The 144179-nt window shown below is 39.1% G+C and overlaps 1 protein-coding gene across 1 annotated transcript; it reads left to right on the forward strand.

Moving 5' to 3' along the window:
• Positions 1-5930: 5930 nt before the first annotated feature.
• ENPP1 (ectonucleotide pyrophosphatase/phosphodiesterase 1) lies at positions 5931-79161 on the forward strand. Its single transcript, XM_070796166.1, has 25 exons — positions 5931-6181; positions 39623-39695; positions 42340-42456; positions 43535-43660; positions 44541-44601; positions 45608-45705; positions 47569-47648; positions 48505-48624; positions 51035-51144; positions 53661-53726; positions 54030-54102; positions 56242-56350; positions 57547-57678; positions 59146-59177; positions 59951-60078; positions 61047-61116; positions 62051-62138; positions 64292-64461; positions 65292-65343; positions 66624-66775; positions 68588-68717; positions 69763-69843; positions 70746-70878; positions 72999-73161; positions 75369-79161. The coding sequence occupies exons 1-25, from the start codon at positions 5942-5944 to the stop codon at positions 75537-75539; spliced, it is 2775 nt and encodes a 924-aa protein (XP_070652267.1). The 5' UTR covers positions 5931-5941; the 3' UTR covers positions 75540-79161.
• The last annotated feature ends 65018 nt before the right edge of the window (positions 79162-144179 follow it).

Raw genomic sequence — 144179 nt, forward strand, 5'->3', positions numbered from 1 at the left:
GTGAGGAAGAAAAGTGAAAGAAAAGAAAGTGAAGTCATTCAGTCATGTCTGACTCTTTGGGACCCCATGGACTGTAGCCCACCAGGATCTTCCATCCATGGGATTCTCCAGGCAAGAATACTGGAGTGGGTTGCCATTTCCTTCTCCAGGGGATCTTTCCGACCCAGGGATCAAACCCAGGTCTCCCGCATTGCAGGCAGACGCTTTAAGCTCTGAGCCACCAGGGAAGCCAGTGAGGAAGAGGACATTCTTATTCTTTGGGGCCCACAGCTACAACATTCCTCCTGTCTCCCAGATTTTAGGCTGTCCTTCAATGGTGGTATCTTTGTAGCAAATGTTCTCTCAGATGAAAGAGAAGGAAGGCCATGTGTTTGTCTCAGACTTAGTCCTCTGTTTTCCACAATCACACTTAAATAAGCTTTGCTGACCACATTAACAGAAAAAGTGAGATGCCCTTATTAATGAATCAAAAAATGTCAATATCTTTCCTATATACATGTTATATGTGTTATATGACTTGTAGGGGTTAAAACGGATAATAGCTTTGAAAAGAATGATGAATTAAATGATTTTTTTCCCTCTGTGAAGGATCGGATACCTGGCCACTAAAATTCTCCACCTGCCTCAGAGATGGGAGAGGAAGATAAAGCCAAGCCAGGCAGCCTTGGCTTTATTATGCTAATATACAAATGTATACATATTTTATACAAATAATATACAAAGATAAAGGATTTTTTTATCAGTTTTCAACTGCAAAAATATAGTTATAATACCTACTTCAAAGATATATATTGCAAAACCTATTTTAAAGACAGATATTGTTAAGAGAGAAAACAATTTCTAAATTTCTTAAGCTCCCAAAAACAAATTAAGAATGAGGCCTGAAAGAATTGAAAGTTCAGTGTACTGTAAACTAGCGGACTATAGAACTCAGGAGATGATGCATAAAAAGTCCCTGCTATCCTGCAATGAGAGAAAGTTGACTCAGATTCTGTGAAGAATGGAAACAGAAGAGGGAGAGGGAAGTGCTCAGGTAGACACCTTCATGACATTTTGACCTTTTGGGAGCTGAAATCCTGGATGGGAAGATAAACATTAGGTAGGCTGAGTAGAATCCCGGAAGCAGAAATGCTTCCACCCTACTTTCTGACTGGGCCTCTGTTGGCAGAATGTTCCCCTCATCCACATGGAAAGGGCTTCTTCCAAATGAAAAACAGTTACACATCGTGGCCAGTCAGAATCTGAGGTAGCACTCTGAGCCTTCACTGGCTCTCCTGTAGGAAAGGAGCAATACTGAACGTCTCACATGCCTTCGGGGATGCTGAAGTTGCCTCAGTTGAGAGCCCGTAGAGTTACCCAGTGGGCGTTATAGTCAAAGACACTTACTTGTCACTTGTGCTCAGTCGTTCAGTTGTATCTGACTCTTTGCGACCCCATGGACTGTAGTCCACCAGGCTCCTCTGTTCATGAGATTTTTCAGGCAAGTATACTGGAGTGGGTTGCCATTTTCCTCTCTAGGGAATCTTCCTCACCCAGGGATTGAACCTGTGTCTCCTGTGTTGGCAGGTGGATTCATTACCACTGAGCCACCTGGGAAGCCCTAGTCAGAGATAAGATGACCCTAAGTCAGACAGCCAACTGTTTACACCATGTTTGGATGGAAGATGTGGCTGTACTCAGAAGTGGTTGCAGCCCTACTATGAGTTGAGGTAGAATTTAATCAACTCTGAAGGATTCCTGAGCCTTGTTGGAACAAGAAGATGAGTCAGGCATTTACCAACCGCACTCTAAAGCAGCAGTCTATTATAACCGCTAGAGCAACTGTGCATGTGTGCCTGCTCAGTCGCTTCAGTCAGTCATGTCCGACTCTTTGTGATCCTATGGACTGTAGCCCACTGGGCTCCTCTGTCCATGGGATTTCCCAGGCAAGAATACTGGAGTGGGTTGCCATGCCCTCCTTGAGGGGATCTTCCTGACCCAGAGATCGAACCTGCATCTCCTGCATTGCAGGCAGATTCTTTACCCACTGAGCCACCTGGGAATCCTCCCCTAGAGCAACTACCAAGAAAATAACTTTAGAAAAGCTAAAATTCAACAGAAGAATTACCATGATATAATAAAACACATTTAAAACAGAAGTTTAAAGAAGTGAAGAAGAAACAGAAAGACAAAAAAAAGATATGAGGCATAGAGAAAAGAAGTAGCAGAGTGCTGTTGCTGTTAAGTTGCTTCAGTCGTGTCCGACTCTGTGTCACCACCAGGCTCCACCGTCCCTGGGATTCTCCAGGCAAGAACACTGGAGTGGCAGGCATGAATTTAGATTATTTGGCAACCCCAGGTTTTGTTCAAAATGAGGTACAAAAGAGACAATGGAGTGGGGAACAGGGGTAGCAGAGACCGTAGACAGCCAGAAAGTGAGGACTGTACTGCAGTTCCCCAGATGGGGTCTGCACTTGCCATTTTCCCACAGCTTCTATGACTTAATTGCATTCACTTTCTAATTTTGTTACCTGACTGACAATGAGGTGTTTTTCCTCCATCCCAGAGGAGTCAGTATCTCTTCCCGATACCCTGGGTTCTCCCTTCATAGATGCATATCCAGTAGGGGCTCTCAAATCTTCCCAGAAATTATGCTTAGATTATATTTAAATCATTTGCAGTTAAATCATATTTAAGTATTTTAATCATGCATAATTTATGTAAAATTAAAGCATTTAATTCTCTCTCTTACAGGGGTAGGGATTGGGTGATTTAAATATGGAAAGGATCCATTTAAATTTAATGTAAAGTTGGAGAAATGTAAAATATTTTATTGACATTTAGAGATACTGTGGTTTTATGTATTATTTGTAACTCCAGTTTATAAGTGAGGAAACCAAGGCACAGAGAGTTCTTGTACTCTGTACAAAGTTATGTTGTCATCCAAGCTTCTTCCAGGGGGAATATTTTCACGTTTACAAAAAAGGAAGAGAAACCAGGATGTCACACAAAGCTTTAAAAATGAATTAATGTCATGGAAAAAATTTTTTTCTACATCTCATAAAGATGAAAGAGACTTGTGGTTTTTTTTCATTTTCCACTGGCCTAGATGTCTTCCATGTTTCACTGGAGTACTGGAGGGATTTCAGCTGGAGAAGCTTTGGAGCAGCTGCTAAAATAATTACTCTATCGTATATTTCATTTTTGAAAAACTGAGAAAAGTTGCTCCTCAGTTCCTAGAGGTCTTAGTTCCAAACACAGACAACAAGTTGGTTGTGCTAGGTATTCTGGTCTTACTCACATCCCAGAGTTCCAGGCACCCAGGGGAGTGTTCACATATTTTTGTACAATACAACCTAAGGAATCATCAAATCTTACCCTCTCATCTCTACTGCCAGTCTAGACTAGAATTCTCAGTCATTCAAGGCAGAATGGTTTAGGACTAAGGACGACACATTGATTGCCCACCGTTACGCTAACTGGAGAAGTTTTGTTACAGTTTTATGTCTCTTGACCTTATTGTACTTCGGGCGTGTGGAGTGTTCACATATTTTTGTACAGTACAACCTGAGGAATCATCATATTTTATCCTCTCATCCTTACTGCCATCTTAGATTAGAGTCTTCATTCAAGGCAGAATGGTTTAGGACTAAGGATGACATATTGTTTGTTCACTTTCACACTAACTGGAGGTGTTTTGTTGCAGTTTTATGTCTCTTGACCTTATTGCACTTTGGTGTGTGAGGCTATCCCTCATATCATGTTGAATATAAACGAGATAGAGGCAAGACTTGTCTATTGCTCAGTTTGTGGTTAAACAACATGAGTGGCCTGCTCAATCCAGTTTTATTCTGATTTTAGAGTTTCAATTGGATTTTTTATAGTTACCCATAAAAGTCCCAGTTGGCATTAGGCGAGGCCTGAGCATAAGGCAAAGGCCACATCCTGGTGGCCTGTGTGCCAGGCCCACCCTGCAGATGTGTTTTTACGTTTTGTTTGGCCTTGAAAGTGGTTGAAAGAAATTGTTTTTCTGAATTTCATAGACAAAATTTTGCAATCTGGAGAATTCACATAAACATCTAAATTTCCTGTTTCTCCTGAAAACTGACTATCTGGCCACAGTGGGCACTAGCCTGCTGAGTAAATGCCACCACCTTTAACAGGGCACAAACTCACATTCAGGGGGCTGCCTCACTCTTTTATGTTCCTGCTGGTCCTGGATGTTTGAATCCATGACCATGCAGTCCCCTCCACCAATGGGCCTAGTCTTTAAAATGATTTGTTGACTTGGGATGCAGACAATACACCTACTTCATTTGTTTTCCCAAGTTCAAAGCCACTGGGAATGTTTCTGTTGTGGTGCTTTTAGAAGATCTGAGACTCATTTGACCAGTCTCCATGGAGTAAATCTTTGACCTTGAATTTGACTTTTGGGAACAGTCAAAGGAAAATTTAGAGCCAAGTTTTTGGGGTGAAAAATATGTGTGACCATGTAATAGTGAAACCTGTTTCTCTTGGGTGGTTTGGTTTGTAAGCTGACTCAAAGGTAATTAAGGGAAAAAAAGAGCTCAATCATGCTTTGAGGGCTTTACTTCTTCCAGATGTCCATTACCCTTTCCACTGAGCTGTCATAATATCCTATGTGTGTCTCTATTATGCATCTATGATTTGAGTTTTAGTTTTTTGTTTACTGCCCTCTCCTCTTGGATCAGACTGGAAGCCACTTGGGAAAGATACACTTTTGTTCATCTTCGATCTTGTTGGAGGCCATCGGCACTGTTGAAAGCCAAGAGACTGAACTGAAGGATTCATTATTGAATGAATGAATGAATCAAAGGACCTAAATGGAAAGCGTCCCAAGATAATTATTTTAAAGGGGACAACAAACACTTTATATCGTAGGCATCCATTCTTATTTTAAAATATATTTGCACGTATTCCTGAAATCAAAATGAAAAATTAATTGATATTGGATTGTATGACTTTCCTTGTTCCCTAACGTCAGCTCCGGTATTGAAAGTCACTGTTTTCTACTTGACAAGCAAAACTCATTTGTCTGCACACTTGTTGTCTCCCTAACTGATGAGCAAGGAAGTGTAAAAGCTGTAGAATCAAAGGTGAATAAAAATCCACCAAGAATGATGGCCTACTGCTCGTGTCCTAGTTTGAAACAAAATATCAAAGTATTTCAGATATTAAATTTTTTGGTAGCAGCAGCAACCTCAGGATAGCGCAGCGACGACGCTTTGAAGCTTTCCATGTAGAAAGTCACCAATAAATATTTCACAAGAGCAGCAGCCCCACCCCCAATGCCGAAAATCCCAGAAAATTAAATCTCTTATATGTTGTTGCATTTGTAAAACCAGGTGTTTTAAGGTTGGATAGTCCTGAGCAGCGTTAAGTATTCAAGGAATTCTTGAGTGTTTCTACGTAGAAGTGTCTCTTCCCACCCCCCGCGCTGTACCCGATAGCCTCTCTGCTTGTCCATCCAGAAACAGAGGTCCGTCCCGACTCCACTCTCCCGCCTTTGAGAAGCCGCACAGGCTGGCCGCATCCTCCCTGTCCACCCGCTCTATTTTGGGGCCCCATGATCTCATGCCCTCTGCAGACCACATGGTGCAATTCCAGACCAGCCTGCGCCGCGAGGCCACGCAAGGCGATTCCTGCAAGTGTTCGGACGCTGCCTGAGGCGCGAGGTAGGCAAGGCTTGGAGGGGGAGGTTAAAGACACGCCCACGTAAAGGACCCAAAATAACCGACACGCTGAGTGCCCGAAATCAGACAGGAAGCCAAATAATCCGGGGCGTTGAGTTGCTTTCCCCTCACTCGCAGCGCTGGGCGGGCGCCCAGCCAAGGGTCTGGCGGCGAGGGGCGGGCGCGGCGGCGGGCGGGATGGGGCGGGGCCGGCGCGGAGCCTATTAAAGGCGCGGCGGGGCGGCGGGGCCCGAGCGCCCGGGGCCACGATGGAGCGGGACAGTTGCGCTGGGGGCGGGAGCCGCGGCGGCGAGGGCGGGCGCGGCCCCCGAGAGGGCCTGGCGGGGAACGGCCGAGACCCGGGTCCGGGCCGCGCCGCCGAAGCGTCCGGGGAGCCGCAGGCGGCTGCGTCGCTGCTGGCCCCCATGGACCTGGGGGAGGAGCCGCTGGAGAGGGCGGCGCGCGCCCGCCCGGCCAAGGACCCTAACACCTATAAAGTGCTCTCGCTGGTAGGTCCCCGCTGGCCCAGCGCGCGGGAGGGCGGGGAGGGCGGCGCCCGCTCCTGCGCTGCGAGCTTGCGGTCAGCACCTGGGGCCCGGAGAGAGACAGTTGTGTGCCGCTCTTCGTCCCCTTTTGGCTCTCCTCTGCGGGTTTTTATCCGTGCTCATCACCACCGAGCCTTCTCTTCCTCTCGGGGAAATAGCTCACTCTCGCTGGTGTTAATGATGCTCCGAAGGAACCTGTTTATGAAACCAGGCTGTTAAAAATGGTGATCTTTGGAAATCCCACCGCTTTGCCCCAGAGAGTACAAGGCCGTTCGTGGGGAAAGATGACCAACCTGAAAGTTGTTGGTTTTAGGATGATCGACAAGGTTAGGGTTAGGGTTTTTTTTTTTTTTTTTTTAATTTTCTACCTCTTTGGGGATATGCTTTCCTTGTATTAACCGATTCCACTTGAAAGATGTAACAGAGCTCTTTAAGTTGTATCAGGAACTTTAGAAAGTACGCACTTTTTCTCTTGGCTCTGCTTAGGAATTTCTTTGCAGCTGTTCAGAAACCCCATCAATATTCATGTTACGTGAATGTGAAGAGGTGTTTATGATTCGCCGTGCATTCTTCCAACCACGTTTTTTGTTGTTGCAAAAGTACCCACTCGTCCTCTGCCACTTCGCTGGTACACTTGCAGGATCCACAATCAATTTCAGGAAATGTGGGGGTGGTTTTCCCTTCTATATCTATGGCAGGAAGTACTGGACCCAGAATTCTGGGTTCTTGCTTTCATGGCCTTTATTAATTGCTGGGGCCTCCTATAACGTTCCCCAAACCTCACTTTCTTTAATGTTAAAATGAGGACATCATCTCCATGTGCATCACGTAGGATTATTGTGAGGGTCAGGTGGAACAATGTATGTGGGGAAGTAAATTTGAAAACCACAAGGAGATGTATTCATTTTATTGTATTATGTGGAAGTGACATTTCCACGTAGAGTGTGCCTTAAACTATATTGTCATTTAACGTTTTATGATTGGACAATGCAGTGTGGAGGACATCTTTTCTGATATTTGAAATCTTTCCTTTCATAAACTTTCCTTTTTCACTGTGTTTTGAGTGTCATGGAGATGATACAGTGCTTTGAGGAACCAACTTTCCTAAAGAGATAGTGTCATATAATTAGTACCTAGAAATAAGCCTAAGATTCAAAGAGTAAGTGTCCCAAACCACATAATGTTTGTATCTCAAGATATATTTTGCATCATATCTCACTATTTAAGAACACCTGATACTTACAAGAACTTAGTCTTTTGAGTCACCATTTTTGTTTTTGTCAGAGGGAAACCTTAGCTTTTGCAGCACTGTTACTTAATATTTTTCAGTTTGGCTCAGGCATTCAATAATTGTACATTGAATCTGTATGTAACTCCCATGTGAAATCACTTCTAAATGCCTATCTGCAGTCTTAAAAGTTTGCTAAATTTTCCAGTTGCTAAATTCAGTTTTAGAATCTTTCCTATTCATTTACCTATAAATCCACAGTAGGTATCAGCAGAGATCTACCTTTGGAACATGAATTTCAGTCTTTGACACGTGCAATCAGCTGGTCAAACAGCATTTGGTTTTACTCTGTTGATACAACTCTGGGCTTTGACATGGAAATTTCTTTAATATTGCTACAAGTAGGACAATCATGAGAATTTTTAACACCATTAGGTGGGGTATTTTGTTGTAACACGTATTGAATTGAAAAGAATTCTTACTTCATGCCTTTTGATGAAATACAATGGGCCATTAATATATACCCAAACGCACTGATGTGTTTTTGAAACTCTTAATTAATGGTTTCAGGTGAAAATGAAACCCTGGTGGCTCAGTGGTAAAGAATCCACCTGCCAGTGCAGAAGACGGGTGTTTGATTCCTGGGTTGGGAGGATCCCCTGGAGGAGGGCATATGGCAACCCACTCCAGTATTCTTGCCTAGGAAATCCCGCAGACAGAAGAGCCTGGAGGGCTGCAGTCCATAGGGTCGCAAAGAGTCAGACACGACTGAAGTGACTTGGCACACACGCATGCACGCATCCATTCTTTCCCTTCCCTACTTCCATATCCTTCTTCCTCTAGACTTTCCCAAATGATGCACTTCTAAAGGGAAAAGTCTCCAAAAGGAGCTTGACAGTTGTCACCAAAGAGCTCTGGGGCATATATTCTAGAGAGAAGCTGCAATTGTATCAAGTGGAACATCTGCACACTTTTCATAAAGCTGAAGAAATGGGTTGACTAATTGCATCTGAGGTTGGGATTACGAGAGCCCAACCAGTGAAGGGGTCTTTGGTTTTCATCTAGCAGGATTAACATAAGAATTACCTTCCGGAGAGATAAGCAGGGGCCACGGGACTGTCACATTCTTTCTGAAAGTGCTTCAGATACACTTAAATGCTGGAGGGAAGAGGGAGTGAATGCAGAAGGCACAGTCCTGCCCTGCCTTGGCTTCTCCCCATATGATCCCTAGGCAGACCACAGGCTCTGCTCTGGAGACGCTGGCCCTGGTCTGTGGATGTCCTCATGCCTAGGCACTGAGCCAGGCTGTGGGAAACTCCAGGAGGTCAAACAAATATATGCTTCAGTAGATATGTTAGATCTGAATGCTTTTCCAGGTTCCACATTAAGTTCTGAACTGAAATGCCCGCTTCCACTAAGGTTGTTCCTGGACATTAATTTGAAATAGCTTTCCTGTTCTCTGATAGGGTTTTCAACCACATTGCAATACACTTCTCTATTCTTCAGTTAGCTCTTCCACAGCATCATTTTGTGTTTGTGACCTTTTGCTGTCTTTATGAATACATATACCTGTGTGTGTTCGTAGGTGGCCTTGTGTGTGGGTGGTGGTGAATGAAGACAACTTTCACCTTTTGATGAAAGAGTTCTTTGTAAGTGGCAGAAGTTTCCCTTGTTTATCAGAAATTTGAGTGTGAAAGTTATTGATTCTGTTAGCTTCTCTCACCCTTCTTGTAACACATCATCTTATTTCCAGACTACCACCTGGAGAAGAGCTCTGCTGTTAATCCAACTTGAAATTGACATTGCTTTTTGGTTTGTAAAATTTTATATCTGCCCAGCCATAGTTGAGCATTTTATTTCAGAAATGACCAGCACATCTTAGGGTCTAGAAATGTCTCCTGTTTTCCCTTTATGGTGTTTTGTTTCACATGTTCTAATAAAATGTACTCAAGGTTTCTAGGAACTCAGCAAGACATTTGTGTTTACTGCTGGGCCTACGGTACCTCACTGTCAGTGTAAGCTTTTGGTTGAATGAATGCAGTACGTTTTTACTTAGACTGAGTAACACTTTGACTTGGAAGAGGGTAAGCTAGGAAGACTGAACACACAACTATGTACTCATATAGTCAGGAATCCAAATATAAATTCACTAATTGGGCTTCCTGGTGGCTCAGATGGCAAACAGTCTGCCTGCAATACAGGAGACCTGGGTTTGATCTCTGGGTTGGAAACATCCCCTGGAGAAGGAAATAACTACCCACTCCAGTATTCTTGCCTATAGAATCTCATGGACAGAGGAGCCTGGCGAGCTGCCATCTATGGGGTTACAAAGAGTCAGACACGACTGAGTGACTTCTGCTGCTAAGTCGCTTCAGTCATGTCTGACTCTGTGCACACCAGGCTCCCCCGTCCCTGGGATTCTCCAGGCAAGAACACTGGGGTGGGTTGCCATTTCCTTCTCCAATATATGAAAGTGAAAAGTGAAAGTGAAGTTGCTCAGTCGTGTCCTACTCTTAGTGACCCCATGGACTTCAACCTACCAGGTTCCTCCGTCCATGGGATTTTCCAGGCAAGAGTACTGCAGTGGGTTGCCATTGCCTTCTCCAGACTGAGTGACTAAGCACGCAATAAGCACACAATAGAGATGACACTTATATCAATTCAGGGGTAGGATCAAAATGGGAATGTCATTATTTAGCGCATCGCAAGATGGAAGAGGCAGTGAATGAACCACAAACAAAAGTTCCCAACTAAAGTCAGCATACCTAAGAGGCCAGAGGGCCTTCATGATAACTTGGATTCAGAATCAAGATCTAGTCACTGGCCATGCCCTGAGAAAGAAACAGCCCAGGTATGGTGCTCCCGCAGGCACAAGTAAGGTCATCCTTCAGGTACAAATGAATCTCCTTTGCTTATGCCAAGGCCTCTTCTGTGACTTTGCTGTCACATCCCAAATTCCATTTTTGTGTGGTTCTTTTAGGGATCTGTTATCTTCGGCATTGCTTTATATGACTTCCTTTCCTTCTGATTTGAGTCAGATTCTAGTCTTACTCTCTCTCATCATTTATATTTCAGCTGTTTCTACTTCATGTGGCCTCTTAGGAATACACAGGTGCCCTTTCAACCTTTTTGTGTTTTTCCAATCTATTCCCTCTACTTTTTTGTTGCCTCTAGGCTCTCAGTTTTGCCATCTCCTGCCACATCACATCCTAATCATGACTCTGAAGAGAATCTCTGGAACTATGTTGATAGACCTCATGCATTTTCTATAATAAAGAACTGGGGACCAATAACCTTTTTAGAATATTTATAGATTTTTTTTTAATCAGCTTCTTATCTTCCTCCAGGTATTTCTTTTTTTCCCCTCAGATTTAAGTATTAAAGGCAAATGAAAGTAGTTTTAAATTCAGTTTTGTTTTTGAGTCTGATAAATTTCATTGCCAACTATCTGTGTCACTGTTAAGACATAGAAAATGTATTTCATCTATATAATGGACATTTTAGAGAAGCCAAATAACTTATTCATGATTCACAGCTTTTTGGAGTGGAGAGAAGGGGGAAAGCCACTTCAACTTTTAAACAACTTAGGAACAAAAACCTTTTGAAATACAACTTGTAATTAGAGATCTGCCTGTGGTTAAGATAAACATGCCTCCATCAACCATGAACTATACCCCAAACAACAAAGAATAAACGAGAAACCTTTTAGCAAATGAGACCAAGCAGAACATAGATTACCCTTGTTAGTCTAAGCTCTGTGCAACAAGAACTGATATTCAGAAGGCTGACCAATATGAAAACCCTTTGACATCAAACAAAAGGTAAGTTATGTATTTACCAAGGAAAGAAAGCATCAGTTCAGTTCAATGGCTCAGTTGGATCTGACTCTTTGCAACCCAATGGACTGCAGCACCCCAGTCCTCCCTGTCCATCACCAACTCCTAGGGTTTACTCAAACTCATGTCCATTGAGTCGGTGATGCCATACAGCTATCTCATCCTCTTTTGTCCCCTTATCCACCCGCCTTCAATCTTTCCCAGCATTAGGGTCTTTTCCACTGAGGCAGTTCTTCGCATGAGGTGGCCAAAGTACTGGAGTTTCAGCTTCAACATCAGTCCTTCCAGTGAATATTCAGGACTGACTTCCTTTAGGATGGATTGGTTGGATCTCCTTGCAGTCCAAGGGACTCTCAATTGTCTTCTGCAACACCACAGTTCAAAAGCATCCATTCTTCGGCACTCAGCTTTCTTCACAGTCCAACTCTCACATCCATACATGACTACTAGAAAAACCATAGCTTTGACTAGATGGACCTTTGTTGGCAAAGTAATGTCTCTGCTTTTTAATGTATTGTCTAGGTTGGTCATAACTTTTCTTCCAAGGAGTAAGCATTTTTTAATTTCATAGCTGCAGTCACCATCTGCAGTGATTTTGGAGTCCAAGAAAGTAAAGTCTGTCACTGTTTCCACTGTTTCCCCATCTATTTGCCATGAAGTGATAGGACTGGATGCCATGATCTTAGTTTTCTGAATGTCGAGTTTTAAGCCAACTTTTTTACTCTTCTCTTTTACTTTCATCAAGAAGCTATTTAATTCTTCTTCTCTTTCTGCCATAGGGTGGTGTCATCTGCGTATCTGAGGTTATTGATATTTCTCCTGGCAATCTTGATTCCAGCTTGTGCTTCATCCAGCCCAATGTTTCTCATGATGTACTCTGCATTTAAGTTAAAAAAGCAGGGTGACAATATACAGCCTTGATGAACTCCTTTTCCTATTTGGAAGCTGTCTGTTGTTCCATGTCCAGTTACAACTTGCTTCCTGACCTACATATAGGTTTCTCAAGAGGCAGGTCAGGTGGTCTGGTATTCCCATCTCTTTCAGAATTTTCCACACTTTATTGTGATCCACACAGGCAAAGGCTTTGGCATAGTCGATAAAGCAGAAATAGATGTTTTTCTGGAACTCGCTTGCTTTTTAGATGATCCAGTGGATGTTGGCAATTGATCTCTGGTTCTTTGCCTTTTCTAAATCTAGCTTGAACGTTGGGATGTTCACAGTTCATGTACTATTGAAGCCTGGCTTGAAGAATTTTGAGCATTACTTTACCAGCGTGTGAGATGAGTGCACTTGTGTGGTATTTAGAGCATTCTTTGACATTGCCTTTCTTTGGGACTGGAATGAAAACTGACCTTTTCCAGTTCTGTGGCCACAGCTGAGTTTTCCAATTTGCTGGCATGTTGAGTGCAGCACTTTCACAGCATCATCTTTCAGGATTTGAAATAGCTCAACTGGAATTCTATCACCTCCACTAGATTTGTTCATAGTTACGCTTTCTAAGGCCCACTTGACTTCACATTCCAGGATGTCTGGCTCTAGGTGAGTGTATCTTGGTTGTGAAGATCTTTTTTGTACAGTTCTTCTGTGTATTCTTGACACCTTTTCTTAATATCTTCTGCTTCTGTTAGGTCCATACCATTTCTGTCCTTTATTGTGCCCATCTTTGCATGAAATGTTCCCTTGGTATCTCTAATTTTCTTGAAGAGATCCCTAGTCTTTCTAGGGATTCTATTTTTTCCTCTATTTCTTTGCATTGATCACTGAGGAAGGCTTTCTTATTTCTCCTTGCTTTTCTTTGGAACTCTGCATTCAAATGGATATATCTTTCCTTTTCTCCTTTGCCTTTCACTTCTCTTCTTCTCACAGCTATTTGCAAGCCCTCCCCAGACAGCCATTTTTCTTTTTTGCCTTTCTTTTTCTTGGGGATGGTCTTGTTCCCTGCCTCCTGTACAATGTCATGAACCTCTGTCCATAGTTCTTCAGGCACTCTGTCTATCAGATCTAATCCCTTGAATCTATTTCTCACTTCCACTGTATAATCATAAGGGATTTGATTTAGGTCATACCTGAATGGTCTAGTGGTTTTCCCTATTTTCTTCAATTTAAATCTGAATTTGGCAATAACGAGTTCATGATCTGAGCCACAGTCAGCTCCCAGTCTTGTTTTTGCTGACTGTGTAGAGCTTTTCCATCTTTTATAATAATATATTTAAAAGAGCTTTGCAAAAGAATGACCAGAATGTTCTGATAAATTTTAACTGGAACATTCTGTTTCCTGAGTATTTTAGTTATTTCATATTCTGTGACAAGAATTAAGATAGCATCAATAGTACTTTTCCTTTTATCCTCCCGCTTTGGGAATAATGTTTGGTGGAAGAGTAGGTGGTAAAAGTTCAGATGATTATGTTCACATAGAACCTTGCACTTTCAGAAGCATTGTCTTGTTTCTTTTTAATTGACCCTTGTCATATCAGCCACTCTGAAATAGGAAAGTATGGTTACAGATAAGGAAACTGAGGCTCCCAGAAGTGAATGAATTCTTTATTAGGGTGCGTAGGTTCCAGCTGGGAAGTGTTAGGACCATAGTGGGCTGCATTCCCAGACACTGATTTTTATGAGGTCATGAGGATGAAACTCTGATGATGGGATTAGTGGCCTTGTTAAAAGGGAGAGAGAAAGAGGAGATCTGAGCAAACATGCCCATCCATAGAGGAAAGACCGTGTGAAGACACAGTGAGAAGATAGTTGCCAGGAAAATAGCCCCACCAGCAAACTAATCTATCAGCTCCTTAATCTTGGACTTCTGGTGCCGAAGAATTTATGCTTTTGAGCTGTGGTTTTGGAGAAGACTCTTGAGAGTCCCTTGGACTGCAAGGAGATCCAACCAGTCCATTCTGAAGGAGATCAGCCCTGGGATTTCTTTGGAAGGAATGATGCTAAAGCTGAAACTCCAGTACTTTGGCCACCTCATGCTAAGAGTTGACTCATCAGAAAAGACTCTGATGCTGGGAGGGATTGGGGGCAGGAGGAGAAGGGGACGACAGAGGATGAGATGGCTGGATGGCATCACTGACTTGATGGACGTGAGTCTGAGTGAACTCCGGGAGTTGGTGATGGACAGGGAGGTCTGGCGTGCTGCGATTCATGCGGTTGCAAAGAGTCGGATACGACTGAGCAACTGAACTGAACTGAACTGAGCCTCTACAGCTGTGAGAAGTGCATTTCTGTCACTTAAGGCACCCAACCTGTGGCACTTTGTTTTAGCAATTTGAACAGATTAAGATAGGAAGGGACCCAAGAAATCTTTTAGACAAGTACCTCAAGTTATTCAGATGTAGTTGGTTCATTTACTCCACGTATAGAAACAGTGGGTTACCTTTATAGGCAAAAGTCACATCATTTGTGAGTAGAGGACTATGATAACTGAAAGGACATTTAACCACAGATTTTTATGCTGGACTAATGACACACCCCCTCTCCCCCATTCATTTTCCTTTTATCAGTGGGAAGTCAATAATCATGTTATTGTGAACTTCCAATGTATACCAATTTTGGGGAAAGTGACTTTCCTCTTCTTAATTTGAATTTTCTTCTTAATACATCTTTAGATGTGCTAGAACAGGGAAGTAGAGTCATGGTAGTCATTTTGGAGTGAGTGAATTTTCGCTAGCTCATCTCATTTTGGGTCAGTCATTTTCTCACCATTTCTTAGGAATTGACACAGATTTAGGTGCAAATATCCTACCGCTGTGGTTTGAGTCCTAAAGATCATTCTATCTTGGTTTTCAGGAAGTAGTCCTGAGAAAGTAGCTTGTTCTCAGAGCTGGTATCTTCTTTTGATACACTTTTTGGTGTTAATAAGCATCTGGAGCCTTTTGTCTCTCTGAAGACAGAGGGAGAACTGAAAAACTCAACAGCTTTGTAAATGATGCTGTGATACAATAAATAAATTTAACCATCATTATGAGACTTTTTTTTTCCAAATAGTTTCATATTACTCCAGATTACCTGTAAGTGATTTTGGATAAAATTTCGAGGCAAAAGGCAACACAGGTAGAACAGTTTCAGCCAAAATATTTCAAGCAGCAGTTCTCAGAATGTGGTCTGTAGATCTCTGAGGGGCCCTGAGAGTCTTTCAGAGGGACTGTGTGTCTAAACCATTTGAACAATGATGGACATTATTTGGGCTTCCCCGGTGGCTCAAATGGTAAAGAATCTGCCTGCGATGTGGGAGACCTGGGTTTGAGCCCTGGGTCGGGAAGACCCCCCAGAGGAGGGCTTGGCCACCCAAGTACTATTGCCTGGAGAATTCCCATGGACAGAGGAGCCTGGCAGGCTGCAGTCCATGGGGTTGCGGAGAGTTGGACACGACTAAGCGACTAAGCACAGACATTATTTGCGCTTTGCACTGTGCTGCCGTTTACACCGTGTGAAAACCGCTTGCACCTCAGTGGGAATGAGGGCAGTGGCACCAATTGTACATGTCCTCCTGCATTTGCAACTAAAACCAGAAAAGCCAGTTTCATATAATGAAGCCGTAAAAATGTCCTCAATAGAGCAGATTTCATTATATCAACCTAAATTGCCTGCCTTGTTAGTATTCTGTGTGACACAATTGGAAGTCTGCCGTTAGCATGTCTGCTGCAGACTGAAGTATTGTTGTTTCTGGAGGAAAAGCAGTCGTGTTGTTATTTGAGTTGTGAGCTGAACCAGCTGCCTTTTTTGACGAGAGGGAAATATCATTTTTATTTGAAAGAGCAACTGACAAACTGGTTATTCAGACTTGGGTATTTGGCCCACATTTTCTCAAAAACGAGTAGTGTCAGCTTGTCACTTCCAGGGAAACAAGGCACCTGCCACCTGTAATAAAATCCAGCCTTTTAGGTAAAAATTGAAATTTTGGAGAATTTGATTCTGCCATTGTAAGTTTGACAGCATCGAAATCCTTAAAGACTTTTCTGATGAAACCGATGGAGATAGTAAGGGATATGACTTTTTTCATAGGCTATAATGATATGTGTCAATGCTTGGAAGAATACATAGCTCAGTGGACCAATATTTTCCAAGGGACCAATGGATGATTTACAAAAATATGTATGGGTGTAAGTTCTAATCAAAGTACAAGATAGAATAATGGGTTTTAATGTAACAATTAATATTATTTCAAGTTTGATGTTGCGTTTTTCCTTTAAGAAATTACAGCCCATCAATAGATGAACAGATACAGAAATTGTGGTACGTATGTAAAATGGAATATTACTCAGCTATAAAAACGAACATATTTGAGTCAGTCCTAATGAGGTGGATCAACCTAGAGCCTATTATACAGAGTGTAGTAAGTCAGAAAGAGAAAGACAGTTATTGTATATTAATACATGCATGTGGACTCTAGAATCTAGAAAGATGGTACTGATGAATCTGTTTGTAGGGCAGTAGTGGAGACGCAAACATGGAGAATAGACTGTGGACACAGTGGGAGTAGGAGTGGGTGAGATGAATTGAGAGAATAGCATGGAAATATACATTGCCATATGTAAAGTAGATAGGAGGTGGGGACTTGTTGTGTGACACAGGGAGCTCAACTCAGTGCTCTGTGACAGCCTAGATGGGAAAGGGATTCAGGAGGGAGGGGACATATGTATGCCTGTGGCTGATTCATGTTGATGTGTGGCAGAAACAAACACAATATTGTAAAGCAATTATCCTCCAATAAAAACAAATATATTCAAAAACAAGAAATTATAGGCCATAAAATTTTGGTGTCATTTTAAAGAAGGATGTGCACAATTATCTGAGAAGGCTTTTTAGGGTCCTCAGTAATTTGTAAGAATATAAAGTGATTCTGAGATCAAAAGTTTTGAGAATATTTACTTTAAGGAAAGGTGTACATTCAGTACTATTTTGAGAACTAGGGAAAGAGGGAAAGGAAATTAAGACATATAAAAAGAATCAGCTATGTACAATAATTTTATCTTTATTTAGGTAAGGTCCTTTATTGATTTCAAAATATTGATACTTTTTTTAATGTCTTTTTTTAAATTTTATTTTATTTTTAAACTTTACATAATTGTAGTAGTTTTGCCAAATATCAAAATGAATCCATCACAGGTATACATGTGCTCCCCATCCTGAACCCTCCTCCCTCCTCCATCCTCCCTCCTCCCTCCCCATACCATCCCTCTGGGTCGTCCCAGTGCACTAGCCCCAAGCATCCAGTATCGTGCATTGAACCTGGACTGGCATCTTGTTTCATACATGATATTTTACATGTTTCAATGCCATTCTCCCAAATCTTCCCACCCTCTCCCTCTCCCACAGAGTCCATAAGACTGTTCCATACATCTGTGTCTCTTTTGCTGTCTCATACACAGGGTTATTGTTATCATCTTTCTAAATTCCATATATATGCGTTAGTATACTATATTGGTGTTTACTTTTTCATCTACTACCTGGTTTGGTCCAAACCACAGCTCTGTCATTATCTTCATGTTAGAGATGAAAAAGATCATACTTAGAGAAAGTTGGGGAGCTTTCCAAGATCACAAAACTAATAATTCTATTAATCTCATTGCTATAGCTTATTGACAAATGAAGTTAGACAAAATTGGATTTAAAGTATTGTTATTAGCTGTTTGAAGGTATGGAAACAACTTAAATTTCCTGAATATCAGCTTCCATAATCATTAGGTAGACTTCATAAAACTCTGTTAGGTGTTAGGAGAATTAAGTTAGATACAGTTTACAAAGTGGCACATAGTATGACTTGAATAAATAGTCATTTTTCATGTTATTATTGAAAGCTGCAGTATTACTGATTTTTGTTTTCTTACTCAGAAGATACTTACATCTTTGCAAGTGTGGTCTGCAGACTAGCATATCAGAGTCATCTCCTTGGAACTTATACAAAATGCAGAATTTTGGGGCCCACCCTAGACCTACCATACTAGAATCTGCATTTTCACAACCTCCAGGGGTCTCTCTGCACATTGAAGTTTGAGGGGCTGAACTCCATAGGTATACCAACCTGAATTTCTTTAGCTGGGGGTTCCAAACAACCCTTGTCCTGCCATTAACTTCACACATAATGTTCTGATTAAAAAACAACTAAATGTTCTTTAATGACCTCAACTGTGTTGGCATTGGGTGGAAGTGGTGGTGCTGCTGGTGACATTTGTCCCTTTCCTTTTTTGAAGTTAAGAGGCACATTGATTAAAGTTGCCCCATTGCCTGTCATGCGTAAGAACATTGCATGCAGTCTCTTACTGTCCTCCCTGTGCGTGTTTTCCCTCTCCTAGGAGTCTTCCTCTGCTCCTATTGGTTTCTTTAATTGTGTTTCCTTACTGTACCCTGGGCTTGTCCTTTAATTGTTCTTTAATTCTCTAAGCTGCCAGTCTTCTGGCCTTGCTGTGGTCTGATAACATGCCCATGTTCTTTCCAGTTCAGCTCTTCATCTATCAGAATTTCAAGTAGATTTCACTTTACATTGCTCCATCAGTAGAACTCTTTAATTCAAAGTTTCCACTGCAGTGCCTTCTCAACAATCCACAATATACTTGACACAATACCAAAACAAAGGAATCTTAGATCAGGGCTTTTTCAGGTGGTGTTGAATCAGGTTCAACATTCTTGGCACAGAGTTTATTCCATAATACTTCATCTTTCAAACACATATGCTTTTTATAAAGTGCCACCCAACACCATTTAGATTAGAATCTTTTGGAGACCAGGAGAAACAGGTGAATGAAGTATATTCAGGTGGGAAGGTGGAAAGGGTGTGGATTAAGAGCATTGTAAATAGACTATGTTGATCTTATCTGTTTTTAGATTAACTAGAGAAATAAGTACAGAACAACTCTGCTTGTATGGTATTTATTTAAATACCTTACTGATCGGCTCACGGGAAGTAAATGTTAAGAATGTTGACAGAGGAAGGTGTAATTATGCCTGTGTCATTTTGGGGAAACTTTCAAAGAAAAAGAGAACATTGATTTTTCTGGGAAGACAGTCAAAGATCTTGAGAGACAGGCATCATGTAAAGAGTCCTAGACTCAGAGTCACGAGAATAATTTGCTGTGTGACCTTTGAGCAGTTGTTTTGCTCTCTCTGACGATAGCTGAGTGTTTTGGATTAGGTGGGTTTCTTCTAGGTTTAAAAATCTTTGTATGGACAGCTTATAATATTTTCCTTTTGTTATAAGGATACTACATACTGCAGGAAGTTCAGAAAGTACAAAAAAGTATAAAGGAGAAAATAAAAATTGTGTATGTGCTATTATCTGGTGTTAATGTTTTGTTCCCTCAGAACTTTTCTGTGTGTGTATTATTTTTTTTTAAACAAAAATGGAATCATACTGCTGCATATATTCTTCTATATGTGTTTTAAGCTTGTATTTCCCTTATGAGGGAAATTTTCCTATTGCTAGACAGCTTTTTACTGCACCTTTCATGAATGGAATTTTGAGAATTTTATCAACTTTAGTTCATGGGGTAATCTTTGAAAGCATCTCTGCTCATACCTCAGACATAATCATTCTGCAAGAATTTAAATATTTTTTAGGACACAGTTTTTTCTTTTTAATGAATTTATTTAGTTGGAGGCTAATTACTTTACAATATTGTAGTGTTTTTTTGCCATACATTGACATAAATCAACCATGGGTGTACATGTGTCACCCACCCTGAACCCCCTCCCACCTCCCTCCCCATGCCCTCCCTCTGGGTTGTCCCAGTGTGCTGGCTTTGAGTGCCCTGTTTCATGCATCGAACTTGGACTGGTGATCTATTTCACATATGGTAATATACATGTTTCAATGCTATTCTCTCAAATCATCCCACCCTTGCCTTCTCCCACAGAGTCCAAAAGTATGTTCTTTATATCTGTGTCTCTTTCGCTGTCTTGCATATAGGGTCATTGTTACCATCTTTCTAAATTCCATATATATGCATTAATATACTGTATTGGTGTTTTTCTTTCTGACTTACTTCGCTCTGTATAATAGGCTCCAGTTTCATCCACCTAATTAGAACTGATACAAATGCATTCTTTTTAATAGCTGAGTAATATTCCATTGTGTATATGTACCACAACTTTCTTATCCTTTTCTCTGCCAATGGACATCTAGGTAGCTATTATAAACAGTGCTGCAGTGAACATTGGGGTACACGAGGACACAGTTTTTGTTTAATTCATCCCTCAACTCCATCTCCATTGTCTTTGTTTCTTCTTATGGTTTGATTATTAGTTTTCTGAAAATAATGACTTCTTTGAACTGTATTTCCACTCTGAATTTCCCAGGTACTGCCACAGCACATGTGGGAAAATGTGTGCTCCTAAATGCAGTGGTCTTTTTAGCCTTATTTTTCATTACTCCAGTAACAGTGTTACCACTCGAGGGTTTAGCACTTATACCTTCATGGATTCAGAGCAGTCCTGTACAGACCTGGGACAAATGTATGTAGCCATTTATCGGTCAATATTTGTCGAGCATGCAGATCAGACTCATCACATGGTATGTGTTTGTTGAATTCCTGCGTGACTTTACTGAGTTTACTCTTTGTCTGACCCTAGGTTAAGCCCTTTATCTCCTTACTTGGTGTAGTTGTGTAAGGCAGGAGGGAGCAAATGTGTTGGCTGGTGAGTGAGCCTAGTCTGGGACTCACATCTCAAGGGACTCTGTGTCTCATATGTTATTAGGGGGCTTGCACATCTTATAGGCATAACTTGGATTTAGGGATTCAAAGGGTTCAGGTTATTTTTCAGCTTCTGCTCTGGTGGTATTTTACCAATTTTAAAGAATCATAGAGGGCCTCAAGATGCCTATCTCATAAATGTCCAGCTCTGTTGCAAAAAAAAAAAAAAAAACAACCCAGAAACCTACATTACAGCTCAGACTTGTACTGTTCTCCAGATGCACTTTGTAGAGATCATTTCTGTTTCTCACCCCAGAAGTGGCCTTTCACCTGCTTTTTTCTCATCCAACACCAGGCACCCCCTGGAATCCAGCTCATCTTCCCAGAGGAAACACTCTTTTACTGCTCTTTGGCCTGTGTCCCTTGTCCCTGAATGACTCAATTTCCGTTCAAAGGGCCATAGAGTTTAGTGGTTAAGGCCCAGACTGCTGGAGTTGAATCGTTTCTCTGTCCATAACTGCTGTGTATGCCTGGGCATAGGGCTTCCCAGATGCCGCTAGTGGTAAAGAATCTGCCTGCTAGTGCAAGAGACATAAGAAACACGGGTTCAGTCTCTGGGTCGGGAAGATCCTCTGGAGGAGGAAATGGCAACCCACTCCAGTATTCTTGCCTGGAGAATCCCATGGTTAGAGGAGCCTGGCGGGCTACAGTCCATAGGGTTGCAGAGAGTCAGACGTGATTGAAATGACTTGGCATCCTTGGGCACAGTCCCTTAATTTCTTTGTGTTTTAGTCACCTCACCTGTAAATTGGAAATAGGAATTGTAGTTACCTTGCAGATTTGTTTTGAGGATTAAGTGAATTAACCTATGTAAACTAGTTAGAAAAGTGCCTGAAAGATAGTAGATGCTAGATTAGGGGTTATTATGATGACAGCTAATAACTTATTCAACAAATAATTAGAGTTCCTATTGTGTGAGCAGTAATGGTTAAAAGGCTAGGAGCTAATTGGTAGTGAGGGGAGAGGAGAGACTTACTCCTTGTTCTCAGGGCCATCCCCGTAGGACTGGATGTTTATGAAAGAATCCTCCAGGATTGTTTCTCACCGCACCTATGACTGGTGCTGCCTAGAATATGCAGGCCTGTGAAACGAGATAGTCAGAGAGGTGTAAGAAGGTGTCCAGGAGGAAGTGATGGGCAAACAGCAATGGGTTCTGAGAGGCAGTGGCAGCATGTACAAAGGGGCTGGGGTAACAAGGATGTGGTGTGACCCAGAATCGGGAGCTGACCAGGTTGCTGGTGGACAGAAAGATATGTGGTGGATAAAGAGACAGGAAGGGTAGTCAGGGGCCAGGTCCAGGCAGGGCCTTGCAAACCATCTCAGGGCTTTGGAGTTTTGCTTTTAAGAGCAATTGGGAATCACTGAAATGTTTTTTTCTGTTTGGTTTTGTTTCTATTTTTGCTCATAGTAACAAAGTCTCATTTATGTTTTGGAAAGGTCATTTTAGCTTTAAGTGGCAGGAACAAATTAAAGAGAGTATGTTGCCTGTAGAAAGAGCACTATCTTCTTTTTTTACTTGGCTATTTCATAACTATTTACTTTCTCTTTCCTACTGGATTTTTAAGTTTTACATGTGGCTATGCAAGTTAAAATTTGCACAAATTAAAGTTAAATAGCGTAAAAAATAATTCAGTCCTTCGTCACACTGGCCACTTTTCAAGTGCTAGCAGTGATGTGCGGGTACCACCCTGAAGGTCAGCACAGACAAAGGCAACACTTTATCATCTTAAAAAATTATATTGCATAATGTTGACGATTGTAATATCATAGGGCTTCCCCCCGCCACTATTATGGTCTTTTCCCAGGAAGTAATAATGAAAATGTACATAGAACAAATGTTCTTTGCTGAAGAAATGTTTGTTAGAACAAAATTAATTGCTTAAGAGGGGTATGTTGTGAATGTTCTTACAAGTATAATTTTAAGATTCCTTATCCAATGAATGCATGTAATTGAGTTGACTTAAGCCAGGATATACATGTTAAAAGGCGACCTTTCTGAAATTCTGGTTGCCTCCGAAATTATAAGCCCATGTATCCATTACCAGATTTTAAGCTCTGCCTTTAATTTGTCACTGTAATTGCGATTGAGTGTGATTGTGATAGAGTGTTATGATTGAGTGCCACTGGGTCTTCACAGAAAGTGAGGGGTCACTTTTAAGCTCTCTGTTAGCCCCATTCTCTGTCCTCAGGAGGAATGACCAAAAATCTTCTGGAAGTTATCTTTTTGTTATCTATTTCCACTGCTCATTTTTCAAGAATAAATGCAGGGAATGCTAGTCATTCCAAAAAATAGTTCCGAAAAAAGCTAGAAATAAATCACATAAACTGAACATGATGTTCTGTCTGCTTTATTTTATTTCTTCATCTCTGACCCACCACCTGAATTGGCAGGTACCTGCCTAGGCGATGGCACCCCACTCCAGTACTGTTGCCTGGAAAATCCCATGGACGGAGGAGCCTGGTAGGCTGCAGTCCATGGGGTCGCCAAGAGTCGGACACGACTGAGCGACTTCACTTTCACTTTTCACTTTCATGCATTGGAGAAGGAAATGGCAACCCACTCCAGTGTTCTTGCCTGGAGAATCCCAGGGTCGGCGGAACCTGGTGGGCTGCCGTCTATGGGGTCGCACAGAGTCGGACACGACTGAAGCGACTTAGCAGCAGCAGCAGCACAGCACTTCACCTCTTAGTCCATCCTCTGCCTAAGGGTGGGAGGGGCTGCCTGTACCATTAATAAGCTAGTTTGTTCTCTTTCCTGTCTCATGAACTTAACAACACTAATATCACTTAATACTACTTTTATTTAGTGAGTCATGTCTTTCTTGATTGTAAGTTCTAAAGAAACAAATCATTTTCAGGATTATTTTGACAATGCTTTTTTCCCCCCTGCCTCCTTGAATCCAGCTGAAGCAAGATCTAATTAAAATATGTTCTGCATCTAGGAAACTGAGAATTAAAAACAAGTGAACTGTCAAAATGGGAAGTTCTTTGCCTGTATTAAATGTAACTTCATTTATGCCTTGGGGTGTGTGTATGTGTGTATCCGATGTCTAATTATTTACTATGCAGCTAGGGTCCAATTAGAAAAATTAAATCCATACCTGGTAATTGAATCTAGAGAATTTAGTATAAGAAACCAGTTACAGAGGTGTTGGAAGAGCTGAAAGCTGAGCAGGATGGTGTGGCAATGAGGCAACCCACGGAGGAGTAACAGAAGGAAGCTTACACTACCTTGAAGGCAGGAAAGACAAAGGGAAAAGCTGATGAAACGTGGAGCTGGCAGCCAGGAGAGAATCGGAAACCCTGGAGAGATGAAGCCTCTGCTGAGCGGTCCTGTCTGAGGCAAGGAGAACAGGGAAGGTGTATTCTGACTGTATTTCCAACCATCCCCTCTCCCCCACACCCCACATCTTCTGTCGGTTTCCCTGGTGTGATGCTGGAGTCAGGGAGCCCAGGTAATATAATTAGTTAAGAGGTCTTTTCTCTGAGGTAGAAGCACAGGAAAAAGGCAGGGTCGGAGTTTGGGTTTCTCAGGAAACAGAGGTGGAGGCTTGCACACCAGGGGTTTCATCGGGTTTGCTCTTGCGATCAGCTCCTGGGGAAGGGAAGGGACTGTGGGGAAGGTGAGGTGAGCTGTGATGCGGTCTCTCCATGGAGGCAGTTCTTTCTGGCCTGAACCCTTAGAGCCATTGAAGAGGGAGCAGTCTTTCCTGGGGGAGGGGTGTGGCCTTGGGTAAATGCTCTCTTTAGCTGAGACAGTTCTTGTCCGGTGGTACCCCCAGCTCCCAGAGGAGTAATTCCTTCTTATTTGAAGGGGAATCCAGGCAGCTTATCACAGTCTCCTCTACTGACAGGGGGCAGATATGAAACCATGTTTGCACATTGTTTATTTTTTTAAATCATATGGTACTGAAATGTATGAAGTGGAAGTACAGCTTTCTCACTTAACAATATCATATATTGTTTAAATATTTCCATGTCCCAACCTATCACTCTATTAAAAAAAATATATACTTTAACGATTTATTGATAAAATAAGAAATGCTTATCAAATAGTATTACATGTGAAAAGAAAAAAGTCACTTTATATATAAAGTGACTTTTCAATTGAAAAAATTATAGAATAATTTCTCAAGTATGTAAATATATACATTTGTGTGTGTATATATATATAATATATGCATATATATAAATACATGTGTAAAAATGCACACATATATATATGTATATATACGTGCATTTTTTAAAAAGTAAAGGAAAATAGATCAATGTTTTTAAGTAGTGGAAATTTTGTAGTGGAATAATATGGATTCTTGCATATTTCTTTTTTCAATAAACTTTTTAGTTTTAGAATAGTTTTGGATTTACTTAAAAGTTGCAAAGCTAGTACAGAGTTTTCACATGTCACACACCAGTTTCCCTGTCTTTAGCATCTTATACTAGTATAGTGCATTTGTCACAACTACTGAACTAATATGGATGTGGCCCTATTAACTAAAGTACAAACTTTGTTCGTATTTCCTTAGTTTTTTTGTGATGTCCTTGTTTGTCGTTCCGGTGTCCCATCCAGGAATACCAGGTTATGTTTCGATGTTATGTCTAGTTAGGTTCCTTTTGGCTAGGTTTCTCAGACATTCTCAGACTTTCTTTGTTTTTGATTAACTGGACAGTTTCAAGGAGAACTGGTCATGTATTTTGGGGAATGTCTAATGTTTTTCTCATGATGAGATTGGGATTATGTGCTTTTGGGAGGCAGACCACAGAAGTGAAGTGTCATGCTGAACACATCATATCAAGATTCTATGCTATTAATATGACTTCATCGTTGATGATGTTAACTTTAATTACCTGACTGAGGTAGTGTTTATGAGAGTTTTCCACCTCAAAAATACTCTCTTGTGTCTTTCCGTTCTGTACTCTTTGGAAAGAAGTCACTATGTCCAGCCCACACTTAAAAAGTAGAGAGTTAGATTTCACTCTCAGGGTGGAGTATCTGCATAAATTGTTTGGAATTCTTCTGTACTGGAGATTTGTTTATTCTTCCCCACATATTTATATATTCAATCATTTATTTGTATCAGTATGAACTCATTAATATTTATTTTATACTTTGTATCATCACCTAATAATGCAGTGACTATACTTTTGCTCAAACTGTTCCAGCTTTGGCCTTTGAGAGTTGGCTTCCATGTCCCTCTGACAGACCCACATGGTTGTGTGTGTGTGTCTTTAGTACTCCCTTACTTTCTGGTGCTAAAAGATGAGTCTAAAAGTCTGAAGCTTCATCACACATAGTTACAATTTTTTTTCTTGTGATGAGAATTTTCAAGACTGACTGTCTTAGCAACTTTCAAATATACATTTTAGTATTCTCAATTATGGTCATGGTTTTTCTTTTTCTTTTCCAGCACTTATTACTTATTTTAGAAATGGAAGTTTATACCTTTTGTCATACCCAGTGATTGTGTGTGTGTGTGTGTATAGCCTTCCCTTACTTTCTAGTACAAGAGTCTGAGTTTTAGGCTCCTCTTGTCCTATTTTTCCCCCTAAATGTTTACTAATCTCTTGATACTCTAAAACTCATGAATATAACACACTTCTTCACCTGAAAATTAGAAGTGGACTTGTGTAACTGTGTATACCTGAGCTCTCTGTGCATTTTCCAAAGGAAGAAAAGTATACATCACACCACTCACATCTCCATATCACTCTAGGGAGTAGTTTGTAGACATTTCTCTTCCTCTGCGAGGTGATGAAGACCCAGGTCACTACTTCTGAATGAAGTTGGCCAGTTGTGTACTTTTGGCAGAGTCAGCTCTTAGATTCCTTCACTGACCATTTTATTATGGGAATTTAGGCATAAAATCTGGGGGAAAGAAAAGCAAGCATTTTCCCTCAGATGGTCAGGAAGCCATATTGGTTAGTACTAACAACTTTGATAAATTCATCTCTGGTCAGCATCTGGTCATCAGCTCTATAGACTCAAAAGCACCTCATGGTTTTTGATGGGTTAAGGATTCAGGAAAGGCTTGGCTTGGAAGGTGTGGCTCATAGTCACCCATTTGCAGTCAGCTGCAACAGGAAGGAATGGAGTACCTTGATGTTGGCCAGGCATCTCCGACTTCAGGTAATTTCAGAACCTCCCAACTGGTCTCTGTGCTGAGATAGTCTGGGCTTACACCATGATAATCTGAGTATAATGCTTGCACTGGGGCTGATGGCTTTAAGAGTAAGTATTTCAGAAATAGATTTACATAATTTTAAAGTAATTAGATTGTGTTTTATATTATTTGGGTTTTAGTTCATTTCAGTTGCTCAGTCGTGTCCAACTCTTTGTGACCCCATGGACTGCAGCACACCAGGCTTCCCTATCCATCACCAACTCCCAGAGCTTGATCAAACTCCTGTCCATCAAATCAGTGATGCAATCCAACCATCTCATCCTCTGTTGTCCCCCTCTCCGCCCACCTTCAATCTTACCCAACATCAGGGTCTTTTCAAATGAGTCAGTTCTTTGCATCAGGTAGCCAAAATATTGGAGTTTCAGCTAATGTATTATATTAACTCAATTGTTTATTAACAGAAATTTATGTTATTTGCATATCTTTGCTATTACAAATAATGCTACAGTAAATAAATATCTGTGCAAATCCTTATCTGCTAATGTGAACCATTCTATCAGATAAATTAAGAGATTTGAAATTGCAAGAGTTAGTCAGTCAGTCAGTTCAGTCGTTCAGTGGTGCCTGACTCTTTGAGACACCATGGATTGTATAGTCCATGGAATTCTCCAGGCCAGAATACTGGAATGGGTAGCCTTTTCCTTCTCCAGGGGATCTTCCCAACCCAGGGATCGAACCCAGGACTCCTATGTTGCAGGTGGATTCTTTATCAGCTGAACCACAAGGAAGCCCAAGAATACTGGAGTGGGTAGCCTATCCCTTCTCCAGCAGATCTTCCTGACCCAGGAATCAAACTGGGGTCTCTTGCATTGCAAGCGGATTCTTTACCAACTGAGCTATAAGGGAAGCCACTTTTCTTAAGAAGCTACAGTAATTCTGAAGATTAAAGAGAGGCCACAAAAGTGTATTCTTCAACACTGAAAGCAGAAGACAGTTAAATAAGCCATAGACCAAAATCAGTGTTGATATTTAATAATTTTGTGATTCCATGTGGGCATTACCCACTCTTGGATGTAAATAGAAACTCTGGTTACCTGCCAGGTTTTTAAGAGGATCCTGCTTTGTGTTGAGGTGTTTCCCGTTACTAATCTTGTTGATTAGGTGCTTACATCTCAAGATTCAGTGAGGGTATAGCAGTCATTGAGCGAAGGTGGCCATCAAAGCTGAATCTCTCCTGAGACCATTACTTTATACACCAGATGGACATTTTATGCTTTGACCTTTAACTTCAGAGGGAAATAGTCTGTGAAAGCTATCCCTGAAATCTGGGAGAAGTGATTTGCTCACTCAGGCAGAAGTTTAAAAAGTAGGGGGATATTATTTTCCTTTGAAAATGCTTGCTACTTTTAGAAACAAAAATAAGTGATCATGTTTTTCTTTTTATTGTATCTATATGATAGGATGGATGTTAGCTGAGCCTATTGTAATCATTTCACTATGTATGCAAATCAGACCATCATACTGTATGCCTGAAACATACATAGTGATGTGATGTATGTCAGTGATGTATGTCAGTTATTTCTTAATAAAACTGGGGAAAGAAATCAGTGAACATGATAGGAAAGGAGAATTACCAGCCTAGATAAATCAGTTCTCTGGAAACCTTGCAGGGTCCCAGGAAAAATTTCCAGTATGAAGAATATGGCTCAGGTGAGTGTCTGACTCCTCTTCTGCTCCACCTGGGGAAGTAAGGCTTCAGGGATACTGTTTCAGGTACTTCTCATGACAGGCCTAGGAGTTTATTCCAATGGCCTGCATTCAGGAAGAAATCTTAATATATGTATGGATTTGGAGTAGTAGTCCATAAGAGAGGAGGGTATAGGATATGGGGTTGGGGTGATCCAAATAAAGATAAGATCAAATGTCAAGGGAAAGTAGACTCATTATATATTTATTAGGGAGCATAGAAAATATACAATCCAAACCAATAAAGGGACTGTAGATGACATGATTTTCTCAGTGTCACAAAACTCCCAAAGGCTGCAGCTTTGTTATAGTTATATGTTTAATTGAAAATGGATACAGTTTTAAAAATAATTTCCCTACAATTTATGGTATGGTAACAGACTAACCTTGTTTCTGTTTTCTTAAGCTAGGATTCTCATTTGATATTTCATCTTAACATGTTATCCTAAAAAAAAATATTTTTCAGTTATCATTACTAGCTCTTGTAGGCTACTGATTTGAACTTTCCTTGAAACATTTCTTCAAATGCTTTTTTTACAGGCATAATTCATTGAAAATTAGGAAAATGATTAAATGACTATTTGCTTAAATATCAAAGGTATAAAATCCTTTTTTAGACTATTATAGTTTAGACAAGACTCTCACATTTTTATCTGACCAAGAGACTAGCGAAACCAAGTGTGTGCTGTGCTTATTCAAAAATAATTGTTTTGAAGTGTGCTTTCTATTATCAGTAACTCCTAACAGACTGTTGGTATCATCTTCTCTTTCATGTGTATATTGTCACGTCTGAATGTTAAAACATATCTTCTATTATCTTTCTTTCTCACTTAGGAAAACAGTTAAAAGCTCAGAGTAAACATGGAGGGGGAGCCATTAAGAGTCAATATTTCATAATAATATAAATATTATATAAATATTTAAATATTTAGTTAATTAAATAACTCTCATATTTAATTAAATATCTATCACCTTCTGACTTTATTTTTCCTTTATTATTTTTTAAAGGGGTATGAGAAAAAAGAATCCCAAAGAAGAGTGTGTAGTTTTTTGATGTGAATATTATTTCTTTTTACTCATGACTAGAATTGACTTTGGTAAAAAATTGTTGTACTCAGCGTGCTACTGATTTCTCTTATTCACTAAATATGAAAAGTAGTTGGAATTTTAAGAAATGTACCAGATTTCATAGTAATATGTCTGAATAAATTAGAAGTGAGTGCTGTTGGGAATCATGGTATACATCCAGCAATTCTATTAATCCTTATTGTAAAAAAAATGCATTGATGGTATGTTCTTGGAAAGTCAACCAAAAATCTCTGTGATGTCATTGAAGCTTGTTTTTGTGAACTCCTATCTTAGCATCTCTCATTTTAAAGGCAATATTTTCCCTGCTATGTTTGTGGAAATTGCTGGTATCCACAGAGCAGAGATTCTTTCTGTCCATAAAAGTAAGAGTCTCTCTGAGGGAACTGCTATGGCTGGTGATCTTAGATTGCTTGTAACTCATACAGAGGTCTTAGACGTGCTTTAGCAGCTGGGTTTGAGAAGGTAATGACACACCCTATCCACATCCTGGGCTTGAGCAGGTGATGACCCCACATGCAAGGATCTGTGCCGAGTCAAAGGAACCTACCATGGTGTTCCTTTCTGTTATACTCTCAGTAGCCTTCTGATTTGTCCTTCTGGTTATTCTTATAAGCAGTGGTTTGGTGGCCTTGATCACCAAGATATGTTTGGGGTTTTGCTGTCATTTTTTTTTTGTGTGTGTGTAGTATAGTTTAAGAAATTACAAGTTATTACTTGAAAGTTCATAAAGTAATTCTCCACTATACTTTTATTTTAGCACCTCTTCTCAGTCATCATAATCTTCAGCCTATGCTAGTCATAAGCTGATAGATATTGTGATAATGACTTCCGTGACTTCTAATTGAGACTTGTCAATGAGAGAATAAATACTGTCATTGTTTCCATAATTGCCAAAGCTGGCATAACGGTAAGGGTAAAGGACAGTCAGTTTAATACAGTTATCATATGAGATGTTCCCTTGTATAGTACTGGCAGATACTAACATTTCTTAAATTGATTTTGATTAGGTTTAACATGGGTCAGAGAGACAGAGATATAAAAGATATGTTTTTGGAAGCTATCAGAAATTGAAATACAATTTTGAAGTCATAAACTTAATTTTATAAAGAAATTCTGCCTGTTTATATATTATATGCTGTGTGTTATATTATAAATATATTAAATTATGTTGTATTAAAGTTAGAACATCCTCTGAAGGACCATAGCTATTGTGTAATTTGTGGTGTATTTCCCATATGTAAAGATACATACAAGTTAATCTCCCTTCAGCTTCCCTGGTGGTTCAGCTGGTGAAGAATCCGCCTGCAATGAGGGTGACCTGGGTTCGATCCCTGGGTTGGGAAGATCCCCTTGAGAAGGGAATAGCTACCCACTCCAGTATTCTGGCCTGGAGAATTCCATGGACTGTATAGTCCATGGGGTCACAAAGAGTTGAACATGACTGAGTGACATTCACTTTCACTTCACTTAATCTTACTTTATCCACCTCAAGTTGTGAAGATGATCTCAAACTTGATGATTCTTCCATGTTTTTGGCAGAAGCAAACATAAATGCTTTCTTGAGGAAAACACCTTCATCCTAGGCTTCAAAGAATCCTGGAAATTTTTAACATAAGTGAACAGAATACATTTAGAAACAATCAAGCACACACCGGGAGCAAAAACCAGCAGAAACATCACACAGCAGAAGAAGACAAGCAACAACTTCAGATGATGGTGTTATCAGATGATAAAATTCTTGACCATTTTTTAAAGAAAATATGGGAGAAATAATAGGGAATTGAATTAGGGTATCTTGTGATCTTTCTTTGTGATGCTGCTGCTGCTGCTAAGTCGCTTCAGTCGTGTCCGACTCTGTGCGACCCCATAGACGGCAGCCCACCAGGCTCCCCTGTCCCTGGGATTCTCCAGGCAAGAACACTGGGGTGGTGTTGCCATTTCCTTCTCCAATGCATGAAAGTGGAAAGTGAAAGTGAAGTCGCTCAGTCATGTCCGACTCTTAGCGACCCCATGGACTGCAGCCTACCAGGCTCCTCCATCCATGGGATTTTCCAGGCAAGAATACTGGAGTGGGTTGCCATTGCCTTCTTTGTGATACAAACTAGTTAATGTCTTCTGAACTACCTTTCAGCTCACAAATTCTGTCTTCCATACTCTACCTCTCTTCTAATGTGAAGCCTAATCCCTTAATTTTGTTCATTTTATTTTTAGAAATTTTATTTGGTTATTTAAAAAACTTTGTAGGTTTACTGATTTCTGATAACATTATCCATTTTCCTTTCATTTGGGGCACTATTTGAAGAAATGATAATTTTCTCAAACCAATGAAAGACCTAATCCATAAAAGAACTATATACCAAAAAACAAACAGAATAACATGGCAGAATATAAAGGTCAAAATTAAAATCACTGAAGGTATAGAAGAAACATATCAGATTTTTCTTCAGTGTGACAACAACTCAACTCTCAATAGCAATGATTAAAAACATGAAATAGTGTAAAGAGATGAGATCTTCACTGTGCCAAAAGAAAATAGTTGCCAGGCTAGAATTGTGTACCCCTGCAGAAATATCTTTCAAGAATCAGAACAAAATAAAGACATGTTTATGCAAAAATTACTGACAGACTCTGCCATCAGGAAAATTTTAAAAGATTTTTTTAAGCAGAAGGTAACTGATTCCCCAGATGAAAGGTGTAAAGGAAAAAAAAATGCATTAAAATGCATAAAGTTGTAAATATTTGGGTATGCCTGAATAAACTTATAAAATAACAAGGTCTTAGGGGTTTAAAAGTTAGAATAAAAGTAATATTAAAAGAGAAGGAAGTCTAAAACCTATGAACTAGACATCCATATCAACAACTTAGCAAAAGAAAACCCACTAATATAGAAAAAAGGAAAACCCAGAAAATTAGACCTGGGACATGGAAGAAAAAAATAAGGAGACCAGAAATCAGTAAAATAAACAAATAAACATATTAAAGAGACTGACAAAGTAAAAGACAGTTTCTTTGAAAAAGTAATATTACCCCTGCTGCTGCTGCTGCTAAGTCACTTCATTTGTGTCCGACTCTGTGCGACCCCATAGACAGCAGCCCATCAGGTTCCCCCGTCCTTGGGATTCTCCAGGCAAGAACACTGGAGTGGGTTGCCATTTCCTTCTCCAATGCAAGAAAGTGAACCCCTAGTGAACCTGCTTAAGCAAAAAAAAGAAAGCATAAATTATATCAGGAATGAAAAAAAGGAACACAAATCCAATGCTACAGATACTGAAAAGATAACAGTTTGTTATTGTAAATCATTTATATCAAAATATTCAAAAATGTAGATGAGATGAAAAATTCCAAGAAGAGAAGGCACTTTATCAAAACTGAGTCAAGAAAAATTAGAAAATCTAAATAATTCTGTAACCCATGAAGAAATTGAACTGAAAATCAATAAACTTACACAGATGTTTCTAGGTTCAGATCTCCCCATTAGTTCTATCCTCCAAGGAAGAACTAACTCTGATCTTACACATCTTTACTGCTTATTTTATGAAGTTGGCATGGCCTTTTACTTTAAGATCTTTTTATTGTTAGCATCCTGGTATTTTACAGTGATGTGATTAAGTACAAGCCTTTGATTTATTTTTATGGATGCTTGATATTAGGACCTTTTGATGTCAAGATTTGTTCATATCTTCTTAAATGCCATTATAACAGTACTATTTAGATGGGTTTTTTTTTTAATTTTATTTTATTTTTAAACTTTACATAATTGTATTAGTTTTGCCAAATATCAAAATGAATCCGCCACAGATGGGTTTGTTTTAAATATTTTTTTCCTCTTCTCCCTTTTTTTCCTTTGTTGTTTATCTTAGATCTTTTCTTTTTGTTCATTTTATATTGTAAATTTATCTCAAATGATGGGTGAATCACGGTGGTTCATTGATGTTTAGGATTGAGGGATTAGGTAGGTTGAATGGAAGCAGAATTTGTTGATTAGAGTTTGCTTAGAGTAAGTCGGCAGGGAGGAGCTTCCTGTTATGCTGAAGATCCCTAAAATGCCAGAATGAGGTAAACTTTACTCTGGATCACTGATATCCATGCTAGCTTCTGGGTTCTCCAGTATACTGATCCTAAACGTATATGGGTTTGTTGTGGAAGCTTTGAGCCCTTGCCATTTTGAATCTGAACCCCTTTCTGCCAGGCAGATGTCAACTTCTTCAGAGTTATAGGTTTCACTGAGTGGTTTGCCCCTAAGTGATGTGCTTGCCCTGGGCTGAGTTAAGTCTTCTTTCCCCATTTTCGTTTGACCAGTTATGTAAGATCTCACTGCCATTTGGGGGAATCTTCATTGAGGTCAAAGGTAACTAAAATGATGCTGTATGTAAGAGGCTATACAAAAGTTAGAACTTTGTCTTTAGAAAGCTCCTCCATCCACTCAAGCAGTTCTAACTTTTGTATTGAACTTTGTAACACTTGAAAGTTCTTCAAGAACAAGACATTATCTTTGAGTCTCCAGTGGGTGTTTCTTGGCACCAGATTTTTTGCATTAGGATCTAATCCTCATCCTCTAGGGAAGGAAATCCCCTGAAAACTCCAGCAGTGTCTTGGTCGGAGTTCTTTCAGAATGTTTTCCAGAAGTATGCAGCTTTGGTCAAAGGCCAGAAGACTGATAGGCAATGTGGTCAGATAATTAATTCATCTTCAAGTTGAGGGGGGTGGTCTGTCACATTTGAATACCAAATCCAGCCATCTTCCATCTCCTTAAAAAAATTGCTTTTTGCCTTTATTCATTATAGGTGCCCTTTATGTAAAGCAGACACAAAGGCACTTAACAAACTGATTGACTTTGTCAACTCACATGAAAAAAAGGGGGGAGGTTTATAGTTTTCCTCCAAGTTGTGTTTAATTAGTTTGCTGATTTTTCAGGTCAGCAGTTATTGAACGTCTGTGTGTTAGGTCCTGTGCTAGGCCTGGAAAATACCAAGATGAGTAAATAAATCCAGGCCTTCCTGGAGCTCACAGTCCAGTCAGAGGCAGACAGATAAACAGATCTCTCAGAGCATGGTCAGGTTGCAGTAACTGGGAGTGAGGAAGGGACCAGAGGAGGACAGAGGATCTCCCGAGAGAAAGCAGGCAGATGAGTGACTTATAGCACAGACTTCCACAGTGTCGCCAGATCTTTCTAGAATTTATAAATCCAGTCATGTTACTTCCATGTTCAAATGCCTCAACAGCTTCTAACTGACTGCCCCAAAGGCCACCTTTCAGCCTCTCCATTGGCCTTCCCCCCCAGCCCCCACCAACTGCCCACTCCCTTTACAACCTGACTGTTTAAGTTCGAATCTTGCTCCTGTCAGTTATGAACTGTGATCCTTGGCAAGTTGCTAACCTCTCTGCAGCTATTTCTTTAAACTTAGTAAACACAATCATTGTGTCTCAGTGTTACTGTAAGGATTAAATGATTTGATATAAAACTCTTAGAATAGTGCCTAGCACGTAGTAAGTACCACAGAAGGGATGATTACTACTGTTCTGTACAAGTGGTGGCTCTTACTGCCATCACTGTTGTTCCTCTTTCCCAGACTGGTATGATTTCCTTCCCTGGCATTGCACAAAGCACCATTGCATAGATCTGTTACCAAATTAGACACCAGGCCCCTCTTTTGGGGCTCTAGCTGAACCAAAGCTCTCCCCATGCCCCCGTTGCTCAAGGAGTTCTTTCCCACTCAGGTGTGTGCTGCTAATAATGAAACAGAGTTTGGTGCAGGCAAAACAGGCTTTTACTCAGTGACCAGAGAACTGAGAAGGGGTGTTCATGCTTTAAAGGTACGTTCTCCCCGAAGGAAGGGGAGTAAGGGAATTTTAAGGGTCAGGAGGCAGACAGGACATCAGGGCTCTAGGAAAGGGGTGGAGACTTCTGGGGCAGCAGGGGCATGCAGTCTCCCATGCTCCTTTGCACACAGCACCAATTGTGCCTAGCAGAGTACAAATCCCCCTCTTCCTGCCAGGTAGAGATGAAGCATGGTGATGAAGCAAAGGTAACTCTTGGATATCTCCAGGTTTCATCTACACAGGCGAGATCCTGTGGTCAAGTCAAGGCCAGTTCAGAGTGGTTGACCACTGTGTGTCTCTCAAAGCACATAGCTCTCTCAGTAAAACTTCAAAGCATCTGCCCAACATCAGGTGCTTTTGAAACACAGAGATGAGTCAAGGCCAGGCTCCAGCTCTCAAGGGTTGGTATGGAAACACAGAGATAAATCAAGGCATGGAAAGTGGTGACATTTATCCTACTTTATCTGCCGTCTTGGAGCTGGCTGGTTCAGTCTAGTTTTGCTGCAGGACTTCGTGGCATCATGTTGATAAACCACAACTAGCCTGTACAGTTAAAAAATAGTTTCTGCACCTTTGCGTGGGTGACACATCATTATGTACGTTAATTCTTAGGCTGCTTTTCACTATCTCATGTCTTTATCATCAACAAATTCTAGAGTTGTTTCCCTGAGTAGATTATCAACTCAGATTAGAGATTTTACCACAAATTCTTTTTTGTTTTAATTTTGTACTTCTCCACAGAATTGAAATGCAATGCATATTGCAGGCACTCAGACATAGTTTATTGATTGAAAGGGAAATCCTTTTTTGTCCAGCTCTCTCTTCGTGATGTCTTTTTATAACCGTTCTCTCCACTGTACTGTTAGCATGTTAACATTTTTTAAAATATAAATTTATTTATTTTATTTGGAGGCTAATTACTTTACAATATTGTATTGGTTTTGCCATACATCAACATGAATCTGCCACGGGTGTACACGTGTTCTCCATCCTGAACCCCCCTCCCATGTCCCTCCCTGTACCATCCTTCTGGGTCGTCCCAGTGCACCAGCCCCAAGCATCCTGTATCCTGCATCGAACCTGGACTGGTGCTTCATTTCATATGTGATATTATACATGTTTCAATGCCATTCTCCCAAATCATCCCACCCTCACCCTCTCCCACAGAGTCCAAAAGACTGTTCTAAACATCTGTGTCTCTTTTGCTGTCTCGCTTACAGGGTTATCGTTACCATCTTTCTAAATTCCATATATATGCGTTAGTATACTGTATTGGTGTTTTTCTTTCTGGCTTACTTCACTCTGTATAATAGGCTCCAGTTTCATCCACCTCATTAGAACTGATTCAAATGTATTCTTTTTAATGGCTGAGTAATACTCCATTGTGTATATGTACCACAGCTTTATTTTTTTTACATATTTCTACTGTAGCTCTTATCCAATTCTATTGTAATCTTTCATTTTAATGTCCACATGCTTTGTTTCTCTGGCAGGATAGGAATTGCTTTCATTTGCATCTCTAGCCTTTAGCAAAAGGATTTCACACAGTAGCCACATATTTAGATGAGCACTTGATAAAGAGAATAATATGCATTATGTTAATACCACTGTATTTGAGGGAATTGGTGAGAACAAAAAAAAGATGGAGTGATTTCTTTGTACCTATTTTGGTTCAATAAATATCTAAGAAATAATTCAGATCCTCTAAACAAGCAGGAAACTCCAAATAAATATTCTTCTAGCATAGAGGCAAAACATTCCAAAAACTTTTCTTATGTCTCCAAGCTTCATGGTTTTTAAGATAAAATGTAGATACAGCATTGTTCACACTATTCTTGATAGGTTTATTACAAAGAAATAAAACTTCAATTCTCATGGTTTAAGTTGTTGTCATTGTTTAGTTGCCAAGTTATGTCTGACTCTTTTGTAACCCCCGTGAACTATATAGCCCTTCAGGCTCTTCTGTCCATGGGATTTTATTACAGGATGCTAAATGTAGATTAGTTTGACTATTTTTTCATTCCCCTATATATTTAATGTTGACAATAAGAGAGTTTTTGTTGTTTTTGATAGATCCTTTAGAATCATCCCTCCATAAGCTTGTGTCGCTTTATAACATCAAGGCTTAAGAACACTTATTAGTATTCTCTATTGATACCTTGTTCTGTTTGCTATTCTTGTTTGTTCAAGCTCTTCTTCTGATGGCTATTTCTTTTAATGGACATATATACATTTAGGTTTTTGATTTCCCAAAAAGGAAACTGACCTAAACCCTGTTGCATTTTAGGCCTACTATTCTTTTACTCTTCTTTCCTTTACCCTCATTTTCTTTTGAAATGAGTTAGACCTGCTTCCTTAGTTTTCTTGCCACTCCATTTCTCTTTAGTTCTGCAGGCCCTTGACAGTAGGCATCCTGAGGACAGAGGTCATGTCTCCTTTTTCTAAGTACCCAGTACTTAGTCTACAGACCAGCATATGGTCAATACACAGTATATTTTATTTGAGGGGATGAGTTCAGAAAACATAAAAGCCTTTATCCACCATCCACCCTGTGCCATTCCCCCATTCCTCCTGACTCTGTTATCTCTTCACTTTGGTTTTTGGGAAATGCCACACCACCTTTCCATACTACATCTCTTCCCCTTTTCATATTCTTGTTCCTGCAAAAGGAGGCTACTCATTATTCATCTGCTGCCTCCCATATACCTTCCATCCTGAAGGCCTTGCTTTATACTAGGTTCCTCTACTCTGTCCTCTCTAACCTTCCATCAGCTCTGCCTGGCAGTAACACACCATCATTTCCCCTTTGCAGAGCCCAGCTGAGAGGCTTCTTTGGTGAAACCTTTTCTGATCCCCTTCTCACTAAACACCTTAGCCTTTCTTCTTTAAACACTATAGAATTCTGCAACCAAACATGAGCCATTTGTGACTTTGCTTTTTCCCAAAAAGCAGAAGCTCCCTGGGGTCTCTCTTACTCTTTTTTTCAGTGCATAACATAATCTTTACACATAGTTGGTGCTCAGTGAAGAATTTGTTGGATTGTCCAGAAATGTAACATTCCAGAGAACTGCCACGGGAGCTCCATTCCACTGAGAAATATTGAAGACAATTTTGTAGATTTTTCTGCTCCTTTTTTTTTTTTTTTTCTAACTCACAAACTTCTGTCATTGTTCTTGGGAGTTATATGGTGTAACCACTTATATTAAAATGTTAAAGTCCAGAGTATTGGAGAATGAGAAGGTAGCAAAATATTAGAACTGGAAAGATTTTTAGGGATCCAGGGAGTCCAGCCCTTTAATTTTATAAGTGAATAAATTGGTGTCTGGAATGTTAAAGTCACCTGCCCCAAATCTATACATAGTTTATGGTAACATTTGGGTCTTGGATGTAATCTTTCAACCCTGTCTGTTGCTCATTCTTACAAGCTGTCACAGTGTACATGAGGATACTGTTTAGGTTTGTGTAACAAAACTGTTAAAAGGGGCATCTGATATTATCATATTACCTTTTATGGATTAAAAAGTAGAAAATTGAATCTCTTTTTAGGTTTTCCTTTCCTCTTCTTTAATTATAAGTTTTTGGACTGAATTCACTTGCATCAACTGGGAAATTTCTGACTACATTAACCTAGGAGGGCATTGATTTGTTTGCTAATCTTTAAGTAATCTTTTGTTTGAAGTAGAACATACATACAGAAAAGTACATGAAGCGTAAATGTGCAGTTTCAGTTTTTACAAAGTGTACACGTCGTGTGACCAACACCCAGATCAGGAAACAGAGCAGCACCGACATGTTTGGAAGTATTTAAAGAAATGAAACATTTGAAGAAATAAAAGGGCTTTGAAACTACATCATTTTCTTTTTTCTCCTGACAGGTATTGTCAGTCTGTGTGTTAACAACAATCCTTGGTTGTATATTTGGGTTGAAACCAAGTTGTGCCAAAGAAAGTAAGTAGTATACTAATTCATGTGTGCATGGGTGTTATGTATGTGCCCCGCGCAGGTGTGGGTAATGGCCTTCTTGAGAATGTGATTGAGACAATAGTTACGTCCTCATCCCTTGAGTACTCCATGCATATGTGTGCATGCTCAGTTGTGTCCAAACTTTTGGCGATCCCATGGACTGTAGCCCACCAGGCTCCTCTGTCCATGGGATTTTCCTGGCAAGAATACTGGAGTGGGTTGCCATTTCTACCTCTAGAGGTGAGTGCTCCATAGATATTGCAAATTTGATGCCAGTTTGAACATTTATCTTGAAGATCTTTTATTATTTTAGCTGTATACTATCTACTTGCAAAACTTCATCCCAAAACAACAGAGAGGGGCTATGACCAAAAAAAAAAAAGTAAAAAACCTCAAAACAACAAAAAAGAACAAAGATACAAACAAGAAGACATGGATGACAGGTTCTTGTGCTGGGCTCTGTGAGCCTCTCTCCCTGACTTCCTCCAGGGACTCCTACTTTTTGTCCCTAAGGCATTAGGTGCTGGAGCAGTCCTGAGGTTACTAGGTAAACAGCATGCCTGGGCAGCTGGAAACATCCTTACATGCTTGTAAGTCTTTTAGAAGTGCAGTCATTTCAAAACAATAGTGATATTTTTAAGCTGTTACTTACATTTTTCATTTTATGAAGTTCAGAAATCTCGCCAGCATGGAAAGATCACTATAAATAATAAAACTTTGAATCATAATACATTGTAGCAGTCATATTTTGGATTTGAAGTAGTTTTTTATTTTTGCTCCTTTTAAATCATTGATGGTCTTCCTTTTAAATCACTGATGAATTCCTAAGGAATTCAGTTTTGAAAACTGAACAAATCCTTCTATTCAGTTATTCCATAATTATACTATTAGTCATTTTTTGAAAAAATTTAGTGATTGTTAAGCTGTCATTTATTTTTAAAATGAATGAAATGTAGTAATTTTATATATTTAGTCAGCAACAATTCAGAGCAAGCATATCAGCATTTAGTAAAATTAAGAAGCTGCATATTGTAGTGTTCACCTATGTAGCCTTTAAGCAGTAATTCATTCACTTTGAGTTTAGTTTGGCACATAAAAATAAAACTGAGTGATTGAAAACAGCAATTTTAATCTAAACTCAAGGTGAAATACATTTTCTTTTTTAAGTTAATGGAAGCATACTAATGATCTGTAAGTAATAGGTATTATTATAATAGTTTTCCCTCCTGGGATCAGGAAAGTTCGTGTTTTTGACCCTAGAAATTATTATTGTCATTTCATGTTTTTAAAATTGCTTCATTTCCTGGTATCAAATGAGTTAAATTCTGTGACGGTGTCTTCTTGTAATGCTCAGAGGAGCATTACAACCAAGTGCAAGGATTATTCCTTTTTTTTTTTTTTTTCTTTTGGACTTCCATTATTCTACAAGTGGATTGTTTTTCTTACCATCCTGATTTATTTTTTATTAAATCTAGATGATTCTTGATAGCTAGTAAAGAGTTACAGTGTAAATTTTTAAAATTAATTTTTATTGGAGTATAGTTGCTTTGCAGTGTTGTGTTTGTTTCTACTGTACAGCAAAGTAAGTCAGCTATACATATGCCCCCTCTTTTTTGGATTTCCGTTCCATTTAGGTCACCACAGACTCAGTAGAGTTCCCTGAGCTATACAGTGGGTTCTCATTAGTTATCTATTTTATTCATAGTTAATAGTGTATGTCAGTCCCAATCTCCCAATTCATCTCAGCCCTCCTCCCCCTCTTGGTGTCCATACATTCATTCTCCTTGTCTTGTAAAGTTGTTTTTAGTGCAAAGTGTTTTCCTTCCACGTCTGACATTTGTCCATTTAACTAAAACTTATTAGTACCAACTGTAGTCAAGGCTCTTGCTGGATACGCGGGGTACAGTGTGCTGGGCAGCATCCAGGTGTGGTCTTTGTTCCTAAGAAGTTTGTGGTCCAGGTTGAGACTGGGTTATTAACCAAATGATCTAGTTACAAATGAAATTAAGTGACTGAAAGGGAGGATAAGGTTTCATATAAACTTTAAAAAAATGGAAAAAGCATCTAGACTGGGGAGTTTGGGAAAGCTTCTCAGAGGGAGCCAGGCTGGATCTGAAGGTGCACTGGACAAATCCAGTGTGGTGGGAAATGAGTCTTGCAGAACATGTTCTGCACAAACACGTTACTTCTTTACACCAGACTGAGGGTGACCTAAGTCAGGTATTCTTTTCCATCACGAAGTTTTCAGAGATTATCAGTTTTTAGAGAACCCCACATAAAATATTCAGAACAAGCTCTTCTTATTTTTCCTTTATTTAATATTCTATATGTAATTTTAAGTTTCATTAGCCCCTGTAGGATTTATACTATATAAAAGAAAAAAATTATCTTTTGTTTCTATGGCAAGAGATAAAATTGCAAACTCGATACGTAAGGTTACTGCCTTCTGTTTGCATCACTTTCTATAGGTATTTGAGAAAAGATTCTTGGTTAACTTTTTGCCCATCCCATCTGTATTTTCTAAAATAATATTTAAACCTACTCAATACCGAACTTAGGATATATTAGTTGATATTTGCTTTGTAATTATATAATGATTAGAAACATCTAACTCATTCGATATTTTCAGTTAAAAGTTGCAAGGGTCGCTGTTTTGAGAGAACATTTGGAAACTGCCGCTGTGATGCTGCTTGTGTTGACCTTGGAAATTGCTGTCTAGATTACCAGGAAACGTGTATAGAACCAGGTAAAAATCTGCAGGTAAAAAGATGGGGTAAAAGAGCAAAGGAAAGTTCTGCATGTTTTAGGTATGTGATTTACCTAACCCACTTGAGATTTTAAAAAATTTGTCCTTTATATTTCCTGACACAAACAAAATTTACATACCTTGCCTTTGTTAAAAATTTTATGGATGGCAGCACCATGCTGGATTTCAATGTTTGCTGACAACCTATATAGTCTAATTTGCATTTCACCTAAGTTCAAAAGGCTGATTAAAAATATACGACTCTTTCTGTTATGGGCTTATTAAAGAGAGAGTTCTTAAGATGTCCACTTAAACTTTAAAATAAAACTATCAGACTGTGAAAAGTTTGATTTGATCTTCTTTACCTATGAAAGTGAAAGTGTTTGTCACTCAGTCATATCCAACTCTTTGGACTTTAACCTGCCAGGCTTCTCAGTCCATGGAATTTTCCAGGCAAGAATACTGGAGTGGGTTGCCATTCCCTTCTTCAGGGGATCTTCCTGACCCAGCGATTGAACCCAGGTTTCCTGCATTGCAGGCAGATTCTTTACCTTCTGAACCACCAGGGAAGCCCATGCAATAATAACATTTAAATGAGAGTGAACCAGATTTAGATAAATTTGGAGAACTCTGGCAATGACTGGTGGAATAAGCCAAGATTGACATGGGAGTTGTATAATAAAAGTTATGTCTGTTTACATTTTATTTTTTATTTTCTGAATTAATTTTTATTGGAGTATAATTGCTTTACAATGTTTTGTTAGTTTCTACCTTACAGCAAAATGATCAGCCATACGTATATTAATACATATAGTCCTTCTCTTTTGGACTTGCTTCTCATTCAGCATTTACATTTTAAAATGCTGAGATTCTGGATTTTTAGTGAAATAGTAATTGTTGCCTGCGTATTTTCTGTTAGTTCACATTGACCACTGTGGTGGAAAGTTCTGTGAGTCACTGAGGGTTAAGAAATGGTCCATCATCTCTCATAGATCACATTCTAGAAGACAATTCTGTGTTCATTTTGGACATGTTGAATTTGGACCATAAAACGTGTTATGTTGACATTTGTTTCTAGAACGGATATGGACTTGCACCAAATTCAGGTGTGGTGAGAAAAGGTTGTCCCGAAGCCTTTGCTCCTGTTCAGATGACTGCAAGGACAAGGGAGACTGTTGTATCAACCACGGATCCGTGTGCCGAGGTCAGGAGGTTGTGCCGTCACCAGGTTCAGACACAGGCTGACATCTTCCTAGGTCTCAGAGGGGGTTAGCATGGGTGTACTTTTTACAGTAGAAGTCATAGTTATTGACAAACCATATTGGCTGAAAAAATATTTTAAAAGCATTTTATTGGAGAAAGTTTCAAACATATATACCTGAATAGAGAGACTATGTAATAAAGCTTGTATCACCCAGCCTAATAATCATGATTGTCTACACACGGCTAGTCTTTTTTATCCATAGTCATACACTCTGCTGCTACTACACCCTCATGTTATTTTGATATTAGCTGCATATTTAATGCTGTATTTGTGGAACAATCACTTCACAGTCTTGGCTGACTACGTAGCAGGTTCTTTCATAGTAAACGAGGACAGTGTCTGCCTGATGTTGAGAGAAGTTAGTGCCTAAGATTCTGTGTAAGCTGGTGTTACTATGATGTCTTGCCTAGGTGTTGCAGGGTTCCTTGAAATTCTTTGACAGAACTTGACTGTATGAGAGGAACTAAGGCAGAAGATTCTGTCAGTGGATAGAAGTAGGGTTATAAATTTTGGTTGAAAATATTATTAATGACAATTTGAAAATGGAAAATGTGCCTTCAAGTTCTCACAAATACAGCAATGTGCTTTAGTCTTGCAATTATAAACTCATTCTTTAATTCCTGATATCAACTAACTCTTATTTTGAAATAGAATAACTTCTATTTGTTCTATTCCCTGAGAATCACACCCAACATGATCTATGTATCTGTTAACTTTTTTGTTTTTTGGGGGGAACGTGTCCTAATGTGTCTCACAAACATCACGACCATTGTTTCTGTTGAATGTGTTCAACTCACTGTACTTCTTGAAAATATTTTAGGGGAGAAAAGTTGGGCTGAAGAAGAATGTGACAACATTGATGAACCACAGTGTCCAGCAGGGTAAGATTATACTCTGAGATACTCATGTTTTCTTTTATAGAAGTATCATTCTTTCTCTTTCCAAATTGAAAAAATAAAAATAATAATAATTATTCATTGGTTCAATATTATTTTTAGTTAGGCCTTCTTTTGGCATTGGTGGTATAGAAGTGATTATGACATGACCCTCACCCCCCACTTCCCACTCCTGGTCTAGAAACTGGAAAAAAAAAAAAAAAAGAGAGGTTATGAATATTTAATGTTCATGAGTGTTGGGTGGAAGAATTTGTTTTCCTTCTTAGGAAAAAAGGATCTTTACTTTCATTTGAAGTTTTTCAAGTTGAACTTATAACAAATTACAACTTTTAAAAAAAATTTTTTGATTAACTTATATATTTTCAGGATAACATGTCTATGAGAAGATGTTACATAGTTTTTATAATTTGTATTTTATATTTTTTGTCTAAAGTGTTTTATACAATACCTTATGTTTCTAAGGTCATCAGGAATGGTTTGTGTAGAATTCGAAAAGTGGAAATTTGATGACAGTTAGACATGTTTATCTTTGTTCCACTTGAGACATATAATTTGAATTATTAATCTTCAGAAATATATGTTTAAAATAATGATTTTTCCAAACTGTTAAACATTATAAAGCTGTCCTGATAGAAACGAACACAATTTAGAATATGCTGTTTGTTAATATTTATTCTCTTGCAAGTTGGAGAAATATTGCATTTTGGTTGCATTTCATCTAGCTTTTGGAATAGCAGGGACCATAAATGATGGTCTCTGTATGGTACCTCAAAATGGTGTGAGTGCTCAATCAGGACTATTTGATAATGTACATGATGAAATACAAAATCATAATATGAATATAGACACTTCTAAAATATTCTTTATAAAGATGCTTGTTGAGCTTGTTAGTTTACCTTAGATTACATCCCTATCTCAGTGGAAAATGTTCACTGGATCTGTGTCTTCTTTCTTCTTTACACATTTTTTTTCTTTCTTTCTCATTACCCAGGTTTGAAACACCTCCTACCCTCTTATTTTCTTTGGATGGTTTCAGGGCAGAATATTTGCACACTTGGGGTGGACTTCTTCCTGTTATTAGCAAGCTGAGTGAGTAACTTCAGAGTATACTATTGGAGTGTCACAGTGTCAGTAGACTGAGGAGGCAGTCTCTTTTTTGAAAAATACAGCAGAATCTGTTTTACCAAACTTGTCTGTTGTAAAAGAGTTAAACCCTAGTGATAAGGACCTAGTCTTTAATATTATAATTGTTCTAAAACTGCCTTTTAAACAACTCTAAGATAATAATGATTATCTTAGGATTTTTATCCCTTGGTTACAGATGTTAAGGATAAGGCATACTTTTTTTTTTCTTAGACTTTTGGATTCATTTTGTGGACAAACTATTTATATATTTATTTATCTAATATGACTACATCTTAAAGTAGAATTTCAAAGACTGAAGGTATTTCTTATATGAATCTAGTAGTGCAGACATAGAATATTTACTTGTTATTTATCCTTTAGTATCATGAGGCATCCTTCCAATTTCTTTATCTCAATTAAAGCCTTAATTAAATGATTATTATATAAGTTAGTAATGCAGTAGTAGAATAGTCTTCTCTTAGTACGAATGCAAAAGTTTTAAATCACATTAACCACCAGTAATATGGTTATCACTCGTATCGTTGTTATTGAAAAAATAAAAAATTAAATATGGGTATAAAAGCTGAAGAACATTGCTTGTTATCAGTGATCAGTATTTAAATAGCCACAGTGTAATACTGGACTGAAATGGAGATAAGTAAATTCACTATTTTAGTGTTCTTCTGGAGTTCTGGGACATTATTTACTGGACTTGAATATTTGAATGTCAAAATCACTCTCCATAATCACATAGGTACATTTATTGTACTTCTTTTGTAAGAAACTGATATTTGGAGAACTTCTAAAAATTTCAATTTTTAATTTCTACTGGGAAGAAAGTTTTTATAAATAATCATTTGACATAAAAGTCTTTAGGAAAGAGCTTACATGGACAAGAAAGACTCTGTTTTATCAGCTAGGCTCATGGGCTTTGAAGCTTGCATCTGGCCCTTTGTTATCATCAGGAGGAAAGTTGGTTTCCATAGCATCAAATACAATATCCTGAGTTCAGAATTAAGGAGCCTTAGGTACCTATATGTGAAGTTGAAAGGAACTCAATGCATAGTTAACTTAAGTCCTTGCTTTGGGTAATTAGGAAGTGTAGCCTGTAATTCTGAACTGTTTGGAATGCAGTGAGATAGAGAGACATGTACCAGCCTGAGGAACACTTTCAGGTATGAGGTATTGAAATGCTAGAATCATTAGTTATATGTTCCTTCCGCCGTAGAGGCAGACGAAGGATGTGACACTAGGGCTAAATCAGGAACAGTTTGACTCTGTCCTTCTTGTATTAATACTTGAAGCCAGAAGATACCTTTAATCATTAAAGCAGTGTTGAATTTGTCTAGAGTTAACTGGTTTGGACTTTGGGGTGGGACACTGTCCTCCTAGCTACTGCTTCATTCTTGTTTTCATTTTGCTGAGTTAGCTACTGTGGATGTTTGTAGTTTTGTTTTGGCTGTTTGTTTTTTTAAAAACTACATCTTGTATTTAGATATGTTACCACCAAGTAATAGCAAAGATCTAGCAAGCATCATTATGGTCCATCTGGACCATAATATTATTAGTATTGTTATTAGTATGTATGGGGTAAATATTCCATTGGATTAATTATTTTAATTTTTTTTAACTAAGAAGAAAAACTAGCTCTCAGCATTGAGTTTGAATCTACAATGTTGCTTTGTAATTCACCCTGAATTTTTATATGGTTGTAAATCCCTTCTGGATTCATGTTTTAGTACTACTCAGAAGTCTGTGGTACCAACGCTAAATGAAGGAAACAGATTGTCAGTTGTATTTAATAACAATCTTTTTTTCCCCTTGTAGAAACCTGTGGGACATATACTAAAAACATGAGACCAGTATATCCAACAAAAACTTTCCCCAATCACTACAGCATTGTCACAGTAAGCTCTGCATTTCAATTTTTATATGTTCACAAAAGTGAGATGTAAATATAACATTTTTCAAGAGAATAATCAGATTTCAGATCAGAAAAAAATAACTTCTTTTTCATTGTGTAGTTAAGCAGGAAAACTGAGGTTCTGGTTCTTATTCTTCTACTAATACGTTGTGACCTTGGAAAGTCACCTTACCTTCTGGGTCTCCATTTCCCATACGTGAAAAGAGGTGATTGAAGACTCCAAGAAATGATTTCTTAATTCCCTTTAAGATTCTTAGGTTCTGTTCTTTCTGATTAGTTTTTAGCTTACTTTATTTGAGCCCCAGATTGCACTCACAGGTCCTCAGCCGTCTTTCCAATCATTTCAATGTTTGAGTCTAAGCAAACCACTTTACCTGACTCTAGACGTGATTACAGCTCTCTTTTTCCTTCACTTTCAGATTTGATTTGGATCCAGAAAAAAAAAAATGTAGAATTCCTTAGGCCTCAAGGCCACAGAATTAATACTTTGACTTATATTGGTACAAGCTATTCTTGAACCCAATCAAAAAGGATTCTGTTATGCAGAAATTTTTCACTGAGCAATCCAAAAGGACATCTCAGTACTTTTTTCAAAATTAAGAGGCTGCTACCATTCCTAATGTATTTTCTCCTATTACATAAATTAAAACACAAGTACTACATAAAACCTTAAGCAGTTGGTTGTATTTTGATCATATGCAGTGTTTTGTTCTTCTCTTCTTAAGCTAGGTTAAGTTCCTTGTAGCTTCAGTTGTGTATTTCTCTCTGATGATTTTGTTCTGTAACCTTAACATTAAAAACTCACAACTTGCATAAAACTTGTATTTTATATATTTTAGGGACTTTATCCGGAATCCCATGGCATCATTGACAATAATATATATGATCCCCAAATGAACGCTAACTTTGCACTTAAAAACAAAGAGAAATTTAACCCAGAGTGGTACAAAGGAGAACCAGTGAGTTGTTTATTTAATTTAGCTATTAAAATTATTTTTTATTATTCTCATCTGTTTCTATCAGAGTAAAATGACAGATCCCCTGGAGTTTTTAAGAACCTATTTACTCTACTGTGTTTGTGTAATCCTTATGCAAATAAAGGTAAATGCAGATAACTCTAAATATAGTTTATATCTTTGTATATTTTATTCCAGAATAGGGTTCAGGTTATTCTGAGCCAGTTTTATTTTCTGCTTAATGATACCTTTTTGTCCTAGTAGCAAAGAGCAGTAATCTGGGGGTAATATTTTGATCTACACAAAGCTAATTGTTTCTTCAGGAGTAAACTATGACTGTCTGCATTTGCTGACTTAGAAGATTCTCCCTGATTGTGATTTAGATGTGTTCTCCTTTTTAATTTTTAAAAATAGCCACAACAATTCTAAAAGGTCTATTTGAATAGTCTTGATATCTCGAAAAGGTCAGTTTTCATTCCAATCGCAAAGAAAGGCAATGCCAAAGAATGCTCAAACTACCGCACAATTGCACTCATCTCATACGCTAGTAAAGTAATGCTCAAAATTCTCCAAGCCAGGCTTCAGCAATATGTGAACCGTGAGCTTCCTGATGTTCAAGCTGGTTTTAGAAAAGGCAGAGGAACCAGAGATCAAATTGCCAACATCCGCTGGATCATGGAAAAAGCAAGAGAGTTCCAGAAGAACATCTATTTCTGCTTTATTGACTATGCCAAAGCCTTGGACTGTGTGGATCACAATAAACTGTGGAAAATTCTGAAAGAGATGGGAATACCAGAACACCTGATCTGCCTCTTGAGAAATTTGTATGCAGGTCAGGAAGCAACAGTTAGAACTGGACATGGAACAACAGACTGGTTCCAAATAGAAAAAGGAGTTCGTCAAGGCTGTATATTGTCACCCTGTTTATTTAACTTATATGCAGAGTACATCATGAGAAACGCTGGGCTGAAAGAAACACACGCTGGAATCAAGATTGCCTGGAGAAATATCAATAACCTCAGATATGCAGATGACACCACCCTTATGGCAGAAGGTGAAGAGGAATTCAAAAGCCTCTTGATGAAGGTGAAAGTGGAGAGTGAAAAAGTTGGCCTAAAGCTCAACATTCAGAAAACGAAGATCATGGCATCTGGTCCCATCACTTCATGGGAAATAGATGGGGAAACAGTGGAAACAGTGTCAGACTTTATTTTTCTGGGCTCCAAAATCAGTGCAGATGGTGACTGCAGCCATGAAATTAAAAGACGCTTACTCCTTGGAAGGAAAGTTATGACCAACCTAGATAGCATATTCAAAAGCAGAGACATTACTTTGCCAACAAAGGTCCGTCTAGTCAAGGCTATGGTTTTTCCTGTGGTCATGTGTGAATGTGAGAGTTGGACTATGAAGAAGGCTGAGCGCCGAAGAATTGATGCTTTTGAACTGTGGTGTTGGAGAAGACTCTTGAGAGTCCCTTGGACTGCAAGGAGATCCAACCAGTCCATTCTAAAGGAGATCAGCCCTGGGATTTCTTTGGAAGGTATGATGCTAAAGCTGAAACTCCAGTACTTTGGCCACCTCATGCGAAGAATTGACTCATTGGAAAAGACTCTGATGCTGGGAGGGATTGGGGGCAGGAGGAGAAGGGGATGACAGAGGATGAGATGGCTGGATGGCATCACTGACTTGATAGACGTGAGTCTGAGTGAACTCCGGGAGCTGGTGATGGACAGGGAGGCCTGGCATGCTGCGATTCATGGGGTCACAAAGAGTCAGACATGACTGAGCAACTGATCTGATCTGATCTGATATCTCTTTTAGGAGGAAAAGAGAATGATGTTAATTTGCAAGTTATAATTTCAGATTTTTAGCTCTGACATTTAAAATCATGAATTTTGGGCAAAGTAATCTTTCTGTGCCTCAGTTTTCTGTACTGTATATAATTCTGTTAACTACCTCATAGAATTATTGTGATGATTATTAATAATCTAAGTTGCTTATACGAGTACCATTTAGAACTGTAACTGGCAATAATAAGTGCTCAGTAAATATTAAGTTACATAAGCAAAATATGTCAATAAGTTAAAGATATGTATATTTGTGAATTTTTCTTTTCTTGTGATTTTTTTTTCTTTTAACAGAAGCTTATTAAGTAGAAGCAAGTCTGTAAAAGTTGCAGGAGTTACCAATTGTTTATATTCTTTAAGTTAATTTAATTTCTGATTATTTAATTTCTTTTTGCTGCTGTTCAAAGTCACATTTCATGGTTGTTTTGTAGTCTTAACTGCTGGAGCTTATTGACATCAAAACTTTCTAGCATTTGAGACGAAAGCATTGGCAGTTGTGTGAACACAGTTTCCTAAGAAATCAGTGCTTACATAGTTTCCTAATTTTCCTTCTCTGTCTTCTCCAGATTTGGCTGACAGCTAAATATCAAGGCCTGAAGACAGGCACATTTTTTTGGCCAGGATCAGATGTGAAAATCAATGGAATTTTCCCGGACATCTATAAAATCTATAATGGGTATGTATAACTGTACTTTTTCTAGGACCTATAACACAGAACAGTTTATTTTCTTATCACAGCCTGAGTTCTAGCATTTGAATGATATGTTATCTGAAAAATGACACCTATCAAAATAAGAACTCTATTTCAAAGAGTTTTAAATGGATGGTAGATAGTAAAACTAGATGAGGTGTTTTTTTTTTTTTTTTTTTCTGGAGTTTTTCTAGAAAGCACTGGTGGTAACATGTTGGAGTTTGTGTTCAGATCTTTGGATAGGAATAAGAATTGAAGTCCTGGTGAAAGTAGGGGTCCTGAATATTTTCACTCCAGGAAGAAAGAACTAGGAGAAGGAGCTGAAAGTATTAAAGGGACATAGGTAGGAGTGACCCTTTGGTGTCCAAAAATACTATTTGAAAGAAGATATTAATGGCACCTCTAGATTTGCATTTTCAAATTACTTTTTTAAACATTCCATCTATAGTGGAACTGATTAGAGTAATCTCCCTGTGATATTCAAAATCCGTGTGGTATTGTGGGGAAAAACAAAACAAAACACACGACTTTTTTCCTGGAAGACTCCCTTCGGATTATTTTAGTGAGACTAGCAAAATAATTTGGCTTATACTTGGGGAATTTATGTCATAAAACCAATACGATAGTGTATTTGAGGGACGAAAGGGAAAGTTCATAAATTCCAAACAAGAAATGCGTATTTTCTTTTGTAACCTTAGGCTACTGTTGATTCTCTGTGGTTCATGTGAGCACCTTGTTATTTGCCATTAATTTCATTCCATAGGTGGTAATTGAGATTCTCTGCACCAGGCACTGTCTTAGACCTGGAGAATTGTGCAGACTAGTGGTACATGTTCTGTGGCCTCTCAAGTTCTGATAGAAACCTTCTCAAGGAACAACCTAGTGTACTTGGGGTTGGGCAAGCACTTTGATGGAGACCTATAAACAAAATTCTGTGCCCAGAGGAAGATGTCATTAATTCTACCCAAAAACTGTTGCCTGGAGAACTGTCTGCCCAACAAGTGTCCATTTCCCAATTTTACTGAGAGTCATCAGTGAGTGAGTTCATCTTCATGAAAAGAAAGTGAAGTCACTCAGTCGTGTCCGACTCTTTGTGACCCCATGGACTGTGGCCTACCAGGCTCCTCTGTCCATGGGATTTTCCAGGCAAGAGTACTGGAGTGGGGTGCCATTTCCTTCTCCAGGGGATCTTCCCAACCCAGGGATCGAGCCCGGGTCTACCACATTGTACACAGACGCTTTACCATCTGAGCCACCAGAGAGGTCCCCTTTAAAGAGTATATTGATTGACACTTGGGTTATTCATGACATGGCAGTTCCTATTCTGAGGTACAGGAATAAAATCCTCAGGTAGAAAATGGGAAGCAAATTTTTAGACCCAACTACAACTTTCATTTTTGTTTTTTACAAACTTTCTGTTTGTTTAACCTATACTCTGAGAATATCATGAGTAATGCCGGGCTAGTTAAGTTACAAGCTGGAATCAAGATACGCGGGAAAAACAACAACATCAGATATGCAGATGATACCACTCCAGTGGCAGAAAGTGAACAGGAACTAAAGAGCCTCTTGATGAGGGTGAAGGATAAAAGTGAAAGAGCCAGTTTAAAGCTAAATATTAAAAAAAAAAAAAAAAAGACTTAAGATCATGGCATCTAGCCCCATTACCTCATGGCAAATAGAAGAGGGAGTGGAAATAGTGACATATTTCCTCTTCTTGGGCTCTAAAAATCACTGCAGATGGTGACTGCAGCCATGAAATCAGAAGATGATTGCTTCTTGGCAGGAAAGCTGTGACAAACCTGGACAGTGTGTTGAAAAGCAGAGACATCACTGCCGAAAGAAGGTCCAATATAGTTAAGACTGTGGTCTTCCCAGTGGTCATGAGACCGTAAAGAAGGCAGAATGCCAAAGAATTGATGCCTTCAAACTGTGGTGCTGGAAAAGACTCCTGAAAGTCCCTTAACAGCAAGGAGATCAAACCAGTAAATCTTAAGGGAAATCAATCCTGAATACTCATTGGAAGGATTGATGCTGAAGCTGAAGCTCCAGTATTTTGGTCATCTGATGCAAACAGCTGACTCATTGATGTCCTTGATGCTGGGAAAGATTGAGGGCAGAAGGAGAAGAGGACATCAGAGGATGAGGTGGCTGGATGGCATCACCGATGCAGTGGACATGAACTTGGGCAAACTTTGGGGGGTGGTGAGGGGCAGGGAGGCTTGGTGTGCTGTAGTCTGTGGTGTTGCAGAGTCAGACATGACTGGGTAACTGAATAATAATGAACAACAACAACTTTCATATGTGTAAAAACTTAATATTTGTTCCTAGGTCGGGAAAACAATTTTAAGTTTTCAGATGAAACTCTTACATTACTTCAAACATATTTGATGTCTTGAATTGTTTTAATCTCTCTGAATGCAGTTTTCAGTAAGACACACATTGATATTTTAAACCCTAACACTCGTCACATATTTGTTTCATTTTATCTTTCATTTTAGTTCAGTACCATTTGAAGAAAGAATTTTAGCCATTCTTAAGTGGCTACAGCTTCCTAAAGATGAAAGGTATGTAGATGATTAATTTCTACCATAAAATACTCATTTGTTTTATAAAAATGTCTGAATATTTTAAATAGAAGATAGAAAAATTTGCTATTGGCTATGATGTTTTACATCCAAATGAACTTTTTAGTGACTATTATAGCCGCGTTTCGAAGAATTCTAAACATGTAAATTATTTCTCAGCACTTTTAGAAATGTTACCCCAGTGCTGTATAACTTTATTCACTATCATTTGTTGAATTATTCTTTCTATTCTGTTTTACAATGTGTTCGTAAAATATTACATTTTGATACTGTTTGATTTAGACCACACTTTTACACTCTGTATTTAGAAGAACCAGATTCTTCGGGTCACTCTTATGGACCAGTCAGCAGTGAAGTAAGTACATTTTTATCAGTGGTTTTTTCATTAAACCTGATAGCATCTAACTGAACCTTGCTTTGAAGCAGATTTCTTGATTATTCTATAAGAATCCATGATTTCTGGAAAGAGTATTAAGGACATTTCTATTAAACTACAATGATGCACTTTAATCAAAAGGAACTGGGAGCATTGTTTGATTTTACACTATCTATGGTGCTGAATTGAACAAATGATGAGTTAAATTCTGCATTTTTAATTTCAAATGAGACCTGTCACACTCCACCCTTTGTACTCTTTCCAGCAAAACCTATCTCCAGTGACTTCAATGTAGTTAACAATGCTGTGTGCCCTGGCTTTGATTTTGTCCATCAGCTCAGCAGAGATGCTCTTTCTTAGAGGTGGGAGATGCATGGCTGACAGTGCGGTCCTGCCATCACTAGACTGAGGGAAGTTTCCCGTACCTCTTATGTTAGTCTAAACAATTGGCCAGATGCTAATATAAGTTTTATTCTTTCACTATCAAGATCCATCTCTAGGTAAGTTTGGCTACAAGTAACTCTAAGGATCATTTTGTAAAGGATCAGATCATATAAATTTTAAGACCAGTATTACTTTTCTGTTCACTAAAGATTTCCCTCTTGAGAAACCTGTATGCAGGTCAGGAAGCAACAGTTAGAACTGGACATGGAACAACAGACTGGTTCCAAATAGGAAAAGGAGTACGTCAAGGCTGTATATTGTCACCCTGCTTATTTAACTTATATGCAGAGTACATCATGAGAAACACTGGGCTGGATGAAGCACAAGCTGGAATCAAAATTGCCAGGAGAAATATCAATAACCTCAGATATGCAGATGACACCACCCTTATGGCAGAAAGTGAAGAAGAACTAAAAAGCCTCTTGATGAAAGTGAAAGAGGAGAGTGAAAAAGTTGGCTTGAAGCTCAACATTCAGAAAACGAAGATCATGGCATCCGGTCCCATCACTTCATGGCAAATAGATGGGGAAAGAGTGGAAACAGTGACAGACTTTATTTTGGGTGCTCCAAAATCACTGCAGATGGTGATTGCAGCCATGAAAATAAAAGATGCTTACTCCTTGGAAGGAAAGTTATGACCAACCTAGATAGCATATTCAAAAGCAGAGACATTACTTTGTCAACAAAGGTCCATGTAGTGAAGGCTATGGTTTTTCCAGTAGTCATGTATTGATGTGAGAGTTGGACAATAAAGAAAGCTGAGTGCAGAAGAATTGATGCTTTTGAACTGTGTTGTTGGAGAAGACTCTTGAGAGTCCCTTGGACTGCAAGGAGATCCAACCAGTCCATCCTAAAGGAGATCAGTCCTGGGTGTTCATTGGAAGGACTGATGTTGAAGCTGAAACTCTAATATTTTGGTCACCTGATGCAAAGAGCTGACTCATTTGAAAAGACCCTGATGCTGGGAAAGATTGAGGTCAGGAGGAGAAGGGGATGACAGAGGCTGAGATGGTTGGATGGCATCACTGACTCAATGGACATAAGTTTGGACGAACTGTGGGAGTTGATGATGGACAGGGAGGCCTGGCATCCTGCGGTTCATGGGGTCACAGGGAGTTGGACACGACTGAGCGACTGAACTGAACTGAATTGAAAGATTTCCCAACATAACTGCTTTTCTGATTTATCTTCATTCAGGGTTCAGTCCATTACTTTTCAAATCATATTCATTAATTTATAAACTTGGTTAAACGCTAGTATTATTGGCTCATCAAAACTTACTTTATCTTAATTCTTAAAAATTCCAGTCCATGTTACTTGGATATCTTTCAGTCAATGTGAGATCATGTTGAAAGAGCGTGTTTCGTAATAGAGTAAAATATACAGACTATAAGTAAAGATTAGACTGGTTTGCTATAGGCAAAGCTGCACAAGAATTTCCCTCAGGTGATTTTGCTGGGAGAGAGGAGGAGAGAAATACCAAAGGCAGTTTGCCAAAACCATATGCCATTCTGTGTCCTTGTGACATTCGTATGCAAAATAATGCAGTTTGTTTGGAAATAATGGGTTTTATTCTTAGAAGTTCTAGTTTTAAAAAATTAAGTACACAGAACTCTAAGAAGCATTCCATGAATACTTTTAACTGCATGACATGAGATTGTTTCCCTTTCTTAGGTCATCAGAGCTTTGCAGAGGGTTGACAACATGGTTGGCATGCTGATGGATGGTCTGAAGGAGCTGAACTTGCATAGATGCTTGAACCTCATCCTTATTTCAGATCATGGTAACCTGGGTTTATATCCTTTATCTTTCAGGTTAAATGGAGCTTCCAAAAGTTTACTTGATTGATTAATGTTTTATTATTTCCTCTGACTTTTATAGCTAATTATTCCTTGTGGAGAATCTTTAGAAAACATTACATTAAATATAACATACAAATAAAACACAGAACTCACAGACACCTATGAGCTTATTAACCACAACGCACTTATCTCCTGATTTGGGGAAGACTTACATTAGAAACTTGGAGAGTTATTTTTTCAATATTAAATTTTGGTAAATCTACTCTAAACATTTTAGGCATACTTTGAACAGATTATTATGTGCTTCTTCTATTTTCTCTAGAATGATAAATCTGACTTTTAAAGGGAGTATGTGTTAATTTTGGCAGTATTTTGATCTAACTCTTATTTACTGTGACCTTTAAAACATGTTTGTATGCAGACTTGGGACTGTAAAAGCCATGTGTATACAGGAAAATCAGAAAAAGCTTCTTTTTGTTTGCTCTTGTTGTTATTATTGTTTGCTTCAGAAATAATTATTGAAAACTATTTCTAGAAACAGTCCTAAGAAGATGTATTCTAAAGAAGCCTCCAGTCTGAAAATGAGATGAGTGTTTTATACTCCTAGTTAATATACTAGTTGATTCTGAGAAAATAACTGTGCTTTCATACTCAGGCTAAAACTGTGATATTCTTCCTCATTCACATAAAAATATTGTAATACATAAATAAGAAACACTGAACTAATTTTAGATGGAGAGAAGGGAAAATATTTTTTTTAAGCGAAGTGGTAGATATATGTGAAACTCTGTGTCTTACCTGTTAGATGTTCAACTATCATAAGTGCTGCCTGCATGTGTGCTAAGTCACTTCAGTCATGTTCTACTCTTTGTGACCCCATGGACTGGTAGCCCACCAGGCTCCTCTGTCCATGGGTTTCTCCAAGCAGGAATACTAGAGCGAGTTGCCATGCCCTCCTCCAGGGAATCTTCCTGACCCAGGGATCGAACCCACATCTTTTAAGTATTCTGCACTGACAGGCAGGTTCTCTACCACTAGCACCACCTAGGAAGCCCATCATGAGTGCTGACCTCATGTTTATTGATTTTAATTCTGAAAGTGAAAGAAATTCTGTCCTACATGTTAAAGGTTTTTTATTAAGGTTGCGACATGTTTGGGGATTTTTTTTTTCTCCTAGGCATGGAACAAGGCAGTTGTAAGAAATATGTGTATCTGAATAAATACTTGGGAGATACTAAAGATTATAAAGTTGTATATGGACCCGCAGCTCGACTGAGACCCTCTGATGTTCCAGATAAATACTATTCATGTAAGTATATCTCTGTGCTAATTTTGAATATGATTATATTTACAACTAGTGTGTACATGCTCAGTTGTGTCTGACTCTTTGTAACCCCATAGACTGTAGCCTGCCAGGCTCCTCTGTCCATAGGATTCTTCAGGAAGGAATACTGGAGTGGGTTGCCATTTCCTACTGTAGGGGATCTTCTTCCCAGGGATTGAACCTGCATCTCTTGCATCTCCTGCATTAGCAGGTGAATTCTTTACCCCTGCAGTACCTGGGAAAGCTCTATATTTACAATACATTCCTCTGAATCATATCTTTAAATTAAAGGTGATCAATTAATTTCTTTTTCATGATTAAATATCCAGGACTGGCCTTCTGCACCCAAAGGGATTTTATGGGACTGGATATGAGGACATAAGTCTAACCACTTACCTGTTATTCATGACTAAGAATATTATTTGATGAGCTTGGTACAGTTTTATGTTATGTGTATTTTTCTTGGGCTTCCCTGGTGGCTCAGATGGTAAAGCATCTGCCTGCAATGCAGGGGACCTAGGTTCGATTCCTGGGTTGGGAGGATCTCCTGGAGAAGGGAATGGCAACCCATTCCAGTATTCTTGCCTGGAGAATTCCATGGACAGAGGAGCCTGGCGGGCTACAGTCTATGGCATCGCAAAGAGTCTCAGAGACACGACTGAGTGAGTAACACTTTCACTTTCATATTTTGCTTTTGTTGGATTCAAGATTACTTATAAGGAAAAAAACTCAAAATTTCAGCTACATTTATTCAACTTTAATTAATATCATTTCATTAAACTAACTTACAGGTGTTATAGGATAATATTCCATTATGAGGAGGAATGCTGGCTGAGATGATTAATTCTATAAGCAACTAATTTCTGTTCTCAGAAATGACTTTCTTAAACTATTTCAAAAAACAATGAGAATGTGTTTTGTGAGCAGAGAAGAAGAAATTTCACATTCTTTCTTGACCACATGTCATACCCAACCTGCCAGGAAATTTTAAATATTCATTCTTTTGAAAATCAAGCCTGGTTAAGAATTGATTGTTATACCCTTCTTTTCGATTACCATCCTTGGTAATTCTAAAATACTAAGAGCAGTTTTGTTTATCATTCTGTTATAATTACCTTTGAAATGGAAAGAGAAAAGAGATTTTTCTGACAGTCATCACTGTTGGATTAGGTTTGGGTATATGCAGGGCTATATGTTTCAGTAGATATGGTTGAGTATTTGTGAGGAGAAGTAGATTTCCCTCCAGGAAAATTGTTATACACATATATTGACATAGTAACCCAAAGCATAGACTCTAACTTGTACAATAACAAGTTTTAATTAGTACTTAAGAAAAACTATTAAAGTAGTATGTCATTGTTTTAAATGGATTTGTGTCTGATGTGCTATATTTTTGTATTATTTTTAATAGTAGCATACCATTCAACTATTCTTATCTTTACCTCTCTTCAGTTGATTATGAAGGCATTGCCAAAAATCTTTCTGTGAGTATCTTTTTTTTCCCTATTACTGTTTTGTTGCTAGTTTTGTATAAAATATATTTAGAAGAAAGTTTTAGTATTTGATTGGGAGATTATAGGATTTTAACCTAATCTATTTTCTTTTTTGGGGGGGCGGATATCTGGGCCAACATTTAAATGCCCTGTAGTTTTTAAAGGTCTTTAAGGACATATCTCAATAATGTAGGTTTTTAAAATTTTAAGAATTTATTTATTGACATTATTAAATTTATATGACAGTACAAGAAATAATTGAAAACAATAGGAAGGGAAAGCCTGTAGCCATACTACCACAAACACTTAGCATTATAATATATTTCCTACCAGTTTTTCTTAGGTTGATTTCTTAAACTTTTGTCCTAGTGCTGATTTACCTATATTCCATTTTTTTACTTGATGAAAATTCTTACAATTTTAAAGAAAGTTCTTAAAATTATTATAAGAGTATTTGAAAATAGATTATCAGTAGTAGCACAGATATAAACTAGTGACTCAATCTAAGGACTAAATTGAGGACTAGGACTCTTATGCAATAACTATGATTTCCTATAAAATAAGAAAAGTCAACAGTTGAGAATATGCAAATTATACATTATGTAAGTAGTGAAAACTCAGTTATTTTTGCATCTATGACTTATTGGGCATACTGATTAAACATTCGGGAGAAAAAAATTCATATGGACTTACGAAGCAATTTCAAGAGCAGTTTACACTTAGAAAATGTGGAAATGGTTTTTCTTTGTCTCTTACAATTTCAGTGCCAGGAACCAAACCAGCACTTCAAACCTTACCTGAAACATTTCTTACCCAAGCGTTTGCATTTTGCCAAAAATGACAGAATTGAGCGCTTGACGTTCTATTTGGATCCTCAGTGGCAACTTGCATTGTAAGTTCTGACAGTCTCCCAGGTAAACCTAGTCATTCAAGGTCCTTGAAAGGACCATTGGGTCCTTTCCAATGATGTTGTAATATGAAGACTTCAAGTATGATTCTCTTTGTCCCAGTTTCTCTCAGCCTTGGACTATTGACATTTGGTATCAGATAATTCTTTGTGGTGGGGAGCTGTCCTGTGTGTTTTGGGGTATTTGAAAACATCCCTGGCTTCTACTGACTAGATGAAAAAGTACTGTCTATAGTAGTGACAACAAAAAATATGTGCAGGCATTGCTGCAATTCCCTGGTGAGAGGGGGCCACCTCCAGCTAACAACCACTGCTCTGTCCCCTCACATCCATCTTGATTATTTCTTATGTTCCACTTGCCTTGTGTCTTTTCTACATGTTATGGTTATGCCTAATAATAGCTTCAAAGTCTAACAAATGATTGGCAAAAGCTCTTTATGTTATAATAATGAGCAATTACCATCTTCATTAGACAGAGCTGTTTTTTTCATTCTTGTTATACTAAATCCATCAATAAACCTCAGTTTATTGGTATGTTCAGCAAATTATTTGGATTGTGCATATTGTTAATGTCTCAAACTTGATCATTAACTCCTGGAAGCCAGAAAGCCAGAGATGATAAATACATACCTCTGTCCAGCAAAACCTAAACAGTAAACCAGAATTCAGTCAACAGAATTACAAGGTCTCTCCCTTATTAGAGAACTGTGCTTTCAGTGTTTAGAAAAAGAATATGAAAGAAGAGAAGGTCCTTATCCTCATGAGAGAACTAATATTTAGTGAACATCTACTACGTTCCAAGCATTTCTTTAGGCTAAATGGTATACTTTTTACAAATAAATTGTTAACTATCAAAAAATAGTTGCTCTTTATTAATGGAAATAATGTCATGGGTGTCGATTTTGCTTTATGAGTGGACTTTGCATTATTAATTCGTATTATGTGACAATTAGGAATCCTTCAGAAAGGAAATATTGTGGAGGTGGATTCCATGGCTCTGATAATACATTTTTGAATATGCAAGTGAGTAAAACTATTCTACTTTAAAAATTATAGTTTATATCTAAAGAAAAAACTGATATATAAAGTTTTAGACTTAAAGATGTAGACTGTCCTTATGAGTCTTTAAAGAGAATTAATGAGGCACATACTTTCATATAGCTGTTTTACTTTGAACATTAATAGAATTTTAAAAAGTTACATTTCCTGAATGTGTGACTTACACTTTGTGTGTGTGTGTGTGTGTGTCTGTGCATGCGCGCACACACACACTCAGTTGTGTCCAACTCTTTGTGACCCTGTGGACTGTAGCCCACTAGGCTCCTCTTTCCATGGGATTTTCTAGGCAAGAACTCTGGAATGGGCTGCCATTTCCTCCTCTAGGAGATCTTCCCAACCCAGGGATCAAACCTGTGTCTGCTACATTGGCAGGCAGATTCTTTCCCACTGAGCCACCAGGGAAGCCCACATTTCATACTATATTTCTAATAATTATTTTTTCATCTATTTGTACTTCATTGAGAATGTTGATTCACAGTAAACAAAAGGCAGTAATTAATAGGTGGAAAGATAACATACTTATGTTCTAAATAAAGATAATCCCTTCCATTTGCCTAGCACTGTAAAAATTTCAAAATACACTCATATCATTATCCCTACAGCATGGTGTATGGTGGGCAGAGTAAGATTTAGATCCCATTTCACAGTTTAAAAAAAATTTCATCATCATTTTGTTCTGATTGTCAGGTTCAGAATTGTAATAAAGTTAAGAAAGATATCTTAGATGTCTTTAGATTAAATGTGCAACAGGGATTAAAATAATATCCTAGAAGGGCCACTGGGCACAGTATTTTTCCACTTATCTTAATATAACCAGTTTGTGTATGTACAATGGGCAAAAAAATACCTTTTTAGTGACCAACTCTTTAGTGACCAGTTTCTTTTCTGGCCAACGTAGGCCCTCTTTATTGGCTATGGACCTGGATTCAAGCACAGCACTGAAGTTGACTCCTTTGAAAATATTGAAGTCTATAACTTAATGTGTGGTAAGTGTGAACAGGTAGCTCTTCTCCCTTCTGAACACAGACCTGGAATAGATTATCAAAAGTAGGTCACATATTGGGCACCTTTCAGGAAATGATGATAAGGCAAGATCCTCATATTTCCACCTTTCTTCTTCCTGACCCAGAGTCATTGAAAACATATGCAAAACATAGCTATCTGATGTTTCCACTAGGCTGCACAGTGGCAAAATATAACAGTCAGAGCAGATGGTCTATGAATTGTAAGTGCCTGATACTTTGCTAGGCCCTAGACTTCATGAGATGACAGTTGAACCAGATCAGGGTGGAAGCCAGAGAAAAGAGTTTGGAGGTTGTGAAAGGTAGAAAAAACAGGTGGATCCTCTAGTAGCAATAATAGTTGAATGGACGGCAATGTCAAGGTTGCAGAAATGGAGGAGAACGCATTGGCTATATTCTTCGTTTACTCCATACCTTCTAAATTAGAGCTTTTATGGTTGAATATTGCATTTTAAATATTGCTTCCTTTTTCTGATAACAGTACTAGAATTTATAAAACCTTAAATGTGTCCTAAGTATTGACATAATTCTTTTAGTGGGAGACTGAATACTTAAATGAGTTAATATATCCTAAAGCGTCTAAACAGTGCCTGGCATATAATAAGTGCTTTACTGTGTAAGTGTTTGCTATTATTATTATTAACAGCATGAGTCTTAGACTTGGACTGAGCTGATTTTGAATCCAGGTCTACTATATTAGTAACTTGAGACCTTGAGCTAAGTAAGCATGCTGATTCCAGTTGTGCATATGTACCAAGTCGCTTCAGTCAAGTCCAACTCTTTGCGACACTGTGGACTGTAGCCCAACAGGCCCCTCTGTCCATGGGATTCTCCAGGCAAGAATACTGGAGTGGGTTGCCATTTTCCTCCTCCAGGGCATCTTCCTGACCCAGGGATTGAACCCACATCTCCTAATTCTCCTGCATTGGCAGGTAGCTTCTTTACCACTAGTGCCAACTGGGAAGCCCACCTTGGAGAAATTGAAATTCAGTTCTAGACCATTGCAATAAAGTGAATACTCTAATAAAGCAAGTACATGAATTTTTTTGATTTTCAGTGCATATAAAAGCTATTTTTACACTATACTGTAGTCCATTAAGTGTGCAGTAGCTTATGTTTAGAAAAATATACATACTTTAATTAAAAAGTACTTTATTGCTAAAACATGCTAAGCATCATCTCACAATGTGGGACTGTCATAGACCTTCAACTGTAAAAAAAATCTCTGGAGTGTAATAAAATGAAGTACAATGAAATGCTTGCTCCTTGGAAGAAAAGCTATGACAAATCTAAACAGCGTATTCAAGAGTAGAGACATCACTTTGCCAACAAAGTTCCATCAAGTCAAAGCTATGGTTTTTCCAGTAGTCATGTACAGATATGAGAGTTGGACCATAAAGAAGGTTGAGTGCTAAAGAGTTGTGGTGTTGGAGAAGACTCTTGAGAGTCCCTTGGGCAGCAAGCAGATCAAACTAGTCAATCATAAAGGAAATCAACCCTAAATACTCACTGGAAGGACTGATGCTAAAGCTCCAATATTTTGGCCACCTGATGCAAAGAGCCAACTCATTGGACAAGACCCTAATGCTGGGAAAGATTGAGGGCAAAAGGAGAAGGGATGACAGGATGAAATGGTTGGATGGCATCATCGACTCAATGGACATGAATTTGAGCAAACTCTGGGAGATAGTGAAGGATAGGGAAGCCTGGCGTACTGCAGTCCATGGGGTTGCGAAGAGTCAGACATGACTTAATGACTGAATAACGATGAAATGATGTCTCTCTGTATTCATCTACCAAATATTGACAACAAATATATTTAGCACGATTGGCATATAATAAGCATTGAATAGGGGATAACTATAGTTACTGTTTACATTAAAGTTTACAGATTTTTATAGAGAAGTACAGTGTGCATATCAATATTTCCATCAAGAATAGCCTGATCATAAATATTCTACAACCTGAGAAAGAGAGATTTTTAGTTTTATTTTAGGTAAAGAGTTAAGGACTCATATAGATTTGGATTTAAAAAATAAAATTCATAGTGCAAAACTACTATTTAGTTTTGAAATTTCTTAAGTAAATCTTTATTTACCATTCTTGGAATTATGCAGATTTACTGAATTTGACACCAGCTCCTAATAATGGGACTCATGGAAGCCTTAATCATCTTCTAAGCAATCCTGTTTACACTCCAAAGCATCCCAAAGAAGTCAGGCCCCTGGTCCAGTGCCCCTTCACAAGAGCCCCCAGGGAGAGCCTTGACTGCTCGTGTGATCCCTCAGTAAGTATTCTGAAAATATTTAGCCCAGTGGCTATGATTTTATAGCACCTTCTGCATAGCGTATGCTGCAGAAATACATGATGATTAAATTAAAATTTGTGAGTGGGAGCAAATGTACGTATTTTCAACTCTAGTGACATATGCCAACCTTTTTATTTTTTATTTTTCCCCCTCTTAGTTTTTACACTTGCTGTATTTTTAATCCCCTTGTATTGAGACTTGATTTGGCTGCAGGCTGCAAGAATTCTAGCTGAATTCTGAAATATACTGAATCCCAGAATCCGGGCTGCCCTCCTAGCAGTGAAGTCTTTTATGAACCAATCTCAGTATTTCCTCTCTAAAATACATCCAACCTGTTTTAAATTTAGGAGGAAAATATTTTGAGGGATGAAATGAATTTATTACACTTCATTTTTATTCCTATCTTAATATGTAATTGTTGTAAGGAGATGAAAATATATGACAAATTATAAACAAAATTGATCATGTCCATAAAAGCAGACATTTGAGTAGCTCATCTTATGCTCTATGTTTTGTTTTAGGCTTAATTTATGCTTGTAAAAGACCATAAGAGTAGAGATAAGAATTATAAACAGTAGTTATATTCTTATTTTTAAATGACTTGTGTTCTGCTGTGCTAATAATTTTGTCTTTTTGCAACTACTATCCCTATGTTTTTATCCTCTTCTTCAAAAAAATAATTTCACTTGTACAGAATGGTTATAATTTTATCTTTGTTCTATGGTGGAATACTTAAGCTATAAAAGTCATTTGTTACAAAATTAAGGCACATTTTTCAATCCTCAAAAATTGTATCATTAATTTTTTAGATTTTGCCAATTGTGGATTTTCAGACACAGTTGAATCTGACTATGGCAGAAGGTAAGCAGGATTTTTCTCAACAATGTGAAGCTCAAAATTAGTTTGGGGTCATTGTTTGAGAATAACCAATAGAATAAGGTAGTGGTGGAGGACCACCTGATGAACTGGGTGAACTTTTTAGCTTGACAATCCAAACTGTTAGTCATAAGGAAGGAAGGGGTGTTTACAGTGGAAGCAGTACGTAGTGTAGTTACTGGAAGCTGAATCACTCTTTATGGACTCAGTGGAGTATTTTGAGATTTTGAAGATATGTATAGGTTTATATTATAATAATAGATCCTCAGATTCCATTTAAAATACCTAAATTTCTGTTTCACTTAGTTCTTAATTATAAGGTAGTATAAACTGATTTATCTAAAGTCACTTCTTCATAACTCTTGAATGAAAATTAAGCATATGCAGACAACTGATGAAGTGTGGGTATTTAGTATCCCTTTGATGGTCCTTGACACAGTCTCAGATCCTTAAGTTACTTGGCTAACAGTTTTTTTCTTGCTGGAATAAAAAAGTGAATTCTGCATGCTCTTGACTTGGACTTCTCTCTATAAAATCTCTATAAATGCACAGATTATAGAAATTTTAGATGACCCCAAGGTGGCAAAGTGTCATGGTGAAAAATGACAACCTTTGGAACTGAGTAGATATGGGTTTGAATATGAGCTTAGAAAACGTATGTCCATGGAAAAAGTATTTGTTCCCTATAAGTTGCTCTTTTCTCATCTGTAAAATAAGTATATAACCTCAATTTATAGGGGTCCATATGAATTAAATTCAATGATATATACAGAGAATTCTATAAAGCATCTGATGCTTGAGAAAAGGGCAATAAATGGTATATGTGCTATTATTCCATTTGGGGTAGTCTCATAATTTCAGTTTAAAATTTTTGCTTTCTGAGTATACACATCATCCAGAAAACTTTCTTTTGATATTATGTCTTGGAAAATAGGTAATAAAGATAATATTAAAGAATTTTAGTAACATAAGTCCTAATTACTGAAATCCCTAGCAATCTCATGTAGTATCTTCTTGTGATATCTTAATATCACATTGATAGTTCAGGATCTACATAGGCACACACTGTTGTGAACCCCTTTTGTTCTTTTTAAATTACTTATGGTTCTGTTCTTTGTAAGTAGTTTTATTTTGCAGTTACAAACAATTTTTCAATAGGATTAAGTAGAGAAAGGAATCAGATGAGGGTGTATCATTATATCTTACCATACAAAGCACACTAAGTGTGTTTGAACGGTGGTTTCACTTCCCCCCTATGACCCAAGAGAAGACCATTAAGCGTGGCGCTCTACCCTATGGAAGACCCAGAGTTCTCCAGAACAGCACTGTCTGTCTGCTTTACCAGCACCAGTTTGTGAGTGGTTACAGCCGTGACATCCTGATGCCCCTTTGGACATCCTACACCATCGGCAGAAATGCAAGTATTTGTCATCTCTTTACCTCTGCGTGGCTATTTTATATTATTACTAAGCAAAACTTTGTCAGCATCATTTCTCACTGTCCATCTCGGCTCTGTAACCAGCTCCCAAATTAGATCACTGAGCTGAGAGTCAGAAAATTTAGGTCCCGGTTCTAGCTTGGCCACTGACTAGCTATGTGACTTTGACATTCAGAGCAAACCTTTGTGAAATGAAGGTATGCAGTGAAGGTTTCTTGCATGCTTTGGTTTTTTTTTCTTGGTTTTAATATTTGATGATGCTAATTTCTAATTTCATGAAATCACTTTCACAATCAATTACAGTTATTATTTCTAAATACACAGCTGTGTAAGTACAAGGATTTCCCTCAGCTGCCCAAATCTTGGGCCCTCAGGGATGGAGGAGGACATTGAAGCTCAGTAACCTCAGTACATATACCACCTACAGGGAGACCTCCCAGACCAAACCAGGGAGAGGCCTGGGGTCCTGTCCACCACCCAGACTAAAGGAGTTCAGCCTTGAAAGGAGTAGGGGAAGATATTCCAGAATAAGACCACCATTCTCCTTCACCCTCACCCCCTGGATGCTGTGGTAGCAAGATAAATGAGGAAAGAAATAGAGGTTGAGAAAGAGAATTGAGGCAGGAGATGAGATTTAGATCTTACCTGGAAATAAAGTTTTAAACTAGTTGTTCAGTCCCTAAGTCACGTCCGACTCTTTGTGACCCCATGGACTGCAGCACACCAGGCTTCCCTGTCCTTCACTATCTCTTGGAGTTCCTTCAAACTCAAGTCCATTGAGTAAGTGATGGCCATCAACCATCTCATCCTCTGTTGCCCTCTTCCCCTCCTGCCCTCATTCTTTCCCAGATTCAGGGTCTAAACTAGACTGACAAGATTTTCAGAAATTGAAAATGTCTGGTAAGATATAGGATGCTCTTAAGGGATAGAAAGTGGATTTGAGAGAGCTTAGTTGACTATAGCAGTTAGATTTTAAAAACAGAGTTATTGTTACTACTCACTAAGATTGTTCATATATATGTAATTTTTGTATCTGTATGTAGAGAGAATACACACACACATTCACATATGTACATAAAGTTTCTACCTTAATTTGATTTTTAATTTTTGAAGAACATCTTCAAACATTTCAAACACTTATTAATTGACTTTGTAATATTGAGTTTGCCAAAAACATGACTTGTGTTTTTCCATAACATCTTCAAAAAACCCAAACAAACTTTTTGGACAACTCAGTATACAGCAGTTTACCCAGTTTTTTGTAGGTCCCCATCCTACTTATTATAGTTTAATACCTTAATTATAATGTCCTAGGACTCTGTTTGAATTTTCAGTTTTCTTATATAATGAAAGCTGCAAAAATTGAGTCATCACTACTCATGAGGTTTTCATATTGAATTGCTGTTCCATGGCTTTCCCCCACCGCCCCCCACCATTTTTGGCTGTATTGTAATATGGAAAAGTCTGATCTCTAAAAATCAGCAATTCACTGCACAGAAGTTTGAAACTGAATAGACAAAAATATTATAAACAAAGGTAGCACAACATGGTAGGAAAAATTTGCACATATATGACAAGTGATTAATATCTTTAATATTATAAAGAGTTTCTACACGTTGGTTAGAAACAAGATGAATACACTAATAGAAAAGTGAAAAGTGGTGCAGGGCATGAACAGACAAGCAGACCCACATGATTTTATGACGTGGTTCACCTTTAATTATTTGTAAAGCTCTAGCGTTCTGTTCTATATGCCTCATCCCTGATTGTCCTTTTCATTTTGTTCTTCAGGACAGTTTCTCTACAGAAGACTTTTCCAACTGTCTTTACCAGGATCTCCGAATCCCTCTTAGTCCTGTCCATAAATGTTCATTTTATAAAAATAACGCTAAACTGAGCTATGGGTTCCTCTCCCCACCACGTAAGTCTCTTCCTCGCTGATGTTCCCTTTCCCTTATGTTCTTTCTTTCATTTCCTTTCCTTTCTTATGGGGACATGTACGTCTTGTTTATTTATTGATGAAAACTGTGAGTGGAAAATGGAACTATTAGGGAAATTTTTCAAGTATCTAAAACTTAAGTTTTGGAAACCTGTTTACTTTTGTTTGGAGAGTGATGGATTTAGGGTAACCACAGTAGATAGAACATTCTTCACTTTTCTGCATTTCTTTTAAACAGAATTTGAGAACTCAGGTCAAAAGGATGCATCAGGGTTCTTAGGAAGGAGATAGCATTTTGTTGTTTAAAAAGAAAACTCTGATTTGTCAAAGGATGAGGTAAAAGGAGAGCCTGAGTTTGCTTGCTCTTGCACTGATACAGAGCCCCTGGGGAATGGCTTTTTTTTTTTTTTTTTTCCTGAAATCTTATTCTATTTTTTCAAGTGGCAGATCTGTATGTTAATGAGAAGACATTTTGAGGCCAGCCTAAAAAGGAAAAAAGTCAGAAGACTCCAGTCAATATGCTCAATATCCAGTTCAGTCCCCAGAGCAAGCTTCTGAAGTCAGAACCTGGCTTTTGCGTTATAAAAATAGGTCCAAGCCAGAAGTCCATACAAAGAAGCCTTGTACAGCACATTTCAGAAAAGACATCCCTTGTGATGTTTTTTCTGGTTAGTAGGTGTTCTGAAGCCAGATGTTCTCATTTTTACTTTTCTCTGTGAAAGAGTTCAGGGAAAGATTGTTGACACAATGTACTTTAGTTGAAAATAAGGCAAATGAGGTAAAATTTGAATATGTTTAATTTAGGCCCTTCGTATTAAAGATTTTGTTTCTTCATCTTGAAGAAGAAAAGATCCAATTTTTTTTTAAGGGACCTGATCACATTGCATTACCCGCCTTGATCTAGTATCTGGGAAAGTGTTACGAGTTTAAGATGATAGCCCATTTTTTAAATACCCCCATGAGAAAGTATAATTCTTACTGTGATTTGTGAAGAATGAAATAGTTGTTCTTGTTATTTTCTTTGTAGAATTACATAAAGGTTCAAGTCAAGTATATTCTGAAGCATTACTTACAACTAATATAGTGCCCATGTACCAGAGTTTTCAAGGTAAAATTTTTAATCTTACAAACACTTTTGGTGGGAAAAGAATGTAATGTTACTCCTAACTTATCTAGCTAATGTAATCTACTAATAGATATTAAATTTCAGTCTGTTGCCTTATTTAACTATTTGGAAGTTCTTGATAATTGTTTTTAATTTAAAATGAATAGATTTTACATCATTATTAATTATTGTAACTATTGGCTTTTTTAAGAATAAATACACATTTATACTTTAAGTAATTTACAGAGCATACAAGGAAAATTTTATTGTAGTTTACCTCTAGAATGCTTTTGAATAGTTAAAAATTCTCTGCTGCTGCTGCTGCTAAGTCGCTTCAGTCGTGTCCGACTCTGTGCAATCCCATAGACAGCAGCCCACCAGGCTCCCCCGTCCCTGGGATTCTCCAGGCAAGAACACTGGAGTGGGTTGCCATTTCCTTCTTCAATGCATGAAAGGGAAAAGTGAAAGTGAAGTCGCTCAGTCATGTCCGACTCTTAGCCACCCCGTGAACTGCAGCCTACCAGGCTCCTCCATCCATGGGATTTTCCAGGCAAGAGTACTGGAGTGGGGTGCCATTGCTCTAGAATATTTCAAAAAAAATACAGATGTTAACAATAAATTTGAATAGCTTGCCTTGTTTGTGTTCTTATATTTTTTATGCTTAATGATAATATGTGATCTCAGCTTCATTGATAATACATATGTTTAGGGATGCCTGAAGTAGAATTGATTTCAGCATTTGCTCGTTAGTCTTTCAAAGAGCAAAAGCTGAACGATGGATTTTTGGCCAGACTTCACTTTATCCCTAATTATGACAAATGCTAATTTTGATTCATAATTTGGTTTGTAGTTGATTTATGTCATCTTGTTCTTTTGACACTGTGGCGTCTTCCTTCTTGTTTCAGTTATATGGCACTACTTGCATGGCACCTTACTGCAGAGATATGCTGAAGAAAGAAACGGTCTCAATGTTGTTAGCGGTCCTGTGTTTGATTCTGATTATGACGGACGTTATGATTCCTTGGAGACTCTGAAGCAGTAAGAACATACTTCATTTACTCTTAAATACAGCTCTCCAATGGGACTACCATCCAGTTGAGTCAGCAGAACCTCTTCTATCTAACTATTCGTATTTGTATAGCTGACATTTCTGATTATGCAGGAAGCCCCTTGAAATAGCTGATTAATTTTGATATTTTGATGTTCAGTAAAATATTTTTTTAGATGAAAGTAGTGTTTATCCCCCACTCAGCTTAGATGAATAATTCTGTAGCTCATATTAAATACTGACTCTGCCTTTTGTTAAGAAGATAACAACAGTGTTTAAAATCTCTTTCTGTGGCTATTGTGAAGATGCTGTTTTAACTAGCAAACTGCCAGTTTCGAGACAAAGAATGATACAGCGTGGCTGGAGGCATCCTGCTTCAAAGGAGCAGAAGACAGAAAGCCATAGTGCCACAGCGTTCCGTAGCTTGAATGTCACAGCTTTCAGTTTTATCCGACTCTGCTGCAAGGGGAATTTGTTGCAGGAGCGAAAGTGGGGTGGACGAGGATGGCCATGTCCCAGATCGCTTCTGAGTCCCTGAGATGGCCACCAAGTGTGGGTTGCTGGCTCCATACAGGAAAGACTTCAAGAGCGAGACATAGTAAAGAGAAAGAGGGTTTATTCCGGGAGAGACACACTCCATAGATGGAATGTGGGCCATCTCAGAAGGCAAGAGGCACCAGGGTATGGAGTGTCAGTTTTTATAGGGGTGGGTGATTTCACAGGCTAATGAGTGGGAGGGGTATTCCAGCTCTTTTGAGGAAGGGGAGGGTATTTCCAGAAATTGGGCATTGCCCACTCTCTGATCTTTATGGTCAGCCTTGGAACTGTCATGGTGCCTGTGGGGGTGTCATTTAGGATGCTGATGTGTTACTGTAAGTGTATATTGGCCCCCAAGGTCTAGTGGAATTTGAATCGTCTGCCACCTTGGACCTAGTTTGTTCTACCCAATTTATGTCCTGTCCTTGGGCTATATTATGTTTTTAAAGGTTGTTCCCTGCCCCCTTCCAGTCTCTGAATGATACAGTGACCTTCTTGAGAAACCATCAGTGGTGCTTTCATAAAGGAAAGAGGAAGAACATTTTAGAGATTGGTTGATCTTTATTAAAACAATTGCAAAATCTTTGGAAGCAATTTTGGTTCTTCAGTCTATGAGAAAAGTGGAGTGAAGCATCCACTGGGATTCAGCCCCTGTCTGAGAACTACTCCCTCAGGCTGACTTAGAGATTACTGTTTACACATATACACCTGTGACCACATCATTTGTGAAATTATATTTTTATTATATTCTTTAAGGCATAAGGATCCTATGGAAATGCCTCAGAGGTGGCAGCAGGAGAATGGGTAAAGAAGAGAACTTATACCTTTTCCATTCACAGCTTCAACTGGAACACATTTTAATATGCTTTATGTATCATGGTTCCACATAAGATTGTGGTTTTTTTTTTTTTTTTAATGATACCACCACTACCTTAAATTTTGAAAGATAACTAAAAAACCAAATGAATCTTCTTTTTTTTTCCCAAACAAATCTAGTCTTGAGGCCTAAGGAAATAGAATTAAGATGAGGTAAAAGTGTTACTTGGGACATCTTTGAGAATATGCTTTAATTAAAAAAAAAAAAAGTAAAAACAAAGTTATAGAATAGGAAAGAAGATCCAGTTAAAACAACAGCTTCTCTGAATGAGCCAGAATGAAAAAATCTCAAACCAGTTCTCTCTCTTTCACTTTCTGTTCATAACTGCCTGGAATTTAAAAGATTCTCAGTAATGCTTTAGAGTCCTGGTTGTACATATTCAAAATTGATGATTTTTTCCCTTAGTGTTTCAATTCCAATTTATTAAGGTGGAATTACAAAAAAAAAAAATACAAAGTTTTAATAAATTTCTGTAAAAAGTAACATTTGGATTGTGTTTCTATGTCTTCTAATTCTTCTTCTTCTCCATCTGGTAGAAAATGTGAGGTATTATGATGACTAACTTCTTACAATACGTTTAATTATTTGACTGAACTTTATTTGGAGATGTATTGTATTAAAAATATACTTGAGTGAAATAGTCATTAAAGGGAATAGTTATTTTTTTCTTAAAGTGAATATTACCATATTTTACAGAAACAACAAAATCATCCGTAATTTGGAAGTTCTGATTCCAACTCACTTCTTCCTTGTGCTAACAAGTTGTAAAAACACATCCCAGACTCCCTTACAGTGTGAAAATTTAGATGCCATGGCTTTCATTTTGCCTCACAGGACTGACAATAGTGAAAGCTGTGCGGTAAGTGGCCTTTGTTAATTTATCTTTAAGCATTGATATATAAATATGTTTGTGCATGTCTTACATCTGACATTACTGTGGGAAAAGAAGAGATAACTAGAAGATACATGTTTGAGATTATAGAATGGTTTTAAACTTGATCCTCTTAGTTTATTCAAAGAAGATTTTTCTTGTCTGTTAAAAGCACTAACAGTAAGATCAAAACGTAAAAACTTTGTTGACGTCATATGGCTTAGTCACTTAATCCATGTATAAATTCTGGGCCCTCCCCTGGAAAAAAAAGGGCTGCAATAGATTTATACTTACATTTTACTAACCAAAATGATGTTAAGTGCCTTGAATTAGGTGTTAAGTTACTTTTCTATCTGTACCATTCCAAAAGCTATCATACCGATAACTTAAATATAAGCATTTAACAAATTCTATAATGGCAGTGTAACAAGAAGACACTGAATATTGGATTTGAAGCAGAAAGTGAATTGTTTGAAGGTGTATCAGATATACTTGGTCTTCCCTGGTAGCTCAGATGGTAACAAATCCACCTTCAATGAGAGAGACCTGGGTTCGATCCCTGGGTTGAGAAGATCCCCTGGAGAAGGGCATCGCAACCCACTCCAGTATTCTTGCCTAGATAATCCCCATGGACAGAGGAGCCTGGTGGGCTACAGTCCATGGGGTCACAAAGAGTTGGACATGACTGACCAACTAAGTACATAGCACATATACTTACCCCTTCTGTTTCATGTCTGAAATAGTGACTAAGGATTAGCTGGATTTGGCTTGAGAGAACAGATGTCTTTTATTTATTCATGTAAATGCTGAAACAGATGGCCAATATCTACTGGCCAAGTAGTCTACTGAGTCAGGCTCTTCCCTTGAAAGCCAGAGAGAGGGTTGCTGGAGTGGAGGAGACTGAGTATAACAGCAGTACTGGGTGGTGGATGCTGGAAGCTAATGGAAAATGGAAATTATTGATCTTTTATGTGAAAAGTCTGTATTTATTATTTGCAACTAATAATATCATCAGGGCACATGAACCTTTATTGAAGTATGTCTTTAAAGTATAATCATAGCACACCAGCCCGTGGATATGTTCTTCATCTGACTTTCTCCAGTCGCCATTTTCAGAAAAATTTACACCAACATATGGATGTATGATTTCCATCTCTGCCTCCATGTGCCAGAGCATAAGCCTTTAATTCTTTTTTGATCTCATATTAGCTAGAACTTCACTACTTCACCAGAAGTGAAAGTGTATTTTTCCACTTCCCCTAACCCTTTCTTCATTGCAGCTGTGTAGATAACTGATTCTGATAAGAACTAGCATTTGTATAGCTCATTTGCACACATCATTGTGTTTGATCTTTAGAGCAACCCTGTGAGGAGGGCGCAGGTAAGAGAATTCGTATTCAGATACTAAATAACTTGCCTCAGTTTACCTGGTAGGATGATGGTAGAAGTAGAACTTGAATCCAAGTTGTTGTTCAGTCACCCAATCATTCTGACTCTTTGCAGCTCCATGGACTGCAGGATGCCAGGCCTCTCTGCCCCTCACCATCTCCCAAAGTTCACCCAAGTTCATGTCCACTGCATCAGTGATGCCATCTGGCCATCTCATCCTCTGATGCCCTCTTCTTTTTCTGACCTCAATCTTTCCCAGCATCAGGGACTTTTCCAATGAGTTTGCTGTCTGCATCAGATGACCAAAATACTGGAGTTTCAACTTCAGCATCAGTGCTTCCAGCCAGTATTCAGGGTTGATTTCCCTTAAGATTGACTAGTTTGATTTTGCTGTCTGAGGGGCTCTCAGGAGTCTTTTCCAGCACTGTCGTTTGAAGGCATCAGTTCTTTGGCATCATTCCAAGTTCCTTTCTGCTAATTCCCATATTCTTTCTACCATGGCATGTTACTTCTGTTTTCCAACATTTTTAACCCCATACTTTGGTGTTTCTTGCACCAAGGCACTGTAGGTACATCTGTTCCACATATACTTTCCTCAGATTTGATACATCTACTAAACAAACATGAATGGTATGTATTGGAAGGTGAACTGCTCAAGAGCAGGGATTATGCCTAACAATTCTCATGGCATCTGCCATTTAAGAGACAGGGTGTCATGGCTGATTACAACGAGGGAGATGCAGAGAGTGTGGGGAAGGTGGACTGACTATTGTCCAGTGACTTTTCTTCCTTTCCCACCCTCATAGCACGGGAAGCATGAATCCTTATGGGTTGAAGAACTGTTGAAGCTACACACAGCTCGGATCACAGATGTTGAACACATCACCGGACTCAGCTTCTATCAAGAAAGAAAAGAGCCAATTTCAGACATTTTAAAGTTGAAAACACATTTGCCAACCTTTAACCAAGAAGACTGAAACTTTTTTTATTCCAAAAACACAGCAGTAAATCTTTGTGAAAGAGCCTTCTGTTTTATACATCCTCTATTTACACTGTTGCATTGTTTGGAGACTGTCGACCAGAGTTAGAACTGGGAATCCTCTGTGATACACGACCTTCTCAGGGAAACTTGTGGCCTCCGCATAACAGTAGGAAGGTGTTCCTACTGGGTCTCACACATGTTTGAATGTGTAAGAATTGTTCAAAAAGAAAAAGAAAAAAAAAAGAATTGTTCAGATTTGGGAATAAAGACAGATCATACCTAAAACTGCTCTTCTACTTCTCTTAAGGGCAGAAGGAGCTGTGAACATTCTCTGGACACCAGATGTTTGAATCATATTATCATTAATAAATTTCTGTGATGCTGACAAACACCAGACTAATGAATAGGATTGGAGTAGACCATGTTTCATTAGTTCATTCACAGGAATTTAAAAGTGATTCTGGATTCTTTTTAACTTGGATATTCATTTATTTTAATTTTAATCAGAAAAGTTAATGGGAGCAGAAATATTTGAAGCCCTATTTTTATCTCTTCTGTACACCCCCTCAAAAGCTAACTATTTTTAAATTGTAACTGGGTTTCTTCCGATTTAATGATTCTTTCAGGTTAAACTTTGAGGGACCATCTGTACTGAGTGTATCTACCCTTTATAAAATTTAGTCTACATTTGTACCAAAAAATAAAAATATTCCCAATCTGATCACTGATAATATAGGTTGAAAATAACTCCAATAATGGTTATTTTATACCGTTAAAAGTGTGTCTTGTCTTAGTGAAACTTCATGGGGCTTGTCAACTCATGCAAGATAGCATTTTTCATCCAAGTAATAGAAATGTTTTCCTCTATACACAAAAATCACTCTATTAGCAACAGAGCTGTACTGTTCTGAGATGTTCATTTTGAAGTTCCATTGATTTGAAGAGAATGTATTACCATCGTTTTATATCTTCTTAATACTCATGATAAATGAACTTGATTTTCTTCACTTCATAGACTATATATATATATATATATATATATACACACCCTTCAGTACCAACCTGTGAATGTTCAAAAGCTACATTCATTTTTTAGGCTACTTGAGTCTGATTTAAGTGTTATATTATTAATAACACCAAAGGTCTGTATTTGTCCTTCACATTCCACTTGTTCTTCAATAGCATAGGGGCCCCAAAACCTTTAGATAATACACTTTGCATCTGAAAATTATTTACTTATTTAGAAAGTTTCATTGATTTTATTTTAGTCCCACAGGTCCCTGAAGTTCTATAAATTTATTCTTTTCCCCCAGTCTCTTTTTTCTCTGTTATTCAGATTGGGTAGTTTCTATTGTTCATTTCTATTGCTCTGTCTTCAATTTCACAGATTCCTTCCTCTAATTTCATTTTGCTGTTGAGCCCATTCATTGATTTTTATATTTCAGTATTGTGGATTTTTTGTTTCTAAAATTTCCATTTGATTCTTTGTAGCTTTTATTTCCTTGCTGAGAATTTTTCTCTCTTTGCTGAGACTTTCCACTTTTGCATTTGTTTCAAACATGTTCATAATTGCTTATTGAAGCATTATGATGGATGTTGTAAAATCCTTGTCAGATAATTCCTACATGTGTTGTCTTTATGTTGGCATCTGTTATCTTTTTTTATTCAAAAATATTTTTCTGGTTCTTGTTGTAATAAATGATTTTCAGCTGAAACCTGGACATTTTAGGGGTTATGTTTGAGACTGTGGATCTCATTTACCCTTTCTGCTTTAGCTGACTTTAGCAGGAGAATGGGGGGCACTATCCTATTAATGCCAGTTGTGTTAGAGTCCAGGAAGTTTTACCCTCTATTGACACTCGGAGTGAGGAGAAACCCTTGTTGCTGGACAGAGTGGGAATTCAATATCCTACTCTATCTCCATTGCTGCCTCCCTGCCTGGGATGTGCTGCTGCTGCTAAGTCACTTCAGTCATGTCCAACCCTGTGCGACCCCATAGACAGCAGCCCACCAGCCCACCTTCTCCCGTCCCTGGGATTCTCCAGGCAAGAACACTGGAGTGGGTTGCCATTGGATGTGCTGGGTTCCTCATTGGTGCTCCCATGTCGTCTTCACTGATGCTATGGACAGGGGTGGCAAGGAAAGTGTTTTTGTTTTGTTTTGTTTTGTTTTAATCACTATTGGGAATAAAATTACCAGTTTCCTACTCAGCCTTCTCTGATGCTATTCTGGCAGAGAACTTGGGGCAACTCTTCACAGCCTGGCAAGCCCCTGTCTTTCCTGACATGGTGATGTTTAGTTGGAGTGGAGTGGTTACTGTTTTCTTTCTTGCTAGGCCACTCCTCTTCTGGTCCTTTGGCTGGAAAGATAGCAGGCCTTTCTTGGGGCTTCTTTTTGTCCTTACTTGTTGGAATTTCCAGGTTTCTGACTTTTTCAGCAACAAGTCTGGGGTATATGAACTAAAAGAAAACCCAGGGAAACTCATTGCAGTGTTGCTCCTTGGGTCTTGAGGTCCCTAGCCTGTCTGCCTTCTCCTCTCCACCTTTTAGAATCTTCCTATGTTTCTTTTATATATAATAACAAAGCTTTTTATCTGCACTTTGCAGAAGGATATCTACTTCTTTATAGAAGTATCTTTCTGATTTTTATATGTCCTTCACATACAGACACAGTTGCCTCTACATAGAATATCTTAGCAGATCTTAATTAAGTGGATAGACGCCTTTCCCCTTTGCCAGACACCAGGAATAACAGAAAAAAAATAAGTTATAGTCTTTTGGGGGCTTCCCTGGTAGCTCAGAGGTTAAAGCGTCTGCCTGGAATGCGGGAGACCCGGGTTCGATCCCTGGGTCAGGAAGATCCCCTGGAGAAGGAAATGGTAACCCACTCCAGTACTCTTGCCTGGAGAATCCCATGGAGGGAGGAGACTGGTAGTTTACAGTCCATGGGGTCGCAAAGAGTCAGACATGACTGAGCAACTTCACTCACTCACTCACTCATAGTCTTATTAGTCTTGAAGAAAGGGAAGAGACATAATAAGTGTAAATGATCCCAAAAGTGTGGCAAATGTTATAATGGAGCCATGGGCGGAGTGCCAGGGAGCACGAAGGAGGCACTGGGTGCTACTTGGCAGTGAGAGTGGTGATTTGCCAGAAGTGGTGATGATTGGGCTAGAACTTGAAGGATGAATTTGAGCTCTTTAGGCAAATAGGTGAGGAAAGGGCATTTTAGCCTCCCTTGGATTCATACATTTTGGGCATTTTTCCATTTACTGTTACTTCTGATATTTTCCACAAGTGTCACTGTGACCAGTTTACAATATGCAACTATTTCATTTTTCTTTTGTTGACCTGTTCTTAAAGGAAATGTCACAATATAAATTCTGTGCTGACTCTTTAAAGGGAAAGGCATGCACATCTGTTCCTACTTAGTTTTCAGTTGCTCTTATACAGCATTCTTTTTTTGTCCCCTCTTGTCTTGAAAGAGACCCTTTCTTTTACTCTTTAATCAACTTAAAACATACGATTAATTTCCATTTTGAATGCTATTTCACATGATCATGTATGGAAATGTTTTTATCTTACTTTTCTCAATAAAGGCCATTTTTTCCTTTCAAATGAACAGCAAAACTTTTATTTATCCCTAATTTTACTGCCCTGTCTCTAGTCAGTACTTCTTAAATGAGGTAAGTAATTCTCATGCAAAATTTTCTACTTGGTTAGTCTAGTGATGGCAGAGCAAAAAGTCAGGTGAAACCTAAAAACATTTCCAGGAATCAGAGAAAAGAGGGCAAGTCTTAGGGAGAATAAGGTGAATGCTCAGGTTCCAGTGGGATAAGGAGAGCCATAGGTCAGTTGGCCTGATTGGTCCTATTTAAGGAGATAAGAGAGACCAGACTGGGAGAGAGCTGAACCACCGAGTCCTGCAGGAGGCTCTGACCCCCTCTTGACTATTTTCTGCCACTAGCTGCAATCTGTCCTGCCTGGATCTGTGGGTACGTGTTTATCTATAATTGAAACTGTTGAACTTTGAAACTAAATGTGATCACACTTCCTACTGAAGCCTAGCACAGGAATTTAGTATGTAGGTGCTTTCATAAGCACCAAGTTAAATTTCTTTATGACTATAGTTCAAGGACATTTTCCCTGATTTTTGATCAGTCTAAATATTGTAAGATAGAAAAAAATTCTATAGAATTAGTGTCTCTAAGCTAAGAGATGTGGATTTACAAATAAAAATTGTGTATCCAGAAGACTGGCTGCTTTCCTGTGTGGATGTGGATGTGTGTATGGAAGGTAGGGGCAGGGAATGGGTGGAGCTATATCTCTAGGGACTGCTACTGAGTACAAGGGGTGTAGACGATTAACCACAGCTGTGTTGTCCGAAGGAGAGACAAGATCCAAAGTTCATTTCAGTTTCACAAAGTGAATAGCCATTTCTGACGCGTGACTGATTATTCTTGTTTTTTGGTATTTTAATTACATTTAGCTATACTTCAAAGTAAAAAGAACATATAAATGCAAGGCATATAGAAATATCTTTCCAGTATTTAAAATGATCTGAAACCAGAAGGAAAGACTCCAACTTGTAACATATAAATTTTTTCAACATGAAATTTTCCTATTTATCTTCTCCATAATATATAGTGACTGGAAAAAAAAAAAAAAGATGTTTACTAGAAATCATATCTATACCAGGAACGAAAGATGTATAAAATACATTTAGTTTACTAGGAATGAGTATTACACCTATGGGATGGTAAAAGGAAGCAATATAATCCGACCCCAATGCAATTGTTTTAAATTTAACTTCATGCTTGCCCCCAAGCACTCAATTCAGGGGATGATTTGAGGATTTTAATAAAAATATCTAACATATTATTTTAAAAACTCATATCCAATTTCACTATATATCAGAAATTCAGAATTCAGAATAGACTTCAGCTTTCACAGAAGAGAGATACAAAACAATTTAATAAAGATACAGGAAATGAGATTTTTACATCTTTTGATAATTTTGTCCAATGCTGTCCAGGTATTTTTCACTATCAAAGGTCATTTCTGCCTACACTTAAATGCAGTGGTTTTGGGTTTAAATAAAGGAGGAAAAACAGGGGTTTCAATGCAAAGTTTATAAGTTAACGAAAGCTTGAAATGATTTTAAATAAATGAGAACAAAATATTCTCAGTCCAATGAATAGATCTCATTGCTCCAATTTTCACAATTAAAATCTCAGATAAAACCTACAATTTTGAGTTCTCTGTCATAAACTATTCTATACCTTGTCACAATTTCACTGTCTTGAGTTACTCAGTTTTGTTAAAGTCTAAACAGAAACAAGCTGGTAAATCTATGGGGCTTTTATTTGTGTACTATCTTGTTTTTCAGGTAACACCACTGATTATCTCAGTAGCACACTTTAAGACTGCAACTAGATTAGATTCAATTAGAGCAAAACTGACAATAAGTTTCAAAGCTGTGCTTACTCTGTTAAGGAATTAGGCATTAGGGACAAATTGGGGAACAGGGCAGATGGGATGCCTGTCCGCTTCCTTGGTACTTATTTTAAGTTCTAGCCCAAGGCACACTGGGGCTTCCCTGGTGGCTCTGCAATGCAGGAGACCTGGGTTTGATCCCTAGGTCAGGAAGATCCCCTGGAGAAAGGAATGGCAACCCATACTCCTGGTATCCTTGCCTGGATAATTCCATGGATAGAGGCTACAATCTATGGAGTCACAAAGGGTCAGACATGACTGAGCTACTAACACTTCACTTCCTTATGAGTCCTTTTCTCTATTCCCATAAGGGATTGATCATGTGATCATACCCTCCTAGACCTTGCACCTCCCCTCAAGACTAGACATTCTGTAGTTGTCCCAACTGCCTGTGTTCCATGACCTGAGCACAATGTTGCTAGATGGCGTTGAGACCTAAGAGATTGTCCCCAAACTCCTTAACCCACTCCCATGCTAGATCTAAGTACATGGCTTGCAAAAGGCAGGCTGCAACCATAAAAGATAATAAAATAGTTTCAGGGTAATATGGTTATAGGTACAAGAGGATTTTTAGCTTCCATCTGGGGTTTCCAGGGAAAGACCTGGCAGGATCATCTCTTAAAGAGAAAACATTACCATAAACTGTGTAAGGAAAACGAGAAGTCCCAAGAAGGTGCATCATCTATACGTCTCTCAGCCTGTGATCTTCTGTTAACTTTGCTGACTGTATCCTTTGAGCTTATTCCAGAATACTGTAATTTTGATAAGATGTGTGTTGAATGAAATTGAGTTCACTGTTTCACCAGGAGTACAACTCAATACTGTAGGATATTACCCCCTCTTCCCACCTCCCCATCCCTGTGGTTTGAATTATCAACAAAAAATTAATCAATCAAAGAAGGGATTGGGAAATTTTAACTGAGTCAAATCCGAGGACTATAATCCGGGAAGAGCATCTCAGAAAGCTCTAAGAATTGTTCCACCCATTAGAAGTCAAGGCACAGTTTACATAAGTTTTTTGAGGCAGAGTGCAAGTCGCTCAGTTGTGTCTGACTCCTTGCGACCCCACAGATTATACAGTCCATGGAATTCTCCAGGTCAGAATACTGGAGTGGGTCGCCTTTCCCTTCTCCAGGGGATCTTCCCAACCCAGGGATCGAACCCAGGTCTCCCGCATTGCAGGTGGATTCTTTACCAGCTGAACCACAAGGGAAGCCCTTGAGGCAGAAGGCTGTATATTAAATGATGCATTATTGATTATATAAACCAGATTTCAGCACCATGATGGTGGGTCATGTGATCCTTTACAAAATCAACAGTATTATCTTCTAAGGAGTTATCTTGTTGGCACTAGGAGAATGTTGCTGTTTATGGTTGAATAGGCATTCCTGCTGATGGGGGAAGTTTGGTCAATTCATAATGTAGCTACCCAATGCCTGGTGCAGGGAGAGGGGAGGCCAAAGAATTTTTATGTTTACAATTTTCTTATCTTGCCATAAGGATGAATTTCATTTACATAACTCTCATTTGGTATTTATCATGTATTTCTTAAATTGATAGAGGATTTTCACGTATTTATTGTCTTGTCTCCAAAGTTATTTCTTGAGAACAGAAATTAGCTTTATATTCTCTGTTTCTAGCGCAGCACCTTGCATGCAGTAGCTGTTCAGTCTGAAAAATGACCAAGTGAATAAAAACCAGTGAGATGATCCTAGCAAAGCATCCATTTAAGATTGCCAAAACATCACAGGTTACAGAAATGCAGCTGAAGGACAATCCCACTGAAATGAATCATTCTTTGCATCCCTATTTTTAAGTTCCAGATGGAATTTTCAATGGAATATTTTTTTAAAAGAGTTCATTTGTAGATATATTTCTAGTGCACAAAGCAGATTTTTTTTAAAATAAAAAGAGATCAAGAATGCCTTTCAAGGGCCATTCACAGTTGTTTCATTGACTGTATATCCTGTGGAAAGTATGATGCCTGATGAACTGAAAGCACAAGAGGGAATTTTTCAGTTTTGACATGTCAAGTGGAAACCCCTCCACAAAGCACTTAGTGTTTCTCCAATAACAAGTTGTCATAGATACTCACTAGCAAAGGTGGAGGTGCATGTCAGTGTCATGCATGCTATGTAGCCCACACTCCAGGAGCAAAAACTTTCTTTTTTTTAAACCAAAGAAGCTACTTGTGTTTTATCAACAGGATACCACAAAGGCGTGGGCAAAATCAAACTGAACTGGTTTAACCCAAGACGGACAAAGAAAGCTAAAGGTCACTACTTTCCGTATCTTGATTTCTCTCTGTTTCCATACCAACCCCTCAAAGCTGACAGACACTGGCCCTGACTCATTTCTGTGTTTGTTTCAAAAGTACCTGGTGTTGAGCAGAGACGCTTTGCAGCTGTACTGGGAGAGACACCTGCTTTGAGAGAGACACAGCAATCAGCTGCCCCAACTGGGCTCTTACTTGACCACAATATCGTGCTTGCACAGATGAAACCTGGGGGAGTGTAGAGTTACCTCTGCTGTATCACCATGCTAAGATCTCCCCACAAGGAGGGATTTGCACTATGCTTGGCACTATGCTGTGCACAAAGGAATTTGGAAGACTGCACGTTCCTGGGCTGCCCCTTGAAATCCCCACCCCTTTCCTGGAGCCCTGTCGATCTGTCTACCTCTTGATCCTTAAAATTCCCTTACTCCCTTCTCCTGGGAAACTGTTGCTTTTGGTGCTCAAGCGCCTCTTCTCTATTCTCTGGCCATTGAATTTTCATTCAATGGTTTGGTGTAAGTCTATCTTGCTTGCTCCAAACTCTGTGTTCTTATTGGCAGTGCAAACCTGAGTGAGAAAGAACCTCCTGACTGAGCTCAGGATGGGAATGGAAGTGAAGGGAGTTCAGTTCAGGTAGGGCCCCAAGAGGGGCCCTCACATTTGATCTAGTTCTTATGTTCATCAACTCCAGTAACACATTCTGCAGTGGGAGAAAACAGATCAGCCTGGAAAGAAATAAGTAAGTGGTAAGAACCACCCCGGAGCAACTGGAACAAATAGATTTCAGGCGACTTCCCTTTACCAAAGAAGAGAGATTTTCCCCTTTCCTAACTCTTCCTCCTGTTTTTGAAATTTAGGGCAATTGTATCTAGCATTGCCTATGATGGTAGTGAACTAAGAAGTGTTAGAGGTGGGTTAAGTCACCTCATCCCTCTCTGATGGAAGGTTGACAAATGACTAAACTTAATAACCAGTGCATCAATAATATTATTATGACAACAAAAGTATTTGAAATGAGATCAAATATGAAAATTATAATAAATACCCATTACTGGATGCTTATCTTGTTCCAGACATTGCGTTAAATGGTTTACATATATTTCCTGAACAATCCTATAATGTGAAAAAACTCAGCTAACTGTGGCTAGTGGGTTATCCCTGGCAGGGACTTGAACTCAGATCCTGGCAAAGTTTATATGTTTAAGGAGTATATCATGTTGCCTTCTTAATAAACACATGGAAAATGTTCAAGTCATCAAGTTCTACTCCGTCAGTAATTGAACTGTAAAACAGTTCTTGAAATACATTTATTAATAGTGTAATATTAATAGTAGGACATATCACGAATTTTTCAAAAAGCTTTTTAAAAACATAACCAAGATACATTAACCCTCTATTGAAAAATGGGCAACAGTTTGGATTAAGGCATTTGTAGGAAAAAAATGCAAAGAGAAAACCTAAGTGCATAAAAATGTTTTACTTCATTAATTAACATTTTTGTGCTTACCACATGGGGAAAAAACTAAAAAGATGCAAATCTCCACTGTTTCAAAGTTAATAGGCAGTGAGACCTCGAGAAGGGCATCACAAGGCAAGATACTCTGACATCTCTGACAGTGATTTGATGATTGTGTTCTGAAGTCTAAAAATTGTCCATAAACACTTCAGTCTTCAGTTTGAAGAACTTTCAGTTCTTCAAATTTGTTCTAAAGAAGCCATTATCCAACTGTCAGAAGATACAAAGTAATATTTGATCTAAATGGTTGGCTATTATTAGAGAAACAGTAATGATATAGTATATTCACTGAATACACTCTTAAAATGTGATGCTTATCTAAATTTATTAAAGTAGAAAACTTCACTTTCAATTTCAATAGGAATTGAAAATGACAGCTTCTAAAATAGCATATGATAATGTATCCATTTTTGTGAAAGGAAAAAGAAAATCCCTTTTCTTCCTCTTTCCCCTTCCTTTTCTTCCTTCTCTTTCTCTCTATTGTTCGCTCTGGAAGTAAACACCTTAAAATATTAACAGTAATTATATCTGAGTGGCGGGATTTGGAATGATCTTCACTTTCTTGTTCCTCTATAATGCATTAATTTCATAATCTGAAAAGAAACAGTAAAAATTCAGTTAGGCAAAAGGTATTTTAAAAATTCATGAAGTACCTGAAGTGTCTTTCCCCATATCTATGTAGGTGGTAAAAATTCCAAAGAGCACAAAGTACCCAGTACCGAGGGAAAAGAGCACAAAGTACCCAGTACCGAGGGATATTGACTAGATACAGATTAATAGTTTATACGTGCCATTCACTCATTACACTGCTGGTTGCCGTGGCAATGCTAACACAGTTCCAAAAGGCACATTCTGACTTGAATTCTGCCATACCGCACAAGACATTTGTCTTTTATCATCTTCCTTTCCATTTTCTGCATGCACACACACCTGATCCAACTTCCTTCTGATCCTACTTCCTTCTAATGTATCAGAGAGGAAGTGTGGTTCTTTTCTTCCCCAGCCCTGACTCCTCACTGCCTGGAGGACTTTGTTTTCTTAATGATTAACCCTTCTTTCTCACACACACATCTCTGATTCCTACCTCTGAATGATCCCATGTCTCTGCTTTGACTATGCGTGTATCCTATTTATCTAAAGTATTAACCCGGCTGCGTTTGCCCCCTCTGACTCCCTCACAATCTCTCACTATGGGAGAGAACAAAAAAGTGACTGGTTTTTATTTCCTGACTTTATGTCTTCACGAATCTCTTCCCTTTGTTTGAAACTCCGGTTTCAGATCACCTCCCCAAACTTCCTTACTTCCTATAACCTGTCTTAAAAATGTAATAATTCCTGGGAATCCCTGGTGGTCCAGAAGTTAACACTTCCAGTGCAGGGGGTGTGGGTTCAGTCCCTGGTCGGGGAGTTAAGATGCCTCATATGTCATGGCCAAAAAACAAAAACATAAAACAGAAGCAATATTGTAACAAATTCAATAAAGAATTTTTAAATGGTCCATATCAAAAAAATTTTTTAATAAATTTTCCTAATTGATAGGTTTTCTTTTTATTTTGGAAATTTAAAAATATATTGTAAAATATACAACATATTTTTAAATTTCCAAAATAAAAAGAAATATACACAATGGAGTATTACTCAGCCATTAAAAAGAATACATTTGAATCAGTTCTAATGAGGTGGATGAAACTGGAGCCTATTATTCAGAGTGAAGTAAGCCAGAAGGAAAAACATAAATACAGTATACTAATGCATATATATGGAATTTAGAAAGATGGTAACAATAACCCAGTGTACGAGACAGCAAAAGAGACACTGATGTATAGAACAGTCTTATGGACTCTGTGGGAGAGGGAGAGGGTGGGAAGATTTGGGAGAATGGCATTGAAACACGTAAAATATCATGTAAGAAACGAGTTGCCAGTCCAGGTTTGATGCACGATACTGGATGCTTGGGGCTAGAGCACTGGGACGACCCAGAGGGATGGTATGGGGAGGGAGGAGGTAGGAGGGTTCAGGATGGGGAGCACATGTATACCTGTGGCGGATTCATTTTGATATTTGGCAAAACTAATACAATTATGTAAAGTTTAAAAATAAAATAAAATTTAAAAAAATATTGTAAAATATTAAGGAGGAAAATAGCACTCATCAATGCAGGGTCCCAGTGACAACATTCTTTCTAGTTTATTAATTTCTTGATCGTTGCATTAATCTTTTAGTTTTGTATTTTCAAACATTATGAGTATTTCAAGCATCTTTACATGATCCTGATTCCATTTTTTCAGCAATATTTTTCTTCTTTATTTGTAATTTATTTTTTCTATATTATTACTTCTTTGAGCCTGTTATCCCCTCTTTTAAAAATCCTTCTATTGTTCTACTATGTCTTCCTTAAGTTTATTTTCTGGATTCATATTTCTATTAACCTGTTCTGTAATGTGAAACATTTCTTCCCACTTTTTTGACCTCTGTGTTTTTCTTCTAGATGAAATAGAAGAAATGAACCCTCCCTTCCTCCCTTTCTACAATCCTTCCTTCCTAACCCTAACCCCCCTCCCTTCCTTCACCCTTCTTCCTTTTTTATCCTGCAGTAATTTGCTGAGTTTAATGCCATTTATTTTTATATTACTCATTGTATATTATTCTAAGATGAAGCAGTCATCTAGTTGCATCTGAGAATTGTTTGTGTTTTCCTTTAAACTACTGTGTCAGGGAGGACTAATTTTGTATCCTATTCAATTGTCTGATGCTCAAGGGCAGGGTAGAGATGGATTGAGGCTGTCTTAGACTTTCTATGATATTTGGGATCTTTCCTTCTTCAGAGATTGGGTCTCAGAGAACTGTACACTTCATCTTTGGTTAAAAAATCCTATGTTGGATAATTTTGGACTTTGACTTATTTCTCCAGTTTAGTGCAGACCAAGGAGATTTCATATATCTGTCAACTGTATTTTCTCTTTCTCTGTTTCACTGGTTTTCCTCCTATTATGTCCTTATTTAACCATTGGAGTAGATTGTTGGTTTTTTCCACTCTGAATGCCTCTTTTCAATATGACTTTGCTGCTCAATCCTTTGAGTGTGGGCTAGACTTGTGACTTAGTTTGACCAACGGAATGTGGCAGAAGTGATTTTTTTCCACTAATGAGGTTGTCAACTGATGTGGTCACCATGCGGCTTATGGTTTCAGCTCTGAAAATGCTCCTATCACCATGTAAGGAGGTCAGCGCTTAACTTTTAAGTGATGAAAGACTACGTAGGAGAGAGGCTGAACTCACAGCCTGTTCTAAGGACCCAAACAAGAATGTGAGGCCATCTGGTGGTCTAACTTCAGTGGAGCTGCCAGACAACTGCAGCTGTATGATCAGCCCCAAAGGAGACCATCAAAAGAAACACCCAGCTGAGCACACCCAAGGAGTAATGAGAAATATTAAATCATTATTTTAAGCTACTATGTCTTAGGTTTTAATGCAAAAATGTATCATGGGGAAACTCAGCAGTGACCACCAGACTGGAAAACATCAGTTTTCATTCCAATACCAAAGAAGTGCAATGCCAAAGAATGTTAAAACTGCGGTACAGTTGCACTCATTTCACATGCTAGTGAGGTTATGCTCAGTCCTTCAAGCTAGGATTCAGCAGTATGTGAACCAAGAACTTCCAGATGTTCAAGCTGGATATCAAAGCAGAGGAACCAGATATTAAGTTGCCAACATTCATTGGATCATGGAGAAAGAAAGGGTTCCAGAAAAACATCTACTTGGGCTTCATTGACTATGCTAAAGCCTTTGACTGTGTGGGTCACAACAAACTGTGGAAATTCTTAAAGAGATGGGAATACCAGACCACCTCACCTGTCTCCAGAGAAAGCTGTATGTGGTTCAAGAAGCAACAGTTAGAACCGGACATAGAAAAACTGACTCGTTCAAAATTGGGAAAGGAGGCTGACAAGGCTGTATATTGTCTCCCTACTTATTTAACTTATATGCAGAGTGTGTGTGAAAGTTGCTCAGTTGTGTCCAACTCTTTGTGACCCCATGGACTATACAGTCCATGGAATTCTCTAGGCCAGAATACTGGAATGGGTAGCCTTTCCCTTCTCCAGGGGATCTTCCCAACTCAGGGATCAAATCCTGATCTTCTGCATTTCAGGTGGATTCTTTAACAACTGAGCCACAAGGGAAGCCCAAGAATACCAAAGTGGGTAGCCTATCCCTTCTCCAGGGGATCCTCCCAACCCACGAATTGAACTGGGGTCTTCTGCATTGCAGGTGGATTCTTTATCAACTGAATTATCAGGGAAGCACATATACAGAGTACTTCATGAGAAATGCCAGGCTGAATGACTCACAAGCTGGAATAAAGATTGCTGGGAGAAATATCAATAACCTCAGATATGCAGATGATATACCACTCTAATGACAAGAAGTGAAGAAGAACTAAAGAGTCTCTTGATGACGGTGAAAGATGAAAGTGAGAAAGCTGACTTAAAACTCAACATTCAAAAAACTAAGATCCTGGCGTCCAGTCCCATCACTTAATGGCAAATAGAAGAGTGGAAAGTGGAAGCAGTGACAGATTTTATATTCTTGGGCTTCGAAATCACTGCAGATGGTAACTGCAGCCAAGAAATTAAAAGACGCTTGCTCCTTGGAAGGAAAGCTATGACAAACCTGCTGCCGCCAAGTCGCTTCAGTCGTGTCTGACTCTGTGCGACCCCAGAGACGGCAGCACACCAGGCTCCCCTGTCCCTGGGATTCTCCAGGCAAGAACACTGGAGTGGGTTGCCATTTCCTTCTCCAATGCATGAAAGTGAAAAGTGAAAGTGAAGTCGCTCAGTCGTGTCCGACTCTTTGTGACCGCATGGACTGCAGCCTACCAGGCTCCTCCATCCATGGGATTTTCCAGGCAAGAGTACTGGAGTGGGGTGCCATTGCCTTCTCCTGGATAGTATAAAATTGAATCTAGAAAACTGCAGCCTCTGCACTTCAGATTCCAACACTAAAGAGGAGTTCGCCCCCTGCTGGCCATATTAGAACTGTTCGGTTCAGTTCAGTCACTCAGTCGTGTCCGACTCTGCTACCCCATGGTCTGCAACACGCCAGGTTTCCCTGTCTTTCACCATCTTCCAGAGTTTGCTCAAACTCATGTCCATTGAGCAGATGGTGTCATCCAAACATCTCATCCTCTGTCATCCCCTTCTCCTCCCTTCTGTCTTCAATCTTTCCCGGCATCAGGGTCTTTTCAAATGAGTCAGTTCTTTGCATCAGGTGGCCAACATATTGGAGTTTCAGCTTCAGCATCAGTCCTTCCAATGAATATTCAGGACTGATTCCTTTAGGATTGACTGGTTGGATCTCCTTGCAGTCCAAGGGACTCTCAGGAGCCTTCACCAACACCACAGTTCACAAGTATCCATTCTTTGGCTCTCAGCTTGCTTTATAGTCCAATTCTCACATCCATACATGACTGCTGGAAAAACCATAGCTTTGACTAGATGGACCTTTGCTGGCAAAGTAGTGTCATGGAATAAGCTGGACATGGAATGAGCTGATCATGGAATAAACACGTTCCATGTAAGATTTGTTGTTCAGTTGCTCAAGCCTGTCTGACTCTTTTGTGACCCCATGGACTGTAGCCCACCAGGCTACTCTGTTCATGAGATTTCCCAGCAAGAATACTGGAGTAGATTGCCATTCCCTCTTCCAGGGAATCTTCCTCACCCAGGGATTGAACTTATTTCTCCTGAATTGCAGGCGGATTCTTTACTGCTGAGCCACCAGGAAAGTTCCATGTAAGATTGCTGCTGCTGCCAAGTCGCTTCAGTTGTGTCTGACTCTGTGTGACCCCATAGATGGCAGCCCACCAGGCTTCCCCATCCCTGGGATTCTCCAGGCAAGAACACTGGAGTGGGTTGCCATTTCTTTCTCCAATGCATGAAAGTGGAAAGTGAAAGTGAAGTTGCTCAGTTGTGTCTGACTCTTAGCGACCCCACAGACTGCAGCCTACCAGGCTCCTCTGTCCATGGGATTTTCCAGGCAAGCGTACTGGAGTGGGGTGCCATTGCCTTCTCCCCATGTAAGATTAAGTGCTTTTATTTACCAAAATATTTTCTATAGAGACACTAAACTCCCAGAGCCATTATCTATAATTATTCACTTATCATTTTTCCATTTCTTAAAATGAATGCACAGTTCATTTGGGTATAGCTCACTCATCCTCCAACTTTCAGTTAACCCTACCAGGTGCCAGGAGCTGTGCTAAACAGTTTTCAAAGATGACATTGGTGTGGATCTAAGTTTGGCATCTAATAGAGTAACATATGGAGAAGATACGACTGAAGCGACTTAGCAGCAGCAGAAGCAGATAAACATAGACGTGTAAATTATTAAATGAAATTTAATGTTCATTGAGCCTAGAAGACTGCAGCCGCTGCACTTGTTAGATTCCAGCACTAAAGAGCAGTTAAAGTTTACATCAAAAAGCAGTTGAGTTTGCATCAGTAAAGTGTTATCAGTGTGATGGAAGTGGTCTGTGTACTAGCGAATAAGAATGAGGACATAAAGGAGGCAGTAAAGAGGTTTAGCAGAAGTGCAATTAGTAAATTGGATTCCTATCCTTAGAATTCTCTAAGACGAAGTGATATGATCGTACAGATACATTAGTTATATATTTTAATATATTCTCCATTTTTTTTCTAGTTGAATTTTTTTAAGAACAGTTTTTTACTTAGAAATAATTACAGAAGTTGCATAAGTAGTATAGTTAGTCCCCTGCCTCTGTCACCCAGTTTTCCCAGTGATTGTGCCTCCAAAACAGGAAGTTGATAATGTTATAAAGTGTGTGCATAGTTCTGTGTCAGTTTATCGTATGTTTAGATTTGGTAAGCACCACTGGAGAAGGAAATGGCAACCCACTCCAGTACTCTTGCCTGGAAAATCCCGTGGATGGAGGAGCCTGGTAGGCTACAGTCCATGGGGTCCGAAAGAGTCAGACACAACTGAGCGACTTCACTTCACTTCTTCACTTCACGGCAATCAAGATAGGGAAGTATTCCATCACCACAGACCTCCCAGCGCAGTATATTCTCAGAGAGTCACCCCCACCTCCTCCAGCATCCCTAACACCTGACATTGTTAATCTGTAAAAGATGGCATTGTCCTCTACATAATGTCTAATAGCAAGACACAGACATGTAAATCATGGAAATCAAATGAAGGAAATATACTAAGGTATTTTGTCATTTCAAGAATGTTATAAATGAATTCATATAGTATGTAATTTTTTGATGTTACCTTTTTTCCCCACGCAGTACAATATCCTTGGGGTCCATCCAAGTTGTTCAAGTTGTTGCATAAATCACTAGTTTGTCCTTTTTAATTGATAACTGGTGTTCTTATTATGAATGTTCAAGAGTCTACCTTACTCATCTATTATAGGACATTTCAGATCAGATCAGATCAGTCGCTCAGTTGTGTCCGACTCTTTTCGACCCTATGAATCGCAGCACACCAGGCCTCCCTGTCCATCACCAACTCCAGGAGTCCACTCAGACTCATGTCCATTGAGTCAGTGATGCCATCCAGCCATCTCATCCTCTGTTGTCCCCTTCTCCTCCTGCCCCCAATCCCTCCCAGCATCAGAGTCTTTTCCAATGAGTCAACTCTTCACATGAGGTGGCCAAAGTACTGGAGTTTCAGCTTTAGCATCATTCCTTCTGAAGAACACCCAGGATTGATCTCCTTCAGAATGGACTGGTTGGATCTCCTGGCAGTCCAAGGAATTCTCAAGAGTCTTCTCCAATACCACAGTTCAAAAGCATCAATTCTTCGGTGCTCAGCCTTCTTCACAGTCCAACTCTCACATCCATACATGACCACAGGAAAAACCATAGCCTTGACTAAATGGACCTTTGTTGGCAAAGTAATGTCTCTGCTTTTGAATATGCTATCTAGGTTGGTCATAACTTTCCTTCCAAGGAGTAAGCGTCTTTTGATTTCATGGCTGCAGTCACCATCTGTAGTGATTTTGGAGCCCAGAAAAATAAAGTCTGACACTGTTTCCACTGTTTCCCCATCTATTTCCCATGAAGTGATGGGACCAAATGCCATGATCTTCGTTTTCTGAATGTTGAGCTTTAAGCCAACTTTTTCACTCTCCACTTTTACCTTCATCAAGAGGCTTTTTAGTTCCTCTTCACTTTCTGCCATAAGGGTGGTGTCATCTGCATATCTGAGGTTATTGATATTTCTCCCGGCAATCTTGATTCCAGCTTGTGTTTCTTCCAGTCCAGCGTTTCTCATGATGTACTCTGCATAGAAGTTAAATAAGCAGGGTGACAATATACAGCCTTGACATACTCCTTTTCCTATTTGGAACCAGTCTGTTGTTCCATGTCCAATTCTAACTGTTGCTTCCTGACCTGCATACAAATTTCTCAAGAGGCAGATCAGGTGGTCTGGTATTCCCATCTCTTGAAGAATTTTCCACAGTTTATTGTGATCCACACAGTCAAAGGTTTTGGCATAGTCAATAAAGCAGAAATAGAGGTTTTTCTGGAACTCTCTTGCTTTTTTGATGATCCAGAGGATGTTGGAAATTTGATCTCTGGTTCCTCTGCCTTTTCTAAAACAAGCTTGAACATCAGGAAGTTCATGGTTCACATATAGCTGAAGCATGTCTTGGAGAATTTTAAGCATTACTTTACTAGCGTGTGAGATGAGTGCAATTGTGTGGTAGTTTGAGCATTCTTTGGCATTCCCTTCTTTGGGATTGGAATGAAAACTGACCTTTTCCAGTCCTGTGGCCACTGCTGAGTTTTCCAAATGTGCTGGCATATTGAGTGCAGCACTTTCACAGCATCATCTTTCAGGATTTGAAAGAGCTCAACTGGAATTCCATCACCTCCACTAGCTTTGTTGTAGGACATTTGGTTATTTCCAATTTTTAGTTAGTACATGTAAAACTGCTATGAAGAATCATGCATGGGTTTTTGTTTAGACATAAGTTTTGATTTTTCTGGGATAAATTTCCAGGAAGACAATTATTGAGTTATATTGTAAGTGTATGTTTAGAGGCTTTTTGTTTGTTTTGAGAAATTGCCAAACTATTTTCTAGGGTGGCCATACCATTTTACATAGCCACCTGTGACGTATGAAAGATCCAGTTTTCCTTCATCCTTGCCAACAAACTGGGTGTTAATATTTCATTTGCCCTGTTTTAACAGATGTGCAATATCTCATAGTGATCTTAACTTGCATTTCCTTATTTGCTAATATTTTTAATAGGTTTTAATGTCTTTATTTGCCACCTGTAAGTCCTCTAGTGAAATATCCTTCATGTCTTTTGTTTATTTTTTGATTGAATGGTTTATTATTTTTTTTACTATTGTATTTTGAGAATTCCTTTAACATTCTGGATATGAATTCTTCATCAGATATGTAGGCTTGGAAATATTTTCTCTCCATCTGTAGATTGTCTTTTCCACTTCTTAACAGGGATTTGTTAAGAAATTTTGATGCATTTACTTAGCAAAATTAAAATGCTTTTAGTGTCAATGAAGTCTGATTTATCCTACTTTTTTTAAAAATGAATCATGCTTTTGATGTCAAGTCTAAGACCCCTTCACTAAACATTTAGGTCTTGAAGATTTTCTCCTGTGATTTCTTTGAAAAAGCATTACCATTTCATGTTTTACATATAAACCTATGATCCAAAACTTTGAATTAATTTTTGTACAAAATGTGAGTTTCAGATCAGATCAGATCAGTCGCTCAGTCGTGTCCGACTCTTTGCGACCCCATGAATCACAGCACACCAGGCCTCCCTGTCCATCACCAACTCCCGGAGTTCACCCAAACTCATGTCCATCGAGAAGGTGATGCCATCCAGCCATGTCATCCTCTGTCGTCCCCTTCTCCTCTTGCCCCCAATCCCTCCCAGCATTAGAGTCTTTTCCAATGAGTCAACTCTTCACATGAGGTGGCCAAAGTACTGGAGTTTCAGCTTTAGCATCATTCCTTTCAAAGAACACCCAGGACTGATCTCCTTTAGGATGGACTGGTTGGATCTCCTTGCAGTCCAAGGGACTCTCAAGAGTCTTCTCCAACACCACAGTTCAAAAGCATCAATTCTTCGGTGCTCAGCCTTCTTCACAGTCCAACTCTCACATCCATACATGACCACAGGAAAAACCATAGCCTTGACTAGACAGACCTTTGTTGGCAAAGTAATGTCTCTGCTTTTGAATATGCTATCTAGGTTGGTCATAATGTGAGTTGAGGTTAGGGTTAATACTTTTGCCTACAAGTATTCAGTTGGTCCAGCATTATATGTTGAAAAGTGTATCCTTCTTCCGTTGCATCCCCTTCATACCTTTGTCAAAAGCCAATCTGGTGGATCTTTATGGCTCTGTTTCTGGGTTCTCTGTTCTCTTCCATTGATCTAGGTGTCTCTTTCTGCATCAACACAGCACAGTCTGTTTACTGAACCTAAACAGTAAGACTTAAAATCGGTAGGGTGAGTCCTCCCATGTGATTATATTTTTTCTTCAAAATTGTTTTAACTACTCTAATTACTTCACTTTTCCAAATCATTTTAAAATAACCTTGACCTTACCAATAAAATATCTTCTGGAACTTTTACAAAAATTGCAATGAACATATGGTAGCACTAGTGTTAAAGAACCTGTCTGCCAATGCAGGAGACATAAGAGATGCAGGTTCGATTCCTGGGTCAGGACGATCCTCTGGAGTAGGAGACGGCCACCTGCTCGAATATTCTTGGCTGGAAAATTCTATAGACAGAGGAGCCTGGTGGGTTACAGTCCATGGGGTTACAAAGCGTAGGAGGCAACTGAACACACACACACACACACACACACACACACACATCAATCTGGAGAGAATTGACATATTTTCCAATCCATGACCACAATATGCCTCTTCATTTATTTACATCTTCTGTTTTTTGTTTTTTTTTAAATTATATATTCATTTTCATCATGTCCCTTGTAGCTCATTTGATAAAGAATCTGCCTGCAGTGCAGAAGACCTCAGTTTGATCCCTGGGTTGGGAAGATCCCCTGGAGAAGGGAATGGAAACCCACTTCAGTATCCCTGCCTGGAAAATCTCATGAACAGAGGAGCCTGGTAGGCTGCAGTCCATGGGGTCGCAAAGAGTTGGGCACGACTGAGCGTCTACCACTAACTTATTAGATTTACACTCAGATTTTTTTCCTGCCATCTGTAAATAGTATTGTATTTAAGATTTTGATCTACAAATGTTCATTGCTAATGTATAGAAATACAATTCGTTTTTGTATACTGATCTTGTATCATGCAATTTTTCTGAACTCTTTTACTAGTTCTAGGATTTTTTCAAATAGATTTCTTAGAATTTTTTATGTAGATAATCATACCATCTATAAATGAGAACAGTAATATTTCTTCCTTTCCAACCTATATTCCTTCTAATTTCCTTTTTTGCTTTATTTCTCTGACTAGAACTTACAGTATTATGTTGAATAGCAGTGGTGAATGGGTATCCTTACCTTGTTCCCAATTCTAACAAGGAAACATTATTTTTTCATCCTTAAAAATAATGCTAACTGTAGGTTTTTTGACAAATATTGGTTGGTAGAAATGCCATTTTGTTTAATTTTTCTCAGTCAAATTAAATCTGAACCTTAGTTGCTATGTTTATGATGAGGATCCATTTTGTGTGTGTGTAAAAACAGTAGGTTTATATAAAACAATTAGAAAAATAATAAACAATACTGTTATGAAGAATTTTCCTCTACTCTTCAAAGTTTCTTTCAGCTCATCTAATAGTCAAATTGACATGAAACTTAAACAGATAAACAGGAGAAAAAGTGGAAAGTGAAGTAGCTCAGTTGTGTCCGACTCTTTGTTGACCCCATGGACTATAGCCTACCAGGTTCCTCCGTCCATGGGATCTTCCAGGCAAGAGTACTGGAGTGGGTTGCCATTTTCTTCTCCAGGGGATCTTCCCGACCTAGGGATTAAACCCAGGTCTCCCACATTGTAGGCAGATGTTTCAGCATCTGAGCCACCAGGGAAGTTCTAAAATAGGAGAAAAGCAAAATTTAATTTTGAACTTATGGGGGCTCCTCGAACATGAGCAATTCAAAGACAGAAAGGTGAAATGAAATCTGTATGCCATTCCGAGTTAGGGTCAGGGCCTTCCAAGGACAGGAAGGTCATTACAGGACAATAAGAAGAGCAGATGTTGGGTAATTGGATGTTTGCCCTGCCACATAGATGGGCCACTTAAATAAAATTGATCCCTGGCAATAATTCTAATTCTGAGAAAGACTCCTAATTTAAATTCTTCTAACCTACAGAAGGGGCAAAATTTCTCTTGAATCCACAGAGTCTCCATCGCTTTTAGTACAAAATAATCTACCCACCAGAGTGGAGGGATTCATTGTGAGGAGAGTCATTCTGAACCCCTTCAGTACAAAGAAAACACACTCTTGTGTGTTTTAATATAGTGAGTATATGAAAAGTCATTTAGTGACTATATGAAAAGTAGTGATCACATTAACAATTACTTGACCAATTGCTTTAAAAATATCTTTTGTATTTTCTCTCGGTTATTGTTTTTCTTCTTATCACAAAGTCTTCATCCTTATGAATTAAAGTAAGAAAAAAAAAAAAAAAAAACCAAATCACCAACTACAGTTGGCCCTTGCCATTGTGTTTATGTAGAATTGACAAGCTGTAATCACTTTGCCAAAAAAAAAATGAGGTGACTCTCATTTTATTGATAGGATGAAGTGGAAAATCAAAACCTTTAAAATATTATTAGATCTCTTAGTCAAATAGAGTGAAATATCATCATAGGATCTCTTCACTTTAGGAAATATTAGGGGCATAGAATGCACATGAACTAGGTATACAGATGCCATGGGAATTCCTTGGGGAGCATTGCCTGGCATTTTGAGTATCTGTAAGAGCACTGAACACTGAAAGGAGCTGTTCGCAAGAGTATCCTAAACACGTGCCTTCTCCAGTATCACAAGAGTCAATGAAGTCTTGATCAATCAGTGGAGACCTTCCCCAGGCAAGTGGAAGCTCTCTAAACGGCTACGGGTGGCTGCCGATTCCATTGGCACATTTCTCTGAACGGTTTCTACTATTTTTTTCTACTGGCGTTTGCTTTAACAACAACAGTGATAAACACAGGACAAACAGCCCAGAAACGATAGCTGCTGCTGCTGCTAAGTCACTTCAGTCGTGTCCGACTCTGTGCGACCCCATAGACAGCAGCCCACAAGGCTCCGCCGTCCCTGGGATTCTCCAGGCAAGAACACTGGAGTGGGTTGCCATTCCTTCTCCAATGCATGAGAGTGAAACGTGAAAGTGAAGTCGCTCAAATGTGTCTGACTCTTAGCGACCCCATGGACTGCAGCCTACCAGGCTCCTCCGTCCGTGGGATTTTCCAAGCAAGAGTACTGGAGTAGGGTGCCATTGCCTTCTCCAGAAACGATAGCTACATAGAGTTTATTTGGTTCTTGCTATACAATTTGCCCATCAGCAGTGCTTCTCTTCGGAGAAGGCAATGGCACCCCACTCCAGTACTCTTGCCTGGAAAATCCCATGGACGGAGGAGCCTGGTAGGCTGCAGTCCATGCGGTCGCAGAGTCGGACACGACTGAGCGACTTCACTTTCACTTTTCACTTTCATGCATTGGAGAAGGAAATGTCAGCCCACTCCAGTGTTCTTGCCTGGAGAATCCCAGAGACTGGGGAGCTTGGTGGGCTGCCGTCTACGGGGTCACACAGAGTCGGACACGACTGAAGTAACTTAGCAGCAGCAGCAGTGCTTCTCTTTAACCAGCAGGTGGCGGTAAGTGATTATGAGAAATACTATAATCGCCCTGAAGAACCTAGAAGTTTGCCTTAGGCTGTTTGGAAAAGTAATTCTAAGGATGTATTGGACATCGTGCTTTTCTGAAGTTATCTTTTAATTTGAATATTTCCTGAAATATTTTTATTTGGTGCCTCTAAACTAGTGAAGTGGTACCTTTAAAGCATAAAGCAGATTTTCAGCTGAGCTACTTTAGTTGAAGAGGGGCATGAAGCTACTCTCCCCTAAATACAGCAAAACGTTGGGGCTTCGAAGACCCTGCTTTGGCTCAGCTTCTCATTGGAACAACTGACCAGTAAATCTTTTTTTTTTTTTTTTTTTTGAGTTTTTTTAAGATTTATTGAAGTGTGATTGCCAAATAAAATTGTAATATATTTAAAGTACACAGTGTGATAATTTGATATCCTGGTGGCTCAGTGGTAAAGAATCTGCCTGCCAATGTAGGAGATCCAGGTTCGATTCTTGGGTTGGGAAGATCCCCTGGAGAAGGAAATGGCAACCCACTACAGTATTCTTTTTTTTTTTTTTAGTATAAATTTGTTTATTTTAATTGGAGACTAATTACTTTACAATAATGTATTGGTTTTGCCATACATTGACATGAATCCGCCACAGGTGTACACGTGTTCCCCATCATGAACCCCGCTCCTGTCTCCCTCCCCATATCATCCCTCTGGGTCATCCCAGTGCACCAGCCCTGAGCATCCTGTATCATGCATCAAACCTGGACTGGCGATTCGTTTCACATATGATAATATACATGTTTCAATGCCATTCTCCCAAATCATCCCACCCTCACCCTCTCCCACAGAGTCCAAAAGACTGTTCTATACATCTGTATCTCTTTTGCTGTCTGGCATACAGGGTTATCGTTACCATATTTCTAAATTCCATATCTATATGCATTAGTATACTATATTGGTGTTTTTCTTTCTGGCTTAGTTCACTCTGTATAATAGGCTCCAGTTTCACCCACCTCATTAGAACTGATTCAAATGTATTCTTTTTAATGGCTGAGTAATACTCCATTGTGTATATGTACCACAGCTTTCTTATCCATTTGTCTGCTGATGGACATCTAGGTTGCTTCCATGTCCTGGCTATTATAAACAGTGCTGCGATGAACATTGGGGTACATGTGTCTCTTTCAATTCTGGTTTCCTCAGTGTGTATGCCCAGCAGTGGGATTGCTGGATCATAAGGCAGTTCTATTTCCAGTTTTCGAAGGAATCTCCACACTATTCTCCATAGTGGCTGTACTAGTTTGCATTCCCACCAACAGTGTAAGACGGTTCCCTTTTCTCCACACCCTCTCCAGCATTTATTGCTTGTGGACTTTTGGATCGCAGCCATTCTGACTGGCGTGAAATGGTACCTCATTGTGGTTTTGATTTGCATTTCTCTGATAATGAGTGATGTTGAGCATCTTTTCATGTGTGTGTTAGCCATCTGTATGTCTTCTTTGGAGAAATGTCTGTTTAGTTCTTTGGCCCATTTTTTGATTGGGTGTTTATTTTTCTGGAATTGAGCTGCAGGAGTTGCTTTTATATTTTTGAGATTAATTCTTTGTCCATTGCTTAGTTGGCTATTATTTTCTCCCATTCTGAAGGCTGTCTTTTCACCTTGCTTATAGTTTACTTTGTTTTGCAGAAGGTTTTAATTTTAATTAGGTCCCATTTATTTATTTTTGTTTCCAATATTCTGGGAGGTGGGTCATAGAGGATCCTGCTGTGATTTATGTCGGAGAGTGTTTTGCCTATGTTCTCCTCTACGAGTTTTATCATTTCTGGTCTTATGTTTAGATCTTTAATCCATTTTGAGTTTATTTTTGTGTATGGACTGTGGCTCAGATCATGAACTCCTTATTGCCAAATTCAGACTTAAATTGAAGAAAATAGGGAAAACCACTAGGCCATTCAGGTATGACCTAAATCAAATCACTTATGATTATACAGTAGAAGTGACAAATAGATTTAAGGGACTAGATCTGATAGATAGAGTACCTGATGAACTATGGATGGAGGTTCATGACATTGTATAGGAGACAGGGATCAACACCATCCCCATGGAAAAGAAATGCAAAAAAGCAAAATGGCTGTCTGAAGAGGTCTTACAAATAGCTCTGAGAAGAGACGTGAAAACCAAAGAAGAAAAGGAAAGATATAAGCATCTAAATGCAGAGTTCCAAAGAATAGCAAGAAGAGATAAGAAAGCCTTCCTCAGCGATCAATGCAAAGAAATAGAGGAAAATAACAGAATGGGAAAGACTAGAGATCTCTTCAAGAAAATTAGAGACACCAAGGGAAGGAACATTTCATGCAAAGATGGGCTCGATAAAGGACAGAAATGGTACGGACCTAACAGCAGCAGCAGATATTAAGAAGAGGTGGCAAGAATACACAGAAGAACTGTACAAGAAAGATCTTCACAACCAAGATAATCACGATGGTGTGATCACTGACCTAGAGCCAGACATCCTGGAATGTGAAGTCAAATGTGCCTTAGAAAGCATCACTATGAACAAAGCTAGTGGAGGTGATGGAATTCCAGTTGAGCTCTTTCAAATCCTGAAAGATGATGCTGTGAAAGTGCTATACTCAATATGCCAGCAAATTTGGAAAACTCAGCAGTGGCCACAGGACTGGAAAAGGTCAATTTTCATTTCAATCCCAGAGAAAGGCAATGCCAAAGAATGCTCAAACTACCACACAATTGCACTCATCTGACATGCTAGTAAAGTAATACTCAAAATTCTCCAAGCCAGGCTTCAGCAGTATGTGAACTGTGAACTTCCAGACATTCAAGCTGGTTTTAGAAAAGGCAGAGGAACCAGAGATCAAATTGCCAACATCCTCTGGATCATCGAAAAAGCAAGAGAGTTTCAGAAAAACATCTATTTCTGCTTTATTGACTATGCCAAAACCTTTGACTGTGTGGATCACAATCAACTGTGGAAAATTCTTCAAGAGATGGGAATACCAGACCACCTGACCTGCCTCTTGAGAAACCTATATGCGGGTCAGGAAGCAACAGTTAGAAGTGGACATGGAACAACAGACTGGTTCCTAATAGGAAAAGGAGTATGTCAAGGCTGTATATTGTCACCCTGCTTATTTAACTTCTATGCAGAGTACATCATGAGAAACACTGGGCTGGAGAAAACACAAGCTGGAATCAACATTGCTGGGAGAAACATCAATAACCTCAAATATGCAGATGACACCACCCTTATGGCAGAAAGTGAATAGAAACTAAAAAGCCTCTTGATGAAAGTAAAAGAGGAGAGTGAAAAGGTTGGCTTAAAGCTCAACATTCAGAAAACGAAGATCATGGCATCTGGTCCCATCACTTCATGGGAAATAGATGGGGAAACAGTGTCAGACTTTATTTTGGGGGGCTCCAAAATCACTGCAGATGGTGATAGCAGCCATGAAATTAAAAAACGCTTATTCCTTGGAAGGAAAGTTATGACCAACCTAGATAGCATATTCAAAAGCAGAGGCATTACTTTGCCAGCAAAGGTCTGTCTAGTCAAGGCTATGGTTTTTCCAGTAGTCATGTATGGATGTGAGAGTTGGACTGTGAAGAAAGCTGAGCACTGAAGAATTGATGCTTTTGAACTGTGGTATTGGAGAAGACTCTTGAGAGGCCCTTGGACTGCAAGGAGATCCAACCAGTCCATTCTAAAGTATATCAATCCTGGATGTTCTTTGGAAGGAATGATGTTAAAGCTGAAACTCCAATACTTTGACCACCTCATGTGAAGAGTTGACTCATTGGAAAAGACTCTGATGCTGGGAGGGATTGGGGCAAGAGGAGAAGGGGGCGACAGAGGATGAGACGGCTGGATGGCATCACTGACTCAATGGACTTGAGTTTGGGTGAACTCCAGGAGTTGGTGATGGACATGGAGGCCTGGCGTGCTGTGATTCATGGGGTCGCAAAGCGTCAGACACGACTGAGCGACTGAACTGAACTGAAAACTGGGGTTTTTCACCTTGGGTTTATCCTGTTTGGGACTTTCTGGGTTTCTTGGAGTTGGGTGATTATTTCCTTCCCTATTTAGGGAAGTTTCACCTATTATCTCCTCAAGTATTTTCTCATGGTCTTTCTTTTTGTCTTCTTCTTCTGGGACTCCTATGATTCAAATGTTGGGGCATTTAACATTGTCCCAGAGGTCTCTGAGATTGACCTCATTTCTCTTAATTCGTTTTTCTTTTTTCCTGGTTTCATTTATTTCTACCATTCTATCTTCCACCTCACTTATCCTATCTTCTGCCTCTGTTATTCTACTGTTGTTTCCCTCCAGAGTGTTTTTTATCTCATTTATTGCATTATTCATTATATATTGACTCTTTTTTATTTCTTCTAGGACCATGTTAAACCTTTCATATTCTCAATCCTTGTCTCCAGGCTATTTATCTGTAACTCCATTTTTTTTTTTTCAAGAGTTTGGATCATTTTTACTATCATTATTCGGAATTCTTTGTCAGGTAGATTCCCTATCTCTTCCTCTTTTGTTTGGTTTGGTGGGCATTTATCATGTTCCTTTACTTGCTGGGTATTTCTCTGCCTCTTCATCTTGTTTATATTGCTGTGTTTGGGGTGCCCTTTCTGTATTCTGGCAGTTCGTGGAGTTCTTTTTATTGTGGAGTTTCCTCGCTGTGGGTGGGATTCGACAGGTGGCTTGTCAATGTTTCCTGGTTAGGGAAGTTTGTATCGGTATTCTGGTGGGTGGAGCTAAATTTCTTCTCTCTGGAGTGCAATGAAGTGTCCAGTAATGAGTTATGAGATGTCAGTGGGTTTGGAGTGACTTTGGAGAGCCTGTATATTGAAGCTCAGGGCTATGTTCCTGTGTTGCTGGAGAATTTGCATGGTATGTCTTGCTCTGGAGCTTGTTGGCCCTTGAGTAGAGCTTGGTTTCAGTGTAGGTGTGGAGGCTTTTGGATAAGCTCTTGTAAATTAATGTTCCCTGGAGTCAGGAGTTCCCTAGTGTTCTCAGGATTTGGACTTAAGCCTCCTGCCTCTGGTTTTCAGTCTTATTCTTACAGTAGCCTCAAGACTTCTCCATCTATACAGTATCAATGATAAAACATCTAGGTTAAAGATGAAAAGTTTCTCCACAGTGAGGGACACCCAGAGAGATTCACAGAGTTACATGGAGAAGAAAAGAGGGAGGAGGGAGATAGAGGTGACCAGGAGGAGAAGAGGGGGAATCAAAAGAGGAGAGAGCAAGTTAGTCAGCAATCACTTTGTTATGTGTTCTCCACAGTCTGGACCACTCAGAGATGTTCACGGAGTTACACAGAGAAGAGAAGAGGAAGGAAGGAGACTGAGGTGGCCAGGAGGATAAAAGAGGGGAACCAAAGGGAGAGAGATCCAGTCAGTAATCAGTTCCCTAAGTGTTCTCCACAGTCCAGAACACACAAAGAGATTCACAGAGTTGGGTAGAGACGAGAAGGGGGAGGGAGGAGATAGAGGCAACCTGGATGAGAAAAAGGAGAATCCAAAGGGGGAGAGAGCAGTCAAGCCAGTGATCTCACTCCCAAATAAAAATGGGCACTGAAGATTGGGTTCTTAAAGATACAAAATTGATAACAAATACCAAAAAGAAAGATTAAAAATCTAGAGTAGAGGTTTGATTCTCAAAAATACAATATTAAAGAAAAAAAAAAAACAAAGTCACAAAAATTATTAAATATATATATATGAAGTTTGCTTTAAAAAATAGGGTCTTTTTTTTTGCAAAGTAATAGTAGGTGATAAAAATGAAAATTAAAGGATTAATAGAGGACTTAAAACTAACAATTCTTTTTTTTAATTTAAAGAATGATAATAGTAAAAATATATCTTGGACTTTCTCTGGTGTTGTTGTGGGCAGTGTGGGGTCAGTTCATTTTCAGATAGTTCCTTGATCCAGCTTATACTTCTCAAGATCTATAGGCCCATTCCTATGTAGTCGGTGCTAACTACAGGGATTTAATCTATTGCACCTGTCACTTCCAAGGCAGTTCCCTGTTTGTTTTAGCTTCTTCTGTTTGCTGGTCTCTTCAGTGTCTAATTTCTGCTCTGACCCAAGGGGGCGGTGGTGGACACTTTTTTAGGTTCACTTGTTCATTCGTGCTGTGGGGAGGGAGGAACACTGCAAACAAATAACACTGGCGTGTGCTTGCAGTGTCTCAGCCACATTGGGTTTGCCCCCGCTCACGGTGTGTGTGCTTTCCCTGTCTACACTGCTTAGGCTCTAGGTTGCTCTGCCAGGAACTGTCTGAGGCCGGCCCTGGGTTGTATGCACTTCCCAGGTCTAAGCTGCTCAGGTTCAGGTACTCGGGTACTCCACAAAGGCGCAGACTTGGTTGGGTCTGTGTTTGTGCCCTTCCCAGGTCTGAGCAGCTCAGGTGACCAGGTGTTTGGCGAGCACAGTTGCTGCAACTTATCTCCTGCCCTGTCCCTGCCGCTAGGTTTTCTGGGTGTACAACCGGCACACCTTCTCAGGCGGATGTTGCCCATCCAGAATCCCAAGAAGTCTTGGATAACAACAAAGCTTGCTTGCAGTTTAGTAGATGATGCCTCTCTGGGGCCGCGATTGCCCCCTTCTGGCTCTGGCTGCCCTCACCTGACTGTCTCCGGTGGGGAAAGGGCCTGTCTGCAGCCAGCTAGCTCTAGTCAGTCCTTTGTTCTGTGAGCAGGCCTGGTGGTGTCTTCAGTTCAGTTCAGTTCAGTCACTCAGTTGTGTCCAACTCTTTGAGACCCCATGAATCGCAGCACACCAGGCCTCCCTGTCCATCACCAACTCCCGGAGTTCACCCAAACTCATGTCCATCGAGAAGGTGATGCCATCCAGCCATCTCATCCTCTGTCGTCCCCTTTTCCTCCTGCCCCCAATCCCTCCCAGAATCAGGGTCTTTTCCAATGATTCAACTCTTCACATGAGGTGGCCAAAGTATTGGAGTTTCAGCTTTAGCATCAGTCCTTCCAATGAACACCTAGGATTGATCTCCTTTAGGATGGACTGGTTGGATCTCCTTGCAGTCCAAGGGACTCTCAAGAGTCTTCTCCAACACCACAGTTCAAAAGCATCAATTCTTCGGTGCTCAGCTTTCTTCACAGTCCAACTCTCACATCCATACATGACTACTGGAAAAACCATAGCCTTGACTAGACGAACCTTTGTTGGCAAGGTAATATCTCTGCTTTTGAATATGCTATCTAGGTTGGTCATAACTTTCCTTCCAAGGAGTAAGCGTTTTTTAATTTCATGGCTGCTATCACCATCTGCAGTGATTTTGGAGCCCCCAAAAAATAAAGTCTGACACTGTTTCCCCATCTATTTCCCATGAAGTGATGGGACCAGATGCCATGATCTTTGTTTTCTGAATGTTGAGCTTTAAGCCAACCTTTTCACTCTCCTCTTTCACCTTCATCAAGAGGCTTTTTAGTTTCTCTTCACATTCTGCCATAAGGGTGGTGTCATCTGCATATCTGAGGTTATTGATGTTTCTCCCAGCAATCTTGATTCCAGCTTGTGCTTCTTCCAGCCCAGCGTTTCTCATGATGTACTCTGCATAGAAGTTAAATAAGCAGGGTGACAATATACAGCCTTGACATACTCCTTTTCCTATTTGGAGCCAGTCTGTTGTTCCATGTCACTTCTAACTGTTGCTTCCTGACCCGCATATAGGTTTCTCAAGAGGCAGGTCAGGTGATCTGGTATTCCCATCTCTTGAAGAATTTTCCACAGTTGATTGTGATCCACACAGTCAAAGGTTTTGGCATAGTCAATAAAGCAGAAATAGATGTTTTTCTGAACTCTCTTGCTTTTTCGATGATCCAGAGGATGTTGGCAATTTGATCTCTGGTTCCTCTGCCTTTTCTAAAACCAGCTTGAATGTCTGGAAGTTCACGGTTCACGTATTGCTGAAGCCTGGCTTGGAGAATTTTAAGCATTACTTTACTAGCATGTGAGATAAGTGCAATTGTGTGGTAGTTTGAGCATTCTTTGGCATTGCCTTTCTTTGGGATTGAAATGAAAATTGACCTTTTCCAGTCCTGTGGCCACTGCTGAGTTTTCCAAATTTGCTGGCATATTGAGTATAGCACTTTCACAGCATCATCTTTCAGGATTTGAAAGAGCTCAACTGGAATTCCATCACCTCCACTAGCTTTGTTCATAGTGATGCTTTCTAAGGCACATTTGACTTCACATTCCAGGATGTCTGGCTCTAGGTCAGTGATCACACCATCGTGATTATCTTGGTTGTGAAGATCTTTCTTGTACAGTTCTTCTGTGTATTCTTGCCACCTCTTCTTAATATCTGCTGCTGCTGTTAGGTCCATACCATTTCTGTCCTTTATCGAGCCCATCTTTACATGAAATGTTCCCTTGGTATCTCTAATTTTCTTGAGATCTGTAGTCTTTCCCATTCTGTTTTCCTCTATTTCTTTGCATTGATTGCTGAGGAAGGCTTTCTTATCTCTCCTTACTATTCTTTGGAACTCTGCATTTAGATGCTTATATCTTTCCTTTTCTCCTTTGGTTTTCACGTCTCTTCTTCTCAGAGCTATTTGTAAGACCTCTTCAGAGAGCCATTTTGATTTTTTGCATTTCTTTTCCATGGGGATGGTGTTGATCCCTGTCTCCTGTATGATGTCACGAACCTCCGTCCATAGTTCATCAAGCACTCTGTCTATCAGATATAGTCCCTTGAATCTATTTCTCACTTCCACTGTATAATCATAAGGGATTTTATTTAGGTCATACCTGAATGGTCTAGTGGTTTTCCTTACTTTCTTCAATTTAAGTCTGAATTTGACAATAAGGAGTTCATGATCTGAGCCACAGTCAGCTCCTGGTCTTGTTTTTGCTGACTGTATAGAGCTTCTCCATCTTTGGCTGCAAAGAATATAATCAATCTGATTTCGGTGTTGACCATCTGGTGATGTCCTGTGTTGTTGGAAGAGGGTGTTTGCTATGACCAGTGCATTCTCTTTGCAAAACTCTATTAGCCTTTGCCCTACTTCATTCCATACTCCAAGGCCATATTTGCCTGTTACTCCAGGTGTTTCTTGTCTTCCTACTTTTGCATTCCAGTCCCCTATAATGCAAAGGACATCTTTTTTGGGTGTTAGTTCTAAAAGGTCTTGTAGGTCTTCATAGAACCGTTCAACTTCAGCTTCAGCATTACTGGTTGGGGCATAGGCTTGGATTACCGTGATATTGAATGGTTTGCCTTGAAAATGAACAGAGATCATTCTGTCATTTTTGAGATTGCATCCAAGTACTGCATTTCAGACTCTTTTGTTGACCATGATGGCTACTCCATTTCTTCTGAGGGATTCCTGCCCACAGTAGTAGATATGATGGTCATCTGAGTTAAATTCACCCATTCCAGTCCATTTTAGTTCGCTGATCCCTAGAATGTCAACGTTCACTCTTGCCATCTCCTGTTTGACCACTTCCAATTTGCCTTGATTCATGGACCTGACATTCCAGGTTCCTATGCAATATTGCTCTTTACAGCATCGGACCTTGCTTCTATCACCAGTCACACCCACAACTGGGTATTGTTTTTGCTTTGGTTCCATCCCTTCATTCTTTCTGGAGTTATATCTCCACTTATCTCCAGCAGCATATTGGGCACCTACTGACCTGGGGAGTTCCTCCTTCAGTATCCTATCATTTTGCCTTTTCATACTGTTCATGGGGTTCTCAAGGCAAGAATACTGAAGTGGTTCGCCATTTCCTTCTCCAGTGGACCACATTCTGTCAGACCTTTCCACCATGACCCTCCCATCTTGGGTGGCCCCACATGGCATAGCTTAGTTTCATTGAGTTAGACAAGGCTGTGGCTCATGTGATCAGATTGGCTAGTTTTCTGTGATTATGGTTTCAGTGTGTCTGCCCTCTGATGCCCTCTCGCAACACCTACCTTCTTACTTGGGTTTCTCTTACCTTGGATGGGGGGTATGTCCTCACGGGCACCCCTCCTCACCTTGAACGTGGAGTAGCTCCTCTTGGCCCTCCTGCACCCGTGTGGTGTCTTAGGTTAGGGCTTTTCGCAAAGCTCTAGTCAGTCCTTTGTTCTGTGAGCAGGCCTGACAGTGTCTTAGGTTAGGCCTTTTCACGTTGTAGCTATCCCACAGTCTGGTGTGCTATCTCAAGTTAGTTCCCTCACATTGCCCTCGGGGCATTCAGGCCTGGTCCTTACTCTAAGCAATGCAGCCCCCGCCTCCCTGCCCAGCCCCCGCTTGCTAGTGGCGGATGCGGGCGTCTGTGCTGCTTCTCCACTGGGAGTTACCACTGGGCACATAATCTGTGGGTTTTAATTATTTATTTTTCCTCCTGGTTATATTGTCCTATAGGGTTCCAAGGCTTGCCACAGACTCGCCAGTGAGAGTGTTTCCTGGTGTTTGGAAACTTCTCTCTTTTTTAAGACTCCCTTCCTGGGACGAATCTCCATCCCTACCTCTTTTGTCTCTCTTTTTATCTTTTATGTTTTTTCCTACCTCCTTTCAAAGACTATGGGCTGCTTTTCTGGGTGCCTGATGTCCTCTGCCAACATTCAGAAGTTGTTTTATGGAATTTACTCAGCGTTCAAATGTTCTTTTGATGAATTTGTGGGGGAGAAAGTGGTCTCCCCATCCTATTCCTCCACCATCTTAGGACCACCCCTGACCAGTAATTCTAATAACTATGTGACTAACCTCCATCTGAGATGTCTGACAGTCATCTGAAATTTAATATGTTCAAACCAAGCAGTTGTGCCCTGGGTCCAACCTCAATAGGCTCATAAACGCTGATTGATCATTTGTCAGAGATTTTGCGTTAACTTTACATTGGTAGCTTGAAATTGACTATCATGGAAACATTTACAATAGAAACTTTCTATTGCTATAAATCACTGCCTTCCAGCTGGTTGTTAAATATTTACCAATATCACACTTTTCCAAACATGCTTGCTTTGTTCCTTAACCATACCTCTTCTCTTACTCACACATCCTATCAATTCCCAAACCTCTGATTATTTCATTCTCCAAAGTCCAATTTAAATTCACTTCCTCCCATGCTCAACTAATATTTGACAAGGAAACTAAAACTATCCAATGGAGAAAAGATATTTTCTTCAATTAATGGTGCTGGGAAAATTGGACATTCATATTGAAAAAATGAAACTGGACCCCTGTTCTACAAAAAACCCTGTTCTACTCACAAAAATTAACTCCATATGGATTAAAGACTTAAATATGAGACATGACACCATAAAACTCCTAGAAGAAAACATGGAGAAAGAGCTTCTTGACATTGGTCTTCACAATGATTTTTATTAGATGTGATTTCTAAAGTACAAAATAACAAAAGCAAAAATAAGTCAGTAGGATTCCATGAAATTAAAAAGCTTTGGCACAGCAAGAGAAATAGTTAGCAGAATGAAAAGATAACCTACAGAATGGGAGAAAATATTTGCAAACCACATATCTGATAAGGGATAAATATTCAACATATATAAGGAACACATACAATTCAATAGTGATAGGAATGAATCATAAAATATTAAAATCCAATTTTTAAAATAGGCCAAGGACCTGAATAGACATTTTCCAATGATCAACAGGTACATGAGAAGGTGCTTAGTATCACTAATTATCAGGGAAAGGCAAGTCAAAAACACAATGAGCATGGCTATCATCAACGAGGCAAGAGATAACAAGTGTTGATGATGTACATCCACTATAGAAAACAGTACAGAAGTTCCTCAAAATAAAACTACCACATGATCCAGGTATCCCTCTTCTGGGTATGTATGCAAACGAAATGAAACAACTGTCTGGAAGAGTTATCTGCATCCTCATGATTATTACAGCATTATCTACCATAGTCAAAACATTGAAACAACCTTTCCAGTGGATTGATGGATAACATGGTGTAAATGTACAATAGAATGTTCAGTTCAGTTCAGTTGCTCAGTCGTGTCTGACTCTTTGCAACTCCATGAATTGCAATATGCAATCCCTGTCCATCACCAACTCCTGGAGTCCACTCAAACTCATGTCCATCGAGTCGGTGATGCCATCCAGCCATCTCATCCTCTGTCGTCCCCTTCTCCTCCTGCCCCCAATCCCTCCCAGCATCGGAGTCTTTTCCAGTGGGTCAGGTCTTCGCATGAGGTGGCCAAAGTACTGGAGTTTCAGCTTTAGCATCATTCCTTCCAAAGAAATCCCAGGGCTGGTCTTCAGAATGTACTGGTTGGATCTCCTTGCAGTCCAAGGGACTCTCAAGAGTCTTCTCCAACGCCACAGTTCAAAAGCATCAATTCTTTGGCACTCAGCTTTCTTCACAGTCCAACTCTCACATCCATACATGACCACAGGAAAAACCATAGCCTTGACTAGATGGACCTTTGTTGTTAATCTTACCACTTACAACAACATGGAAGGATGTTGAGGGCATTATGTTAAGTGAAGTACTTCAGACGTAAAAAGACAAACACTGTATGATCTCACTAATATATTGGGGAGCGGGGGGAACCTGAACTCACAGAAAGAGAACAGATTGGTGGTTGCCAGAGTTAGGAACTAGGGGAAACAGGTGAACAGATTCAAAAGCTAAAAACAGAAAAAGAGGGATTCACCTCCTCCAGCAATGACACTGAGCTAGCTTCTCCACCCCTGTCACTCCCCTTTACCCTTAACCCCACGCCTCTTGGTTTCCACCCCTATCACTCCCCTTCATCCTTAACCCCAACCTCTGGCTTCCACCCCTGTCACTCCCCTTCACCCTAACCCCATGCCTCTGGAAGATTCTGACTTGGTTAATGGCTCAGGGTAAAATACCCTTATTTTATAATATGTGTTTCTCAGGAGTCTAGTGAGTAGATATTACACTGTGGGTTTCTAGAGGGGCCCTTGAGCCCGTGTCTGAGACATCATGGTAACCTCAGTGGCTATGGTTGAACTTGGCACATCATATATACTCAAAGGGTTGTGGTTTTGGTTATTGCCACAGAGTAAGTTTGCAGTTCTTTTACACTGATCATTTAACCCCAACCAAATTATTAACATCACTTGTTATTTCTCGTCTTCATTCACCCTATTATATTTGTTACATTTTACTCAAACCAGGACTCGTGATGCACCCCATGGCCACCTCCCACCATCCCCATCTTTGTGTATGCTCTTCCCTGTCCCCCTGGAATGTCTTTACCCATCTCCCTCAAGGTTTTACTCAGATGCCCTTTCTTCTGTGGCGCTTTTTTCTCTCCTTATTCTTTCAATTCTGCCACTCTAAGTAATCTGATCTCTCCACAGCATGTCTCCAAATTTGTCCACTAATTCCTAAAATTCCATGAAAAGGGGAAACTGAACTAATCCACTGTGGTTGACTGGACTGCACGGGGGAATGCCAGAGTTCATGAAGGATATTCTGAGAGTCTTGCCAAAGTCACTCCCTTGTCCAGACCAAACAGGAGTGTGAGTGATGGATAGAGATTTCGGATGTGGGGTATAATGAAGGGGAGGAGGGCAAGGCTGGCAGGACTTGAGTTCTGTCTATTTAAAGCGGCTGCCCATTTGGCAGCCCTCCTTGGAGGGGAGAAGGCCATCTGTGCTCTCATCCATATCAAAAAGACTGTTAACACCCTCCGGGCCAGGTCTGTTAGCCTTCCTCATAAAACCATGTTTGGAGAGATATCTCTGGGGAGGGAATTTGGGGTTGAAACTGGAAGAAAGCAAGCCTGAAACTTAATTGGGAAGTAAGAGATATATCAAGGGGGAAAAGGCAACAATTTTGAAGTGGAAAATATCTCGTGAGGAGTAAAAATAGTAGCTTTTAGGTGCATATGAGGCAGCTGGGCTGCTGACCCTCTCATCAGTTGACTTCCTGTGCCCCCCTGGGACTGTCCTCTGAAGCCTGATTGTTGTCTTCAGTGCTTCTAACCAACTGGTATCACTATTTTGGCCATGGATTCTGACATTGCAGGAAGACAGATAGCTTAGCAAAGAGTTAAAGAAGCTTTGTTTTGAAAAAGCTGATTTACCAATCATTTATCAAGAATTTGTTGGGTATCTGCTAAGAACAGATACCAAGTATCTGTCAAGAGTATATGCTAAGAGTATCTACCAAGAACAGTGACAGGTGCTAGGAGAGGGAGAGATACAAAAATAAACATGTGATTCAAATTTTGTTTTGTTTTGTTTTCCCCCTTTGGTGCTTTGGATAAAGTGAATGGTTTTCATCTGGGAGACAATATAAAGAATAAAGTGATTGCTTATGCTAAAAATGATTCTGCTGCTGCTGCTGCTGCTGCTAAGTCGCTTCAGTCATGTCCAACTCTGTGCAACTCCATAGATGGCAGCCCACCAGGCTCCGCCATCCCTGGGATTCTCCAGGCAAGAGCACTGGAGTGGGTTGCCATTTCCTTCTCCAATGCATGAAAGTGAAAAATGAAAGTGAAGTAGCTCAGTTGTGTCTGACTCTTCACGACCCCACGGACTGCAGCCTACCAGGCTCCTCTGTCCATGGGTTCCTCCAGGCAAGAGTACCGGAGTGGGGTGCCATTGCCTTCTCTGAAAAATGATTCTACCTAGTGATTTTTTTTTTTCTGGCCTCACTGTGAGGCATGTGGGATCTTAGTTCCCAAGCCAGGGATTGAACTCATGCCCCCTGCACTGGGAGGATGGAGGCTTACCCAAGGACCACCAGGGAAGTCCCTACCTTGTGACTGTTGACTCTCAGAGCTCACTCCTCTTCTTCATTTCAATTTAGTACACTTTTAGTAAACCCATACCCTGTGCTAAATACTTTGATGGACCCGAGGAATATATATTTGAATAAAATATCATCTATTTTTTTCTTTAAGAAGCTCACTGCCTAGTGCTGGAGGAAGATTCATAAACTTTTAATATTATCCCCAGATAAATTATAATTAATGGAGGTACAAAGTGCAATGGAGACATGTAAGAAAAAGTTGAAGGAGGCATTATGGAGGACTTAGAACAGTTTGCTGCTATTTTTTTTTTCTTTCAGTCATATGCTTTTTCATCACAAACTACTTGCTAGGTCCTGGCATCGCTGATCCAGAGAGTTAAGTTAGACAAAATTTTCCAGTAGGAAGAGAACACTACCTGTGACAATTTGGCTTTTCCACGGAGCCTCAAGGGTCCTCTCAACACACCAGCCCAGGAAGCCATTCATAGCCATTGCCATTTGCACAGGACAGACCTATTTTTCACCTCAGCCTCCCTCCTGAAATGATGTTCTGCTCCTCCATTCCTTTAATTCTTATGGGTCTAAAATTCCTGTTTTTGTGCCCTAACATTCCCTGATGAAAGATTATTTCAGGTTTTGTAATTTTAAATTGTGAACTTATCTTCATCCATGGAAATTCTCCACAGCCTGGCTTGGGAATGTGCCATTCTAAAAAGGTTTCCAATTTGCTTTAGTCAGGCACACTGAAGATATTAGCATTTTGGGACTAACTTTTGTGTTAATCTCCTAGCTTGAGGGTTCCCAGACTAAATAATTTTCATCCTGTTTCAAACCTCAAACTACTTATGGAAAGACCTACAACTTTCTTTTTTTTTTTTTCTTTGACCTACAACTTTCAAAGTCAGAAGAGAGGTTTTTTCCTATTCAGGTAGACAAAACCATTTATCCTTTCTAGCAGCTTGATATTTTTTCTAGACCATCCTTTCAAGTGTTCTTGCTTTACTGGGTCGGGAGCTTAGGGTGGTGATCTTATTTTCATTTCTATCTCTTGGTATCAGAGCTTCACACTCTCTGTTCACATGGATGCTAAGACCCCAGACTTATGGTTACTGGGACTAGAAACCCTCCTCCCTCCTGGACAGCCTCAGTGTTATTTTGTATTTATAGCTTTAGTTTTTAATATCTTATTATTTGAAGACACTATAGAATTCCTTTTTTTTCCCCCTTGAGAGCTCAACCATGCATTTTAAAGATTTTTGGTTACATTTTACCCAGAATTTCTAGGTTTAGACATGGTAGGAGAATGTTCAAGTTGTTTACTGCCCAAAAAGAGAAACCATCCAGCAAACCCTTAATCAGATCAGATCAGTCGCTCAGTCGTGTCCTTTTCCTTGCGACCCCATGAATCGCAGCACGCCAGGCCTCCCTGTCCATCACCAACTCCCGGAGTTCACCCAGACTCACGTCCATCGAGTCAGTGATGCCATCCAGCCATCTCATTCTCTGTCGTCCCCTTCTCCTCCTGCCCCCAGTCCCTCCCAGCATCAGAGTCTTTTCCAATGAGTCAACTCTTCGTATGAGGTGGCCAAAGTACTGGAGTTTCAGCTTTAGCATCATTCCTTCTGAAGAAATCCCAGGGCTGATCTCCTTTAGAATTGGACTGGTTGGATCTCTTTGCAGTCCAAGGGACTCTCAAGAGTCTTCTCCAACACCACAGTTCAAAAGCATCAATTCTTTGGCACTCAGCCTTCTTCACAGTCCAACTCTCACATCCATACATGACCACAGGAAAAATCATAGCCTTGACTAGACGGACCTTTGTTGGCAAAGTAATGTCTCTGCTTTTGAATATGCTATCTAGGTTGGTCATAACTTTCCTTCCAAGGAGTAAGCGTCTTTTAATTTCATGGCTGCAGTCACCATCTGCAGTGATTTTGGAGCCCCCAAAAATAAAGTCTGACACTGTTTCCACTGTTTCCCCATCTATTTCCCATGAAGTGATGGGACCAGATGCCATGATCTTCGTTTTCTGAATGTTGAGCTTTAAGCCAACTTTTAACTCCCCACTTTCACTTTCATCAAGAGGCTTTTGAGTTCCTCTTCACTTTCTGCCATAAGGGTGGTGTCATCTGCATATCTGAGGTTATTGATATTTCTCCCGGCAATCTTGATTCCAGTTTGTGTTTCTTCCAGTCCAGCATTTCTCATGATGTACTCTGCATATAAGTTAAATAAGCAGGGTGACAATATACAGCCTTGACGTACTCCTTAATACCTAACATCATTCCAGCCATCCTTAGCATCCATAGACACACATGAAAACAGAGTGGGGCCTGTGACAATGTCTGATTATTTTGGCCTCTATAGGTTCTAGATATAGAAGGCTGTGTCCTGCCTTCTACTCCTTATGGCAGAAACAAATAATATATTAATAGTTCAGGCATGAATCAAATCAACAATTTTTAGTGTACAAATATGGTCACATTTCTTTATTTTTTCTAGAATAACTTTAAATCCAACTGCCTTTGATGAACGAGTCTAATGTCTCTCTGTTAAGGCTTCACTCTCTCCAGAAAATTATTCAAGAACTCCTAGGAATTATTCACTACAAAGGGAGTCAGTCCTCTTTAAGACCCAGACAGAGAACTACCCAGTCCCTCAGCGCAGCTATTGTCAGTCTTTGACACATGGTGTCGCTGTTGAGCAGGAGTCCTGCTGTGTCCAGGGTTGGTTGGTTACTGCTTCCTCGCTGGTACCCTCATTTGGACAGCAAGGTTACAGTACAACTCTTTTAGTTCATTCCCAGATTTTCAGCAACTGTTTCCTAAAGTTGCGACCGAGTAGTTGGGCCTGAGGGCCTTTTTGCCTCAGCCAACTGCTGTGCCCCATGGCTCATCTCACTCATTCTTGCCCTCCTGTTTTGTAACAGTGCTTATACTGTGTATATTTTCCTCAAGGACATTAGTTAAGCTCCCATTCTTTTCACTTCTCCCTTATACTAAAAAAACAAATTTTATTAGTATGGTGATTTACAATTTCATAGTTTACCAATATTCAAAACTCACCTTATACAGGTAATACTGAGACCCAGAAAAAAAAAAAAAAAGTGACTTTCCCAAGAGAATTATACCAATTAATGGAAAAACTGGAGCACAACTGTTCTCTGTACAAATAGCATATCTTTCAGACACTAACTCTTGCCACACAGTAAGCAGTTTGAGGTAAAAATCAAGCAACTCCTGTATATCTTCAAAAATCTTTTCTTATTTAAGTATGCATGCTAAGTTGCTACACTCAGTGACTCTATGGACTGTAGCCCACCAGGCTCCTCAGTCCATGGGATTCTCCAGGCAAGAATACTGGCGTGGGTTGCCACACCCTCCTCCAGGGAGTCTTCTCAACCTAGGGATCAAAACCTCTGCCGCCCCTGCACTGCAGGTGGATTCTTTACTGCTGAGCTACCAGGGAAGCCTCGTTTGTGTAGTTCCCTTCACTAACTGTCTGTTCTTGATTGCCGTTAGTGCAGGAGTTGCAAAGTGAAAGTGAAAGTCACTCGGTCATGTCCAACTCTTTGCGACCCCATGACCTATACAGTCCATGAAACTGTCTAGGCCAGAATACTGGAGTGGGTAGCCTTTCTTTTCTCCAGGGCATCTTCCCAACCCAGGGATCGAACCCAGGTCTCCTGCATTGCAGGTGGATTCTTTACCAGCTGAGCCACCAGGGAAGCCACAATACTAATGTTTCTCAAAGTGCGGTCCTTAGACTAATAGGATCAACATCACCAGGGAACTTGTCAGAAAAACAGATTCCGAGATCTCATCCAGACATGCTGAGACCAAAACTCTGGGTGTGGGGACCAACAGTCTGTTTTCACTACCTTAAAGGAAACCCTGTCATACAACACATATAGCCTTTTATCTGTTAGATACTCTGATACAGTGCTTGACCAAGCACCTAAGATTTTGAAGGTCTTAAAAAATGTTTGCAATTTGAAAAACAAAGTTTAATCTCCAAGTCACAGAAAGAAAATACCCAACTGTAAATCAAATTTAACAAATAGGTCACTTTCTACAACACAAAACAGTATGTCAGTCAACTAAACCTGAATTCTTAAAACTACTTATATGTTCAATTAGGAATGTAGGTGTCTTTTAATACGATATGTGTATCTTCAAAATAGGTGCATACTTTGCTCTTGTTTTGTTGTTTAATTCTTGAATGTAGAGATTCAATTTCTCATATGGCATCTTTGTAGATGAACATTAAATATGCAGGAGAGACATCATGAATTTCCAGACATGTGTTCAGATGACCACAAATATTGGCATAATTAAAGGAAAAATAAAATTACTATGCTGCAGTGAACTCCCACTGAAATGGCTTCTTTAAATTATTGCAGATAAATGAAATGAGAAAAAAAAGAAAAACCCAAACTGTGTAGCCCTAAAAGTTTTGTGTGGGAGGGTATCATGCTTGATTTCTATTTTCTTCTTCTCTCTGCTCTTTTACCTGTATATTCTCTAATGTAATGACATGAGATGTTTAAGTAACATGAGGTAGAAAAAAAGGAATATTTATTGATTGCTTACCATATATCAGCTTTTGTTGCATGCGTGCTCAGTCATGTCCAACTCTGCAACCTCATGAACTGTAGCCCACCAGGCTCCTCTGTCCATGGGATTTCCTAGGCAAGAGTACTGGAGTGGGTTGCCATTTCTTCCTCCGGGGGATCTTTTCAACCCTGGGATGGAACCTGCATCTCCTGTATCTCCTACATTGTAGGTGGATTCTCTAGCACTGAGCCATGGGGGAAGCCCATATATCAACTACTATATGCCTATTACATAACAAATGATTGAGAGAATTCACTGAATGCAATACTAAATTCAGTATTCACATTAAAGAAGAAGGCATTGACTATCGTTTCTTTTTACAAATGGGAAATCTGAAGTTTCAGTTTAGTTTAGTCACTCAGTCGTGTCCGACTCTGCGACCCCATGAATTACAGCACACCCGGTCTCCCTGTCCATCACCAACTCCCGGAGTTCACTCAAACTCACGTCCATCGAGTCAGTGATGCCATTCAGCAATCTCATCCTCTGTCGTCCCCTTCGCCTGCTGCCCCCAATCCCTCCCAGCATCAGTCTTTTCCAATGAGTCAATTCTTTGCATGAGGTGGCCAAAGTATTAGCGTTTCAGCTTTAGCATCATTCCTTCCAAACAACACCCAGAACTGATCTCAGGATGGACTGGTTAGATAGGAAGTTTAAATTACGTTCTAAGGCTGTGCAACCATAAATGTGGATCCAGGATTTAAATATCTTTGAGACACTAGACATTCATGACTTTTCCACCTAGCATGCTACCTCTCTGAGGAGTAGTGTTAATAGTGAATATCAACTCTGGACAATTTTTACTATACAAGACATATGGGTGCCATTTATTATTGTTTCAGGATCTGAAAATTTGTGAAGTAACTAAGCCTTTCTATGCCAGTATATGTAGGCATATGTACAAAATAATTATTCTTTATGAGAAGTCCATATTTGCTATATTTGAATTGGACTTCAAAAGTCGACATTTAGGGGGAAAGTTTGTTATAATAAAGTCTATTTTGAGACTTTATTACTCCCCATTCTCTTATAAGACTTTAAACACAGCAAGTTCCATCAATCTGTTTTGTACTGGTTGCTTAGAGGCAGTCTGGCTACATCATGATTTGTCAGCTCTACAGAGTCATCTCCTAAAAATAGTACTATTGCTTGGTTATAAGGTTGTAAGAGAATAGCCCATAGCTACTATGGACAGACAATATGGTGTTCTTCTTACTGGGACCAGGGCAAGTGTAATATGAAAGGCTTAGCTCTCAAACACTCCTTTCGTCCAAGACTCTACTCTGATTCCTAAAAGACATATCTCATTGAATGTTCAGAGCTCCCCCACCTGCTAGCTCTCTGTCATCAATAGTTTAAGAAAGAAGTCTAATTAAGGAATGGAGATTCAACTCATATAATTTGCTCAGCAGTAAGCTCACCCAGCAAACAAGGATCTCATTTATTTTAGTCCCAATGAGATTGCAGATGAACATCTATTCGTATGACAAAATGTTCTTGACATTGAGAAGTGGAAAAAACACTATTAAAAAGTTTACATAATATTTGATCATTAAAAATTATGTTTATTCATCAATCCAGAGCAGGGGTCCCCAGCTTCTGGAATCTAATGCCTTATGATCTGAGGTGGGGCTTATGTAATAATAATAGAAATAAAGTCCACAATGAATGTAAAGTGCTGGAATCATCTGGAAGCCTCCCCACTCCCCTCCCCAACAACCCTGGTCCATGGAAAAATTGTCTTCTATGAAACCAGACCTGGATGCCAAATGGTTGGGGACCTTTGATCTAAGGATTCACATAAATATGTAGTAGAGAAGCACTGTTCAATAGAAATATGAGTCACATATGTAATTTAAAATTTTCTAGAATCACATTTAAAAAGTAAAAAAAAATAAGTAAAATGAATTGTAATGACATTTTAACTGTCCTAAAATATATTCATTTTACATGTATATATTTAAGTAATTATATATTTTATATACACATATAACCATCTAGCAAATGTATATTTAAATATATTAATTTAACATATTAATATATTTTAACAATACATTAATCTATATAACAAAATATAGTAATAATGATATATTTATTTAACCAATAAAATATATGTGTGAAATCAATATAAAATTATATACAGGTAAATAGATATTACATTTTTTTTCATAGTCTTTGAAGTCTGCTATTTTACTCTTTTAACCCATCTCAGTTTGGACACTAAATTTGGGGTGGGGAAATATTTGATGTGTTTTGATTTCATACACTTTATAAAAATAGATTCATATACTAAGTTATTCCATATAACAAGTCATACACAAAAGTTTTCCAATAAGTGAATTGTGAATGTCAATTTTAAACTTAAATTAATTAAAATTAAAATAAAGTTCAGGAAGTAGTTCCTCTTTTATACTAGACTCATTTCAAGTGCTCAGTGGCCTCATGTGGCTAGTGGCTGGTATGGTTGTGATATTTTCTCATGAAGTCTCAAATTGCATGATCACTTCCAGACTCAGAGGATGATCTTCCTATTCTGATACCTGGACAGTTGAGGCTGCACTTATGTTTCATAATGAAGAAGAGATGAGATTAGACCTGGGAGTCAAACTCATAATCTCGGTCCTCATCAACCAATGTACTAAAGGTGAAAAAACATTTTTATAAATATATGAAGCAGTGGCTAGATTCCAGAAGTTTTCTTGCTGGAATTAGGGGAGAAATCACCTGATTTATCATTAAGGAGAAACCATGGAAACAATTTTACTAATTGTATACTAATTATTTTTGCTTAAGAAATCAAGTGGAAACCTAGTGATATCTTCTTCAGACTGGAAACATGAATTCAGTGGGAAATAAAATGTATCAGAGGTCTGAGATGCTCCATCATAGTCCCAGAGAAATCCATTCATCATTGAGGTCACATGACTCTAAGAGTAATAGAATTTATGTTGCAGAGTGATACAATGAGAGTAGGATATGGAAATCACTGAATCTTGAGAGCAGAAGTGCAGCTTTACCCCTGAAGGAAATTGCCTCAACAACTGGACAGACAGTTTCCATTAGACAAGTTAAATTGAGAGGGATCAAGACAAGTTAAGTCAAGAAGAGGAAATAGGCTTTTCAGGGATCAGAATCAGTGACCCTTCACTGAAAGTACAGGACACCCAAATGCCCAAGGGAGGAACCCTGGGGACCATTCAGGGAAGGGAGTGGGTCTTGAAAGGAGCCCAGAAAGGGAGCTACAGATTTTTTGGAAAAACAGACAGGGTGAGAGTGGTGTCAGTTCAGGAGTTCTGGATCAGGGAGGGGGCAGTCATTTGGGGCCAGAAAGTTGAAGGCACAATTTTGCCCTGGGTCAACCACAAAACTGTCCTAAACTTAAAAGCCAGCTTTTCAGCAGCTCCCATCTCCCCAGAGGCCAGTGTCTGCAGCCATCACACTGTGAAGGCATCTCTTTCAGTTCTTCTCCCACTCAATCCTGTTCCTCAGGTTTAATCTCAAGTCGCTTGCTTTTGTCCTGCCGTCTTACACACAGATTCTCTCCTTTGATCTTTCAACATTATCTGACTTTTAATTTCTTCTCAAAACTGTCTCTGGATTCCACATTTTGAGGTTGTGTTTTTCCTCACCCAGAATCGTTTTAGGATAAAGCATTTAATCCATTGGGTAGTATATGCACAAATCCTGGAATCTATGAGCATTTTAGAGATTACCTGCCCCCTACCCTGGCTAAATATTTTAGTCCTGGAAAAAATACTTATGGCTCCGAATAATATAAGAAGACTGAAAAATTGAAAGTAATAAGTGCACAGGGAGCTCAGCTCAGTGCTCTGTGATGACTTAGAAGAGTGGATAGGGAAGGTGGATGGGGATGGAGGATGGGAGGGAGGCCCAACAGGGAGGAGAAATATGTATATATATATATATATATATATATATATATATATATACACACACATAACTGCTTTACATTCTTGTACAACAAAAAAACCCACAATACTGTAAATAAATTATATTTCAATGAAATAAATATATTTTTAAAATGAAATTTACAAATATAACACTATGTCAATTGTGTTGTCAAATGTAGTATTTATACCAATTTCAATACCTTGGAATATAATTTTGGAAGTTGGAATTTCTTACTCTAAAATATTCCCTAAGCATACACGATGATAGTTGACAGACCATCAGTTCAGCTCAGTCACTCAGTCATGTCCGACTCTTTGTGATCCCATGTATTGCAGCACGCCAGGCCTCCCTGTCCATCACCAACTCCCGGAGTTCACCCAAACTCAAGTCCATCGAGACAGTGATGCCATTCAGCCATCTCATTCTCTGTCATCCCCTTCTCCTCCCGTCTCCAATCCCTCCCAGAATCAGGGTCTTTCCCAATGAGTCAACTCTTCACATGAGGTGGCCAAAGTATTGGAGTTTCAGTTTTAGCATCAGTTCTTCCAGTGAACACCCAGGACTCATCTCCTTTAGGATGGATTGGTTGGATCTCCTTGCAGTTCAAGGGACTCTCAAGAGTCTTCTCCAACACCACAGTTCAAAAGCATCAATTCTTCGATGCTCAGCTTTCTTCACAGTCCAACTCTCACATCCATACACGACCACTGGAAAAACAATAGTCTTGACTAGACGGACCTTTGTTGGCAAAGTAATGTCTCTGCTTTTGAATATGCTATCTAGGTTGGTCAAAACTTTCCTTCCAAGGAGTAGCATCTTTTAATTTCATGGCTACAATCACCATCAGCAGTGATTTTGGAGCCCCCAAAAAAGTCTGACACTGTTTCCACTGTTTCCCCATCTTTTTGCCATGAAGTGATGGGACTGGATGCCATGATCTTTTTTTTCTGAATGTTGAGCTTTAAGCCAACTTTTTCACTCTCCTCTTTTACTTTCATCAAGAGGCTTTTTAGTTGCTCTTCACTTTCTGCCATAAGGGTGGTATCATCTGCATGTCTGAGGTTATTGATATTTCTCCCGGCAATCTTGATTCCAGCTTGTGCTTCTTCCAGTCCAGTATTTCTCATGATGTGCTCTACATATAAGTTAAATAAGCAGGGTGACAACATACAGCCTTGATGTACTCCTTTTCCTATTTGGAACCAGTCTGTTGTTCCATGTCCAGTTCTAACTGTTGCTTCCTGACCTGCATACAGGTTTCTCAAGAGGCAGGTCAGGTAGTCTGGTATTCCCATCTCTTGAAGAATTTTCCACAGTTTATTGTGATCCACACAGTCAAAGGCTTTGGCATAGTCAATAAAGCAGAAATAGAGGTTTTTCTGGAACTTTCTTGCTTTTTCGATGATCCAGAGGATGTTGGCAATTTGATCTCTGGTTCCTCTGCCTTTTCTAAAACCAGCTTGAACATCTGGAAGTTCACGGTTCACATACTACTGAAACCTGGCTTGAAGAATTTTGAGCATTACTTCATTAGCGTGTGAGATGAGTGCAATTGTGTGGTAGTTTGAGCATTCTTTGGCATTCCCTTCTTTGGGATTGGAATGAAAACTGACCTTTTCCAGTCCTGTGGCCACTGCTGAGTTTTCCAAATTTGCTGGCACTTTGAGTGTAGCACTTTCACAGCATCATCTTTCAGGATTTGAAATAGCTCAACTGGAATTCCATCAACTCCACTAGCTTTGTTCGTAGTGATGCTTTCTAAGGCCCACTTGACTTCACATTCCAGGATGTCTGGCTCTAGGTTAATCACACCATCATGATTAACTTGGTCATGAAGATCTTTTGTGTACAGTTCTTCTGTGTATTCTTGCCACCTCTTCTTAGTATCTTCTGCTTCTGTTAGGTCCATACCATTTCTGTCCTTTATTGAGCCCATCTTTGCATGAAATGTTCCCTAGGTATCTCTAATTTTCTTGAAGAGATCTCTAGTCTTTCCCATTCTGTTGTTTTCCTCTATTTCTTTGCATTGTTGGTTGAGGAAGGCTTTCTTATCTCTCCTTGCTATTCTTTGGAACTCTGCATTCAGATGCTTATACTTTCCTTTTCTCCTTTGTTTTTCACTTCTCTTCTTTTCAGAGCTATTTGTAAGGCCTCCCCAGACAGCCATTTTGCTTTTTTTCATTTCTTTTCCATGGGGATGGTGTTGATCCCTGTCTCCTGTACGATGTCACGAACCTCCATCCATAGTTCATCAGGTACTCTATCATATCCAGTCCCTTGAATCTATTTCTAACTTCCACTGTATAATCATAAGGGATTTGATTTAGGTCATACCTGAATGTTCTAGTGGTTTTCCCTACTTTCTTCAATTTAAGTCTGAATTTGGCAATAAGGAGTTCATGATCTGAGCCACAGTCAGCTCCTGGTCTTGTTTTTGCTGACTGTATACAGCTTCTCCATCTTTGGCTACAAAGAATATAATCTATCTGATTTCAGAGTTGACCATCTGGTGATGTCCATGTGTAGAGTCTTCTCTTGTGTTGTTGGAAGAGGGTGTTTGCTATGACCAGTGCGTTCTCTTGGCAAAACTCTATCAGCCTTTGCCCTGCTTCATTCTGTACTCCAAGGCCAAATTTGCCTGTTACTCCAGGTGTTTCTTGACTTCCTACTTTTGCATTCCAGTCTCCTGACAGACCATAGTCAACCACAAATCAAATGCTATCTGTAGCAAAATGGTTTAAAAGGTAAAATTATAAGCATCCTTTCAAAAACTGTTTGCCTGAAAATTGTATTTGGTGTGGGATGGGGGTTTGTTTTGATATGTTTTATTTGAACTGTGGTGTTGGAGAAGACTCTTGAGAGTCCTATGGACTTCAAGGAGATCCAACCAGTCCATTCTAAAGGAGATCAGTCCTGGGTATTCTTTGGAAGGAATGATACTAAAGCTGAAACTCCAGTACTTTGGCCACCTCATGTGAAGAGTTAACTCATTGGAAAAGACTCTGATGCTGGGAGGGATTGGGGACAGGAGGAAAAGGGGACAACAGAGGATGAGATGGCTGGATGGCATCACCGACTCAATGGACATGAGTTTGAGTCAACTCCAGGAGTTGGTGATGGACAGGGAGGCCTGGCATGCTGCAATTCTTGGGGTCGCAAAGAGTCAGACATGACTGAACGACTGAACTGAACTGAATTGATATGATGCAGAGTGAAAGAACTCAACATCTATCAAGGCCTTGAAATGATCTTGCAAATCCCTCTCCAACCAGCCCATTCCTGGCCTTTCCTGTTCCTGGATAAGGCGAGTCCATATAGCAGGTAGTACGATGTGTCCATGGGGTCACAAAGAGTTGGATGCAACTGAGCAACTGAACTGACTAATGACGTGTCAGAAAGTCTGTGAAATTCACATCCTGGACACATTAATTTCTAGCAGTGAGAAAGCTGACAACTTCTTTAGCCTCTCAGACCTTCCATTTATGTGAATATTCAGAGATTTCTGGGAGAATTACATAAAATGACAATTGGGCTCAATATCTAGTAGGTCAGTAGGACAGTCTAGAAAGAGAAAAGATGGATTAAATTCCTTTGTCCTACAGGCGAACAGAAACAGAGGGATAAAATTGAATTCATGAACAAGGACTTAACTTAGGAGTTAAAAACTACAGGCTTCAGAACTGCAAACCTTACAAAATTCAGCATTATTTACTGGGAGAAAGAGAGACTTAAGATAATAGTGCTAAGTGGCTTTTGTGGTCATTGCATCATGGTTCCCATGACTCATTCCCTTCCCTGTAGGATAATTATGCTTTCTCACCCATTGTCATGAAACTTGTTGAGCTACCCTAGAGGCTGAAGGCTCTTGGCCACCGGGTCAACTTGGTCACCTGGCTTGTTTTAGCCAATGCAGTGCAAATGCCACATGCAGATAATAGCTTTAAGGGCAGTGGAATGATATGGCTCTGCCTCTTAGCCTTTTCCCTTGTCCACAATAATGATGTAGTGTCCCAGGGAAGGGCTGCTGTTCTTGATTAGTTCCTGGTATGAGAAAGCACATGGAGCAAAGCCACAGCCAACAGCCATGGTGGAGCTGCTAACATGGGACTGTGGGAGAAATAAACATGTGTTGTTACAAGTCACTGAGATTTGGGACTTGTTTGTCACCACAGGAAAGCTGATTAATATAGGAATTTAAGAGGTAGACACCCCCAAGTGAGAGCATTATTCTCCTTGATCTTTTATGGATTAATTTGAAAAAGATGATTTTTGCATTAACCAGCAGTAAAGAAAACCAGCAGGTTCCACTCTTCCCAGAACAATGCTGTGCATACTTTATGGTAATTAGCACTTTAACAGAATTAGTACATTAACGTTAAGGTAGAATCCCTGAACCACCCATGTCACACACCACACGGTCCACATGAAGAGTTTAGGAGTGGAGTCACAGAGATATTTGAGCACCAGTGAAGTTACTGATTTGTCCCTAATGACATCTTCTGGGATTTACCGACGTAGGCATTTTACATTTTTTAGTTATAAGTGTGAACTATTCTTTCTTGCCAATTTTGCTAGTGTTAGGAATACTTCGAAAGGTTCTTTCTGTACTTAGAAAATCAGCATTAATTAAATCAACTCATTTCCTAAGTGCTTAATATAGCACACTACTTTTTCCTTTGTAGTGTGAATCTGTTGTTTTCTTCTCTGAGTTCTAGATAAATAAAAGTACCTTGACTCAGAAGAACATAACCTTTCATTAATTAAAGCAGTGTTGGGGGAGTGTGTAATTTCCTCAGTTCTGTCGCGGCAGCAAAAATTTGAAGTGATGGATGCAGCACCATCTCAATGGACATGAGTTTGAGTCAACTCCAGGAGTTGATGATGGTCAGGGAGGCTTGGTGTGCTGCAGTCCATGGGGTCACAAGGAGTCGGACACGACTGAGCGACTGAACTGAGCTGAACAGACAGACCATTGTTACAGCTCCGTGTTACAGCTCAGTTTTATTTAGAAAGCAAAGGAAAATACATCCTCTAGGCATGAGGCTGGCTGGACCCAAAAGACATGAAGAGAAGAGATGCCTCCTCCCCTCTCCCCCCACTCAATTTTGGCTCCTCTTTTTATATGTTTTTTCTCCTCCCCCTGAGCCTACCCTATGTAAATTGGGCTAGCCAGGAGGGCTGTTTATTTTACCTGAGGTCTTCACTCCGGTCCTTGGACCTTCCTTTGTTCTATCTTCACGGTCTTTTCCCTTCTTTGTCTTTTAGCTACCACCATTTTAAACTCCTTTTTCTTATTCTAACTACCTAACAGTAGCAACTACTAAGATTTTTTGGAGTAAACTTTTAAAATACTAAATATAAAAATAGTGTTACACACAAAAATGCTTTCCTGGTGGCTCAGTGGTAAAGAAACTGCCTGCATTGCAGGAGACCCAGGTTCAATCCCTGGGTTGCGATGATCCCCTGAAGAAAGGAATGGCTCCCCACTCCTGTACTCTTGCCTGGAGAATTCCATGGACAGAGGAGCCTGGCAGCCTATAGTCCATGGGATCACAAAGAATTAGAAACGACTGAGAGACTTTCACTCATAGACAAAAATAACCCCAAAGCTCTGGGATCTACCCAAAATGTAAAGAAATAAGATACAAAATACCTTCCAAAAATGTCTAATGTCTAGGGGTTGGAAGATGGGTGAGAAATTAAACTAAATCTTAAGTGTATTCTTCTGAATTCAATCCATTCCATAAGCTATTTGCACATTTCATGGTTGATTTGTTTTGCATTGTAGCTTTGGGATTTAAATGCAATGTCAACTCTTTAAAAAGATATTAAATTTTTAAAAATTATCTACAAATAAACATTAGACTTGATTAATTTATTTTAAAGATATGACCCAGAAAAAATCTATTTCTGCTTTATTGACTATGCCAAAGCCTTTGACTGTATAGATCACAATAAACTGTGGAAAATTCTTCAGGAGATGGGAATACCAGACCACCTGACCTGCCTCTTGAGAAACCTGTATGCAGTTCAGGAAGCAACAGTTAGAACTGGACATGGAACAACAGACTGGTTCCAAAAAGGAAAAGGAGTATTTCAAGGTTGTATACTGTCACCCTGCTTATTTAACTTATATGCAGAGTACGTCATGAGAAACGCTGGGCTGAAAGAAACACAAGCTGGAATCAAGATTGCTGGGAGAAATATCAGTAACCTCAGATATGCAGATGACACCACCCTTATGGCAGAGTGAAATAGAAGAGTGAAAAAGTTGGCTTAAAGCTCAACATTCAGAAAACTAAGATCATGGCATCTAGTCCCATCATTTTATGGGAAATAGATGGGGAAACAGTGGAAACAGTGGCTGACTTTATTTTGGGGGGCTCCAAAATCACTGCAGATGGTGATTGCAACCATGAAATTAAAAGATGCTTACTCCTTGGAAGGAAAGTTATGACCAACCTGTCAGGGAATGTTTAAGGAATCCTATATGTTATTTTCTGTTTCTCAAAGGCCCGCTGTTCCTTATCAGTTCCTGGAAAACAGGAACAAGCAGAGCTGCACGTAGTTCTCAGGACTGAGGCCGTGAGGTGGAACGCATACATGGATTCCTTTCAGTAACTTTTTAACTTTTTTGTAAAACTACTTAGTCATGTTCCTATTTCCAATACATGGATTGTCTTCTGGCCCTGTGATGATTGTTATTCCCCTAGTTACTGTTGTTATGGACCTATGACTATTGTTACTCCCTTAGTTGCTGTTGTTATGTGTCTGGTTTCGGTGTTTTTTACTCAACTTTATTTTTCAGCCTAAAACTTCCTTGTATAACAATATATAAACACACGCTGCCATGAATAAAGCACACTTGTTCTACTAGAGACTTTCATCCCCCATGTCCTTCTTTTCGTCGACTCCTGTCCCCAGTTTCCGGTCTGTCAAGAAGACCATAACACCAACCTAGACAAGCATATTAAAATGCAGAGACATTACTTTGCCAACAAAGGTCCATCTAGTCAAGGCTATGGTTTTTCCAGTAGTCATGTATGGATGTGAGAGCTGGACTGTAAAGAAAGCTGAGTGCCTAAGAATTGATGCTTTTGAACTGTGGTGTTGGAGAAGACTCTTGAGAGTCCCTTGGACTGCAAGGAGATCCAACCAGTCCATTCTGAAGGAGATCAGTCTTGGGTGTTCATTAGTAGGACTGATTTTGAAGCTGAAACTCCAATACTTCGGCCACCTGACGCAAAGAGCTAACTCATTGAAAAAGACCCTGATGCTGGGAAAGATTGAGGGCAGGAGGAGAATGGGATGACAGTTGATAAGATGGTTGTATGGCATCACTGACTCAATGGACATGAGTTTGGGTGGACTCCGGGAGTTGGTGATGGACAGGGAGGCCTGGCGTGCTGCGGTCATGGGGTCGCAAAGAGTCTGACACGACTGAGCTACTGAACTGAACTGATAATTAAATAACCCACTTAATTCAACCCATGTTTACTGAAACTCTTCCATGTCGAAGCTGAGCTTCTGAGCACAAGAACTTTAGAGCATATAGGATCTACTAATATCCTGTAAAGCATATCTAAATTACACAATTAGAATGATGCTTTTAAGTATAACTTTCTGTGATGATGAAAGTGTTCTACATCTATGCTGTCCAATATAGAAGCCACAAGCTTCTGATCATTTGAAATAATGCTCAAGTGAAAGAAAAGTTGAATTTTGCACATTATTTAATTTTAATTCATGCAAATTTAATAGCTACACCTGTCTATTGGTTTCCATCTGGACAGCAAAGAACTAGAAAATGGGTAAAACTGACATAAGCGACAAAAGAGGTTATAAACATTATGTTTGCTAGAATGTTTTAGAAAAAAAAAAACACTACTGACAGGTCAGGGGAATCAGGAAAGCATTTGTGCAAGTGACTTCTGGGAAGAGTTATAAAGATGTGTAGTATTGGTTTATATATAAATGTGTGTGTGCATACACACACACACATACACATTATAAAAGAATCAGGGGAAGAATTTTGCAGGGAGAGGGACTCAAGTGAATAAAACAATGTGTGGAAACTATTTGGAAACTGGTAAGGCCAGCTTGGTTTTGGCATAAAAGTATGTACAATAGTAATATGAAATTATTCTGAGTAGATTTTTTTTATGTTATTTTGTATATCTTGATTACCATTCTGAAAAGGTGGTATTTACCTTGGTAATAACTTTTGCATCTTTTCTGGAGGACCAAATTAATGTTACCAGAGATGACAATCTGATGGCAGTAATTAAGAATTGTGGAGGGACAGGAAAACTAAAACTTGTATTAGCAGACTCATACAAGTATCACTGGCAAGATAGTGAAATATGTAATAAGAATGATGGAAATGGAAATTTTGAGATGGTTTGGAAGTTTCTGTGTTTGGAGGCATGTGAATAGAAACTGGTACCTATCATTTTGCTTTGGAGATTTGTGATGATAGCATAGCATGCAGTAACACCTTTCACCATCAAAGGGAGAAGGGATTTTGGCACCTGGGAATAAGATGGAGGGAACTGCAACCTGATAACAGCTTTACGAAGCTTTCAAAGAGAAAGAAAAGAGGACTTCAGTTTCCACTGGTCACCAAAGCATCTGAGAATTTAGAGAAGGGGCAAAAGTAATAGAACTGCCCAGTGACTGCTTGAGCCCCCTTAGGAAGCCCTCCTTAGAGAACCATCCAGTTGAAAATATTTAAGAATTTCTCTTGAGAGTCCTTCTTTGACTCATGTGTTACGGAGAAATGTGTTATTTAATCTCCAGGTATTTGGGGATTTTCCAGCTATCTTTCTGTTTTTGATTTCTAGTTTTATTGTAGAGCAGACATTATGTGATTTCAATTCTTTTAAACTTGTTGAATTACATTTTATGGCCCAGAAGGTGAATATATACGGTGGATGTCCCATGTGAGCTTGAGAATAATGTTTAATATACTGTTGTTGGATGAAGTAACTTGTAGTTGCCAATTAATGTCCTGCTGATCAATGGTGCTTCGAGTTCAGTTGTACCCTTACTGATTTTCTGCCTGCTGGATCTGTCCATTTCTGATAGACAGGTGTCAAAATCTCCCTCCAAGAATAACAGTGGGCTCATTTATTTATTTTCATAGTTCTGTAAGCTTTTGCCTCATGTATTTCAATGTTCTATTGTTTAGGTGCATGCACATTAAAGATGGTTATGTCTTCTTGGACTACTGACCCCTTTATTACATACATACACAGTGCCCCTCTGTATCCTTAACTTACCTTATTCTAAAGTCTGCTCTTTCCAAAATCAATATGGTTACTCCCACTTTCATTTGATTAGCGTTACCACAGCATACCTTTCTCCATCCCTTTCCTTTTAATGTACATATGTCTATAGTTAAAGTGGGGTAATTGTAGACAACCTATAGTTGAGTCTTGTTTTTTGATTCATTCTAATAATCTGTCTTTTAATTGGTTAGAACACAGACTTTTAAAGTGACTATACTGTGTGATTCCATTTTTTTTTGTCCTTTCTTAGCACATCAGTTATATTTCTTTTTAAACTTTTTTTTTAGTATTTTCCCTAGAGGACACTATATATTTAAAATAATTCAAGTCTGTTTTCATATAACACTCTATTACTTCATAGGTGAAAGTGTATTAGTCACTCAGTTGTGTCTGACTCTTTGTGACCCCCTGGACTGTTGCCCACCAGGCTCTTCTGTTCATGAAATTCTCCAGGCAAGAATACTGGAGTGGGAGGCCATTCTCTTCTCCAGGGGATCTACTCAACCCAGAAATAGAACCTGGGTCTTCTGCATTGTAGGAAGATTCTTTACCATCTGAAATACCAGAGAAGCACTTGATGGGCAGTACTTTAATAATAGCAAAAGAGATCCTAATTCCTCCCTCAATCTTTTGGTGAACTTGTATCCCTGTGAACATCAGCAATACTTCTCAGTGTCCCCATCTTTAGTGTGACCACATAGCTAGAGGGAGCTGAAATTAAATATTTCCCTTCCTCCAGACAGGCTGTTCTTAGTCACTCGGTAATGTCTGACTTTCTGTGGCCCCATGGACTATAGCCCATCAGGCTCCTCTGTCCTTCGGATTTTGCAGCCAAGCATACTGGAGCAGGTTGCCATTTCCTGCTCCAAGGGATCTTCCCCACCCAGAGATTGAACCAGCATCTATTTCTTCTCCTGCATTGGCAGGAGGATTCTTTACCACTAGCACCACCTAGGAAACCCTCCAGACAGGTTTCTGCTAAGTCACTTCAGTTGTGTCCGACTCTGTGCGACCCCATAGATGGCAGCCCACCAGGCTCCCCCATCCCTGGGATTCTCCAGGCAAGAACACTGGAGTGGGTTGCCATTTCCTTCTCTAATGCAGGAAAGTGAAAAGTGAAAAGTGAAAGTGAAGTCGCTCAGTTGTGTCCGACTCTTAGCGACCCCATGGACTGCAGCCTACCAGGCTCCTCCGTCCATGGGATTTTCCAGGCAACAGTACTGGAGTGGGGTGCCATTAGGCTCTAACAAAACCCCAATAGGTTAGGCTCTAGTAAAATAACTTCTTCTTGGGCTTGGCCTTGTTAAGAATGGAGTGCTCTGGTATATTTTTAAATGGTCACTTTTGCCTTTCCCCTGCTTGAAGCAAGAGACAATTTTCCTCCAATATACATAGAGGTCCTGGAGATGAATCACAAAAGCATGGGACTCCCCTTAGCACTGGGTTTGGGGCTACTTTCTCTGTAAATGAATCTCTAAGTTGAAGTTAAAATATTTGAGGGTGGGTAAGAAGAAAGTGGAGGATTCCATGACAATGGAGAGTTCCCATGTTGGTAACAAGTAGATTAATAGTACTATTAATAGAAATGCAGAGTCACATGGAAAAGCTGATTTTGAAGGAAATTGTGATGTTCTTTTAGTGAGAAGCATAATAAAACCAATAGTATTTCTCTTTTTTTCCTAACATCAAGGATGATTCACCAAACCATGTTTATACAAAACAAACAACCACCTCCTTCAAAAAAATCTTCAAGTAGATGATCCCCAGACCTAGCTCTCTATTAAATACACCCAATGGTGCCTCCAGTCAACATCTCCCAGGGGAGCCTCTTGGCTGTTGTTCTTGGCCATGACCACTTCTTGGCCACTACTTCCAACAGTGGTCAGCATGAATTTCCATAGCTGTACCTTCCAGTGGCCACCCATATTGTCACAGATCCTAACCAGCAGCAACACCTCTGGGCAGGTCTTCCTTCTGGTGAATAAGACTGCCAGAGATTGTCAGCAGCTCTTGACCCCTGGATCCCTGGAATCCCTTTAAATTCTAAAAGGTTTAATTTTAAAGGATCTCAATCCCAAATGTCTTAAAAGGCTTATGGTTTCCCTCAGTGACTACTGGGCACATTAGACTTTCAGCATCACTCCCCAAGGCTAGCTCTCAAGAGGCTCCGTATTAAGCCCTTAAGGGGCCGTTAAGATGCCACATTATTCTTTTAAAGTTCTTTATATTTCCATTGGCTATTCTACATACCTCTAGCAGAAAAGTCCCATGGGCAGAGATGTTTGGATTCTGGCTTGAAAGACTGATGGGTGTTTTCTCATTGTGGGATCCTCTGGGTACTCCAGAGAACTGAGCAACCTGTGTATAGGAAAGAAGTCACTGGACAATCAGGTTTTAAGCAGAGCAGAAGAAAGACTATGACGAAAAGATTGTTAGAAAATTGACAAAGACTCAAACCCAAAAGAATGAAAGACATCAGAAACTGTATGAGTGAACTGAGAATGTGTATAATATTCTCAGGAAACCATTTTAGTTGCTTTTCCCACATTCTTTCACTGTTCACTAATGCAGATACATGAATTGGCATCTCTGCAGCTTGAGCAAAGCTCCTGTCTTCTTTAAAAGGTATATCTCTGGGTCGGGAAGGTCCCCTGGAGAAGAGAATGGCTACCCACTCCAGTATTCTTGCCTGGAGAATTCCATGGACAGAGGAGCCTGGTGGACCACAGTCCATGGGGTCACAAAGAGTTGAACACGACTGAGTGACTAACACTTTCACTTTCGCTTTTACCAGAGGCCACCTTATAAAACCCACAACTCCCTCCCCACATCTAGGGAATTTTAGTGTTTGGCTCATGGTCCACACACCTCCCTTCTCTCTCCACATCCCTCTATCAAGATGTCTACGCAAAGGGAATTCTGAGAATTGCTTCAAACTTTTCAGAGCTCCTTAATGTAAACATGGAAATGCCTTGAGGTACAAATTATCAAGACATGAAATAAATTTCACACTGAGATTCATCAGCTCAAATTATGGGTAAAGGTTAAAAATCAGCAAATAAGTAAAATACAAAACAAACAACAACAACAAACTCAGTCATGTAGAAAATATTTCCCAAGTCCCTGCTTTTAATGTGATTTTCAGCACTCTATAATAGCTCACTAGAGAGGATACAACAAATACTGACCACAGATCAGAATGAATTTAGGTAGAGAGAATTCAGATTGAGGAGAAAAATAAGGAGTTGAATCTATTCTTATTAAAAACAAAACAAAAATCCCTCTGGAATGATATAAAAGAACATTTGAAAAAGAGTAAAACTACAATAGTTTGTCTTTTTTTTTTAATGCTAAGGGTTTCAGTATTAGAGGATTTCAATCACAAACCTAGAATAAATCAATATACATTGGATTGAAAAATAGTTTATATTGTTAGCAGTGAATGCAGAAGTATAAATTTAAATTTTGACCTCTATTTCCCAATTTAAATAGCTCTACAGATAGTAAAGAATTTTCCTGCAGTGTGGGAGACCCCAGTTTGATTCCTGGGTTGGGAAGACCCCTGTAGAAGGAACTGGCAACTTATTCTTTTACTCTTGCCTGGAGAATCCCACGGACAGAGGAGCCTGATGGGCTGCAGTCCATGAGGACGCAAAGAGTTGGACATGACTAACATACACTGATTCTTGGATTTCATATGGTTTGTTTTAAATCTATCTGTATTTCCTAAATTTTGTAATAACTTCTTTGTATAGCACTCATCATATCAGCAGTCAGATTTGGGTACTTTCTGTGCTTTATGTATTATTTTTATAAACATGAAGATTGACTGGACATCACTTGAAAATATAAGATAATAAATATAAGATATTCTTAAACCAATTAGATTCATGGGTCTATTATTATTCGCTTGGTGTTTATTATATTTAGGGCTAAAATGCAATCACTGTAGTATTTATTTATATAGCCCAGCCTTTTCAGGGAAAAGACCCAAGATACCATAAATGATGTTCATGAAGCCTGGTTGAAAACGAAAATGAGTATGAAAATGAGTCTGTACACAGCAACTACTTTTTAAAACTCAGACAGCTGGGTTTAGTTTGAAATTTGCATTTATTCACACATAAGTAAACATGACTGAAAGTATTACCTCATCCTCTCTTCTCTGAGCCCCTTCTGCCCTGTCCCTGGATGCTTTATTAGCTGGTCATATCTAGCTTTTGTTTTGTTGGTTTGTTTTAATTGCTAAGTCACTTCAGTCATGTCCGACTCTGTGCGACTCCATAGATGGCAGCCCACCAGGCTCCTCCATCCCTGGGATTCTCCAGGCAAGAACACTGGAGTGGGTTGCCATTTCCTTCTCCAATGCATGAAAGTGAAAAGTGAAAGTGAAGTCACTCAGTCGTATCCGACTCTTAGCGACCCCATGGACTGCAGCCTACCAGGCTCCTCCATCCATGGATTTTCCAGGCAAGAGTACTGGAGTGGGGTGCCATTGCCTTCTCCATTGTTTTAATAAGATAAAGGAAAATTATTGTTTTTCATAAAATAGTATTTGCTATCCATTTGTTTGTCTGTATCTGTTGAAATGTACCACACATAATAAAGTGTTGATAAGACTGTTCTATACATCAGTGTCTCTTTTGCAGTCTCGTACACAGGGTTATTGTTACCATCTTTCTAAATTCCATATATATGTGTTAGTATACTGTATTGGTGTTTTTCTTTCTGGCTTATTTGGGAGAATGGCATTGAAACATGTAAAATATCATGTATGAAACGAGTCGCCAGTCCAGGTTCGATGCACGATACTGGATGCTTGGGGCTGGTGCACTGGGACGACTCAGAGGGAGGGTGTGGGGAGGGAGGAGGGAGGAGGGTTCAGGATGGGGAGCACGGGTATACCTGTGGCAGATTCATTTTGATGTTTGGCAAAACTAATACAATATTGTAAAGTTTAAAAATAAAATAAAATTAAAAAAAAATAAAGTGTTGATAAACCTTATTGCTGAAGTAGAACTTACAGAATGAGAAGCTATTTTCTACAAGGGACTTTAGACACCTTAAGAGCTTGTTGTGCACTCTAATTAAATGGTATTTATCAAGTCCCATTGAGTATATGTTAAATATATAGTTTCATGGTTTCTAATAGTTAGCTTCATTTTGGAATTATGTTTCAATGAAAGAGCCTACTGATAACCTAATAAAAAACGTTGGAAAAGATCAATCTGTCCTCTGAGATTTAAATAAAAGTTGGCATGAGTACATCTGATGTTAAAAGGGAAATCCAGTGTCTCCCTAAGATCATTGTGCAGTTTGAGAAATGCTTACAAATAATTCTAGCTTTGAGTTTCTATCTCCACTAATTTCTCAATTTCATTTCCCATTCATATCAAAAGGGCTGTAGTAGTTTTGTTACACTGGACTTGTTATATGCACTATACATTATCTTTCAGGAGCTCATTATCTGAAATATTAAAAGGAAGGCTTTTCCTCCTGCAATATAGTGATGACTGTTTTTTGTAGACAATTTGGAAAGTCTAAAATATTACAAAGATGGAAAAAATAACCCCCAGATAATCCCTTTTAATGTCTTGGTAGCATTCTTTTTAAAAAATTGCATAAATCCATTTACTTATTTTTAAATTTTTCAATTGAGATATCATGTACATATAAAAAATGTATGTGAAGTTTTCTTATGCTCCCACCTCCAAAATGACCACTATTCTGAAATCCATCACTGTTGATTAGTTTTGCCTATTACTCAATGTCATTGTAAGTAGAAACATGCAGTGTATGTGATTTGTATGTATTGGCCTCTTTCATTTAGTATAATATCAGCAGTTCTTTTTTATTGATATATACTAGTCTATTGCATGAATATTCTGTATTCTACCCATTCTCGTGTTTGGATCGTTTTCAGCTTTGGGGATGGATAAAACTGCTTTCAGAATTTTGCATGAGTGTATTGCTCATTCTTTTGATCTATACCTAGGAGTAAAAGTTTTCTATGTAAAATGTTTAGGTTTAGCAGATTCTACCAGACAGTTTTTTAATGTCATTATGCTTATCTAAGTTACACTATTAACAGTGCTGACAAAGATTGTATTAGAATTTGTTAACCTAATGCAAGTGTTAATTTATTTTACCTTCTTGAGACATAAATTCTAATTAATAGATGATATTTCATATTTCTTACTAATTTTTCTTTGTCTTTTAAATATCAAAGGAGATCAAACCACTCAATCCAAAGGAAATCAACCCCAAATAGTCATTGGAAGGACTGATGCTGAAGCTGAAGCTCCAATACTTTGTCCCCCTGATGCAGAGCTGACTCACTGGAAAAGACCCTGATGCTGGGAAAGATTGAGGGCAGGAAGAGAAGGGGGTGACAGAGAATGAGATGGTTGGATGGCATCACCAACTCAATGGACATGAGTTTGAGTAAACTCTGGGAGCTAGTGAAGGACAGAGAAGTCTGGCATGCTGCAGTCCTTGGGGTCACAAAGAGTCGGACACAAAAAGTCTAGCAACTGAACAACAACAATGTAGAAGAGAGTCTCTATGTCTATTGCTTTGTATCCTGTATTTAGATTTGGAATCTGACAGTATTTTAAGAAAATATTTTATGTTTACCTTATTTTTAGTCTTAGCAACAGTCTATATATAATCAGTATGATTCATGAGATAAAATATAGCTATTGTAAATTTATAGAAGAAAAATCTTCCATGAATTTATTTATGGAATTGGAAAATGAGGTAAGAATATACATTGAATTTACATGAAAACATGAATTCTGTAGAGTCTCTATGTGTGTTGCACATGCTCCTAAGCACTTGGAAAATTAAGGAATAGTGACTTGAATGGCTTAGTTATCTGTTTTTTTTTTTTTTTTAACAGAAGTATACTTGATTTACTATAATATATTAATTCCTGTTGTACAGCAAAGTGATTGAGTTATATATATACATACATTCTTTTTTATATTCTTTTCCATTATGGTTTATCATAGGATATTTAGTCATCCATTTATATATTGTGAGCTGTTTATCTAAATTTGAAATTATGAAAAACTTGAACACTTTGGCATATCCTTTGCTACTTTTTTTTTTTTTATTGAGGAGTTAAAAGATTTGTTTTTAAACTCTTTTTCTGATTATAAAATATTGCATGTTCATTTCTGGAAATTTGGAAAATTACAGAAAATTATTTTAAAAGAATATGAAATTGTTTTAAATTGATTATCATATGATGAATACTATGAAGAGATTAATTTCTTTTAAAAGTCATCTATGGATTATGTCTCGGAGAAGGCAATGGATTATGTCTGGGGTTGGTACAGATTGGACCAATCTCTTCTGAGGCACTGTTGGTTATGGAGAACAAGGATATGACACAGAAGTCATCATGGAAACATTCAGTTCAGTTCAGTCACTCAGTAGTGTACAACTCTTTGCAACCCCATGAACTGCAGCACGCCAGGCCTCCCTGTCCATCACCAACACCCAGAGTCCACCCAAATCCATGTCCAATGAATTGGTGATGCCATCCAACCATCTTATCCTCTGTCGTCCCCTTCTCTTCCTGCCCTCAATCTTTCCCAGCATCAGGGTCTTTTCAAATGAGTCAGCTCTTTGCATCAGGTGGCCAAAGTATTGGAGTTTCAGCTTCAACATCAGTCCTTCCAGTGAACACCCAGGACTGATCTCCGTTAGGATAGACTGGTTGGATCTCCTTGCAGTCCAAGGGACTCTCAAGAGTCTTCTCCAACACCATAGTTCAAAAGCATCAATTCTTAGGCACTCGGCTTTCTTTATACTCCAAATCTCACATCCATACATGACTACTGGAAAAAACATAGCCTTAACTAGACAGACCTTTGTTGACAAAGTAATGTCTCTGCTTTTTAATATGCTGTCTAGGTTGGTCATAACTTTCCTTCCAAGGAGTAAGCGTCTTTTAATTTCATGGCTGCAATACCCATCTGCAGTGATTTTGGAACCCAGAAAAATAAAGTCAGCCACTGTTTCCACTGTTTCCCCATCTATTTGCCATGAAGTGATGGGACCGGATGCCATGATCTTAGTTTTCTGAATGTTGAGCTTTAAGCCAAGCTTTTCAGTCTCCTCTTTCACTTTCATCAAGAGGCTCTTTAGTTCTTCTTCACTTTCTGCCATAAGGGTGGTGTCATCTGCATATCTGAGGTTATTGATATTTCTCCTGGCAATCTTGATTCCAGCTTGTGTTTCCCCCAGCCCATCGTTTCTCATGATGTACTCTGCATAGAAGTTAAATAAGCAGGGTGACAATATACACCCTTATGTACTCCTTTTCCTATTTGGAACCAGTCTGTTCCATGTCCAGTTCTAACTGTTGCTTCCTGACCTGCATACAGGTTTCTCAAGAGGCAGGTCAGGTGGTCTGGTATTCTCATCTCTTTCAGAATTTTCCACAGTTTATTGTGATCCACACAGTCAAAGGCTTTGGAAAATATTATGTTTAGTGTATAATGAATAGATTCCTTATGATCATCAGATGACCAATTGGGTTTTTTTTCTTTAATTGTCATAATGAGGTAATGAATTTAAGTATAGATGATAGGCTTAATACACTGTGATTTTTATTGTCCTAAGAAGCTCAAATTGCCTCATCTTTAGTAGGAGTCTCTTCAGTTTGTGTCTTGAATCCTTTCAATACGTTCTTAATCGTCCTTGTGAACTTCATTATTATCTAATATATAAAGGTATTCCCTGCATAATTGTTTTTAACTTACACATTTCTTGCTCCAGTCCTGGAATCAGCTGTTCTCCAAGAAGCTCTGGTTGTTTTAGTGGAAAGTACATTACAAGGGTACAATTTGGGCCTAGGGATGCTCATTGTTTTTGAGTTCTCATTGTAGTTTATCCAGTGAGCAGATGTAGCAAAATGTATATGTATATATACATATATATATAATTGCGTGTGCTTTTTAAAAATGATTTTATGTATTCATTTATTTTTGGCTGTGCCAGGTCTTCGCTGTTGCATGGGCTTTTCTCTAGTTGTGGTGAGGGGGGATCCTTTCTAGTTGCAGTGCACAGACTTCTTATTGCAGTGGTTTCTCTTGTGAAACATGGGCTCTAGGGTATATGTGCTTCAGTAGTTGTGGCATGTAGGCTCATAGTTGTGGCTCCTGGACTTCAGAGCACAGGCTCAATTACTGTGGTACACAGTGGGCTTAGCTGCTCTGCAGCATGTGGCATCTTCCTGGATCCGGGATCGAACCCATGTCTCCTGCATTGGCAGGCAGATTCTTTATCACTGAGCCACCAGGGAAGCCTTGTGTGTATGTTTTAAAAGATAAAATGCGTCATAAATTTATGCTGATATTTCTAATCCAAATTCAGGACTACAGAATCTAACTTAACCACTTAAAAAAAATTTAATTGAAGGATAATTGCTTTACATTATTGAATTGGTTTCTACCAAGCATCAACATGAAACAGCCATAGGAACTTAACCAGTTTTATATTAAATCTGAATTTTCTGACTTTCTCACTAAGAATCCCAGTATTCACCACTGCTAAGGGTAGTATTAGAATGTCTATAGATAGCATATTCAAAAGCAGAGACAGTACTTTGCCAACAAAGGTTCGTCTAGTCAAGGCTATGGTTTTTCCTGTGTTCATGTATGGATGTGAGAGTTGGACTGTGAAGAAGGCTGAGCACCGAAGAATTGATGCTTTTGAACTGTGGTGTTGGAGAAGACTCTTGAGAGTCCCTTGGACTGCAGGGAGATCCAACCAGTCCATTCTGAAGGAGATCAGCCCTGGGATTTCTTTGGAAGGAATGATGCTAAAGCTGAAACTCCAGTACTTTGGCCACCTCATGCGAAGAGTTGACTCATTGGAAAAGACTCTGATGCTGGGAGGGATTGGGGGCAGGAGGAGAAGGGGACGTCAGAGGATGAGATGGCTGAATGGCATCACTGACTCGATGGATGTGAGTCTGAGTGAACTCCGGGAGTTGATGATGGACAGGGAGGCTTGGCGTGCTGCGATTCATGGGGTCGCAAAGAGTTGGACACGACTCAGCGACTGAACTGAACTGATAGTGGTTAATTTTCTTTAACCTGCATTATACACTCCATAGTCTCAGAATAGCAATACCATCACCACTTCAACCAATGAGAGCGTGCATGTGTGCATGCATGCGTGTGTGCTCAGTTGCTTCAGTTGTTTCGGACTCTGCGATGCTATGGACTGTAGCCTGCCAGTCTTCTCTGTCTAGGGGATTATCCAGACAAGAACACTAGAGTGGGTTACTGTGCCCTCCTCTAGAGAATCTTCCTGACTCAGGGATTGAACCTGAGTGTCTTATGTTTCCTACATTGGCAGGTGGGTTCTTTACCACTAGTGGGGAAGACCCTACCACCAAAAAAGTAGTTGTGTGTGTGTGTGTGTGTGTGTGTGTGTGTGTGTGTGTATGTGTATGTGTTGGTGAGTGTGTGTCATATGCTACTTTTATTCTCTCCCCAAACCTTTATGGTTACACTCTACACTGTCAGAGTATATGGCTGCTGTATACTGTACTTCCTCCTCTTTCATCTTTATTTAGTCTTTCTTCTAAAGATAAGCTATATTTAATGGCCACCACCAGTCCTTAATGTTATCATTTCTCAGACATTTTTGCTTTTTGAGCTTCTTGTCTAGTAGGCTCTTTAGAAAAGGTTCATAAGAATAATATGTCCTGAGATCTTATATGGTTTTAATGATTTGTCTGTGTCCTTTCTTCTTCAGAAGAAAGAAGAACTGTAGTGTTGGTGGCTCAGAGGTTAAAGCGTCTGCCCACAATGCGGGAGACCTGGGTTCAGATCCCTGGGTCAGGAAGATCCCCTGGAGAAGGAAATGGCAATCCACTCCAGTACTCTTGCCTGGAGAATCCCATGGATGAAGGAGCCTGGTGGGCTACAGTCCATGGGGTCGCAAAGAGTAGGACACGACTGAGGGACTTCACTTTCACTTTCTTCTTCAGTATCAGTTTTGAAGGATAAAAATTCTTTGGCTCACATTTTCTTTCCTTCAGTACCTTAAATAAGTTATTGTAATTTTTCTGATATGAAGTGTTGCAGTCATTATCAGAATGATGAATTACTTTTCTTTTACTTACAAGGTTCATGTTCTTTTTGCCTAGATGTTCTAACAATTTTTTCTTTTTCTTTATATTCCATCAATTTTACTAGAATATGTCTCAATGTTGGTTAATTTTATTAGTATCTTCCTGTATCACTTTCAAATCACTTTTTATTTCAGTTTTCTTTATTTATAGTTTTTGGGTTTTTTCTTCATCAGGAATTCCTACTATCCATATGTTGGACCTTCCTTGCCTATCTATAATATTTATCACTTCTGAAACTTTTAAATTTTTTATTTAAAAAAATTTTCCTCCTTCTCATCAACTTCTCTTCTTAAGGAATTATCTGTTGTGTTTGTTCACCCTTGTGTCCCATATAGTTTTCTAACATTTCTTTACTTTCTAATTTCTTCTTGAAATTATTTCCAAGTTTTACAAATCATTTATGTTGCTATTTAATGTCATTAGTCATTTCCTTTTAATTATTTATGTCTAGTGTTATTTTCTTAATGTTCTGTTGAAACAGTAGATTATAGTTTTGGCATGTTTTCTGGACATGTATTTCTGGCAATCTCCTTTTATCTGTAGAAATGCTATTCTATCCCCTATTATTATTTTTTCATATAATATCTTCATACAGATTTGGCTGTGATGATTTTGGTTTTCTATTTTTTATGCAAAATTATTTTTCCTGAACTTTATTTAGGAAGACAGCTTGGTTTAAATAGCTTTTCTAACTACACAGAGTTCTCTCTTTTATTGTTTTCCTGTGTTAAAAATATGGCCATCTGCTTCTTGAGCTTTTGAACTTGTTTTCTTCTGCTTTTTATCCGGACCCTTCTTTCAGAATGTTTTTGTTGTTTCTGACTTAATTTTGATTTTACTCCTAAGAATGTGGAGTCCTCCCTTGGGAGCCAGGCTTGGTTTGTAACTTTTATTGGAGTGGGCAAAACAAAACTCTTACCAGTTTCACAAGGTATCCTCAGATTGATCTATATTTCACTGCTGGCTGTTTTGAAGCTCTCCTCTTCTCAGATGCATCAAACACCCTGTTGTACTCCTTTGCTTTTTCTCACATTTTATTCTGACATAATAAAAGTCATGTAGTTGATGATTTCCCCCAACACATATCTTAGGGTACAAAGGATGTTTTGCCAACTAATTTTGTTATATGTCTCATGGTGTTTTGATTTCGCAATCTAATTTCTGTTTTTATGTGGAAATTTGGAAAATCTTAAAATCTATGCTTCCATTATTACTTCTGTCTTCCCAGAATTCTCAAATTCCTTTTAAAACAGTCAGGTTCATTTACCATGGCCCTTCATCTTTGCAGCTAGGAGTCAACTGACAGAAAGGAAATGTAAACCAAACAATGCGCTCTGTGTTTGTGTTGCGTGTGTGTGTGTTTGCATGTGGATTTATTTGGGGAAGTGGGGCACAGCTACTGGCGGGGTTGCTATATACGTATGTGGGTGTATTCTAAAAGTCCAATGTTTTGGCCAGAAATACTTTTCACATTTTGAACACGGGAAGTTTTCCCTTTGGTTTGTGGCATGGGCTCTGTTTGTAGAACTAGCCTTTTTTTTTTTGGATGTATTTTTGTCTCTTGGAATGACACAGGCACTACAGCATTGCTAATTACCTTGTGATGGCTTAGTCTGTCTGCAACTATTTTTTTCCCTAGAATCCACAGCTATTCTTATCTAGAAAAAATGGGCTTCCAGTTGTCCCTGGAGTATTCCTTTTGTTTGCCACTTATGTTAGTTGATTTTTCAGTGGAGACCTGGAGAGATCCAATGATCACTTCCATGTAGGTCTTCT

Source organism: Bos indicus, chromosome 9 (assembly GCF_029378745.1).
Source record: "Bos indicus isolate NIAB-ARS_2022 breed Sahiwal x Tharparkar chromosome 9, NIAB-ARS_B.indTharparkar_mat_pri_1.0, whole genome shotgun sequence".
Taxonomy (NCBI): Eukaryota; Metazoa; Chordata; class Mammalia; order Artiodactyla; family Bovidae; genus Bos; species Bos indicus.

Excerpts from the sequence above, each read along its gene's own strand:
- ENPP1 (XM_070796166.1), top strand. The coding sequence starts at position 5,942 with ATGGAGCGGGACAGTTGCGCTGGGGGCGGGAGCCGCGGCGGCGAGGGC. Across the intron at positions 45,706-47,568 it reads TCCTGTTATTAGCAAGCTGA|AAACCTGTGGGACATATACT; the intron begins GTGAGTAACTTC and ends TTCCCCTTGTAG. Across the intron at positions 48,625-51,034 it reads AGTGGTACAAAGGAGAACCA|ATTTGGCTGACAGCTAAATA; the intron begins GTGAGTTGTTTA and ends TGTCTTCTCCAG.